The 109,755-nt window shown below is 42.2% G+C and overlaps 1 protein-coding gene across 1 annotated transcript; it reads right to left on the bottom strand.

The window, feature by feature from the left end:
• Positions 1 to 10,046: 10,046 nt before the first annotated feature.
• DOCK5 (dedicator of cytokinesis 5) lies at positions 10,047 to 104,041 on the bottom strand. The gene is made up of 43 exons (XM_070952288.1): positions 103,966 to 104,041; positions 101,689 to 101,761; positions 99,830 to 99,972; positions 98,778 to 98,903; positions 98,486 to 98,610; positions 96,484 to 96,582; positions 93,780 to 93,852; positions 91,844 to 91,947; positions 89,671 to 89,857; positions 87,658 to 87,755; positions 86,852 to 86,941; positions 85,124 to 85,224; positions 84,394 to 84,528; positions 83,498 to 83,609; positions 81,570 to 81,640; positions 80,376 to 80,482; positions 78,336 to 78,472; positions 76,027 to 76,122; positions 73,813 to 73,911; positions 67,663 to 67,757; positions 67,107 to 67,185; positions 64,080 to 64,180; positions 62,320 to 62,378; positions 59,588 to 59,742; positions 57,919 to 58,004; positions 54,213 to 54,369; positions 52,071 to 52,111; positions 51,889 to 51,979; positions 50,722 to 50,841; positions 48,889 to 48,978; positions 48,569 to 48,673; positions 46,787 to 46,928; positions 44,027 to 44,108; positions 42,676 to 42,760; positions 39,490 to 39,576; positions 31,228 to 31,404; positions 24,839 to 24,922; positions 21,103 to 21,240; positions 17,958 to 18,124; positions 16,698 to 16,866; positions 14,702 to 14,840; positions 11,347 to 11,462; positions 10,047 to 10,148 (listed from the first exon to the last, which is right to left on the bottom strand). Exons 1-43 carry the CDS (start codon positions 104,024 to 104,026, stop codon positions 10,047 to 10,049), a joined length of 4,704 nt encoding a protein of 1,567 aa, XP_070808389.1. The 5' UTR covers positions 104,027 to 104,041.
• Positions 104,042 to 109,755: the final 5,714 nt, after the last annotated feature.

Genomic DNA, 109,755 nt, shown 5'->3' with positions numbered 1-109,755 from the left:
TCTTTGCAAAGCAAACATTTAAATGCAACATCTGACTTACGTATGTGGTAAACCAAACCAAGATGGGGGGGGGATCTAGTTTGCCATTGTGTTATTGAGCTTCAAATAAAATGTCCTTAAGCTATCTGCCAACAGACTGCAATTCTCTCTTGGGAAATGTAAACACACCTATGCTGATTTGGTTGAGTCAAACATGCTTATGATTGCTTGCAGATTACTTTCCTTATTTGATCTAGGACAGGGGCCTGCAACCTTGACAACTTTACAACTTGTGGACTTCAACTCCCAGAATGCTTGATGCTTCTGCTTGATATATGGTAACATGGGAAAAATATGGATTCGGGCTGCTCGCTGCACAGTCAAAAACTTTTGGCCACTGTCTTCCAACATCTTTATAGTAGTTCAATTTCACTTGATAGCAGCCCATAACCTGTTAATATTCATTCAGTAACAGTAACAGAGTTGGATGGGACCTTGAAGGTCATCTAGTCCAGGGGTTGGTAACCTTAAACACTCAAAAGAGCCATTTGGACCCGTTTCCCACAGAAAAGAAAACACCGGGAGCCACAAAACCCTTCCCGTGCCTGACTATTTCTTAAGCGGCCACAAAACTAGCATATGTAGTTGAATTAAATGTTCTGTTTTCTTCTGAAACTTTTCTTTTCTTGGATTTATCCATGGTTGGCCTACTGGGGTAGAAAAGCTCAATAAATCGCGTGCTGGTGGATGTCACACATTGGCGGTTGTGATGCATATTTTGAGCGACAGGGAGCCGCAGCAGAGGGATGAAAGAGCCACATGCGGCTCCAGAGCCATGGGTTGCTGATCCCTGATCTAGTCCAACCCCCTGCTCACGCAGGAGACCTGTACTAGGGATTCGAACCGCCAAACTGTCTGATCAACAAGCTCAGTGTCTTAGCCACTGAGCCACCTAATCAGGCTTTGGATTGCTTCTCTCACTCAAGAATGCAACTGATATAGCAATAGCAGGTCAATTCAACAACAATCCCCACTTTTTTCTCACATTCTTAATTAAATAGTTGATGAAGAGTTTTAATAAATCAAAAAAGCTTATTAGGTTGCCTAATAAAAGGATGTTGCCTTTGTGGATTTTTCCCCCCCAGGATTAGCAATGTTAACTTTGCACATAGATTGTTCTCCCTTTAAGACCTCTTAATCATATTCCCTAGAATCCTCATTCTCATTCAGGCATTTAAGAATGATTGCTTAAACTCAAATTCTAGATTATTATTTTTTTAAAAAAAATCACTCCCTTTAATGCTGGGTTGTCCTGAAACAAGAATAGCAATAGCAATAGCACTTAGACTTATATACTGCTTCACAGTGCTTTTACAGCCCTCTGTAAGTGGTTTACAGAGTCAGCCTCTTGCCCCCAACGATCTGGGTCCTCATTTTACCGACCTCGGGAGGAAGGAAGGAAGGCTATGTCAACCTTGAGCCTGGTGAGATTCGATCTGCAAAACTGCTGGCAGCCAGTGATCAGCAGAAGTAGCCTGCAGTACTGCACTCTAACCACTGCACCACCGCAGCTCTTTTATGCAATAGACAAAATTTGGAAGGAAGCATACTATTTAAAAATTTTAACCTTCAGAATCGTACAGTTTTGATTCGTGCAACTATCACATAATAGCTACATCATAACAGGAAGCAGGGTTTTTTTTTATAAAAAAGGCCAAGTTAGAACTTTTTTTTTTTTTTTTTTAAGTATCAGGTCCAAAACTGATAGATACATCACTTGCTGCTTCCAGATTTGGCATGAACCGTAAGAAAAAAAAATATTCCACCTAAAACAGTTACTCTACTTTCACCAATCGTTGCTTCCTTATTAAAAGAATATGCTGACACATGCAATTCTACAATAAATTTTAAATTTTGATATGGATTTTAAATTGATAAATTTTAAACTATGGGCCAAATTTAATTATTTTAAATCTATTTTTAATCGTACTTTATGTATAAATGTTTTATTTTGGCTGTTCACCGCCCTGAGTCCGAAAGGAGAAGGGCGGTGTAGAAATTTGAATAATAAATAAATAATAAATAATAAATAAATAAATAAATAAATAAATAAATAGATAAATAAATAAATAAATAAATAAATAAATAAATAAATAGATCATTTGAATGGAGATGTATACCTATACAAAGACAGGCAAACAAAGATAGAATCATATATTTTTTTAATATTTTCATTTACAATTATAAAAATAAATAAGGCAATAAATCCTGTACTGAAAATAACATTTTAATGTAGTGGTCAATCAATAGGCACAACAATGTCAGATCTACAATCTCATGCTTCAAACATTACCAAATCTTTGGATGTGCCCTTTTGGATCGCAGAAAAAAAACTTTTCCTCTAAGGAAGCTGTTACCTAACAACCATTCATCTTCCACACTAACTCTTGTGTGTAGAATTATTGTCTATGTTGCCAAACGTAGACCACAAATACAACAGTTCAGGAGGTAATATGCACCTACCGGGAGCCAGGTTCGAGAAAAGATTTAGTGATGTTCTCGGACTTGGGATACAAAAGGAGTGTAGGCTTATCAGTCGAACGCTGCGGAGATCAGCTGCTTGCACAAGAGATTATTTTCCTACGTAGTTGTTAAACTATCAACAGGATACAACCGAGCGCAGCTGGCATATATAAATTTCAGCTGTACCCTGGGGAACTATATTTTAAAACTTTATTCGTGTCCTCTTAGAAAGCTCAGGCATGAGTTCCTAGGTGGTTATCTAACCAGATCATAACTGACAAAAAACCCTTTTTATTAAGTTACTGTGAATTCTTCTCATTCACATCCAGCAAAGTCTTTCAAGAGAGAATTTACAGTCACAGAGCTTATCTGGCTTGGAGAGCTGCCAGGCCGATATCTTCAAAACTTGGCAAGGAGTCACAGAGAGTCACAAACCAATTAAGTGAACTAATTTAATAAATAAATAAAATAAATTGTCTCCTGCAAACTCCACTCCCTTTCACTCCTCTTTATTCCCTATGGGAGGGGCCATTTTCCGTCCACCTGTGGTTTTACTCCTGAGTCGACCCTTGTTCCTTAGCTGTTCCCTTCTCCTGGCAGCTCTGCGCATGTGCACACTAGGAACAGGCTCCAGAAGTTCTTCTGCCCCACTGATGTCCGACTCCGAAGTCTGCTTCATCATTGGCCTGAGACTCTGTCTTGCCAGATTTTGCTCATCCTTTTGGCTAGTCTAGTGCAGTGGTTCTCAAGATTTTCTTCACCATGGACCTCCTTTTAAATATCTTTTGTGGCCACAGACCAGGATCCCCAAGACTTAACTCAAGATTTAAATCATAACATTTCTTCAAGCTTTGATGGACCCTCTGTGACGATATCATGCCCCCCCCAGGTTTAACCACAGGTTGAGAACCGCTGGTGCCTTATCATACAGAGGGAACATGGGTAAAAGAATTGGAAGTGGCCGCTCTTCCCAGATTAGCCATTTTCTCCTGCCCATTTTGGGAGTACTTGACGTTACCCATAGAAATCCCAGAAGACAACCATCCAAAAACAGATGGTTTTTAAGTCACAAAACATTCATCTCCAGGCAGAAGCAATCAGGAGCTGGTATCATCTTCCAGGAACCCTAAAAGGGAGGAGAATGAAAGTTGTTCCAGAAGAGTTCACCATGTCTTCCTGGGATGGGCAGAGAGGAAAACCAGAGCCTTTAAGGCATTTGTATCTTCGTTAGTAACTAGCACAGAGGGAAGTGGATGTCTGTGTAAAGCTGAGCATTTTTTTCCACAGTGAGATTCAAATATCCCCACCCAGATTTCCCACCCAACCCATCTAGCCTTCTCAGTGCATAGACAATCTGTTTTCCGAAGCCAACTGGCAGCAGAAGACAGGCAGAATTTGTTTCAAATTCAGAGGAAAACTGGCAAAGAGAGGAGATGCCAAGCTCAATCAGGGAGATGATTCTGCAAAAAACACTGCCATCTTACGGCTTCGGATAGATCAACATTTTACAGAAAAAAGAGATGAACACTGAGAAGAGCCTGTAGTACAGTGGACTAAAGCACTGTTATTAACATCTGCTGCTTGCAATTACTGCAAGTTCAAATCTCACCAGGCTCAAGGTTGACTTAGCCTTCCATCCTTTCAAAAGTAGGTGAAATGAAGACCCAGATTGTGGGGGCAATAAGCTGACTTTGTATAAATATACAAAAGTATGAAGGCTATTGCTTAACGCATTGTAAGCCGCCCTGAGTCTCCGGAGAAGGCGGCATATAAATTAAAACAAAAAACAACAACAACAACAACACTTCATTTTGTAGCCAAAGGGAAAAATAATCTGGATATATATTTTTGCACAACAAAAAAAAGGGACAACAAATGGTTTGCTCCAAATATGAAAAATGAATGCACCGATATAACATATAGGTAGTCCTCCACTTACAACAATTCATTTAGTGACTGTTCGAAGTTACAATGGCACTGAAAAAAGTGACTTACGACTGTTTTTCACCTTTACGACTGTTACAGCATCCCCATGATCACGTGATCAAAATTCAGATGCTTGGCAACTGACTCATATTTATGACGGGTACTGGAGTGTCCTGGAGTCATGTGATCCCCTTCTGCGACCTTTCAAAAAGCAAAGTCCAGATTCGCTTAACAATTGTGTTATTAACTTAAGAACTGCAGTGATTTACCGAACAACTAACTTGTGGTAAGAAAGGTCATTAAAATGGGGCAACATTCACTTAACAGCAAAAAGTTTGGGCTCAATTGTGATTGTAAGCCAAGGACTACCTGCCTACAGCGTGGTGTGCTGGAAATAGTAGGAGCATCAACTTCATAATTGGCCATGATATTCAGGCAACTTGGTTCAGCAAACTTGGATGGCCACAGGTTCTCTATTTTATTTATTTATTTATTTATTTATTATTTAAATTTTTTATACCGCCCTTCTCCCGAAGGACTCAGGGCGGTGCACAGCCAAAATTAAAATACATACAATACAAAATTTAAAATAATTTAAAAGCAGAATTAAATCGAATTGGCTTCCCAAAAACATTAAAACCCATTACCCTTAAAATAACCCATTAAAATTTTAAGCCAGCCCAGCTTGCTGAAATAAGAAGGTCTTCAAAGCTCGGCGTAAAGTACGAAGGTCCGGGATCAGTCGTATTCCTGGGGGTAGCTCGTTACAGAGGGCGGGTGCCCCCACAGAGAAGGCTCTCCCCCTGGGGGTCGTCAGTCGGCATTGCTTGACCGATGGCACCCTAAGGAGGCCCTCTCTGTGGGACCGAGTTGGCTGGTGGGAAGTTATCGGTGGCAGAAGGTGGTCTCACAAATAACCGGGCCCTAAGCCATGGAGCGCTTTAAAGGTGAGAACCAATACTTTGAAGCGCACCCGGAAGACCACCGGAAGCCAGTGCAGCTCGCGCAGGCAAGGTGTCACATGGGAGCGCCAAGTCGCCCCCATAATTACCCGCGTGGCCGCATTCTGGACCAGCTGGAGCTTCCGAGTGCTCCTCAAGGGGAGTTGAACTGGATTGAATAACTGTACAGCTGTACAACAATATTCATAAATGCACTTGCTCGTTCATTATCAATGAAAAGATTTCAAATATATGTCATCAGAAAGAAATGACAAAACGCTCCATTCAATTGTCTTAAGACATAAATCAGTTCTAAATGGGAAATAGCCGAGTTGCTCAAATTCTCGTAACCTCAAGTCTCTCATTTCAATAGACCTTCCTAAAATGACTGTGATTTGTGCCTGAGACGAGGATTACCTATGACCCAGGCAGCTTCCCAAGAGGCTGAATCTAATTCCAGCACCTCAACTATTATGGCCCATTTATTCTATTAGGACACAGAAATGTCAATGGAGATTCTCAGTCATCCAGGTCATGGTTGTCCCAAAGGTGCTATTTCAAAAGGCAACTGGACTTTTTTGTTTTTCCTTGAAGATGTTTCACTTCTCATCCAAGAAGCTCCTTCAGTTCTGACTGAAGTGTCTTCAAGGAAAAAGAAAGAAAACCCAGTTGCCTTTTGAAAAAGCACCTTTGGGGGCAAGGACACCGAAAGTTGCTTCTCCATCTAGTCTATTATGGTCTACACTCTACAAGGATTCAACTCTTGATCTCCATCATCTGCAGAACTTGGTTCTGCAAAATGGCGAGACCAGAAGCTGAACTTGGTAACTTGCAAATTTGCCACTAAGCTTATGGCTAGGACATCGGGAGTTGTGTTTCTCCACTACTTTGTCCTGGAGATCAGTAATTCATTCAGAATTATGTAAGGACAACAATGCAGATAAAACTAAGATATCAATGCCAAACATGTCAGGAGTACTTTTAACGCCATAGCTATAGTAACAGAATCTTGCAATGTATTTTCCCCTCTCTCACTTTGTGTGAAATAAGGCTCAAGCCCCTTATCTGACTATTGTCTTGGTAGGGGCCCTTCTTTCTGTCTTTCAGAGCCATCCCGTATTCTTCTACAAAACTCCTGCGTGAGCTGCACTGGCTCCCGGTGGTCTTCCGGGTGCGCTTCAAGGTTTTGGTTACCACCTTTAAAGCGCTCCATGGCTCAGGACCTGGGTACTTGCGGGACCGCCTACTACCACCAATAGCCTCCCACCGGCCAGTACGCTCCCATAGAGAGGGGCTCCTCCGGGTGCCAACGGCCAAACATTGCCAACTGGCGGCCCCCAGGGGGAGAGCCTTCTCTGTGGGGGCACCTACTATTGGAACGAGCTCCCCCCGGAGATACAGAGGATCCCGGATCTCCGCACCTTCCGCCACCTCTAAAGACCTTATTATTTCACCAGGCGGGCCTGGCCTAATTTTCTCCCTCTTTTATAAAAGATTTTTAATTTTTAAATATATTTTAGTATTTTATATATTCAAATTTTAAAATTGGTTTTAAATAGTTTGGGGTTTTAATTTGTCTGGGCCAAAACTATTTAATTTGATTTTAATTCTACTTTTAAATTTTGTATGTATGTGTTTTATTGTTTGGCTGTGCACCGCCCTGAGTCCTTCGGGAGTAGGGCGGTATAGAAATCAAATAAATAAATAAAATAAAACACTGTGGACCGAATCTCTGACCATCTACAGGCAAAGTGTGTTTTATCTCTGAAGGACAGCTGCTTTGTGAACAAGCCAAACAAGCTTCTTTCGAATGCTTTCTCCCCCGTCTGTATTGGCCAATTAAGCAGTTTGGATCCACACAATAATGTTAATCTTTTGGCAATCAGACTCAAACAAAACAAACAAATTTCAACAGCTTTAATTCAATGACTTTGCCTTCCATGGGCTGCATTGTTGGGAGAAGGGAAACAGAGTCATCCCAGAACCTTGCTTATACTATAAATAGGGTTTGATTCTTACTCTTGACAGTTGCCCAAATAAGGGATTTCTTAGTTCTTGCAACAAACATCCTCACAAAGAACTGTATTCTTGAATCACTGCCTGTGAGGCTTCTAGTTGGAGCATTGGCCAAGAGAGGCTTGATAACTTTTGAGTGTTGCTAGTCATAAAAATGAGGAAATCTTTTAACTGCGTACACTAGAGTCTTTGTCAACCTGGAATGCTAAGAAATAGTAGAAAATTATCCGAGAGCAATGATGGTCAAAAATAAAAGTAGAACTCATAAGATGAGGCAGAGGGTTTTTTAAAGAAGAAAAGAACTATGTACAACATTAAAATGTGAACCTCAGCTTTCTGGCTAGACATTTTGCCTAAGGCAAATGCACCTGAATTACTGAGATGCTGTTAAGATATATACAAAACGCTGGGTTCAGTAATCAAAGTTAGCTTTACCGCTGCGCGCATTAAATTTCTGCTGGTGGTTTCTTTGAACAGACAGTGCATAAGTTTGAGGAATGACAAACAGAGCCATGCATTTCTCTATAAATGCATCTTTTCTCTTGTGTATCAATTAAATAGTTTGGATCCACCCTATAATGTTAATCCACAGGCTAAACTCAACAGCTGTAATCTGCTAATTCAAAGACTGTGGATGCCTCTCAGGCTCCCCCCCCCATCATAGATATTCTACATCCTTTAAAAAAAACCACTCTATAAACTTTCTACTTTGAAGGCATGATGCAACCTTAAGGGTTAATGTCAATGAACATCTTCTGAAGCACTTGGACAGGTGGCCATTCATCAATGATCGATACAACCAAATCATAATCTTGTGGGCAAGGATGCCCAACTACCCATCATTAGGAAATGGTCTTGCGCAATGCATTTACTCTGTGAATAAATATCTACCTTGTAGCTGGGTTCATGCACCACGCTAAGCCATAATACAGTGAGTTGGTATTTGGCTAAACCTCTTATGTGGTCAAACATAGTGGTTTGGAAATAATTGTTAAAGCAAAGCATGGCATCATGTGATATGTAAACCTAGCCCATAACTTCAGTCCATAACTGAAGATGGATAGAGATAGCATCATCCAATTATGGGAACTATCTCTGAGATAAATTTGAGTCCCATGGGGGCTGAGCCCTGAGTTTCTGTTATTACCAAGTAAACACAGAGGCAGCATTTAACAATAAGACATACAAAGGGAGATACAGTAAGAATCTAGAATTCAACGGGCAACTATGCACCCACTTGCATTTTAGCAAAGAGTTCAATAAGACATTTAAGTTGCTGTCCAGTCTCGGTTTATCAGTTCTTTTTTGGAAGCACTTTCAATATGCAGTCCATTCTTCAAATTTCCAAGGATAATTACACCTTTATGTATTATCAACACATTATTGCATAAAGAAAAAAAAATACATCCAGAATTCAGTTAAAGGAGTCTCCAAAGGTACAGTAGTATAGGCCACTCCGTTTGTATTGAAAACTTTGGAATAGTGGCAACAATAGAAGGAATTAGTGGTGTATTGGATAGTGTTTGCACATGCTTGAAAGAAGAGGAGACCCTAAGACTTTCAAGGACACAGTTGGTCAACTATGGGAATAGAGAGATGTCCATTTTCTTTCTTTTTTAATTCATCTTCATATAGCTGGAAAAGCAAAGTACATAGAACCTCTGGTCATGAATGCTTCCGACCACGACCAAATCGGGTTCCGACCAAAAAAAATTCTCATTTTTTCCCCCCACGGCTGATTTCCCCTTCTGTGCCATTTTTTGTTGTAAGCGCCAAATTCTCAAAATTAGGTTCGGTTAGGTTCACGACCAAATCGGTTTGCGACCAAACCGATGGAACGAATGATGGTGGTGACCAGAAGTTCTACTGTATGTAGATATAAAGTAATACTTCAGCATTATGGAGTCTACAGGTCTGTCCAAGGCTTTGGGCTGTCATATACAAATCCATATATTAGATTAGCTTAGCTTTATTGATTAGCCTATCGGCCCTATCAAAAAATCCATATATTCCAACATAGGCCCTGGGAATTAGGTTTTTGTTGCAAGTTTGGAATAAATAGGCAAAGAGTGCCTATGCTAAGCAGGCCAAAGAATCCTTCCTCTTATACCAGGCTTATCCCATTCCAAGGTCTCTACTGCTGGCCACTGAGACTGATGGAAACCATATCCTCAATTGTCCAAGTGCAACAAAGTGGGTTTGAATTGGTCACAAATATCCACTGTAGCGGCAAGTGTGTATTTGCACAGTGTGGCGCTTAGCTGTTTCAAGACCAAGGAAGATCTTAGTTGTTTGGAGATCTATTCCCCTGAGAGAATTTCCGCAGTGCTGGTGTTTTATCAGTGGTGGAACAAGGACTGATGGATGACAGAATTTGGTTTCTTTAGCCTTGCAGAAGCCCTGATATGCCATAGATGATCAGAAGATACCTCTTGAGATGTCAATAGAGGACTCAGAAGCCAGGAAAGCCAAAGTAGCAGCTTTGCCGAAAATTTCTAGCAGCTGGTTTTTTGTTCACATCCCCAAACTTTGTGCAGGAATGGAAGGTGAAGCTGTTCAGCAGGAAGAAGCCAATCCTGAGACGCTCTGGAGAACTAGATACGTCCACAAAGCACCAGATGGTCAGTTCCAAATGCAAGGAGACAACATGATGTAGAGTCCTCATTGTAGTTCTGGTTCTAAAGAAAGGACACCGGATTTCCTAGTTTTAGGAGGAGGAGGAGGTGGCCTGGTTTCTCGCCTGGTGGGTAGAGGTGGAGCTACCTACAATAATGCATAGAAAGAGACAGTTGGACTCATACATAAAATGCAACTCCAGTGATACAGAGAGTGGGAAGTGTGGGAGCTACAATAATCTCTTTTAGAGCAGGATCAGTGATATCATCTGATAGCCTGCCAAGGCAACTGGCGAGTTCCAGGGATGTCACAAAGAGGCTTTTGTGTTGTTAACATCCGTGACGGACTTTGCATTGAGGAAGACCCCTGGGCAAAAAGCTCCAGATTTAAAGACGCAAGACACAAAACTAGATAAAATTCTTCTCTTTAATTAAAACACTCAGGTTGTGAAATGTAAAGCAAAAAGTTGAGGCTGCATTATATACAGTATTTGTATATTATTGCACTGAAAAATTCCAGAAGATACCATTCCCCACCACCCGTCTGCTCTTTTCTCTCTCTCTTTTTTTTAGTTTTCTAACTTTTATTTTTTATGCATTTTTACCTTATAATTTCGAGACTGCCTTCTACCGCATAGCTCCCAGCGACCGGTAAGATCCCACAGAGTTGGTTTCCTCCGGGTCCCATCAGCTAAACAATGCCGGCTGGCGGGCCCAACGGGGGAGGGCCTTCTCTGTGGCTGCCCCAGCTCTCTGGAACCAGTTACCTCTGGACCATCCCTACCCTATTAGCCTTCCGAAAAGCGGTGAAGACCTGGTTTTTCCGGCAGGCCTGGGGCTGTTGATCTCGCTCTTGCGATCCGGTGAGATCCGGCCATGAATGGTGTGAATGAGTTTTAATGTTTTTAATTTTTAAATGTTTTTTATTAGGGTTTTAAATGTATTGTGAGCCGCCCTGAGTCTTCGGAGAGGGGCGGCATATAAATTGAATTAAATTGAAATAATAAAATGCAATAAAGTTTATAAACAAGCAAACAAAAGATTTATAAAAAAACAAAAAGGAGCCAGAGCCAGGAAGTCAGCCCCAACAGCCGCATATTTCATGAGAAGAAGAAGAAGGAGAATTTTACATTATCTCTGCATTGTATCCCCCTCCCTCCCCGCTTTCATTTAGGGAGGGAGGGAGGGAGGGGAGAAAATGGTTTCAGGGAGAAAGCCATTAAACTAACCAAATACTTTAAAAAAAACCCAACAACAACAACCAGATACAACCCTGAAAAGCCCCTGAGAATCTTTGCAATGGTGCTCCTGTCTCAGGTAATAGGATCCAAATGTCACCTCTGTACCTCTGTGGAGTTTCTGGAGCTGTTATTCTCATAGGGCTTGCATTTGGGCGGTGGTGCGGGAGGAGAATTCTGCAGGTTAACGGTTGTTAATCCATCTGCTTGCAAGGAAGGGAAACCTGGTGTGGTAGAGACAAGAAGAAAGACAGATGGTGGCCATGGTTAGGGAGGGGGAAGCAGTTTCTAACAGAAGCATACTTGCATCATCACTACTTTGGGGCATGCCTGTTTCTTTTAGCGGTTGATTGTGAACAGATGTGTCAAACTGGAATCCCACTTGCCGTTCCCCAGGCCCTGTTATCGCAGAAGCTTCGTCCACGCACAGCAAATGAACCTAAGCACATGTGAAAAATGTGCACGCTTGGGGGACCAGGAAAAACAAAATCCAGAATGACACCAGACAGGCTCAGTGGGCTTTGCTTTCACGTTGGACTTTTATCCGTTGCAATCTCCAGGACTCTCTTATGATAGGAGGAGGAAAGCCACCCAAACTTCTCATGAACTTGGAGGTGAACTGCCTTAGCATTAACAGAGAAATATAAAGCAGCCCTGTTTCAGTTTCCTTTCGGTATGGATGTTTCTTTTAAAATTACATTTGGAATATATCCGTCACTCAGTCTTCGTGAAGGATCTGGCCAGACGCAGTGTTGGAGAATCCATGATCAACTTTCCTAATTCCCTGTTGTTGTTGAAAAGTGTAAAATTTGTTCCAAGGTCAATTTCCATTTGAAAATGTGTGCGTATACATGGGTATCTGTTTCTCTCTATATGGGTGCACGCACACATATACTGTATGTCTAAACCCCTAGATAACTGAAAGAAACAATATTCATACTTTAAATTTCAGCCAAAAATAAGCAAAGCTATCTTTTATAAAATCTCAATTAAAATGAAACATTCAGCCTTCATTTATAGCATATTCGGGAAAGTAGGCTTGAACTGGATCCAGATAAATCCCGATAGATTCTAAGAAACACTGAGATACATACAAGACTTACTACTTTGGATCAATTAAAATGTCCAATATTAATATAATCTACTCACCCAGGAGATATTTATCTTCTCCTACTTGACTAAAGCTGTTTTTACCAAACCCCCAAAATTGCCATTTTATGGACTATCACTAAATTTGGTCAAATTATGTTGAATTTGGAGAATGGTGGGATTTCAAAGAAAAAGGTATTATGAAATTCCAAGGTGGCAGATATGTGGCAGGTATCGCCACCCATCTTGAGGATGGCAATTTGGTGAAGGCTGGACTAACTTTTTCTGTCAATACTTTAAAACAGATCTGGGCATTTATGCCCCCTGGGCCATATCCAGCCCAGTGGTGAAATCTGAACCGGTTTACTACCGGTTCCCCAGCCACACATGCGCAAATGCAGTGTGCACCAAATGCAAGCACCAAAAGGAGGCTTGAGAAGGTGAGTAGAACAGCGTGTGGGGGGGTGGATGATCAGCTGTGGTGCACATGGGAACCTTTTAAAAAACTTTTTAAAAGCATTTTTTACTACCAGCTCAGGCGAATAGGTAGTAAAAATGCTTTAAAAAAGTAAAAAAAAGGTTCTGATGATCGCACAGCAGAGCTGTGATCGTCGGAGTCTCTATTTTTTTTTACTTTTTTAGCATTTTTTTACTACCGGTTCGGCAAACCAGTAGCATTTTTTACTACCGGTTCAGGTGAACCGGCCTGAACCGGTAGCATGTCACCCCCTCATCCAGCCTTTTGGCTGTCCCTGTCTGGCCCATGTGAGGTCAATCAGAAATTAGAAATTAAATGTAAATAAGTGTGCTACATGGAATAGAAGAAGAAGCTGAGTTGTCTATGGAGATTCTAGGTCAGTGTTTCTCAACCTTGGAAGCTTGAAGATGAGTGGACTTCAACTCCCAGAATCCCCCAGCCAGCAGCGCTGGCTGGGGGATTCTGGGAGTTGAAGTCCACCCATCTTCAAGCTTCCAAGGTTGAGAAACACTGTTTTAGGTCACCAAGGTCATCGTTGTCCCAAAGTTGCTTTTTCAAGAGGCAAATGAACTCTCTTGTTTTTCTCGGAAGACGTTTCACTTCTCATCCAAGAGGCTCCACACCTATTTGTACTACTCAGGTGACCCTGAGGATACAGATAAACTTCCACGTGGCCTCAACAACTCTCTAAAAAGGATGCAAAGGACCAGCTGTCTGCAAGCAATATAAATCCTTCCATTCCCCATCATCCCAGTGAAAGCTGAAGAAGCTTCTTGGATGAGAAGCAAAAGGTCTTCAAAGAAAAACAAGAAAGTCCAGTAGCCTCTTGGAAAAAGCACCTTTGGAACAAGAAGCTGAGTTGGCTCTGGCTCTGTGTGATTGTTGTGTGCTCCTTCAATCGGCTGGCGGCTGCTGGGGGTTCGCAGGGGTTCGGGAGAACCTCTAGCTAAGATTCTGTGTAGTTCGGAGAACCCCAAATCCCACTCCTGGCTGGCCCCGCCCACTCAGCCCCACCCCTCCCAGGAGTCCCCATGCCACCTGTTTTGGATGCAGGTAAATGCAGGGTGCGCGCAGAAGCTTGGTGAAAAACGGGCCTATCGGAAATTCGGGAAGGCCGGAAATGGGCCAGTTTCTGGCCTCCAGAGGGCCTCTGGAGCCTGGGGAGGCTATTTTCGCCTTCCCGGAGGCTCGAGTAAAGCCTCCGGAGCCCGGGGAGGACAAAAATGCCCCCACCCCGTGGTGGTGGAGGCTGACTAGGCCACGCCCACCATGGCCATGCCCACCCAGCAATGGGGCAGCGAACCCAGTGCTAAAGGATCTGAAGCCCATCCCTGCTTACGACCATTGCAGCATCTCTATCGTCATGTGATCAAAATCGGGACGCTTGGCAATTGGTTCATATTTATGATGGTTGCAGGGTCCCGGGGTCATATGATCCCCTTTTGTGACCTTCTAACAAGCAAAGCCAAGGGGGACACCAGATCCACTGAACAACTGGATCTAATTTAACGAGTGCAGTGATTCACTGAACAACTGTGGCAAGAGAGGGCATAAAATGGGGCAAAACTCACTTAACAACAGAAATTGTGGGCTCAATTATAGTCATAGGTTGAGGACTACCTGTATTAGCCACTCAACAGTAACGGTGGTATAAAAAACCCTAGAAAAACCCCTTGCTAAAATTTTTGGAGCCCATCCCTGGGTTATATTGGCTTGGTCCTCAACCACAACTCAATAAATACTCAATAAATGGAATACTTCAGCAAAGATTAATTGTTTGGGAGTGCAAGTTATTTGAGATGACATCGAAACCTGACAGGCAGTTTCTCTTGGGAAAATTAACTGCCCCCCCTTGCTTTAAAAAGAATAGGAAGAAGCAGAAGTTGCTCAACATACTTTGTGTTCTCGGTGTTTTGGGAGTGATTGGTGGTGGGTTGAGTGCTCCGGCTTGGTGAAGCGATGAATTCTGAAGCAGAGTTAGTTTGCTTTCTCCCAGTTGCAGGCTCTTCGGCCTCGGTGCTTTTCCTGTTGCGTTCTGTACAGCAGAAAAGGAACAAACACTGACTGAAGTGATTCGTGATGCCACCCTGGACATTACCTTCTCTGCCTTCTCTGTGGGGGCACCTACTATCTGGAACGAGCTCCCCCCGGAGATACGGAGGATCCCGGATCTGCCACCTTCCGCCGCGCTCCAAAGACCTTATTATTTCACCAGGAGGGCCTGGCCTAATTTTCTCCCTCTTTTATAAAAGATTTTTTAATTTTTTAATATCTTTTAGTATTTTATATATTCAAATTTTAAAATTGGTTTTAAATAGTTTGGGGTTTTAATTTGTCTGGGCCAAAACTATTTAATTTGATTTTAATTCTACTTTTAAATTTTGTATGTATGTGTTTTATTGTTTGGCTGTGCACCGCCCTGAGTCCCTCGGGAGTAGGGCGGTATAGAAATCAAATCAAATCAATCAATCAATAAATAAATTACGCTGTAAATCAGCTACGGTACTTTCCTGAAAATTTAACTAAAGCACTTTGAGAAGCGTTTTGTGTCGGAAAAATACCCTCAAACAATGAAACAAAACAGGCCTTCAATGAAAGACGTGGATATGAAGGAGTATTAAAGCCCATCATCTTTTAGGGAAGCCCTCGCCAATCTGATAGTCCAGGGAGGGCTAAAATTTTTGTAGCCGGGTGCCCAAAGTGTGTGCATGCAAATATGTGTGCATGTGAACCAGGGGTGAGTTCTAAATTTTTTTACTACTGGTTCTGTGGGCGTGGCTTATTTTGTGGGCATGGCTTGATGGTCATGTGACAATTCTTTAGGATTTAGCAGAGGTACTGGTCTACCAGGCTTTTAACTGCTTGCAGAGCTGTACCAGTCTACTCATTCGTTTTTGGAGGCACTGGTCTACCACCACACTGCCTTTTAATACTGATCAGCTGTAGGGTGGCCCTTTGAAGCCCCAGGGCTTCAAAGTTTTTGAACAGTTTTTTTTACTTCTAGGTGATCAGCTGGGGCTCGGGAGGCAGCAATAGATTGGGGTGGGGCCAAATAAAAGGTAAGAATAATGCGGGGAGGAGGGTGAGAGGGCCCAGCTCCCGAACAAAGAGAACCAGTTTGGTGATATCGTCACCGCTACCGGCTCGGCTGAACCGGGCCGAACCGGGAGGAACCCACCACTGATGTGAACCTCCAAAATGCAATGCGAGCGACCCCTACGCATGCGCCCCCATGCCCCATTTTGGATTCCAGGTTGGCACAGGAGGCCTTCCAGGCCCAAAAGGGGTGCAGAGGGGGGCACACACACGAACCCCCAAAATACAATGCGAGCACTCCTGCACATGCACCCTGCATGCACCTCACCCCTGCGCATGCGTGGCAGAGACCCGAAGAGCAGATGGTGTGGGAGGTGCGCGTGCATATGAGGTGGAGCTGGGTTGGGGTGACAGCTGGCGTGCCCCTAGAGAAGACTCTGCGTGCCACCTGTAGCACACATGCCATAGGTTCACTATTACAGTAATAGCCTCTTGTTGATTATACTATAATTCTCTCCTATGCTACTGGGATTGATGACAGATGCAGTCCAACCCAAAGGGAGGCCCAATTCAAACTCTAAAACGTAAATGGGTTTAACAATAGGATGATTAGTAGAAGAGATTTAGACAGACTCGGAGCGTGGATGATGATTATAGTTGCAACTGAGAGCTCGGAGGAATTAACAAGAGGTCAACTTAGATCGACACAGATACCCCTTGAGGTGATGATCAAATGTTCTGCTAGTTGAATCCCTCCCAACGTCTCTTTTAACAAGGATGTGAATAAGCTTGCACAGCTAGGAGAAAAATGACATAAGTTCCCAGGGGAAATTCATCACTCTGATGCATTTATTACCGTTTTGGAAGCCTCTGGCTCCTTCTCTACAATAACCTGAGATTTACTGAGACTCCAGTCTTTCCGACGGAATTTATTAGCTCGGTTGTCTGCATCATCTTTGGTAGGCTGCTCTTCCATCCTAAGGGCTGCCGAACTTCTCCTTTCCATCAACGGCTCAAGAATAGATCTGTAGCCCACACAGAAATACCGTCATAAAGAATTATACCCTGCCTCTTCTGGTCAGCCTGAAAAAAATAATATTTCTTGTTTTCTGGAGACGTGAAGGAATCTGACAAGAGATCATTTTCTCCGTGATTGCCTCCTATTATTTATTTGTTTCGTTGACTTTGCAGGCAGTCCTCGACTCACAACCATTCGTTTTAGTGACCGTTCAAAGTTACAACACAGGCACTGAAAAAAGTGACTTATGACAGTTTTTTGTACTTACGACCAGGGATGGGTTCCTGGGGGCTTGGCAGGGTTTGGGCGATCCTCTAGCTTAGGATCGCCGGGGTTCAGCGAACCCCCAAATGCCACCCCTGGCTGGCCACGCCCACCCCGCTCCTCCCAGGAGTCTCCACGTGGCCCGTTCATCATTCTAGGTAAGTGCAGGGTCCAGGCGGAGGGTCTGGGAGGGCAAAAAACGGGCCTACTGGAGGTTCTGGAAGTCCGGAAACGAGCCTGTTTCCGGCCTCCGGAGGGCCTCCAGAGTCCAGGAGAAGCTGTTTTCATCCTCCCGGAGGCTCGAGTAAAGCCTCTGGAGCCCGGGGAGGACAAAAACGCCTCCCCCGCCGTGGTGCAGGTGGCCGACTAGGCCACGCCCACCATGGCCATGCCCACCCAGCAATGGGGCAGTGAACCTGTGGCTAAAGGATCTGAAGCCCATCCCTGCTTATAACCATTGCAGCATCTCTATCGTCATGTGATCAAAATTGGAATGCTTGGCAATTGGTTCATATTTATAACATTCGCAGGATCCCGGGATCATGTGATTCCCCTTTTGTGACCTTCTAACAAGCAAAGACATCAGATCGACTGAACAACTGTGGCAAGAGAGGGAGTAAAAGGGAGCAAAACTCACTTAACAACAGAAATTGTGGGCTCAATTATAGTCATAGGTTGAGGACTACCTGTATTAGCCACTCAACAGTAACGGTGGTATAAAAAAACTTATAAAAACATCAGATAGTTCAAGGGAATAGAAATTCTCCTCTCTGCATTTCCCTCACAGACTCCTTTCTATCAAAAATCCCTTTCCATCCCTTCCCATCAACTTACCCATCAGATCCTGGTCTGGAGGAAACACTGTCAGATGATGTAGATGAAGTTGATCCAACTGAAGAAGTGACAGAAGTAACTGACAGCCTTCTCAACGTGGAGGACATAATGTATGGCAAAACCACTGAACCAGATCTGCTCTGCTTTCTCTCCGTCAGCGAGGAAGGCTATTGTTAGAATACAAAGAAGGTTGTGAAAGAAATGCAAGGTAATTGTTCATCCGGAGAAGAACATCTACATCTTCTGAAACTTTAGAGGTTCTCCTCCCAAACCATTTTTGAAGAGAGGTAAGTTCTGAAATTTCTTTTTAAGTCCCCACTCCCTGTAGCTCTGGAATAAGGAGCCTGATTGAGCAATAGGGTCTGATCTGGTGACCTCCACAGTTTCAGGAGGACCTTTGTTCATTTGCAGTCATCCGTCTGGCTGAAGGTCTTTTGACTACATTAAAGGTGGCCATTAGCTCCAAGCCAGGTTCAGTATAAACCCTAGAAACAAATTATTAGGCAAATTGCTTTTTCCAGTATAGGCTCATGTGATAGCTAAAAGTGGGAGAATGTGAGTTATCTCATCATTAGTATATTGTTATCTGGGATTCACTTGGAAAAAACGGGTGGGGACACCCTTTAAAATTTTAGTGAGTGGATTAAATATGGGTGCCACTGGTTGGGGTTTTATTCCTTCCTTCCTTCCTTCCTTCCTTCCTTCCTTCCTTCCTTCCTTCCTTCCTTCCTTCCTTCCTTCCTTCCTTCCTTCCCTTCCCTTCCCTTCCCTTCCCTTCCCTTCCCTTCCGCAACAATACAAAAGTTAAAATACATAGCAGCTGAGAAAATATCATATCCCATAATCACTAATAAAAACCAAAAAAAGGGTCCCCCCACCCCCCACATGTGGGGCTTTAGGTCTGGGCACAAAGCCAAATAGGTATGAACTTTCACTTTCCAATTTCTTCCTTGTCTGGTGTTTTCATTTGTGGTTGTATATGCCTTCAAGATATTCTAGGATCAAGAAAATGCCAGTTTTTTCATTAAACAAGAACAATTGTTTCCCACCATAGCTGATCACATCACCACAGGAGAAAAATTGGCTGAATTTCTTCACCTAACTTAAAACAACCAATTATGTACTTGGTTTGTCTTTGCCAACTCCCAATATTTAAAACGAAACATAATTCTCGTTTGAAATTCCCAGTTCCTCAAAGTTTGCAATGCAGTTTGACAAAAAGAAATGTTTATATATATACACACACACACACATACATACATATACACATACATGGAAAAGTCTCTAGTGTATTAGTGAATACACTCATGAAAATCATAAAAATGTGCCTTGCATTTGGAACACGGTTTTGCAAAAACTGCATGCATTAATTAGATGTACATAGAGAAATGCTTACCTTTGGAGGAATATGCATTTAATTTCATTAAATGCTTTAATTTAATTTTTTTTTAATCAATTTGGATAACTAGAACTTTGGCATATTCACCCAAATGAGAAACTGGAAGAAATGAAAATTCACAGATTTGCTTCTCCCCTTGTCCTTGCTATAATGATCTAATTCCTAGTGCCTTTTCTTTCTTTCTTTTTTTAATTTTTATTTTTTAAGACAAACAAACATTTAGTACATCATTCATTTCTTCCATGTGACATTTCGGTGTTATCTTCAAAAGTTTCTTCTCTTCTCTGCCTCTTCTGTCTTCAAACTCACCAAATCCATTACAAAGATTTTCCACTAATATATTATTCTAATTACAACCATTTTTTTTCCAATCACTTTTAAAAACTTATTTGTATCTCTTTTCTAACCAATAGTAAAATTTATTCCATATCTTAAAATATTCTGTATCTTCTCTTTCCTTTATCATCACAGTTAATCTATTCATTTCTGCACAACCTAAGATTTTTTTAATTACTTCTCCCTCCGAAGGTATATTCTCTGCTTTCCATTTTTGTGGATAAACAATCCTTGCTGCTGTTATTACATGTATAATCAAATATATATTATCTTTACTAGTTTTCTCTGGTAAGATGCCCAATAGGAATAGCTCTGATTTTAAATCTATACGTTGTTGTATCATTACAATGTCGACTGGCGGCCCCTAGGGGGAGAGCCTTCTCTGTGGGGGCACCTACGATCTGGAACGAGCTCCCCCCGGAGATACGGAGGATCCCGGATCTGCGCACCTTCCGTCGCGCACTTAAAACGTTTTTATTTCATCAAGCTGGCCTGGCCTACATCTTCTCCCCTTTTAAATATAAATTTTAAATACAAATTTTAATCTGTTTAAATTATGGGGTATTTTAAATTCAGCCAAATTATTTAATTCGTTTTTAATCTATTTTAAATTTTTGTATCTCTGTGTTTTATCTTCTGGCTGTTCACTGCCCTGAGTCCTTCGGGAGAAGGGCGGTATAGAAATTTAATAAAATAAATAAATAAAATAAAATTACCTCCATCCATAACTTAATTTTATTCCAATAGTTTTTCGCTTCAGGACATGTCCACCACATAATGGTAATATGAACCTGGTAACTGGTGACATTTCCAACATTTAGCTGATTTATCTTTAAACATTTTTGCCAGTTTCTCAGGGGGTACATGCCATCTATAAAACATTTTATATAGATTTTCCTTATATGCAGTGGATATTGTTAATTCATAATTTCTTTCCCATAATTGTTGCCATTTATCCAATTCAATTGAATATTCAAAGTTTTTTGCTCAGGCTATCATTTTTTTCTTTTACTTGTTCTAATTCCTAGTGACTTTTCATAAGTGAGATTCAGTGTATATATATATATATATATATATATATATATATATATATATATATATATATATATATATATATTGCTCCTAGAAGCACGAAGCCGAGAACACCAGCCTGAAGATGACGAATGGGACTTCATCGAAACGTTGCCAAGAAACCTCCAATTCTATGCGGGAGAAAACCCGAATAACCAAAGAACATTGCTCCTAGAAGCACGAAGCCGAGAACACCAGCCTGAAGATGACGAATGAGACTTCGTCGAAATGTTGCCAAGAAACCTCCAATTTTACGCGGGAGAAAACCCGAATAACCAAAGACCTACATACAAACACCCGCGAAAACCTCAGAAAACAAATATATATATATATACATACCAGGGTGATCACGCCGTAGAGCTTCTCCACTTTCTCTCTCAGCTCCTTGAAGCAAGACGTTAGCCTGTCATGAAGAGGCTTCAATTGCTCAGTCAGTTTCTTCCCATGGATTCTAATCCCTTCAGCCAGCAAAGGCATCTGCAAGAGGCAAGCCAGATCAGAAGGTTAAGGAAGCACAGAGATAGACAGTTGATACCTTGGCACTGGACTGCTTCAAAACTCATTGAATTCAGCATTCAACTCATTTTGAAGCAGAAATCTTGTCTTAGCACTCATCTTTCTCCCGGTAATCAACACACAAGGAAGAACTTGCTGATGTCGATTGCCTTGTGACTTGTTATTTCTTTTGGCCACAATAGCAGGTCATGTGGTAAATCATGGGGTTTTCTCGCTACTCGTTGGTTTAGTATTAGGCAAGTCTTCTGGAATAAATTCTAAAGACCTTTTTATTTCACCAGGCAGGCCTGGCCTAACTTTCTCCCTCTTTTTAAACATTTTTAATTTTTTAAATATTTTTTAGTATTTTTAATATTCAAAGTTTAAATTTGTTTTAAATTGATTGGGGTTTTAAATTTGTCTGGGCCAAACTATTTAATTCGGTTTTATCTCTGCTTTTTAAATTTTGTATATATGTATTTTATTGTTGGCTGTTCACCGCCCTGAGTCCTTCGGGAGTAGGGCGGTATATAAATCAAATAAAAGAAAAGAAAGAAAGAAATTGCCGATGGGTACTGAGGTACCACGGTAGTTTCAAATGTAATTTGGAAAACAAGAAGGCTGACCTTGGGCATTTCTTGGCTTAGTTTACCAACGAGGCCAAGCCAGGTTTAGACATATCTAGATTATACATCATGCGTATTTGGGTAAACTTAAATCAACTGGAGTCCTTGGTGCTCTCTGAGCTTGGTTGTTTTATTGCAGACATTTCATTACCCACCTAGGTAATCTCATCAGTGCTGGGAGTGGGGTTTGCTCTCTGTTTACATACAAGTGGCTTGTCTTGTTAATGTTGATGAGATTGTTCTTATATCTCACCTTTCCTCCAGCTCAAGTGAATTTATCTAGCAGTCTCCTTCCATGTTTTCCCTCATATTTCCATGGTTGAAGATGGGCTTGAATTCCAATGCCATTTCAACTCTTTTTTTTTTTTTTTGTCACAATCCTGATCTATGGTTTCATGTTTTGTTTGTTGATTTGCATCCTGGTTGGGAGTTATGTTTAACCGAGGGGTTATTTTTTTTTTTTTAATTTTTATTTATTTTTATATGCCACCCTTCTCCGGAGACTCAGGGCGGCTTGCAATGCGTTAAGCAATAGCCTTCATACTTTTGTATATGTTATGTTTAACCATGAGCAAGATAAAAAGAGCCTTGGTAGTACAGTGGTCTAAAGGACCCTGTTATTAAGACCAGCTGCCTGCAATTACTGCAGGTTCGAATCTCGCCAAGGCTCAAGGTTGACTCAGCCTTCCATCCTTTCTAAGGTAGGTAAATTAAGGACCCAGTTGTGGGGGCAATAAGCTGACTTTGTATAAATATACAAAAGAATGAAGGCTATTGCTTAGCGCATTGTAAGCCGCCCTGAGTCTCCGGAGAAGGGCTGCATATAAATCAAATTAAAAAAACAAGTGATCTAAATAAACATCAATGAAGCATAATTGTCTGAATTTACACAACATGAGGAGCTCTAGTCTAGACCACGGCTTATGGCTGGTTTGCAATTTATAAGTCAAACCCAAACAAACTTCATTGGGGCTTAATGTGATATGAATCAAATGTCTGATTTAGTCTGTTGGCCAGCAGACTGTGGATGTCTTCATGGTTTTTTTTCCTAAGTGAAAAGGTTAGGCATTTGTTGTGGCTCCGTTGCCTGAGCCTGAGCTATCGACAGATGCAGACTCTGAGAGTGAGGGGGAGGAGTTGGCAAGGCCTCCCTCTCCAGGACCCTCCTCTCTGGCAATGCCTCCGGAGGACACCGAAGGCCAAACGATAGGCTCAGAGCCAAGCACGTCACAGCAGCCACAGGTGGACAGCGACGAGGAAGATAAGTGCTGGCTGGACCCTCGGCAGAGGCGCAGGGAGAAGCGTGCGCAGCAGAGGGGAAGGCGTGCCAGAGATTAGCTGAGTCACTGGACCACACCCCACAGGGTATAAATGTGGGTGTGGTGGCCGGTTCAGTTTGTGACGAGCAAAAATTGGAAATACTCCATGATCTCTGCATTACTGGACTTTGCCTGCTTTATCGGACTGCATTTGGACTAATCTTTGTTTTGTGTGAGTAAAGTTTGAATTGGGAGCTAGCCACTGGGTTGCTGCCAGCTTTATCATCAAAGAGTTTTGTCGTGTGGCTTATTAACTCCGGGCTGTCTGTGTGGGTGTGTGCGTGGTACGGGGACAGAACAGCATTGTTGGACATAACTAGCACTTTAACCACAAATCACCAAGATATATTAGACTGGGAATAAAAGAAGAATCTTAGAGAAAGCCAATGCTGAACCACTTTGTATCACTGTTAACATAGACATGCTTATTTAGTCCCTATCAAAAATCAAACATCTTAAATGTTTACTTTTACCTTGCTGCCTAGGTTTCTAAGTTAGTGCTGCTGGTTATTAGTATTGTGCAAAACTTTGGCTTTAAGGGCATAAAAAGATGCTTCAAGGCAGCGGTGAAATCCCAATTTTTTTACTACCGGTTCTGTGGGTGTGGCTTGGTGGGCGTGGCAGGGGAAGGATACTGCAAAATCCCCATTCCCAGCCCACTCCCGGGGGAAGGATATTGCAAAATCCCCATTCCCACCCCACTCTGGGGCCAGCCAGAGGTGGTATTTGCCGGTTCTCCAAACTGCTCAAAATTTCCGCTACCGGTTCTCCAGAACCTGTCAGAACCTGCTGGATTTCACCCCTGCTTCAAGGATCTGTGAGGGTGTGAATACAGCAGGTGTCTGCAACTCCTTAAACTTAGCTGGATTGCATAATTCTGAAAAAAAAACTAATTGGTTTAAGAAGCTGCACACAAGAGATATGTGCATGCCCCCATTTATTTCAAAGCACCTTTGGTCTATGAATTTGAAGCACTGTGTCATTCTATTAGTCAGAACTTAAAATATTGTGTGTGCAGAGCTCATGCTTTTTCACCGACCATTATTTTTGCCTCTTAATAAGATTGCCTTCAATGATTTCCTTAGCACTTTTATGATTACTTCTAGTTTAACCAATAAACCATGTCAAATATGCCAAGAAATGATGCCTTTCTATATCTTTAAATTGCATTGCTATGCTTAGTTGTTATGTTGTTATGGGAAGCATTTTAGTGTTGTATGCGTGTGTGCCTCCAAATTGTTATTGGCTCTGTAACTGCCTGGATTAGTCCCTATTTTGATATAAGATTTTGGAAGTGGCTTGTCATTGCTTCTTTCCTAGGGCTAAGAGAGATTGACTGGCCCAAGGTAATCCAGCTGGTTTCGTATCTACAATGGGACCAGAACTCATAATCTGGTTTCTAGCCTGATGCCTTAACTATTGCACCCAACTACTACTGCTTTTTTTATGGGCAACACAGGATGTCTGCCATCTTGCTACCATCCAGCTGCAGCAACATCAGGTAGAATCCAAGCCAGGTGAAATCCCAACATCTGTAAGATGCTACTTCAGGAAAAGTTATACCGTTACGACAATATTACTTCTGCAAAACAGCCTACGGACATCTTTCTACATTATCTGCATTCCTGTAGGTACCTGTAAGGCAATTAGTTGCTTGAGTAATTCAATCTTTTCTTGATCTTCAGAGTGTTCCTGAACATATTTCTCAGTGAAAAAGGCCTGCAGAGATTAAAGGAAAAAAAAAACCAAGACAGTCTAAATGTTTGATCCTATAATGAAAAGAATCAAATTGAGCTATATGGACAGCAAGAAAAAAAACATCTTGAAGATTGTTTTTATATACGATAACTTCGGCAAGATAAATCAGTGCTCAAAAGTGAAAAAAGTTTAACATATCCTCAATAAGGAATGATTGGTGAAGATGATGGAACTTCAGAGATGGCTAAATTGACTTTCTTGATTAGGAAAACAATAATAAATTATGGCTGATTGGAAGACACACACACACCCTTTCTCCTTTTTTCATGAACTAGAACAAAATGCAGTTAACATCTGAGGTGAAAAATAGATAATTCAAAAAGTGAGAGATTTTTTTTTTGTAACCAAAAATAAGAAATAACTTTGTAATACTAGTATTTGCTGCAAAGGAAATTGGAAGTTTCTTTCTATTTCTTTTTATCTTTTTTCTGGATTTTTTTTTCTTTCCTACTCTCTTTTTGTGTCTTTGTTTTCTTTATTCAGTATCAGTGTCTGCTAGTTTTTCTCTTTTAAAACTTTTAATTTTACAGAGAGAGAGAGAGAAAGAGGGAGACAGAGGGGGAGAGAGAGAAAGAGGGAGAGAGAAAGAGAAAGAGGGAGAGAGAGGGGGGAGAGAAAGAGGGGGAGAGAGAAAGAGGGGGAGAGATGGGTGAGAGAGAGGGAGAAAGAGGGAGAGTGGGGGGAAAGAGGGAGAGAGGGAGAGAGAAAGAGGGAGAGAGAGGGATGAGAGAGAGAGAAAGAGGGAGAGAGAGGGAGAAAGAGGGAGAGAGGGGGAAGAGAGAGGGAAAGAGAGATAAAGAGGGAGAGAGGGAAGGAGGGAAAGAGAGAGAGAGAGAGAGAGAGAGAGAGAGAGAGAGAGAGAGAATAGTCTCTGTCTATGATGGTTTAAATTTCTCCATCTCTGGAAGTTTTTAAGAAGCAGCTGGACACCTGTCTTTCAAGGATAATTTATCTGGTTTTCCAGCAATAAATTGGATTAGATTATTCCTGTTGTCCTCTCCAACTTCATGATGATTCTACAAAAACTTCATACTATGAATAAACCAATTTTTTAAAAAATAAGAAAGCTAAGGGCACAGGCTAGAATATTATGTATTTTTATTTTAATGCTCTGCAGAATCTCACCATGTTCTTTCAACTCTGATTTCTGAGGAGAAGCAGGAAGGGATGGCTAGCTTCCTAATGGTTCTTAGGCCTTGAACAGTTTCAACCCTTTGTACTTAAACATCACAGTAACATTTGTTTTAATTGCCTTATGCTTGGTCCCCTAAATTCTTTCAGGAAATACGGGATAATCTGCTACTATTTGGAGGTTCTGACATTCCTCACCCATTCCAACAATACTCTGAACTCCACCGTTCTCTCCAGAAACAAGACATAAAGTAAGGACAAGGAGTACTAGTTGCAGCCTGCCTGACTTCCTTGCAGAAGGATGAGTTTTAAATGGAAACAAAGAGTCAGCCACAGCATAATATAGCTGGGAAAAAACCAAAGTAAATATTATGCACAAACATTTCACACTTTCCATGGAAACAACACATTTCTTATTTTTGTACTCAAGATGCTTACTCACTATTTTCCTTCAATGCATGAATGTCTGTTTCTGGGATCTTTGAACACCATCATAATAAATGTCATGTTATCTTTAAAACAACAACAACAACAACAACAACAACAACAACCACCTGCTCCTTGGAAATACTGTGGACCCAGGCTGGAATCACACAGCAACTATTCATAATCCTCCAGATTCATCTCTGCTGAAAAGAAGCATGGTGGCTTGAAGGGTGGAATGCTGGGCAGTAAGTTAGAGAGCCCACGTTTGAGACCCGGGAGCTGTGTGGGGCAGGGTTGAGCTCTCATCCTTCACTCCAGCTCCTGATGGCGACATGAAAGGAGCCCCCAAAAGGAGCTCCCAACTGGGCCTCAGTGCTTCTGATATTGTTCTGCCCCAGCTATGGACCCCAAAGAACGCAGCACACACAAAGTCTGTACAAACCTTAGTTTACTAAAATAAAATCAGTTTTTCAAACAAAGGCTGTTAATTAACTTTCTTAACAGCCTGCAAAAATCCAAAGAATAAATAATCTTAATCTTACTATGGTTGGCAGAAAGCCCAGAAGCAATTTGCAGCAAACTAAGATCAAGGCACGAAGGAGAGTGAACGGTTGTTCCCTGCAAATTGCTTCAGTCGGCGTTCCTCCTTAAATAGGCTAAGGGAGTGGCCAATTAGCCCCAAGCCTTACTCTCAAGGAGACCTCCTGAGGAGCCAGTCCTGCCTTTTGGCAGCTCTGCGTACCCGTGCATCGAGAAGAGGCTCCTCCTCTTCGTCCTCTTCACTTAAGGAAGCCTCTGGCACCATATCTTCTCCAGCCTCATTGTCTTACTCAAGTGCCAGCTGCACAGGCTGCTGGCGCAGCACCACACCAGCCTCCTCGCTGTCCGAATCAGCCACCAGCTGCACAGGCCGCGTACGGGCCACAACAGATACGAGTGTAGCATCTCAACTGAAATCTTATCCAGAATAGGGCATGATTGAACGGAAGAAAAAGAGCACAGAAAAGGCAGCACAGCATCCTTTGACTAAGACGAATAGGTTTAGTCCCACAATTCAACTTGGAAGTTGCCTTCCTAATCTAATTTATGAACACAGAGAGGCTGAGAAAAGGGGCAGGATGAATGGATGTGAGAAAAGCACAAAGTTGGCAAATAAATCACAAATTTAATGGTATCCTTGGTCAGATCTAACACGGCAGAAACACCCTTTTATATCAACCGATGAGCAGCCAAAACAACTAGGCTCACCACCGCCAATTTCCATAACGTTATTAAAGAAACAAATAATACTTGGGCTAGAGTGGCAGAAATAGGCGCAGAATTGATTCTCAAAGGCAGATATGGGGAATGTGCAGCTTTACACATGTTGCAGAATTATAATACTAGCTTTCCTAGAACCATATAATTGTAGGAGATGACCAGGCTTAGCCTGAGGGAGGGGTCAAACACGTCATAAGTCAAGAATCCCTGAGTCCCCACAAGAGATTTAACTCCAGCCCACCTTGAATTCCTTTCTTAACTCCCGCTAATTTCCCTTGACCATTAGTAGTTCAGATTCTTATAGCGAGCTTAAGCTTGCAATAAATCTTTTGAACTTCCTGAATCTCCCGATTTCCCCGATGTTTGACATTAATCCTAGAAATTCAAGCAGGGTTTCCTGCTTGAGCAGAGGGTTGGACTAGAAGACTTCCAAAGTCCCTTCCAACTCTGTTATTCTTTCCCCATCAATGGGCATACTGGGGATAATTTAAGAACATCTGCAAGATCACGTCTTCTCCAGTCCTACTCAGAAGTATACAACAGTACAGGATAATCTATAAGCAAGTTGTAACTCCTTTTGGAGCAGAAAACTAAGCCGTGAAGCCGTTTTCTTCTTTAAAAATAAATAAGTAAAACCCTGACTAGCAGGGGAGAAGGTATTGTGGCAACAGGATAAAACCCGCAAAATTCCATCAGCTAGAATCCGAAGTGCTGAGCCTCGTCAGAAAACCACAATGCCAAACAAGGGAGGCCAAATGATTTGTGCAGGACATTGATTTCTGGTTTTTAATGTGAAAAGAAAGATTTAGATTATTATTATTAAGTGCCCACAAAAGCCCAGCTCCCTACCCCAGCTGAGTCAGGGAGAGGAAAAAGTGAGCAAAAATAAAAATAAAAAAGGCTGATAGCTTTCAGATGTGGCAACCCCATTTGGAAGCCGTGACAGCTTTTCCATTTTTGCAAATCTAACTTTAGCACCGAAAATAGAGAAGCGGGAGCTCAAAATATTTCCTTGGCTGAAAATGGATCCTTCCTCCATGCCACAATTGGTGCATTTGCTGGCTGCCTGTATCACAAAGCTTTCCACTCTAAAGGTACCCACTGTGCATAGAAGTGATAGTAATATGTTCTAGCTAGAAGTAAGCTCTGCTCGTGGGTGGTAGTAGGGAGACACAAGATGTTAAAATGTTCCACTCATCCTAATTTCCAGATGTGCACAGGGGTTTGCAATGATCTTTACACCTCTAACCAGGGGTGGGTTCTAAAATTTTTTACTACCGGTTCTGTGGGCGTGGCTTATTTTGTGGGTATGGTTTGATGGTCATGTGACAATTCTTTAGGATTTAGCAGAGGTACTGGTCTACCAGGCTTTTAACTGCTTGCAGAGCTGTACTGGTCTACCCATTTGTTCTTGGAGCGTTCCGGTCTACCTATTTGTTTTTGGAGGCACCGGTCTACCCATTTGTTTTTCGAGCGCACTGGTCTACCCATTTGTTCTTGGAGTGTCCCGGTCTACCTATTTGTTTTTGGAGGCACCGGTCTATTCATTTGTTTTTGGAGGCACTGGTCTACCACCACACTGCCTTTTAACACTGATCAGCTGTAGGGCGGCCCTTTGAAGCCCCACGGCAAGAGTTTAAACAGTTTTTTTCCTTCTAGCCATCAGCTGGGACTCGGGAGGCAGCGAATAGATTGGGGGCGGGGTCAAATAAAAGGTAAGAATAACGCGGGGGGGCAGCTACTGAACAAAAAAACCCGTTTTGGTGATGTCATATCGTCACCGCTACCGGCTCGGCAGAATCGGGCCGAACCGGGAGGAACCCACCACTGCCTCTAACCCTAAATCCATTAAAATCCTGTTTTCTGGAAGTACATTTGGCATTGCCGCGCTATCCATAACTGAAATCCTAAGGAGGAAAAGACACTTTGATCCCGGATAGGCTGGTGATATAAAATATGTGTACAAGTATAAAATATGTGTACAGATATGTAGGACAATACATCACAGTTGGCATCAGAATTTCCATTGCTAAACAATGGAACAATGGCAGTCGTTAAATGAATTGTGCCTGATTTTATGACCTTCGCTGTCATGATCGTTAAACAAATCACTGCGGTTGTTAAGTGAATCACATGGCCGTTAAAAAAATCTGGCTTCCAGCTGGGAAAGTTGCAAATGGTGATCACATAACCCTGAGACCCAGCATCTGTCATAATTTTGATCCTGTGGCCCATGGGGATGGCATGATGGCCATAAGCGTGGGGACCAGTTGTAAATCGCCTTTTCCAGTGCCACTATAACTTCAAATTCAGAGATACATACAATACCAGACCTCCAGATTTTTCGTCGGGCCCTGAAAACTTATTTATTTCACCTAGCCAGGCTGGCTTGATCCCACTGTTTTTGGTTAAATTTAATTGATTTTAATTGGGTTGTTTTGAATTGCGGCCAAAATATTTAATTATTTTTAAACTGTTTTTAAATTTTGTATGTTCTGTATGTTTTATTCTGGCTGTTCACCGCCCTGAGTCCTGCTGGAGAAGGGCGGTATACAAATTAAAATAAAATAAAATAAAATAAATAAATAGTTGCTAAATGAATGGTTGTCAAGTTTAAGATTAGGTGGACTTCATAATGTGTGCCACTGAAAAGTATCTGGAAACTTAAGATGGGTGTAAAATGCAGGACTTCTTATTCCTCCCCAAAATACATTAAGTACATTAAAAGATTGTCATTTCTATTGTGGGTAGGTAATCCGCAATAGATTATCACTATCTATATACATCTATGGAGATTCTCAGCCATCCAGGTCATGGTTGTCCCAAAGGTGCTTTTTCAAAAGGCAACTGGACTTTCTTTGTCTTTCCTTGAAGATGTTTCACTTCTCATCCAAGAAGCTGAGAAATGAAGAAGTTCCTTGGATGAGAACTCCACTTGCCTTTTGAAAAAGCACCTTTGGGACACTATCTATATAATGTCTGAATGGACAAAATTTGGTGAAATTTCAGTAAAGAGGGAAAACGGAGGAGGGCAGATTAGACAGGACCTCCTATACCTATCCTTTTTCTTTAGAGTTCATCTTTGTCTACCATCTATCCCTTCCCTTGTTCCTTTTCATTCTAAATTAAAATTCCAGAACGTCAACGACTCTCTAATTAAGTTTATTAAGTTATTATTATAAAATGAATGAAGTCCATAGCTCACCAAAATGTACCTATTACTACAGAAAAGGAATGCTTTAATGAATGGAAACCAAATCCTTTGACTTCCACCCTTAAATTTAATGCCAGCTGCTGCAAGGATTCTTTTCCAAATTCTCTGATATCTATAGTACTGTTCATGTAGCTAGATTCTATGACTCTGCCTCCCTGTTTCAGGAAACTGACACAGCTATCCCATTCCCGAGATTGTTGTGTGCCCTACAACAGAGAGCAAGGAAACAACCAACCTTCTCGTAGTTGGTATAGCCACCCATTACCGCTGGATCCACAATGCCATTCAAGAGCATGGACAGGGGATGGACAGGCAGGGCGCGGTCCCAAGCATGTTGCTGCACACAGTTACTGATCTTCTCATTTGTCCGCTCCATGGTTTCAATGGCGTTCTCCAAGGGGCTGATCTCCTCCTGGAAAGCACCACAAAAACGAGTTATGGTCAAGACTACAATGAAATAATGGATGCTAGGCAATGAAAATGTCAACAGAAAACCAACTGTCCCCACTCCAAACCCTTTACTGGGCAACGTCCATAGTTAGATCCTGGTCATTCACTCAACCTCGAAAGGTCAAGTAGGGACTCTACTACCTCAATGTCATAGGAGATGCTAACCAAAATCTCATCATTTTTTTTTAAAAAAAAGAAAGCATAAGTTTTCAAGTTCTGCGCCTGGCTTCTGTTGTCCCCTTTTCTTTGCTTGTCAACAGCCAAGTTATTTCAGGAAATGACTTAACAAATTACTCCTAGTTTCACTTTCAAGTATATACATATGAATCAGCTGTCAATTATAAAAGGCTTAAACTCGGGGTAAGAGGATAGCAGTTTCTGTGCTCAATGTAACTTAAGTCTGCACAAACCCAAGTTAAGCTACTGCATAGTCAAAGCCCATTGGAGTGACCTTAGGCCAAATCAAATCCTTGAGGGATTGTAGTACTATTCAGACATTTAGAGGAAGGACCAAAATAAATCCACATTTAGAGGAAGGACCAAAATAAACTGTAATAAATACAGTAAATAAACTGTGGTTTGCTCTGTGGGATTGGAAGGTAGCAGTTTCCTATTTCTGAGTTAGAAAATCTCACTTTACTAAATTATATGGATATGTCCATATAATTGCCAAACTGACATTAAAGATTAAATGTAGGGGGAGTGGGGAAGGAAAAGTTCAGTTTAGCAAACTTTGCAGGTAATTTGTTTCCTTTAATTACCAGTCACCCCAACAGTTCGTTCAGAAAGGGAACAACACAAACACTCTGGTGCTTACAAGCAATGTGGGATTGGGTATCCAAGTGCCCTTGAATGCTAGTTTATTCACAAGCACTTCCTCATGGGCACATAGAGATATTAAATTTGGGAAGGTGGGTAAGAAATCAATGAAGGTTCCTGGAACCTTTTCTAAGGAGAAGGCCTAGAAGAAAAAATGTCACAATAAATCAAGCCTTCCCTAATCTGTCAATCTCCAGAAATGTTGGATTCTTAGCTCACAAAGTCCCGCGATTAGCTGAAAACTGAAGACCATCTAAAGCAGGGGTGAAATGCTCCCGGTTTGGACCGGATTGAGCCAGGCTAAGATTCGATATTGGGATAAAACTCAAATATTAGAAATCCAAATCTTTGGTTAAGACAGAAGTGCCTCTTCCGTGCCAAGGTGCTGAATTGACAAACGGTATTTGACGTAGGTACAGAATTGTAAAAGGGCAAACTGACCCTAAACAGATACATCTGGTGTTTAATGGTTATTGCACCCCAAATGTCATGTAGATTTCAGAGAGAAAATATTGTTTCCCTTACTGTCCTCTTTACTGCTTGTGAGGCGTCTTCTAGCCTCTTATCTCCTTTTGTTATGTCTTGAGCTCCGGAGCTGAAAGCCTGAGCCTGTGGGAACGGGGCTGTTATGTCTTTCCTAGAGATAGATTAAAGGGTAGCTTCTACGTGTGAAATGCATCACTCTCTGTAATACTTTTGTCTTTAAACTGTATAAATACATGGCCAGAAGAAGCCATCGGCGTTCAGACTTTTTCGTGGTCTTCGGACTGTTTGAACCTTGCGCAAATAAAAACTCTTTCCTGCACTGAAGAGCTTGTCCTAGTCCGTCATTTTTCCTGCAACAGCTGGCGACGCCGCCGGGACTGGGGGCAAGGCGATATTTCGCTGAGGACCGTTTTGACCCCTCGGGACCATTGGGAGGTCGCTCCTGAACATTCTCCAGGCGCCACGGAGATACGTCTCCGGGAGACAGCCGCGATAACCCTATGGCCCCGACGGTGCTCTGATCGAGTCCAAGAACCCTGCGGTGCAGGAAAGGTGGTCTGAACAAATTCCTGGCCAGGAATCTATGGAGTGGGAGCGTTTTAAGTGAGTATATTGTAAAAGAATTGTACCTGCCTCATTTGAAGGCAGACGGAGGGACCTGATCACTCCCTCGGACTCGGGGTGGCTACCCTAATGAAGTCCATGTCAGGTTGTGTGGGTGGTTAAGCCATCGCATTTCTCATTAGTGGCCGTGAGTTTCCGGGGCTATGAGTCGATGGCAGTGTGGTAGCAGGGATGGGGTTCAGAGCATGCCAAATACTCCATTGGCATGCATGTTAAAAGGTTTTGACAAGTATTTTAGCAACCCTTCCTATCCGAAAGGATCAAAGGATCAATTAAAATTCTTATGTAAACATGTGTGGCCACAAAGGGAGATGGGCTGACCCCCCTCCCCCTCAGGGATGGTTAAGGGAAGAAACAGTGGATAAGTTGTGGGGAGTGATTGTAGTGAATCAGGATAAATATCCTGATCAATTTCAATATATTGATCAATGGGTGAGACCCCTGTTGAAAAAAGCTGAGGATTTATTGCAATGTAGGGCTGAAACAGTCGGGTTATGTGTATCTGAGCAGGCAGGAAAAGTAAGGGGGCTGCTGGAGGGAGCGGAGGAGGAAATCAGAGGCGTATGAGTGATCCTGGCGTGAAGTCAAGGGGAGTCATCCGCCTAGAGGTAGCAGTCAGAGTGAGGGAGAGGGGGATGATGATGATGATGATGATGATGATGATGATGATGATGATGATGATTTGGAGGCTGTGGGGGCTGTAGGTGGAGAAGAAAGAGCAGGAGGCACGGATGAATAAAAAGGCTGCTTTGTTGGCAGGAGCACTGCGAAGTGGGATGCGAGGGGATTTTTCTCCCCCCCTTCCTTTGGAGGGGAGAAGGGGAAAAGAGATGCTTTTAAAACTTTTTTTCTCCTTTCTGGTGTTTGTCTGGTTTTTTTTTTTTAACAAAATAGGCTGTACACCACCCTGAGTCCTTCGGGAGAAGGGTGGTATAGAAATAAAATTATTTGGGAAAAGGAATTACTTGGGAAAAGGAATGCCCAAGACAGATGGTGAGAAGTAGAGGGATGAGAAGAGCGGATTTTGGGTCAGGGATGCGTGGGCAGCTCTCTGGGAGAAGGGGAGAGCGAGGACAGAGGAGAGGTTTGAGCAGAAAGTATTGGATTGGCAGACATGACTTGGTCAGATTGAGGGGGACCAGGCTTGGAAGAACCCCCGCCTGAGCCATTAGTTACAATGAAAATAGGGGGTCAGTACAGAACGTTTCTGGTAAATATGGGAGCAGGAAGATTAGTTGTAAATAAGCAGATTGCAGCCCCCCGGATCCCATAAAATTCAGGTCCAGGGGGTATCAGGGCAAGCCATGGGGCGGCAGGTCTTGAAACCAGAGATGTGTGATTTTAAGGAAGCTGAAATCCAGCATGAATCCTTGTATATCCCTGAATGCTTTATTTTGTTGCTAGGCAGGGATTTGCTGAGTAAATTAGGGGCAACAATTTCTTTTGATGAAGATAGTTAGAGAATGACCATAAGGCATTCTCCGGAGGAGATTTGGAGGTTGTTTGATGTGCGCTGAGGATAACCTGCCGGGTTTTGCAGCTCGCCACCCTCCAGTGGGGGTGGAACTAAAACCTGGAGTGGAGTCTGTGAGTATAAGGCAGCGTCCCGTTTCTTGGGAAGCTATTTGTGCTATTTATGAAAGCATTCAGAGATTTGGAAGCGGGGTTTTTGGTGCCTATTTAGTCCTCCTGGAATACTCCAATTATCCCAATTGAACAGTTAGATGGGTCTTACAGCCCGGGGCACAGTAACTTTACACCCGGCCGTGTTGAATCCATATTCCCTGTTAAGTTTAATTCCACCCCGGGCTGAGTGGTTTTCTGTTATTGATTTAAGGGATGCATTCTTTACAATTCCCATTCACCCCGTAAGCCAGCCACTGTTTGCATTTTGAGTGGGAGAATCCTTATACAGGAATGAAAATGCAATATACTGGGACTCGGCTGTCTCGGGGATTTAAGACCTCCCCCACATTGTTTGGAATAGCGGTAGCTAGAGACTTACAGTATTATGTGCCTCAACAACCAGGAGACACAATACTGTAATATGTTGATGATGTTTGGATCAACAGGACTGACAGAGGATTTATGATGGGAGAATACTAAGATGAATGCACGAGGATGTTAGATTTGTTACTAGAGTGTGGTTATTGGGTAGCAAGAAAGAAAGCTCAATTGGTGAAAAGGAAAGTTAGATATTTGGGATACAATATAAGGGTCATCGAGCTTTAGGACCAGAGCGGAAAAGGGCGGTCCTAATGCTGGTAGAACCCCGGACAAAAAGACAACTGAGAAGCTTTTTTTAGGACTAGCTAGCTTTTGCTGTAATTGGAGGGGGGGGCCAAAAAGCTGGCCCCACTGTTTGAAGGTGCTGGCTGCAAGTGCAGAATTGATTCAGAATTGTAATAAATTTACTTTTTCTTGTCCTATACTCATGCACTCCCCTCATGAGGAGCAGTCTGTGTTGGATACTAAGGGACATTTGTGGATTAGTGGGCAAAGGTTGACAAAATATCAGGTAATTAGGAGTGAGAATCCACAGGTGTGTCTGGTGGTGTCTAACCGATTAAATCCAGCAACTTTGTTGCCTACGGAGTCTGTTTCTGAGCATGATTGTTTACAGGTATTGGAGGTTTATTCCACCCGACCATGTAAAAAAAAAAAAGAAAGGTAAAATAAGGTAAATATGTATGTTAGGTGGCCTGATTTAGGTCGTAAAGGGGGGGGGGGTTGGAATATGGAGATGGTACAAGAACTTAATAAGCAAATTGAGAGATTCCAACAATATGTGATGGAATAAGTACCCCCTAGATTAGTAACTTAATGTCACTCATTTGAACCTGGGGACCAAGTGGAAGATGGAAGGGATCTTTTATTGGTATTATGACTTCTCCACTTGCTATTAAGATTGCAGAATCAAAATCATGGATCTATCGGACATGAGTCAAGGCAGCAGCTGACACCGGCTGGAAAGTGTCCGTGGTCAAACAACATCCAACAAAACTGACATTTGAATGTGCTTAAAGAAAGCTTTTGTATTCTATATATAGGTTACCTTGATGTATATCTGCTGATGTAACCCGCTGTAAGCTAAAAAGAGGATGGAGCACCTGCTCTCTTGAATTGGTCCGGAACTTGGATCCTGACAAGAGATTGAAGATCATTGCGGATCCATGTGGGAGGAAAATTGGGTGTGGGCACTTTGAGTAATTGGGGTAGTAGCTTTATTGATTATTGTGTTTTACAGATATAAGCAATGGTTTTGTGGACAACCAGGGCCCATTTGATTTCTCAGTCATTCCGATTCCTAATATTTCCCCAACCGGCTGTGGAGTGTGAACCTCTTACAGATGAAAGAAGTCCCTGCTTAGGACACCCTGGAAGCTGCCTTTTGATGCAAAGGAACAGAAAAAAAGATTTTTTTAATTGTATTGGTTTTGTAATTGTGGGTGTGAGTGTTGTTGTTGCACTCACTGTATTGATTGTGTTTTATGTATAAGCTGTAAGGTAGAGTGGGACGTGAAAATTATAGAGGAGGTGCTAGTACATTATTTGGTAATAAATCCTGAAGAAGTTCCCTTGTAATATTATCTGAAAAGGGGAAAGCTGAATATACCCGAAATCCCTAGCTATGTAACAAATACCTTTGTCAAATTGGCAGGAGACATAGCCCACACTCTGAATGTATCGGATTGTTTTGTATGTGGAGGAACTAACATGGGAGAAAAATGGCCATGGGAAGCCCAGGAATTAAATTGTTCCAAAGTTTTAGAAATGGATTATAAGGGTAATCTGTCATATAATAAGGGTAAGGATGGAGACTGGACTTTGACTGCTAGTTTGGTAGGGAATGTTTGTTTCCAGAGAAAAATTGTGGCAGGCTGTCGTCAGGTAGGAAACCTTATATGTACAGGAAAATGGGAAAGTAAGGTATGGTGGTCAGGAGGTACTGCCACAGAGAGTATTAAAGGGCCCTGTTTAAGGTAAACGGGTTCTCTTTTTTTTACAAGATCCAGATAATCAGACCCTTGAATGGCTGGCTCCTGATGGACTATACTGGATATGTGGTAAGATGGCATATGGGGTTCTACCTAAATCCTGGTGTGGAGCTTGTGTCCTGGGAATAATTGGACCAGGATTCTTTTTGCTTCCCCTTAAAACTCGACAGGTTTTAGGTGTCCCGGTATATGATGAGGTGGGAAGCTTAAGACAAAGAAGACATGTAGACACATCTGCAATAGGGAAAGTTAGGGTCGGAGGTAACCAACGTAGTTGGGGAAGTGTAGAATGGCCTGCAGAGTGAATTATTGAGGTTTATGGACCAGCTACATGGGCGGTAGATGGCATGTATGGCTATCGGACCCCTATATACATTCTGAACCGTTTAATTCGTCTGCAAGCTGTGGTTGAAATCATCACCAACGAAACTGTAAAAGGTCTTACTCAATTAGCTAGGGAAAGTGTCAAATCAAGGACATATATTATGCAGAATAGGTTAGCTTTAGATTATTTGTTAGCCAAGGAAGGAGGGGTATGTGGAAAGTTTAATTTGACTAACTGCTGTGTAGAAGTTGATGAAAGCGGAAAGGTTATTAAGGAAATAACAGACAAAATGGTTAAAATAGCTCATGTGCCAATCCAGACTTGGAAAGGTCTTAATTTATAGGATATGTTTTCAGGATGGTGGTCAAGGTTACCTGGCCTGCAGGCCATCTTTGGCCTGGTAGGATTAATAGCTGCGGGGTGTATTTTTCTCCCATGTATTTTACCTCTGTTTGTTAAAACTATCTCTAAAAGTCTATCCTTGCTGGTGGAACGTAAGACAACCGCTCAGGTGATGGCTATGTGGGATTACAAACGGCTCCAGCAGGAAGAGGACCTATGGTGTGACTCGTCTGGATAAACAGATGAGTCACAAAGGGGGGTATGAGCCAGGCTAAGATTCGATATTGGGATAAAACTCAAATATTAGAAATCCAAATCTTTGGTTAAGACAGAAGTGCCTCTTCCGTGCCAAGGTGCTGAATTGACAAACGGTATTTGACGTAGGTACAGAATTGTAAAAGGGCAAACTGACCCTAAACAGATACATCTGGTGTTTAATGGTTATTGCACCCCAAATGTCATGTAGATTTCAGAGAGAAAATATTGTTTCCCTTACTGTCCTCTTTACTGCTTGTGAGGCGTCTTCTAGCCTCTTATCTCCTTTTGTTATGTCTTGAGCTCCGGAGCTGAAAGCCTGAGCCTGTGGGAACGGGGCTGTTATGTCTTTCCTAGAGATAGATTAAAGGGTAGCTTCTACGTGTGAAATGCATCACTCTCTGTAATACTTTTGTCTTTAAACTGTATAAATACATGGCCAGAAGAAGCCATCGGCGTTCAGACTTTTTCGTGGTCTTCGGACTGTTTGAACCTTGCGCAAATAAAAACTCTTTCCTGCACTGAAGAGCTTGTCCTAGTCCGTCATTTTTCCTGCAACAGGATCACTCGATCCGGTAGCGATGGAGGCGGGTGGTTCGGAGAACCGGTAGCAAAAATCCCTGCCCTCCCCCATGCCCAGTTGAGCCGCACAATCATCAGAGGCTTTTTTTTTTTTACTTTTAAAAGCATTTTTTCTACAACCTCTTTGGCTGAAAAATGCTTTTAAAAGTATAAAAAAAAAGCCTCTGATGATCGCGCGGCTCAGCTGGGATCGTCAGAGGCATTTAAAAGAAAAAAAGCCTCTGCTAATCAGGCAACTCAGCTGGGATCGTCAGAGGCATTTAAAAGAAAAAAAACCCCTTTTTTTCTTTTAAAAGCCTCTGACGATCCAAGCTGAGTTGCCTGATCGTCAGAGGCATTTAAAAGAAAAAAAAGCCTCTGCCAATCAGGCAACTCAGCTGGGATCGTCAGAACTTTTTGAAAGCATTTTTTTACAACCTCTTCGCCAAAGAGGTTGTAGAAAAAATGGTTTTAAAAATAAAAAAAAAAATTGGCCACGCCCACCCAGTCACATTACCCCCACCACCACCAAGCCACGCCCACAGAACCGGTAGTAACAAATCTTAGATTTCACCACTGATCTAAAGGCTACCAAGTTGGGGAGGCTGAATTAGAGACTGCAATAAAAGCTTCTCACCATAGTGACTTGCTTGACTTCAAACCATTTGAGGATCCCAGGGAAAGAATAGGCGGTTGTATAGGTGGTACGTTCTATCCACATAGTCTAAGAAGACAAAAAAAAACACCAAAAAGGAACAAGACGTAAAACATATGTATATTTTATATTATACCTATGCAAGGAATATTCTCTCTTAGCCCTTCCTCAGCAGAATGATGGGGCTAAGAATCAGAAGCTCATTTCCCCCCCAAATCAGTCTAATGCAAGAATTTATGTCTGGATTCATACAACATGTTAATCTAGGCTAAAATTGAATATGTGACTCATGATGTCGTAGGAACTAGGTAATCAGATGAAGTCATAACACGGTTTGTTTTGAGTACAGGTAGTCCTCGGCTTACGACCACAATGGAGCCCAAAATTTATGTTGCTAAGTGAGGCATTTGTTAAATGAGATTTGCTCCATTTTATGAGCTTTCTTGCCACGCTTGTTAAGTGAACCACTGCAGTTGTTAAGTTAGCAGCACCGTTGTTAAGTGAATCTGACCTCCCCATTGACTTTGCTTGTCAGACGGTCATAAAAGGTGATCACATGATCCCAAGACATTGCAAAGGCCATAAATATGAGTCAGTTGCCAACGGTCTGAATTTTGATCGCATGACCATGGGGATGCTGCAACGGTCGTTAGTGTGAAAAATGGTCATAAGTCACATTTTCCAGTGAGGTTGTAACTTTGAACGGTCACTAAATGATCTGTTGTAAATCGAGGACTGCTTACAAGAATGCCATTTTGCTAGCTTGACTCATAATCTGACATGACCGCATTATTGGAGGCCAGGGATTGTCAACTTTTTTTTGACAATCAGGGGACGATGCTTTCATCAATATTGACTGCCAAGTTGGGTGCAATCATCCACCCGATATTTATCCAGAAGAAAAGTGGAACAACTGCTTAGTCTCTAAGGATGTTGTCTACTATCTTATCTTTTTTCCTTTTTCCAAAAATATCTCAGGATACCCAATGCCTAAAGGAGTCATTGGAGTTCTTATATCTTATTGCTTATATCTGTACCTAGTTGTACCTTCATTACTTGATTCAAAGAACCTTAAAAAAAAATTAAATCAGGAAGAGCAAGGAGTTGGGTAGCCTTCATGCAAAGTCCTAGGCTATATTGAGATCGGATCTATTGGAAAAAAGATTGCTCCAATTTGTTTTTCAATCACCTAGACCCGTGAGGGCGAACCTATGGCACGCATGCCACAGGTGGCCTGGCATGCCAGCTCAGCTCTCAGCCTCTCTAGGAGACTCTGGAGGCTGGGGACAGCAAAAAAGTCACTTCCTGTCTAACCAAAAGTTGGAAAACGGGCCCTTTCGGGCCTCCGGAGGACCTCCGAGGGGGTGGGGAAGGCTGTTTTTGCCCTCCCCAGATGCATAAAGAGGATCTGGAGCCAGGTGAGAAAGAAAAACGGGTCTACTGGGCCGTTGCATGCCAGGAGTGGGAGTCGCGTGTGCATGCACAGGGTGGGATACATAGAATTATGGGTATGGGCACACACGCACGCGAACCTCCCGCCCCCCCTTTCCTGGCACGCGATAGCAAAAAGGTTAGCCATCACTGACCTAGACCTCCTAATGCCTCGTGAAAGGACCACCTATATTATACCAGCAATTTCCTATGTCCTTTTAGCTAGATCAAGAGATGATGTTCTAAAAGTTGTATTTTAAAGAATAGAATAGAAGCTGGAAAGGACCTTGGAGGTCTTCTAGTTCAATCCCCAGCTCAAGCAGGAGAACCTATACCCGTGATGATGAACCTATGGCATGTGTGCCACAGGTGGCACGTGTAACCATATCAGTGGGCACCCCAGCTCAGCTCCGGCGCGCATGCCAGCTGATTTTCGGGCCTTCTGGGCCCACCAGAAGTAGGGAAACAGGCTGTTTCCTGCCTCCAGAGGGCCTGGGGTGGGTGGGGAAGGCCCGTTTTTCTTTCTCACCTGGATCCAGATCCACTCTATGCATCTGGGGAGGGCGAAAATAGCCTTCCCCACCCCCTCAGAGATCCTCCAGAGGCCCAAAATGGCCTGCATAGAATTATGGGTGTGGGTACACATGCGCGCGAACCTCCCCCGCCCCCCCTTCCTGGCACGCGATGGCAAAAAGGTTAGCCATCACTGACCTGTACTATTTCAGATAAGTGGCTGTCTAGTTTCTTCTTAAAAACCTCCAGTGATGGAGTGCCCATAATTTCTGAAGGCAAGCAGTTCCACTGGTTAATTGCCCTGTTAGGATGTTTCTCCTTAATTTCAGGTTGCTTCTCTCTTTGATTCATTTCCAACCATTGTTTCTTGTCCTGCCCTCTGGTGCTTTGGAGAATAATTTGACACCCCCCCCTTTCTTAGTGGCAGCCCCTCAAGTACTGAAATACTGCTATCATGTCACCCCTAATTCTTCTGTTCTTTTCAAAGTTCTCTGATGTTTTTCATTTGAAATAAGACCAACTGCTAGTTCATCACAGGCAATATTAAGTAAAACTCAAGCTGAACAACTTCAAGTCAAAGAATAAGGGGATCACATTTCCCATATGACTTAAAATAGGACTTTCTCCCTCCCAATTTCTTCTGAAATTGAAGTTAGAGAGATCATTATATTTGGGGGGTTAAACTATATTATTATCTATTCCCCATTCACTTTACTATCATACCACTGAATTTTGTTAGGGTCCCAAAGGATGCAACCCTACCAACAAAAATAACCCAGATTTGTGTTCCATCCTTGGACAAAGGACTTTGTATTTTAGGGTTTGTATAACTGTTGATAATTACCGTATGTCCTATTGCTTGCTACGTGTTTGCTACCAAAATGCAAGAATTTATTCCTCCAAAATTGAGGAACCAAAGAATCAAGCCAACATATGAAAAGCATGTGTTTTTCGGCAGGCCTGGGGCTGTTGATCTCGCTTTGCGATCTGGCGAGATCCAGCCACAAATGGTATGAATACATTCTAAGGTTTTTAATGTTTTTTAATCTTTTAAATGTTTCTAGAATGGTTTTTTAAAAAATGTATTGTGAGCCACCCTGAGTCTCCGGAGAGGGGCGGCATATAAATTTAATAAATGAATGAATGAATGAATGAATGAATGAATGAATGAATGAATGAATGAAAGGAAAAAATGACAGGGATGGCAGAGAAGAAATGACTTACTGCAAATTCATTCTCAGGATCTTTTTCTCCTTTCCTGAAAGGCCGCGAGTGTTGGAACTGTTGTACTTCGTTGGATCTATAAAAGCTAAAGCAGCAGATGAAAACAACTTAAAAACTCAGCCAACACCCAAAATCTAAGTCTGATATCAGTGCTATAACAATCCAGGTTAGTGGATATTGAAAGCAGTAGAACACATGAATGCATGCTAAACAGATACTTCATTCAATTTCCTACATTTCTGTGGTTTGTTCAATTTTGGCTAAATGACTGCATTCTATTCAACAAAAAAGCTAAACTATGGCTTAGTGGCACTTAAGGATCAGGGTATTTAAATGATCTGATATAATGCTCCATCTAAACATTTCAAAATCGTAATTCCAGATACATCCCTATGAAACAACCAGACTTATCTTCTATGATGAGGATAGTGTCAAGTTTCTGAAAGATGCCCTAATTAATTCATGAGCCATGATCCAAACTTCAAAGGAAATATAGTAATTTATTAGGAGCAACATTCCGGCAATACTCGGATGTAGTTAGGACTGATCCTACGTAGATTTACGTTCCCCTATGACCCTGTCTCTCCCCTCCTCTCTGGCCATGTCATAAATCACATTCTCCAATTAACCACTTTGGCTGGCCACCCTCCTTCTGATTGCGGTCAGAAAGAATGTATGGAATTCACTTCAGTCCTCCCTCCCGCCTGCTCATGGCAACTTGAAAGCTTTGCAAGTTGACATTCGGCTCCCCTCACTTCCCGAGGGCCGGCCATGGTTGCCTGATTTTCCCTCCCAGCACCCAAGACATCAGGGAGCTGTTGGAGAGTCCAGGATTCAGGAAACCTGTTAATCTTTACAGATTTTTAAAAGCAGTCCTAACTGTCTGTCAAGTTTCCGAAAGATGCCCTAATTAATTCATGAGCCATGATCCAAACTTCAAAGGAAATATAGCCATTTATTAGGAGCAACATTCCGGCAATACTCGGATGTAGTTAGGACTGATCCTACGTAGATTTACGTTCCTCTATGACCCTGTCTCTCCCCTCCTCTCTGGCCATGTCATAAATCACATTCTCCAATGAACCACTTTGGCTGGCTGTGAAACCTAACACCCTCCTTCTGATTGCGGTCAGGAAGAATGTATGGAATGCACTTCAGTTCTCCTTCCCTCCTGCTCATGGCAACTTGAAAGCTTTGCAAGTTGACAGATAGGTTAATTCATGCCTTCAGCTGTCAAGAATGTAGAAGTCAGTCTTTCTGCATTCTGGTCTTTATGAAACAGGGTAAAGCAGCCCTTAGCTAAGTAATTTGTTTCTAGATGCGGAGAGGTAAATTGGAGGTGAATCCTTACTTTAGAATCTGCTCTGGAACAGGCTTGTCTTTGTAGCTTGGAGGAAGGTTCATGACAGGCTTAACTAAGAAACACTGTATGTCTGAATGTACAAATTAAGGAAAAAAGGAACCAGAAGGTGGACAAGAAGATGCTATGATCTGTTCCTCATTGAGAAAAAAATGAATACTTAGGAGGGGCTACAATCGTAACAATTGTTTTACCCCATGCACTAAACCAAGTTAAGTTATAATCCTAGTGGTGGCATTCAGACACGCTAAGCTTGATAAATTTCAACTATGATTAGTTTTGGAATGTGTCTTATGGTATTGTGTGATCCGAGCTAATGGCCAGTTTTTACTTCAGTGTCCTGCAAGAATAGCAATGGGAATAGCACTTAGACTTATATACTGCTTCACAGTGCTTTACAGCCCTCTCTAAGCAGTTTATAGAGTCAGCCTCTTGCCCCCAACAATCTGGGCCCTCATTTTACCCACTCAAAAGGATGGAAGGCTGAGTCAATCTTGAACCTGGTGAGATTCGATCTGCCAAACTGTTGGCAGCCGGTGATCACCAGAAGTAGCCTGCAGTACTGCACTCTAATCACTGTGCCACCATGGTAGAACCCTGGTAACCAGGTTAATCTTTTTTGTGTGTGAATACAGCTTGACATATTGACAATTGTGTTGAATGTTTTATCCAATATGAACACTTCCAGGTTTCATTTGGGATAGCTGTAATACAGAACATCTGGAGAGATCAAGATGGAAAGGGCTGGTGTAGATACTTTTTACTGATTTATAAAGTACTGTGTTTTCCCGAAAATAAGACCCTGTCTTATATTTTTTTGAACCCTGAAATAAGCGCTTGGCCTTATTGCCATGCACTCAAAAGCCCAATTGGGCTTATTATAAGGGGATGTCTTATTTTGGGGAAAACAGGGTAGGACTGAGAGGTTATACGTAGCAGCATATGGTCACCACACTAATTGTGTAAGCAGAAATGTACTATGAAAAGAGAGACTAGTGCCGAAAATAATACTCCCAAATTATGTACATAATACTGGGGTAGGTTGAGAAATAATCTATGCTAAAGCTCTGTTTTCAGATGTACCTACAATAAGGATACCTTCGGCACCAAGTGCCAAAACGGGAGCGCGCCCACGGGGGAGCAGCAGAAACTGGAAGAGCAGCTCCCTGGTGCGCATGAGCATGCTGGGAAGCTGAGCTTCCGGTTTCCGGCATGCACATGCATGCCAGTCAACTGGTCTTGTGGTTTCTGGTGTGCGTGTGCATGCGAAGACCAGCTGACTGGCATGCATGTGCGCACCGGAAACTGGAAGTTCAGCTTCCCAGCATACGCATGTGCACCAGGGAGTTGCTCTTCCGGTTTCTGGTGTTCCCGCACGTCCAAAGACCAGCTGGCCGGAGTGCATGTGCGCACCAGAACCTGGAAGAGCAACGGGTGATGGTTGGTGTGCCTGGAGAGATGGCTCTGTGTGCCACTTCCAGCACATGTGCCATAGGTTCACCATCACGGCCTTATACAGTATTAACTTTCCACAGAATATGAAGGAGACCCGAAATAGTCTGGAAATATCAATCAACTTGCAGAATAAACAACTTAAATGACAATTCAAGTAAGTCAACCTTGGGAAAATGGAAAAAAGGAGCGGGGAAGTCAGACATTTGGAAAAAAAATAATAATAGCTCACAAGTTATTGTGAGAGCCTTGGTAGTACAGTGGTCTAAGGCACCCTGTTATTAAGCTGGTTATTAAGACCAGCTGCCTGCAATTACTGCAGGGTTCGAATCTCGCCAAGGCTCAAGGTTGACTCAGCCTTCCATCCTTTCTAAGGTAGGTAAATTGAGGACCCAGATTGTGGGGGCAATAAGCTGACTTTGTATAAAATATACAAAAGTATGAAGGCTATTGCTTAACGCATTGTAAGCTGCCCTGAGTCTCCGGAGAAGGGCGGCATATAAATCAAATTAAAAAAAAAAAAGTTGGTTATATAAAAGCCCAACGAAATCTATGAGATTAATCTGTTTCGAGCGACAGAATAATGGAATTGGACTTATTTTTCAAATTCTCAGAACTTAGCAGGGAACCTAAATGAAATCCAAATTGGTTTACAGTTGGTTTCCAAGTCTTGCTTTGGATCCAGGCATCCAACTTCTGTCTTTAATGCCTAGTTTATGCTGGACTTCAGGCAAACCATTTGGATCTCAATGGCAAATAGACCAGCTAAATACACTGTATTGTCCATTTCTGATACCAGAAGTGAGCCAGGACTGTTTCAACCCTCCCATCATCAGCTTTGCCAGTTTTCTACTCTCCATATCAACTTTTGTTATCTTAAGTTAGTTCCTAAACTCGTGATGGAGAACCTATGATACGCGTGCCAGAGGTGGCACACAGAGCCCTCTCTGCTGGTACGCATGCCGTCATCCCAGTCAGAACTCCATGGCGTTTCTTTTGTGAGCTTCTGTTTCCCTGCAAATGACAAAACAGAAGCTCACAAAAGAAAAAGATCTTACCTCTTGCTGCGCTGCCAGTGTTGGAATGCCCTGCCTCCTGCCAGCCAGCTGGTCTTCGGATCTCTGCTGTGCATGCCCACGCATGCACATGTTTGCACATGTCAGTGTATGTGCATGCATATGTGCATATTTGTGTGCACGAGCGCACCTTTTAGTTTGAGCATGCACACGCAGTTTGGGCACTCGGTGTCTGAAAGGTTTGCCAACACCATCCTAAACTCTCTTCCTTCCCAAAGGATACATTGCTTAAAAGAAGCTTTGACATCTTCTGATGGTGGGGTGGTACTGCTCATTTTCTCAGCATTTGGAAACTGGGTGAGGAGTTTCACAATGAAATCTTCCCTCCTTTCATATTCCTTTCCACGGTAGATGAACATCTTGTTCTAAAAGAGGCAAGCATTAGAAATGAAATTGGGAGAACCACAACATTCTCGGCACTGGGGAGGATAGGAAAACAGAGTGGCCACTTCAAGCAATGGAGTTCAGTTTGGGGTGGCTTGAGTCTGAAACAGACTCTCAACTTTTCCAATTGTTCCATGGTAGATACCAAATTCTATTTTTGAAGCTCCCCCAATTATTATGGAGGCGTTCATCATTGGAAGTGGCCAATGGACTAACTAGGAAAAGACCGTTTCTGTACTGATCTCACATTTCTATTTGATGTATTTAATATTTTTAATATGTTCTATATTTATTTATGATTTTAATTGCAAGAGGTCCATAGTTGTTTTTTAGATTGAGATGGGCACCATATACATTTAATAAATAATTAAATAAAATAAATACTGCTGGATAATCACATACTGCTTGCACTGTGCAAAACCTAAAATGAGAATCACTGAGAAACTGGCTTCACAAACAGGAAAACTTTGCAGTTAGTCCTGGAATGGAATAACCAACAATATAGAGAGGTAAACATATTTTTCACTATATTCAAACCCAAGATCTTCTCTTTCTTTGCTCAGACAAATAAAGATCTATAAAACCCAAACACAGCTCTGAAGTCCAGCTTATTAGAAGTCTGGAACACCAGTTATTTTAATTGAGGATATAGTGCTAAGATTTTCCAACTCTATCCTTCCAGGAAGAATGTACTAACATGTTTGTTACCAATAAGCCAGAATTCCTAACACATTTGGCTAAATATGTTGTGTAAATATGACCAATAACTTGGTCATATTTACACAAATACACATACGCTAAATATCAAGGAAAGAAAATAGAAGTTGGTAGATTTATTTATGAACTAATTTTGCATGGAAATAAAAACAAATCAGGAACTACGGGCAGTCCTCAACTTACAACCACAACTGAGCCCAACATTTCTGTTGCTAAACAAGGCAGTTGTTAAGTGAGTTTTGCCCCATTTTACAACCTTTCTTGCCACAGTTGTTAAGTTAATTTTCTCACATGACTTTAGGGCACTGCAACTGTCATAAATAAGCACCAGTTGCCAAGCACCTGAATTTTGATCAAATGAACATGGGAATGTTGCAGCAGTCGTAAGTGTGAAAATGTGAAAAACAGTCGTAAGTCACTTTTTTTCAGTGACGTTGCAACTTTGAACAGTCAATAAACAAATGGTTCTAAAATCAAGGACTGGCATTTCTCTCTGTTTTCAGTCTAGTCTGTATTACTTCTAAGGCCATTAAGGAGGAGTTGTATAGAAATTGCACAATACATACGTACATTCTGAGAAAGCCACAACAATTTCTCTGTGACTAACAGGAAAACAACAAGGAGTTTGGATGAACTATGAAAGCAAAACTTGCTGGTACTTGCAGCAACACTCACCTAAATGTGTAACTAGATAATGGTATTTTAGTTAACCCTTTATCGGTGGGATAAGGCAAAGCCAGTGTATCTGTGCTGCTTATTCAGAGATGAAGTTTTGGATTATCCCCAAAACAACATTCTTCTGTCTGTTTGGATTAAAGAGGGGAGTTAATTATAATTACAGGACTGTAGGCTACATCCCAGGGTTATTCAGCACCATCATAGAGACCCCACTTAGCATCCTTACCCGAAGGAAGGAAGGAAATCCATGGCCAAAATATCCAACAGCAAAATATTCTGGTTGAGGCCTCATTGCTTTCATGATGTTCTCATAGAAGGTAGCCCGTTTTTTCTGCACATACATTTTAAAAAGAAGAAGAGTAGATTGGGGGTGATTTAATTTTTTTTTTAACGTTTCTTCACCCTAAACACCCATTTGTACTACTGCTCCCCAAGTTTCTAATTTATTGCTCGTCTCTCAATCAGGAACATAAGAACATTCCTTTGGAACCCATACGATTGACATTCCTCTCAGTATTTTTCACCCAGTAGACCTCCTTCCCTTACCAAGAGATTGCCAAGGCTCTCGTAGTCAAAGACTTTGTTCTCGTACATGTCAGCCAATTCTTTGCTGAGCTGGATGGCTTTCTCCCACATCTTCAAGGAGTTAAAAGGAAAAAGAGATAAAACAGATCATTCATTCATGAAAAGAGATGAATTAAAGCATATTCCGTATGGCTACTCAATACTATTTGTGATGATCTACTTTTACTTTAATATTGTTTGTGATCTTCTAAGTTGATTCTGGTGGGTTTTAAGTGCTGAAACTACCTTTCCTTCATTTTTCCAGTGTGTTTTGCATGGTCCACCTTTGTGCTCCTGGATGGCCAGGTACATTTAACTGAAGCCTTTGTATGGATAGAATAGAATTATAGAATTCTTTATTGGCCAAGTGTGATTGGACACACAAGGAATTTGTCTTTGGTGCATACACTCTCAGTGTACATAAAAAGACAAGATACATTCATCAAGAATCATCAGAACATAACAGAATAGAATTCTTTATTGGCCAAGTGTGACTGGACACACAAGGAATTTGCCTTTGGTGCATTTGCTCTCAGTGTACATAAAAAGACAAGATACATTCATCAAGAATCATTAGGATAGGATAGGATAGGATAGGACAGGATAGGATAGGATAGGATAGGATAGGGTAGAACAGAACAGAACAGAACAGAACAGAACAGAACAGAACAGAATTCTTTATTGGCCAAGTGTGATTGAACACACAAGGAATTTGTCTTTGGTGTGTATGCTCTCAGTGTACATAAAAAGATATACTCGTCAAGAATCATAAGGTAAAACACTTAATGGTAGTCATAGGGTACAAATAAGCAATCAAATCATACTAGGAAACAATCAATATCAATATAAATCGTTAAGGATATACGCAAAAAAGTTACAGTCATGCATTAAGTGGGAGGAGATGGGTGATAGGAACAATGGGAAGTTGGCATATACATCAGAATAAGTTCTGGAGTTTCATGTTTTCCTAGTCCTTCACATGCATCATAGGTACTCAGTGTTTTAAATTATATAAAAAAATATACTGCTTTATCTTTCCAATATCCTACCAGTTTGTAGGATCAGAAAGGCCTTCGTGGAGTAAAAAAAGAAAAGAAAAGATAAAGGCATGTTAGGGCTGTCTGAAATTCCTAGCTCTCTGGAGAAGGCTCTATTTGGTCACTAAGAGTTGACTATGACTTGATGGTACATATCATTATCAATAAATAATTGTGAAAACAAATGTGAAAATGAATAATTTGAGAGAAGCCACCCTATTGAATTTCAGCAAGACCAAATTACCATATTTTTTGAATTATAAAATGCACCTAAATTTAGAAGAAGAAAACAACAAAAAAAGTTTTTGGACTACCTTTTGGGGGGCCTTTTTTTGGCCCTTTTCCAGTCTATTTTCAGCCAGTTTCCAGGGCTTTTTTTGGCTCATTTTTGAGGCTTTTTTTGAGCCATTTTCGAGGCTTTTGGGGGCTATTTTTAAGGCTTTTGGGGGCTGTTTTGGAGACTTTTGGGGCAGTTTTTGAGGCTTCTTTCAGTCTGTTTTTGAGGCTTCTTTCAGCCCGTTTTTGAGGCTTTTTTAAACCTCAAAAATGGGCCATGAAAAGGCCTCAAAAAGCCCCAAAAAAATGCCCCAAAACAAGCCATGTAGAAGCCAAAAAAAAAATGGCTGATGGGTGGGCAATTTTCGGTCTATAAGACACACAGTCTCCGCATTTGGGAGACAAAAAAGTGCATCTTATAGCCCAAAAAATACGGTAAGTAACACAGGAATCGTGTCCATCCCATCCCTATCAAGGGTAAGGATCCCTGTGACAGACTCACTTTGCCTCTGTCGAAGAAGACTATGATTTCTTGGTAAAGCTTCTCCTTGAGTTCCTGTTGTGAATAGACATAATAGCTGTCCCTCTGAAGCAGATGTTGGACACATGGCTGATCAGACCACTGGGATAAAAGAAAGAACAGATGGAGTTAAGGACATCATATGAAATTTTCCTCTAGCTCTTCTTCTAGAATAGGATGTCCCATCATGTTAAGGATCTGAAGAGTCAAAAAGTGTTCTTCTGGTAGATGAAGAACAGAGAAATCTCTTTATCTTCCACAGTTAATGCCTTGGTTGCTGCTGATGCTTTGAATATCCATCTCAGCAGCGCGTAAATTATAATTTGAAAAACATAATAACAACCTAGACAAGCTGAAGTATTTTTGCTACGTGTTTGGCCAAAGAGGCAAGATTCAACTTGTTTTGGACAGGTTTCAATCCTTGGTGAGGTTCGCTGTAGCAATTTGAATTGCTTTTGATCCCATCCCTATTTTGGATTCTCCAGGAACACTGAAGAAATGAAAAAAAAAGACTTTTTTTCTAAAAAAAAAAAAAATCAATTTTAGTCTGTGCTGTTATGCCTAATCTGGTTGTATTTGCCATGTAGCTAAAACCTTAAAAAGGTAAAGGTTCCCGTCACACATATTTGCTAGTTGTTCCTGACTCTAGGGGGCGGTGCTCATCTCCGTTTCAAAGCCGAAGAGTCAATGCTGTCCGAAGACGTCTCCGTGGTCATGTGGCCGGCATGATTAAATGCCAAAGACACACGGAACGCTGTTACCTTCCCACCAAAGATGGTCCCTATTTTCCTACTTGCAATTTTTTACCTGCTTTCGAACTGCTAGGTTGGCAGAAGCTGGGACAAGGAACGGGAGCTCACCCCGTTATGCGGCACTAGGGATTCGAACCGCTGAACTGCCGACCTTTCGATTGACAAGCTCAGCGTCTTAGCCACTGAGCCACCGTGTCCCCCTAAACACACTATTTCTCAACATTGGCAAGTTTAAGATGTGTGGATTCAACTCTCAGAATTGGCTGGGGAGTTCTAGGAGTTAAAGCCCACACATTTTAAACTTGCCAAGGTTGGGAAATGCTGCCTTAACGAAATTTGAATTTGATTACTGCAAAGTATCAGACATGGACTACTCTTCAAGACCTCCCACACTTACCTGAAGTAACTCTGCATGAAGTAGGAGTGTGTAAGCTGCCTCGGTGTAGCTTTCAGAATCGGTGTGCAAATCTCGGAGCTTATATAAGTACCTAGAAAACAACAATATACTGTCTGAGAATCAGAAGCACTATATTATTTTGTAACAGCTTATTCAGAAGTCTGAAGATCTACTGATGTTACCTGATGTATATATCTTCTCTTTTCTTCTCTTTATAAAAATTCTGCAAAAAGAAAAAAAAAGTTTGGGAATCACCAAATGATTTCAGTAACAGAATGTAAAAAATGTTCGGACATCACCTCAAGCTTGTCAGTTGAGAATCTAAACGAAGCTTTTGAGCCTGTATTCAGATAGGCAAGTTACGGATTTTCAAACTGTACTTGATGTCAATCAAATTCTGCAAAAAAAGGGGTCTCCAACCTTGGCAACTTTAAGATTTGTGGACTTCAGCTCCCAGAATTCCTCAGCCAGCACCTTGGCAACTTTAAGACTTGTGGACTTCTATTCCCAGAATTCCTCAGCCAGCACCTTGGCAACTTTAAGACTTGTGGACTTCTATTCCCAGAATTCCTCAGCCAGCACCTTGGCAACCTTAAGATTTGTGGACTTCAACTCCCAGAATTCCTCAGCCAGCTTTGCTGAGGGAGTTGAAGTCCACAAGTCTTAAAGTTGCCAAGGTTGGAGATCCCTGCTGCAAAACAGGGTTGGCCAACTTAGACACCACTAAATTTTAGTTCAATCTCGATACCTATGGTTTGGTGTGATGCTTGAACTGATTCTACATATAGTTCATGATGGGACAGTGTTCAACTTGCACTAATGTAACTTTTGGTCCAAATCCTTTCAAGGATAAAACTGATTCAGGCTAGTTACGAGCTATTGGCTAATTAGACAAATTAACATTGGAAACTGGCATGCAAGGAAGCCCCAAGAACATGCCATCGTAAGGTTCTCGAGGGTGAAAAATGGCAGCAAATGATAATCACGTGACTCCATACTGTACTGCTTTCAGTGGGATATAAGAAAGATTGCTTCCTATTGCTGAGCCCTAGGATCATTGGCAAAAGTGACTCACTCATCCTTAACTTCCATCTGTAATATGGGAGTAATACTGCTTTGCCTTAATAGGATTGGTGGTCAGCATGACTGTCCAGAGAGCTTACAAAAGTGTCAGGGTTGCAAGTAACACACCCAATGGAATCAAAACTCCAAGGCAGGCATGTTCCTCAAAGCATAGATTTATTAGGCATGTCACATTGGCACATCTGGGGAAACCTGACTCTAAACCCCGCTCGGGTTCCCCCCCCCCCGTTTTCTTTCTTCTGCCCATGCAATCCATCACATGGTCCAATCAGGTCACGGTCCAAGGGTCAGTTGGTCTCAGGTCCAAGAAGTCAGTTGGTCTTCTTGCACCTGGTGGGAAAGTCCTTGGCTCTCAGAAAAAAGAATTTTATTTTGGCTACAATCCCCCAGTTATCTCTACCTCCCCTCTCCCGTTCCCACATCTCGACTCATCTCCGCTGTGGCAGCCCTGAAGGTACCAGGGGAAAAATGGCTTCAAAAAGCACTTTTCCTGGGAGAGGTGCTGCAGACGTAATTACAGTGGAACTCACACCCAAGCCAATGTGGTTTTGTGGTGACAATGGGGGACAAAGGATCTCACAACGGACTCACTGGGTGGCTGCGTGGAAACCCTTCTTTTCAGGGATGGGATTCAGCGGTTCAGACTGGTTCGGGCGAACCGGTAGTTGTGACCTGCGGCCCGCCCACCTGCCTTGGCGCTATGCTGTCCTATTTAGCTGCATTTTTTTAAGCCGTGTGCATGCATGCAAGCGCGCACACAAGCAAAGTGCGTGCGCAGAAGGCTGCGGACATGCGCAGAAGGCGTGCATGCAAGCGAAGTATTGCGTGTGCGTGCTCATATTTTCGGTGCTGGGGCAAACCGGTTGTTTCCGGCTGCTTCTTTTGCAGTCTCAGCCCCCAACCTGTGTAATGGGAACAAGAGTGACTACCTTGCATTGTAGCGTTGAAAGTGAGCAAAGGTGATTGGCAAATAAGAGAAGATCATGCTAAACCAGTGTTTCTCAACCTTGGAAGCTTGAAGATGGGCGGACTTCAACTCCCAGAATCCCCCAGCCAGTGCTGCTGGCTGGGGGATTCTGGGAGTTGAAGTCCGCCCATCTTCAAGCTACCAAGGTTGAGAAACACTGTGCTAAACCTATATAAGCTCCTGAGCTTCTAATGCAGCAGGTCCAAAGTAGGTCTACTTGAAAGTGATTTCAAAGGAACCGAGATTTGCACCCGGCTCTGCGTTCTCCCCATACCAGTAAATTGACAGTGCAACTCATGCGGTTCTCCTTGCTCCCATCATGCATAATCGCTCGGTAATCCAAAAGGTTCTCAAGCAGGCTGCTAACCAACAGGGCAAAGACTTCGCCCGAGCTTGACAGGTATTTATGCTTCCGGCAATGCTCCAGGAGGCTGCAGGCATTTCCATTGATGGGATCAAAAAAGAGAGGAGAGGAGAAAAACAAAAAACAAAAAACAGAGGGATGAATAAAAAGACAAAAGCAGAGCAACTGGTTTTAAATAATGTGTTGGATTAGACCCAACGATGTGGAAGTAAAAAGCTTATAGGGAAGAGAACTTTTGTGACTGATCATCTGCATTCATCTTTTGGATGTTACTGATTGATTTTTATTTTATTTCTAATCTACTTTTAGTATAAGACTTCAAAGCAAAATGTAAGAATACAAGGAAGTGTTTGTGTATGAATGTGTGTGTGTGTGTGTGTGTGTGTGTATACACACATATATATGGAGAGGGGGAGGGCGAGGGAGGGAGAGAAAGACACACAAAGAGAGAGACAGAGAGAGAGACATACATGTACAGAGAGAGAAAGAGAGACAGAGACAGACAGAGACAGAGACAAAGGAACAGAGAGACAAGAGACAGATAGAGAGAGACAGAGAGAGACAGGGGGACAGATAGAGAGAGACAGAGAGAGACAGGGGGACAGAGAGAGAGAGACAGGGGGACAGGGACAGAGGGACAGAGACAAAAGAGAGAGAGAGAGAGAGAGAGACAGAGAGAGACAGAGGGACAGAGAGACAGAGACAAGAGACAGATAGAGAGAAACAGAGAGAGACGGGGGACAGAGAGAGAGAGAGACAGACAGACAGGGGGACAGAGACAAAGGGACAGAGGGACAGAGACAGAGACAAGAGACAGAGAGAGACAGAGACAAGAGACAGAGAGAGAGAGACAGAGAGAGACAGAGGGACAGAGAGAGAGAGACAGAGACAAGAGACAGATAGAGAGAGACAGAGACAGAGACAGAGGGACAGAGAGAGACACAGAGACAGAGAGACAGAGAGAGAGAGACAGAGAGAGACAGAGACAGAGGGACAGAGGGACAGAGGGACAGAGAGAGACAGAGACAAGAGACAGAGAGAGAGAGAGAGACAGAGACAGAGACAGAGGGACAGAGAGAGACACAGAGACAGAGAGACAGAGAGAGAGAGACAGAGAGAGACAGAGACAGAGGGACAGAGGGACAGAGAGACAGAGAGAGACAGAGACAGAGGGACAGAGAGAGACAGAGACAAGAGACAGAGAGACAGATAGAGAGAGACAGAGAGAGACAGAGACAGAGGGACAGAGAGACAGAGAGAGACCGAGAGAGACCGAGACAAAGGGACAGAGAGAGACAGAGACAAGAGACAGAGAGAGAGAGAGAGAGAGGGGGGGGGGAGAGAATGCTGTGGAAAACAGATCATTCACATGAAACTACAATGTGACTATTTGTACAGATGGTCCTCAACTTACAGATATTTATTTAGTGACCATTCAAAGTTACAATGGCAATGGCGAAAGTGACGTTTGAGCAATCCTTCTCTTACAAGCATCCAGCATCCCCCATGGTCACATGATCAAAATTTGGATGCTTAACAACTGGCATTATTTATGACAGCTACAGCACCCTGGGGGAGGTCAGCCGTATGACCCCCATTTGTGACCTTCTCAGACAAGGAAAGTCAATAGGGGAAGCCAGATTCACTTAGTGACCACATGATTCACTTAACAACTGTGGTGATTTTGCTTAACAACTGTGAGAAAAAGCTCATAAAATCTGGCATGACTCATTCAACAACTGCCTTGCTTAGCAGTGGAAATTCTCATCCCAACTGTGATCTAACTCAAGGATTAGCTGCATTGGCATAGCATGTTTTGCGAAGAGACCCATTGTGTTTTGCTAATTAGAAGCTTAAAGTCTGCTAGCAAACACAGCTAGTAAAGATGAAATACTGTATTAAATTCCGGCTTAGTATTAGAAAACCGAGCATCCTTTCTAAAACCTGTTTGACAATAGAATGAGTTACTGACAGAGGAGATAAGCTCCTCTTTTCTGAGTTATGTTCAAATAAACGCTACCTATCAAAAATGCTGTTGTTTACATTCCTCATTGGGTGGCTGAAGGTTTGACCTCTAAAGGTTTCACGGGTATAGGTATGCAAGCCTTGGCATATTTGGGTCTTTTTCCGTGTAAGATTGAGAGTATCTTGGCTACGTTTCGACGAGGTCCCACTCGTCATCTTCAGGCTGGTGTCTTCGGCTTCGTGCTTGTGCAAGCAAAGTGTGATCGGAGATGCCGTCTCTCTATAAATACTGGTGGGGAGGTGGGGAGTGCTGGCTTTGTTGTTGTAAGCGGGTTGGTTGGCTGTGTTGTTACATCTTGATTAGTAGATGGAGTTGAGCTTAAGTGCTGTAACATCCTAAGTTCTGTGATATATTGTCTTGAGCAGATGGCTGTGATGCAACATCCAGGGCTTTGGTTTGTCTGCTCAAGACAATACATCACAGAACTCAGGATGTTACAACACTAAAGCTCAGGATGTTACAACACAGCCAACTACCCAGGATGTTGCAGCACAGGACTCAGGATGTCACAACACTAGAGCTCAGGATGCTACCACTCAACCCATTACCTAGGTCGTTACAACACAAAAGGCTAATGGGCACACAGCTAGGACCTCGGCCACACAGGATGTTACAAAACAGCCGACTAATCTGCAAACATCAACTCCATCTACTAATCAAGATGTAACAACACAGCCAACCAACCCGCTTACAACAACAAAGCCAGCACTCCCCACCTCCCCACCAGTATTTATAGAGAGACAGAATCTCTGATCACGCTTTACTCACACAAGCACGAAGCCGAAGACACTGATATAGATAGATAGATAGATAGATAGATAGATAGATAGATAGATATAGATATAGATAGATATATATAGATATAGAGATAGATAGATAGATATAGATATAGATATAGATATAGATATAGATATATAGATATAGATATATAGATATAGATATAGATATATAGATATAAAAAACAAACTATTCTAAAAATACGAGTTCCAGGTATATTAGTAAAGAAAGAAGCAGACATCCTGCGAGCTCCGGAACTTAAAATTTTAAAATAATTAAAATTTTATTTTACTACGCTTTCGTCAGCCATCTGCTGACATCGTCAGAGTATTAAACTACCATTACAGAGATCTCTGCCTTTATATGCCATTAATCAATTTAGCCCTTGCGCGTGTAATAGGCCCTTCCAGCTGTCTCCCACTTGTAATCAGCTGTGTTGTTTTTGCTGTCGTCATGCTGGATGATGGAGGCTTGATTCCTACTGTTTCCTCCCTCCTAGCTTGCTTATCAGTGATATATATCACAAAAGATATATGAAACAAAAGATATATATCTTTTGTTTCAGACTGAATGCTTACACCTACATGAAAATTCAATCAACGCACAGATTAACTTACAATGAGTGTGTGTGTATAAATTCATAAAAACCGTTCACGCTGGAGACTAAAAGGAGTATCTGCCTCTTGCTCATGTGATAAAAGTGCATGGCACGCTTGGCGAGCCAACGCGTTCCCTGTGCAATGGAATGTGAGAAAGCAACACCACATGACAAAAAGTTACCTGGAAGATAATCAAGAACACTCACACACTTACAGTTTCTCCAGCAAGATCTTGTACTGTTCATCTCCCCGACCTCCTTCTACTTCTTGATCTAATTTAGTGATCAGCTCATTTTCAAACTGCAAGTTAAAGACCAAAAGGGGAAAAAAAAACCCATTACTTAAAGGGTTTCCATTAAATAATTTTTTTAAAAAATCAGAAAACAAGAATGCCCCCAAACCAGGGGTGAAATGCTCCCGGTTCGGACTGGATCACCCGATCCGGTAGCGATGGAGGCGGGTGGTTCAGAGAACGGGTAGCAAAAATCCCTGCCACCCCCCATGCCCAGCTGAGCCGGGTGAATCATCAGAGGCTTTTTTTCTTTTAAATGGATCTGACGATCCAAGCTGAGTTGCCTGATTGTCAGAAGGTTTTTTAAAAACCCTCTGCTGATCAAGGCAACTCAGCTGGGATCGTCAGAGCCATTTAAAAGAAAAAAAAGTTTTTTTCTTTTAAATGCCTCTGACGATCCAAGCTCTGAAGATCCCAGCTGAGTTGCCTGATCGGCAATCAAGCAACTCAGCTTGGATCGTCAGAGACTTTTGAAAGCATTTTTCTTACAACCTCTTCGCCGAAGATGTTGTAGTAAAAATGGTTTTAAAAGTAAAAAAAAAAAAAATGGCCACGCCCACCCAGTCACATAACCCGCCCCCCCCCACCAAGCCTCGCCCACAGAACCGGTAGTAACAAATTTTAGATTTCATCACTGCCCCAAACTCTTCAGCTCATCGATTCCTTCAAGAAATTTCAGACTGTTCCTTGACACCCCCCCCATTTAATATGGAAATAATTTAATAAGTATTACTTTAAGTAATAGTACAGTACTAAAAATAATAATAATAATAGAGACAATTCAAGACTGCTATTGCTAGTGCTGACCATCCAATCCTTGGTAATATTATCCCACTGCTAGCCATCTTCCATACAGGACTAGAGATTGGTATGAAGTTCTACAGATGATCCCAGAGGATCAACTGATGCCAATTGACCCTTCATCATTTGTCAACCATCTGTTAACCCCCAGACATTTACTGACTCCCTTTTAACCCCCATTTATTGACCCATTGGATAGTCCCATTGACCCTTGATATTATTTTGAGGAGCCCTAAGATAGATGGATCAATCAGTCCTATTTTTATCTCTGCCAGTCATTTTAGATAAGCCAGTCCCATTGGAAGCCGAATAACAGTTCAGTTTAGGCAATCATGGTTTGATACTGATGTAGCCAAACCAACTGCTCAAGAGCCTTGATAGTACAGTGGTCTAAGCACCCTGTTATTAACACAGCTGCCTGCAATTACTGCTGGTTCGAATCTCTCCAAGGCTCAAGGTTGACTCAGCCTTCCATCCTTTCTAAGGTAGGTGAAATGAGGACCCAGTTTGTGGGGGCAATAAGCTGACTTTGTATAAATATACAAAAGTATGAAGGCTATTGCTTAACGCATTGTAAGCCGCCCTGAGTCTCCGGAGAAGGGCGGCATATAAATCAAATTAAAAAAAAAAAAAGTCTGTTCATCTATGCCAAAGAATTATGATTTGTCCTAAAGAACAAATCGGGGTTTTGCCTTCAGGTATCTCCCCCTTGCAGGTCTCATCAGTTTACTCGCAATTCCTTGCAACTAGATCTCAAACTTTCCCCACGCTCTATAAGCCAATTCTGTACCATACGGAAATTTCTGCCCCCACTGAAGTTGAATTCGCATTGCATCATGTCGAAAAAGATAGGGATGGTTGCTTTCCGCAGCTCAGGCTCTGGAGTCAAGGTCACTTCCAGAATTGGGCCCACCATGGAAGGGATGAACTTGATCTTATGAGGTCCTGAGAAAGCAGAAAAGGGGAGGGGGAAACAGGAGTGAAGATCTTAACATGGGATTTATTGTACAAATGGTTAGATAACAGGTGCAGAGATTAGTAACTTAATAACGAAAGAAGATCAACCAAATAGAAATAGATACAGTTATATAGACATATATAAGAATATATACCATAAGTAATAGTACTAGTGGACTGTATGTGACAATAGATTGAAACATATAGAGCAGTGATGGCTAACCTTTTTTCTTGTTGTGTGCCGAAAGTGTGCGCTTGCTGGCATCCATAATGCAATGTGCCTCCCCCCGTGCAAGCATGCATAGTTCCCCCCATGCATGTGCATGTGACCCCCCTCCACACAACCTCCTCCCCGTCCCCTGTTTTTGGCCTAGCAGGCCTCCCGGCAACCTTCTGGCCCCAAAAACGGGCTGTCAGGTTTTGAGGTCGTCTCAAATAAATTGCATTTCAAACAAAGTCTTTGAAGAAAAGCTCCCATTTATTAAGCATGACATTGTAACACCGACTCCATCATAGCCAACACTGACTTCCAGACCCAAAACCCCCCTTTCCGTTCCCCACTCCCCTGCACTCATTGGCCATCTTCCAAGTCACTCTACCCCCTAATCTACTGCTCCAGCTCAAAGGAATTTCCCCCCTCCCATCCCATCTCCTAGGGGATATTATCTCCAGGGAAAATAAGTAGGTGAAAAGTCAAACGTCCCTTTCCAGACCCCTCCGCTTCTCCTTCTTATGTCAGCACTAGAGTAAATGCAACTTGAAGTGCTGACATGGGCTATGGGGGGAACACATCACCCTCATAGTCTGTCCCGCCCCCCCCTTGCATGCATGCATGCCCCTGCCCACCCATCCATGTGCGTGATCCCCCTATGCATGCGTATGTGTCTCCCGCATGCACCCCGACTCCTGCGCATCCCGAAAATCAGCTGGCCAGCTGGAAGCACATGCATTCATGCACTGCACTGTGAAGCTGAGCTGGGTGATGGCTCATGTGCCCGCAGAGAGGGCTCTGCTGTGGTACACATGCCATAGGTTCACCATCACGGATATAGAGTGATAAATGTATAGAGTGTTATGGTACAACTATGAAAATAATGGTTATAACTATGACGTGCAACATTATGTATTTAAAAGAGACTATACTGTATGACTATGGGAATAATGGTTATACTCAGGGTGCATAATACTATCTATACTTAAAAAGGACTTGATACAGCCAGTACCCTGTCATTGCAAAACTGGAAATGTGATGTATAATAAAGGAAAATGTATAATACAAATATTTTTTTTAAAAAAAGGAATGAAGATCAAACGCAGCAGCTGCTGTTGAGCCACAAATCCCTTTCAACTCATTTTTAAAAAAATCTTCCATAGGCAAACAGTCCAACAGAGACCTTTTGTCACTTCATCCTTCTTCTACTTTCTCTAAGTTTCCTATGAAATTCTGTAGGAATTTACCATCATACCAATGTATCAGTGGAGATAAGATGAGGGGAGAGTCATTCTGAAACACTTAGGAATGCGTCTTTAGTTCAAATGATCTCTCTTTCTCTTTGCATGTTGTCTTTCATTCTCTCCTGTTTAATGTAGACCTCTGAAAACTTTCTCAGGAATTCCATCATGACCTATCTAGAACAGGCAACCTTCTTGAATTTGGAAACCCTCCAGATGCCTCAACCCACAACACTGTCAAACTATTCACTAAGTCTGCATTACTACTACTATTAATCTTCTCATCGTTCCTTTCACACATTTCCTCCCACTTATGACTGCATGACTGTAACTTTGTTGCTTGTATCCTTACAATTTATACTGATTATTTCCTAGTATAATTAGATTACTTATTTGTACCCTATGACTATCATTAAGTGTTGTACCTTATGATTCTTGACAAATGTATCTTGTCTTTTTATGTACACTGAGAGCATATGCACCAAAGACAAATTCCTTGTGTGTCCAATCATACTTGGCCAATAAAGAATTCTATTCTAGTCTAGTCTATGCATGGATTTCAGCCTCCAGAATGCTCAGCAATGATTACTTTGGCTATTTCAGGGAGGCGAAAGCTAAAAATTGGGAAAAATTGGGAATGGCTGCTCCAGATTATTTAGTTTTTGTATTAGGAAGCTTATTAAATTCGCTTATTAAGTTCAGGACTGATCTCCTGAATGCAAAACACATATATATATATATATATATATATTTAAAAAAACTTTATTAGAGTGAGGTTTTTTTCCTTCATTTTGAACTGAAGAAGCTTCTTGGATGAGAAGCGAAAACGTCTTCAAGGAAAAACAAAGGAAGTCCAGTTGCCTTTGAGAAAACATCTTTGAATAAATATGTGCATTTTCCCCTTCACATAATAAAGCTAATACATTCCATTTCCCCCTTTTCCTGCCCTTTTATTAGTCAAAGAGACCCCTCCTTGTGGGTAGTGATTAGTGATCCCTTCTTTTGACACAAACAAAAGATGTTCCCAATCATTCTTTCTGCATCCAAGAAGCAATGACCAAAGAGTCCAACTTTGCAAGCCAATTTGCTCTTTCAATTTACTTCATTGCTTACCAAGGTTGTACCACATGTCCCTTATCTGGAAGCCAATTTCTTTCCTCATATCTCCGTATCTACAAATCGGGGGTGGGGGCGGGCAGGAGAAAAGAAAAGGAAGAGCATTCAATGATTTTGCTTAAATCTCTGGGAACAAAATAAATTATTCGATCAATGTTGTCCCAAGGATCATCTTTGACATGAAGTCTAAATTGTCCTTTCAAACAAGCATTCTCATTATTGTAACTAATGATTTATTTGAAATTTATTTGAATATAAGTCCAACAGCCCAATGCTTTACTTATTTGCTTGTTTATTTATAGGGTTTATATAACCAACTAATCTCACAAGTGATTCTGGGTAGCTTATCAAGATGGAAAAAAAAACCTGATAAACCACCACATACCACCATCACTACCTCTGGTGTCCAAGGATAAATAATAATTCCATTCACCGAAAAACATGTCAATAACATCAGCCACACATCAATAACTGATTAAAGTTGAAGGCAACTGCCACAAAGACTATAAAAGTATGGAAGCCTATGGGATGTTAAGGGTGTTGGAGCAAGATTCAAGTTTAAGTAGCTCCTTAATTATGGAGGCTCATCAGATTTTTAGGTGTCGTGTTCTTTAATAGCTTCCTAAAACCAATATAGATTCTGTTCCACAGACTATTGCACATAAGGTCTTTTTAACGGTATGAATTGAATTGAAAGGGGTGAAAATAACCAAAATACCTATAGACACAATATATTACAATATATATATTAAGATTTTATGATCTTTCTAACAATTTCCTGTGATATGATAAGAAGACCATATCATCGGAAAGGAGAAGATTGGTACAGCATTTGAATAACTATTTCCTAGTTCCTGTTGTGGCCCCGCCCTCTGAGCCTGTCCCATCAGAGGAAGAAAGCTCGGAGCATGAGGAAGAGGAGTCAGCCAGGCCTCCCTCTCCAGGCCCCTCCCCTCTGGCACTGTCTCAGGTGCCGGCCAAGGGAGAGGAGATTAACAGAGAGACAGGTGGCTCGGATGAGAGCGGAGGAGAAACATCATTCCTGGACGCACGCCTCCGAAGGCGTGATAAACGATTGCAGCAGCTCAGGAGGCATGCTAGGGATTAGAACTGAGTCACTGGACCACACCCCAGAGACTATATAATAGAGGGTGGTGGCCAGTGATCCTTGTGACGAACAAAAAGTAAACCTTGGATAGTCACTAAAGCCTCGTCCGGAACTGCTGAGAGAAATATTATTCTGCTTGGACTTTTTGTACGCTAAGTATCTTATTTTTCTGTTTTGTGGAAATAAACGCACTTGGCAGACGGTGTGTAAATCGCTGCCAAGTTGGAGATAAGACCTGGGTGTGTGCCAAAGTGTTTCCTTAACCCTCGGCTGGCTGTGTTTGTGTGTGTGTGTGGACGGGGACAGATCAGTTCCAAATCAACTGTAGTTATATGTAGCTATTGTCTTGTTGACAATATTCTTCACAGGTTCATTGTTGGGGAAAATTGGGGCTAAGAGCACTACCTATGCTTCTTTTGATTCTCAGAGAAAAATCAGAATGTACATCTAACGGGTAAATATTTATTAAAGTAATCAACCAAGCTTTATGGGCTGCTATAACATGAATGCATGTCTTTAAATATACCCGTCCTTCAGATTTTCAGTATCATTCATTTAGAAAAATATGATGGTACAGAAGTAATTGAAATACCTACTTGTGCATGGTGGGAGAACTTAAGTGAAAATAAAAACTCAGGTGAAAACTTACTTCTTCATTATCTTGTTCCGTTTAGCCTGGGAGAACGTCTCCAGCTGAAGGGATTCATGAGTAAGAAAGGCCACTGCCAAATGGAAGTAATTATTCCATAGCTATGAGAGTATGGAGGAGAGAGAGAGAGAGAAATCGGATCAAACTAATTATAAAATAAGATAAAATCATACAATGGCATGTAAGATAGGAGAGCCATTAAAATTTGTGTTCCCAAAACATCTGCTCCAACAAGGACTTGAAAAGCTGCCTGCTAGACCTAAATGTGCTTCTGAATCTTTAAGGACTGACTCCATATAATATGTTACGCATTGGTTGAACTATTCTGGTTAAGTATGTATTGGTTAAATATTGGTTGAACTAATAGTTCAATTATGGTTGAACTATTCAACAAATTATAGTTTAGTGCAATGTGTTCATCAATCCAGGTATTGGGTATCTACTCCCCTGCTCTTACAATTATTGGACAGGCTAGATATCCTAGGAGAAAAAAACATAGAATTTGACAACTAGGTGTAAGGCAAGAAGAAACAGGACCACTTGTTAAGTTCCAGTTAAGCAGATTTACTGTCCATGCCTATAGACAAGGATCTAGTCAACTAAAGGTGAGCATTAAATTGGTGCTAGATAAGAGTTAACAAAATTCAAGAGGGGTTGGACTTAAACCACTTATGGGAAGGTAAGAACTGTAGGCTTTGCTTCTCCTTCTCCTACACTAGGCTTTTAATTATCCACTATGCCTTGAAGCATATAAGAATGGCCTTGACATGATTGCACTGGCCTCAGTCAGAGATAAGCAATCTGAAATCCAAGTGTTTTATGGAATCTCCTGAAACAATTTTTTTCCCCTCTCCAATCACTGTCGCCATAATGCAACTGATAATATATAATATAAGAGCCTTGGTGGTACAGTAGTCTAAGGCACCCTGTTATTAAGCTGGTTATTAAGACCAGCTGCCTGCAATTACTGCAGGTTCGAATCTCGCCAAGGCTCAAGGTTGACTCAGCCTTCCATCCTTTCTAAGGTAGGTAAATTGAGGACCCAGTTGTGGGGGCAATAAGCTGACTTTGTATAAATATACAAAAGGATGAAGGCTATTGCTGGGCACATTGTAAACCGCCCTGAGTCTCCGGAGAAGGACGGCATATAAATCAAATTTAAAAAAAAAAAATGAGGTGAGAACTACCCAGATACTGTATAGGTAAGTCCTCAAAAGTGTGTATAGTCAAGGCGATGGTTTTCCCAGTTGCAATGTTTGGCTGTGAAAGTTGGACCATAAGGAAGGCTGAGCGCCAAAGAATTGAGGCCTTGGAACTCTGGTGCTGGAGAAGACTCCTGTGAGTCCCTTGGACTGCAAGGCGATCCAACCAGTCAGTCCTAGAGGAGATCAACCCTGACTGCTCTTCAGAAGGCCAGATCCTGAAGAGGAAACTCAAATACTTTGGCCACCTAATGAGAAGGAAGGACTCCCTGGAGAAGAGCCTAATACTGGGAAAGATTGAGGGCAAAAGAAGGAGGGGACGACAGAGAACGAGGTGGCTTGATGGAGTCACTGAAGCAGTCGGCGTGAGCGTAAATGGACTCCGGGGGATGGTAGAGGACAGGAAGGCCTGGAGGAATGTTGTCCATGGGGTTGCGATGGGTCGGACACAACTTTGCAACTAACAACAAAATAAGTCCTCAACTTATGACCTGTTCCTTAGCGACTATTCAGAGTTACAGCAAACCTTCCTTGGGGGGGTACTTACAATGAGGTTCCAAAGTGGTCACCTTTCCCAATGTGATCATGTGTCTGCATACTGAATGCTCAGCTATCGGCCTGCATTTACTGCTGTTTGCAATGCCCAGTGGTCAAATGACCCCATTTTATGGTGGTTTTTCAAAATAAAAAGTAAAAAATTAGGCATTTTGGCAAAACCGGCCCACAACAAACCCTTGATTCATTTAATGCTTAACAACTGCTGCAAAAAAGTTCCTAAAATTGGATCGGTCATGTGAGTGAACTGATTTATGAATTTTACGACTTATCACTATGATGGGGAAACTCTATTATGATTGTAAGTTGAGGGCTATATGGGGAATAAGATTTCAAAATCTAAAAGACAAAGGAATGACTTATATATTTCAGCATTTAAGGGAGAAGAAAACTTGACATATTATATGACCCTATCTGCCATGATTTCTGAGGCCTTAAAATGTTCAAGAGGATTCCTTGGCTTCTCCAAGCAAGTTCTCATATTTTATTTCTCATTTCAATTGGCCAGATTAACAGATTAACAGAGTTGGAAGGGACCTTATAGGTCATCTAGTCCAACCCCCCACTCAGCAAGAGACCCTACACCATTTCTGACAAATGGCAGTCCAATCTCTTCTTGAAAGCTTCCAGTGATGAAGCTCCCACAATTTCTGAAGGCAACTTCTGTTCCATGGGTTGATTGTTCTCGCTGTCAGAAAATTTCTCCTTATTTCTAGGTTGAATCTCTCCTTAATCAGTTTCCATCCATTATTCCTTGTCTGGCCTTCAGGTGCTTTGGAAAATAGCTTGACCCCCTTCCTCCTCTCTGTCGCAGCTCCTCAGATATTGGAAGACTGCTATCATGTCTCCCCTGGTCCGTCTCTTCACTAGACTAGCCATGCCCAGTTCCTGCAACCGTTCTTCATATGTTTTAGTCTCCAGTCCCCTAATCATTTTGGTTGCTCTTCTCTGCACTTTTTCTAGAGTCTCCACATCTTTTTTTATAGTGTGGTGACCAAAACTGGATGCAGTACTCTAGGTGTGGTCTTACTAGGGCTGTATAGAGTGGTATTAGTATCTCACTTGATCTTGATTGTATCCCTCTCTTAATGCAATTTAGGATTGCATTGGCTTTTTTGGCTGCCGCTGCACACCGTTGGCTCACATTTAATACATATTTAGCATTGCTGGCCATGATGTCTTGTTTTACAAATTTGGCAAATTGTAAAGACTCATCTTCCAGATAAACACCAGGCCCTTGTGATGAAAGAGACTGGCTGTTCTCTCTTACCTGAAGCTCAAAGCTTGCCTGATCCAAGAAGAACCGATTGAGCACAGAGGCATACTGATTGATGGCTCGAAGGAAAATCCTGGAAAAGTGCAGGGAAAAAAAAAAAGCCATTTTAAAAAACAGCTTGGGAGAAAGGCCGAGGCTAAAAGCACCTCCTTGTCCCTGTGAAACCACAGGAAGTGCCTGCTGTGTGTTCACAAGTTCTTTGGCATCATTTGTATTTTCACTGCTCTTAAAGCAATGGTGCCAATTTTCATATAAATGTCTGTATTCTCAAATTGAAAGGTTTGATTTAGAAGGTTCTAAGCAACCACAGTCGAGAGAATTTACAAGTTAGCAAGCTACTAAAGGCGGAGAAAGAAAACCGCTATGAATAGCTGAGCAATCCAGAAGGGATTCTCTCAATCGCATTTATTTTTAATCCAGACCAGACTTCAAGGATCCTGAAACAAGGGCCATTGATTGATACACCGTGCTAAAAAAAAAAAATGTGGAAAAAGAAACAAAGAATTGGAGGGAGAAAATATTCTGGGCTACAGATAATAAGGCTTTTTACCTGCTCTGCGTTATATTCATCACCATCCAGTCACTTGCATAGACATTTTTCCCAATCAGGTCTTTAAACATGATGAAAGTTTCCATCAGAAAATCCTACGGGAAAGTTTACAAATCAGAATGAAGGAGAGTGACCAGATTTATATTAGCTTATGGATCAGCCTTCCAAATATAATGTTCTCCAGATGTTCTTGGATTCTACTTCCCAGAATTGGCCATACTAACTGGGAATTCTTGGAACTGTCTTCCCAATCCTCCCAGAGATGACCAGGCTATAATCTTCCATGGCTTCCTGTGTTCTCCACCCTCTACCTGGTAACACTGCCAATAAAAACTTAAAAATGGTACAAGGAGAAATTCTTTAAACACATGTGTCAACCACTCAATTAAACCTAAACCTTTGTTCTACTTGGGTCCTTCCTACTTTTTGGAGTTAGACCCAAAGTCTTACCACTTCAATGGCAACTGAGACTCTCATCTTAGATTACATTGACTGTATTGCTATTATTCTTCTCATCTTCTCATCTTTCTTTTACTACCTTCTCCTATTAGTATATTATGATTTATGATTGTATCTTACAATTTATAATCTGATTTATCACTTTGTTGTTTGTATATATACTGAGAGTTTATGCATTGGGGACAAATTCCTTGTGTGTCCAGTCACACTTGGTCAATAAAGAATATTCCATTGCATTTGATAACTCAATCCTATATAGCTCAAGAAAAAGAAGATTTAAGAAAGTATAAGAAATACTACTTAACAACCAGGTTTCCTCCCAAAGATATGCTTACTTTTAAATATGCCAGAATAGTTTATACCAAGATAGCAATAGCACTTAGACTTATATACCACTTTACAGTCCTCTCTAAGTGGTTTACAGGATCAGCATATGGCCCCCAACAATCTGGGTCTTCAGATAGTGTACTCAGTCCCATAAAAATTCTCCCCACCAAAAATCATAACCATGGGAGTTATGTACATGTAAAGCCATAGTGGCACAGTGGTTAGAATGCAGTACTGCAGGCTAATTCTGCTGACTGTTGACGGTCGGCAGTTCGATTCTGACCAGCTCAAGGTTGACTCAATTTTCCATCTTTCCAAGGTTGGTAAAATGAGGACCCAGATTGTTGGGGGCAATATGCTGACTCTGTAAATCTCTTAGAGAGGGCTGTAAAGTGGTATGTAAGACTAAGTGCTATTGCTACACATACATGTATAGCTGAGACTGGCCTACAGTCACTCTGGGTTTCATGAGTGAAAATCAGCTCAAAGCTGGCCCTCAACAGTCTTAGTCTAACCCTTAAACAATCTCCTCCTCTTCTGCATCATGTCAAGAATGTTTTCTTTTCCACCCATTTTAATTCATGTGTAGACAATTATAAGTCAAGGTTACCTGTAACAGCAGTCACCATTTTAATTTTTTGGACCTTTCCTTATTGACAAGATCCCTTGTACAATAGTCAGGCTGAAAGAATGATCTCCATTCCAATGTACTATTTTCTAGCTATTTTCAGGGACAGAGCTCTTATTTGCACAAAAATAAATCCTACAACGGATACATTAATTACAATCAAGCATTAAATGCAAGGAGTATGTGGCCAGCATATGATTAAAGTGTACTTTTTGGGATGGCAGGAGATAGTTATATGGATTTTATTTCAACTTTTCAGAGAAGTTCAAATAAACGTGATTTTATGAGATCAAGCAGGAACAGCCAAGACAATGTATGACTTTCCAGCTAAGGACGCCACATAAAAGGTCATTTTCATATTGAAAAATACAGCAAGAAGCATAGCTGGGCATGACTGGAAGACTACAGAAGGAGACATGGCTATGGCTATTTGCTAAAGAAAATAGAATCAGGCATAATTAAATCGGCCCTTAAATGATATAATTCTAGTTGAGAAAGATGGAGGCACTTATCAAGATAAGAACGACCAACTTAATGACATTAGTCCAAATTGCTAGGCAGATATAATGTCTGGACCACAAAGGCCAGAAGGCAACATCTTTTTATTTTAAATATAGTCCTAATGTATTGATTATTAAGATTAATATTTCATAATGAGAGAATCCAAAGAAGGCTCTGCAATCGATGCACATGGCTACTAGATTATGCCTTTGGGAAGACAGCAAGGCATGTCTCTATTCTTCAGATCTTATTATTCAAATCTTTCAGACGGGGACATTTACAAAATAACTGTGATGGGATTCACAGGACATGAAACTTGATCCGCCTGCTAATTCCTAATAAATACTTATTTGGATATTTGGAAATAGACATCATGCTCAAAGGTAAGTGTTTTGTATGCAAGGTTTTTTTCTTTTTTGAAGAAAAAAAAAAGGCAAGAAGGAGCCTGGTTTAGCTCAACAGACAGAAGCACTGTAATTTAACACCAGCTGTCTGCAATTAAAATAAGATCGAATCTCGCCAGGCTCAAGGTTGACTCAGCCTTCCATCCTTTTTAAGGTAGGTAAATTGAGGACCCAGTTTGTGGGGGCAATAAGCTGACTTTGTATAAATATACAAAAGTATGAAGGCTATTGCTTAACGCATTGTAAGCTGCCCTGAGTCTCCGGAGAAGGGCGGCATATAAATCAAAAAAAAAAAAAAAAAAAAGGAATTGAAGAACTATCCTCATGTTGGCTACCCTTTAACGTATGGGTATTTCAAGCTTTTCGCAGTTAAGGGCCCTTCATCTATGCTGAACCACTGCGACCATCATTTACCAATCAGGGAGTGTCTATGAAGATTCTCAGTCATCTAGGTCATGGTTATCCTGAAGGCGCTTTTTCAAAACTGGGCTTTGTTTTTTTTTTTCTTGAAAACGTTTCACTTCTCATCCAAGAATCTTCATCACTTCTGACTGAATGCTGGAGAATGGAAGGATTGATATTCCTCTATATTCCTGTTTAGGGACACGGTGGCTCAGTGACTAAGACGCTGAGCTTGTCGATCGAAAGGTTGGCAGTTCAGCGGTTCGAATCCCTAGTGCTGCGTAACGGGGTGAGCTCCCGTTACTTATCCAAGCTTCTACAAACCTAGCAGTTCGAAAGCACATAAAAAATGCAAGTGGAAAAATAGGGACCACCTTTGGTGGGAAGGTAACAGCGTTCTGTGCGCCTTTGGTGTTGAGTCATGCCGGCCATATGACCACAGAGACGTCTTTTGACAGCGCTGGCTCTTCAGCTTTGAAACAAAGATGAGCACTGCCCCCTAGAGTCGGGAACGACTAGCACATATGTTTACCTTTACCTTTATATTCCTGTTTACAACACAATCCTTTCAGCAGTTCCGAGAAGGTTCCTCATCCATTTGCACTATTCTGGTGAACCGGAGGGCACAGATAAATCTCCAAGTGGCTTCAATGACTCTAATGACCAGATGACTGCAAATCCTTCCATTCTCCACTATTCAATCACAACTGAAAAAGCCTTTTTGGGTGAGGAGGGAAACATCTTCTAAACAAAGAAAGCCCAGTTGCCTCTTGAAAAGGCGCCCTTGGGACTACCAGTCAGAGAATGATATAACAGAATAACAGAATTGGAAGGGACCTCGGGGTCATCTAGTCCAACCCTCTGCTCAGGCAGGAAACCCTATACCACTTCAGACAAATGGTGGTCCAATCTCTTCTTGAAAACCTCCAGTGTTGGAGCACCCACAACTTCTGGAGGCAAGTTGTTCCATTGATTAATTGTTCTCACTGTCAGGAAATTTCTCCTTAGTTCTAGGTTGCTTCTCTCTCCTTGATGCTACTTGGAAAACATGAATATTAGCAGGTTTGATAAGAACCAAAGAGAGTCCCAACCCACTGAAACAGCCCAGGCCAATGTTTCTCAACCTCAGGAACCTTAAGATGTGTGGATTTCAAGATAAAAAGAAGAAGCACTTCCTGCAATGGGCTGGGAGGATAATTTTAAGGAACAGAAGGAACAGCCACAACCAAGAGAACAATCAGAGAAGAGACATTTGAGTCCAAAGCAGAAAAGTATCTGAGAATATCTCTCAAACTTGACTCTCCCTAGTTGAGTAGCTAGTGAAGTTAGGAAAGGCTGCTTGAAAGAGAACTGTATGTGTGAGGTTGGAACTGGCATCTGAGCCCACACGAACAGCAAGAGGTAGGGTCAAGATCATTGGCATCTTTCAAAATGACTGCAGAAACCCAAGTCCTGGCATCTCTTCTGAAGCTAACTCGTCCCATTCTTGAGTAAGAGCATCCACACCAAAGAGGCGTTTTGAATAACTCAATCCCTGGGTATGGAAATTTCGGAATGAAAACCTCAAAAGTCACATTTTATACAATCTGAGGGGCCCGAGGATTTGGTTGCACATAGTTTTACTTAAACACACAAATACACACACACACACACATGCGTGCACACATACAGAATTGCCATTTCTGGAAGCCCATCCCAATAGTTCACCATTGCCAGCTTCCCCCCAATATGCCATGCAGAGGCTTCAAAACGTCTTGGCAGAAATCCATAGCAAAGAACACCGCACAATCCTACTTCTTTTCTGTAAGAGCAAGTTAGACAAATGCCAGGCTCCACAAACTGCTGTGCTGGGCAACCCTTACAAATTCTTCCATGTCACAAAGTTGGCCTTATTTACTCGCGCCTTAAGTCAGCCAAATGCAGATTCATGGTATCCCAAAAAGGAGGAGGATAAGAAGGGAGGAAGAACCCCAACTGAGCATACCCAGTGCTTAAAAATTCTGAATAAAATAGGAATAGACTGAGGGAAGAAATCTATCTCATTACTTTCAACCAGAGGCCCCAGGAACTGAACCTGCATGTAAAGCTGGGGTTCTGGATCACCAAGTATCTCCCCTGAAGTAACGAAGGAAATCTGGATTACATCAGTTTCGTAAATCTATTCCAATATTGTCATTTTCGATTTACAGTAACTCAACAGAGCTTCAGGCAGAAGGCAATGAAAGCTACCAAACTTAAACGCTAGGATTCAGTTTGAGGCCTTGGCAAACCATGTTCATAACCATTAAGGAATAATCTTTTCGCAATAGTAACAGAACTTAGATTTATATACTATCCTATAGTGCTTTACCTGCTCTCTGTATATAGTTCCCAACAATCTGGGCCCTCGTTTGATTGACCTTGGAGGGATGGAAGGCTGAGTCAATCTCAAGCCCGTCAGGATCGAACTCCAGGCTGTGGGCAGAGTTAGCCTGCAATACTGCATTCTAACCACTGTGCCACCAGGGCTCCTTTTACTTGTGTGAAGAGCACTGCAACTGCTCTTCTACAAGACTTGCACCTAATCAAGGCTCATACATGCCCTGGGCATGTACCACCTCCATTCAGTCATGGGTCTAACGTTTTTTCTCCTATAGGCTTCTCTGATGTTGCCTTCATTTCAACCCCAACATATAAGCAAGACCATCCTAAACTGTCCTTAGCTAGTCTGGTGGGCAGACCTCAAGGTATCTCAAAATCTGTTAGGCTTTCTTCCTGATCACCTTGGAAATAAATTAAGGAACTACAGTGTCAGAGAACAGAAGCAGATAAAGGATCAGAAATGCATAGAACAGATTTCATGCCAGTATAGTTCCCGCCGACTCCAAGAGTGGTAGAGAGTAGTTCAACTCAATGAAGCAGGAAGCCCCACCTTCTAGCTACTCTTTTTGGATTCTGAGATGGAATTAAGGATTGCTCATTGCATTTTAAGCAATTGCATTTTAAACAATGCAAGTAACCAGATAAATCTTTGTTTTGCAACTGAATCTGACCTTCTTAAAAAGATGCATTCAAGAGTTTTTCTGCTCCTTGGGATTCGTCTCCTAAACATACCTGTCTACTGTCTATATGACCAAAGACTAAACACATGCTAATAATCATAATAAAGAAAGCACCATAGTAAGAGGCACCTTGGGTTCAATCCGAAACATCTGGAGTGCCACTGAAATGCCATCAACATTGACCAAATCACCATCAGTCAATAGCAAAAGGCAGCTTCACTTGAAACAGCTTTCATTCTCTGACACCACTTTAACACTGTCAAGCAACATCTGTCTATCCCTAGTCCTTGGGAAGGACTCCATAGGTGGATAAACATGGAAAATCCCATTTGAACATCTGGCTGATTGTGCGACTAACCACCATAATAAAAATTTCAATCAGACTTACAATGAGATCCTGTCTGGTTTTGAAAGTGCTGATGTAGTAATTATAATGGGAGTCATCCATCTGTCTTAAGATGGCTGTCATGCAGGATACAAAACTACCCTAGAAACAAGATGGAGGGGAAAAAAACCCTTTGTCAGTTGTGCTTTTCATGAACCTTATATATATTGTGAGTCCAAGCAAGTTATGCCATATGCTAAATAAATAAATTCATGAGCCTTGGAGACGATGTACATCTTAAGATTGTCCTTGTGGGTTTCTTAAAAGGCAACTGGTTGGCCCTTGTGAAATTTAGAATCTGGACAAGATGGATCACAAGAGATCTTTAGTCATTTATAAGATGATCAGTCTTGAGAGGTTAGTGTTCAAAGCCCACAGGAAGATACACTTGGGTGGGAGACAAAATATCCAACTATAAAATATTCAACTACAACTGTCTAGTACCGTGATGGTGAACCTGTGGCATGCGTAGCCATATTGCTGGGCACGTGAGTTCAGCTCCGTCATACGCATGCTGACTTTTGGGCTTTCTGGACCCACCAGAAGTTGGCAAACGGGCCATTTCCGGCCTCTGGAGGGCCTCCAGGGGGGTGGGGAAGGCCATTTTGGCTCTCCCCAGACTCCTAGAAAGGCTCTGGAGCCTGGGGAGAGCAAAAAACAGGCCTTCCAGTCCCACCAGAACTTGGAAAATGGGCCATTTCTGGCCTCCGAAGGGCCTCTGGGGGGGTGGGGAAGGCCATTTTTGCCCTCCCCAGACTCCTAGAAAGGCTCTGGAGCCTGAGGAGAGAGAAAAACGGGCCTTCCGGTCCCACCGGAAGTTGGCAAATGGGCCGTTTCCCGCCTCTGGAGGATCTCCGGGGGCGTAGGAAAGGCCATTTTTGCCCTCCCCAGACTCCTAGAAAGTCTCTGGAGCCTGGGGAGAGAGAAAAACGAGCCCACTGGGCCATTACGTGCCAGGAATAGGGGGAGCATGGGGGGGTCACGGGGGCATGCACGGGGGCAGAGTGCATAGAATTATGGATGTGGGCATGCACGCGCACGACCCACCCCGCGCTCCCCCCACTCCTGGCACGCAATGGCAAAAAGGTTAGCCATCAGTGGTCTAGTAGCTAACCCTATATATCAAAATATTCTTATTTTAAAAACTTACAACAATTTTTTAACTTTTGTTTTTCCAACAAAAGTATATATATATAAAAGAATTTTTCTCCTGCCCCCATCCAGAAATGTAATGGTAGTGTCTATCCTAGATCCTGTTGCCTCCAGGCACTGAAGGAAGAAGTTGAGATAAAGAAGATCTTCTGCTCTTATGGAGAACTAGGCAGGTATAGACTGAGGCTAGGCTGGTGTAACACAATACGTTTATTTCCACCACAACGATAGTGAACAGAATAAGGCTGTGATGGTGAACCTGTGGCACGCGGAGCCATGTCGCCTGGCACGCCAGCTTAGCTCCAGGAGTCTCTGGAGCCTGGGGACAGCAAAATACATCACTTCCTGTCCAACTGGAAGTTGGAAATGGGCCGGTTCGGGCCTCCGAGTGGGTGGGGAAGGCTGTTTTCGCCCTCCCCAGATGCATAGAGAGGATCTGGAGCCAGGTGAGAAAGAAAAATGGGCCATCACATGCCAAGAGCAGGGGGGGCACGAGGGGACGGGTCACACGTGCCATGCGCGGGGCTGGGCGCATAGAATTATGGGTGTGGGCACACGTGTGTGCGAATCTCCCCTGCCCCCCCTTTTCTGGCACGTGATGGCAAAAAGGTTAGCCATCACTGGAATAAGGCAACTCTGTGCATGCTATAACACTGACAGGACTTTTGCCGTCCGACAGCTGCTTAAATAGGGAGCTGTCAGACGGAAGGAACCAATAGGAGTGCTGTGTTTTCCCGCTGTTTGGCTGCTCGCGTCTTAGCCAATCAGGGACGATCAGCAATAGGGCAGGCTTGGGTGGAGTCATAACTGTGAGGACTTAACATCTTCCATCTCTTGTCCATGTAAAAAAAAAAAACCCATGTTTAGGCCCGGGGAACAGGTAATGCCTCTCTGTCATTTGATACATTGTCCATCAAGTGTCAAGAGGTGGGAGAAAGACCGCTCTCCAATGTGCCAGCTCATGTGAAGAATCAGAAGTCTCCAAACAAGGGACATATATCACCACCACCCCAAAGTCATGGGACAATAAATCAAGCACACAAGAATCAAGGAAATTGCTCTCACAATGTGAGTAGATTGTCTTCCCATTCCAATCACGGTTCGGTTTATCCTCCTGAGTAGCCGCTCCATTATCAACTGGATGTGATCTGCAGTTGGACCCTGAAGGAACCAAAGAAATGGAAAGTAAGTTAAAGGTAAAAGTTCCCCTCGCACATATGTGCTAGTCGTTTCCGACTCTAGGGGGCAGTGCTCATCTCCGTTTCAAAGGCAAAGAGCCAGCGCTGTCCGAAGACGTCTCTGTGGTCATGTGGCCAGCATGACTAAACGCCAAAGGCGCACGGAACGCTGTTACCTTCCCACCAAAGGTGGTCCCTATTTTTCTACTTGCATTTTTTATGTGCTTTCGAACTGCTAGGTCGGCAGAAGCTGGGACAAGTAAGGGGAGCTCACCCCATTACACGGCACTAGGGATTCGAACCACTGAACTGCCGAACTTTTCGATCAACAAGCTCAGCCACTTAGCCACTGAGCCACCACGTCCCTCTAAAGTAAGTTTATTTATTTTATTTATTTATTTATTATCAAATTTCTATACCACCCTACTCCCAGAGGACTCAGGGCGGTGAACAGCCAAGATAAAATACAGATAATACAAACATTAAAAGTCCCTTAAAATTATTAAATATTTTGGCCGAAACACAGATTAAAACACCCAATTTATAAAACAAATCAAACGATTTAAAAAATTTAAAAGGGAGAGTTAGGCCAGGCCAGCCTGCTGAAATAAAAAAGTTTTGAGAGCACGACGAAACGTGTGCAGATCCGGGATTCTCCGTATCTCTGGGGGGAGCTCGTTCCAGATGGTAGAACAAATTTTAAATTGATTTTAAATTGGATTATTTTAATTTACGGCCAAAATATTTAATTATTTTAAATTTTGTATGTTCTGTTTTTTACTTTGGCTGTTCACCGCCCTGAGTCCTATTTGGAGAAGGGCGGTATAGAAATGGAAACAAATAAATAAATAAATAAATAAATAAGGTGCCCCCACAGAGAAGGCTCTCCCCCTGGGGGCTGCCAGTCGACATTGTTAGATGGGTTCTTATCACAGGAATTTTCACAACCTTGTCACAAGTGGTTCTTGGGATGCAAGATAATCCCCAATATTATGCCATTAGACTGAAAAGGGAAGGGAGAAATTCCTTTCTCTGAATGTCTTTCTTTGACATTCCTCTTGCTAAACAAATCCTTCCCTATTCCATGATGAATTCCTTTCACAACAAAAATTTTCCCAGTTTAGCCTATAAAACGTGTGGTGATATCGAGACCAAATTATGCTTAATTTTGGTTATTTTTGTCTTTTTTGAGTATTCTATAGAATTTTTTTCCCACATTGACTAGGGAGCTACACATCAAGAGAAGATGTGTAATTGTATGGTTATATGTAAACATATTCCAGCTGTTTGCCATCTTGTCTAATATTTTCCTTGCTGCTAAATTTTTTAACAGAGCCTTCCTGCAATTTTTAGTTCTGTATAATTTTCAGAGTTCAAAACCTGCCTCAAAACATCACAGCCAAACTATCTGTTACATGGGAAAGCTTTATGCTTTTTGAATTGATTTATTTGTAAGTGCTGAAATTAAAAAAGAAAGAAAGAAAAGCAATGTCAGTCAAAATTGTGGAGTGGCGGAGATGGTTTTTAAAAACCATTTATATCTGTGCTATGCTTCTGATAAAAACTGCTAAGACTAAAAATATCAAACAAACAAATACCCTTCACGCCATAACCCTAGCTTTTCCTTGGGAAGTAATATGTCTAATTATGTATATTTTGATGTGAAAAATATACATTTGAAAAGACTAGGGCTGCAAACTAGAAGTCAGCAATATATCCTGGAGAAGCAAAAAACATTTCGATTTTTATTAAAATTAAACCACATATAGTAAATTAATTGAGCCATGGTGGTGCAGTGGTTAAAGTGCAGTACTGCAGGCTACTTCTGCTGACTGCTGGCTGCCTGCAATTTGGCAGTTCAAATCTCACTGGCTCAAGGTTGACTCAGCCTTCCATCCTTCTGAGGTGGCTAAAATTAGGACCCAAATTGTTGGGGGAAATATGCTGACTTTGTAAACTACTTAGAGAGGGCTGTAAAGCACTGTAAAGTGGTATATAAGTCTAAGTGCTAATGGTATTGCTATTCATATAAGTCACCAAAAGTCAAGAGTCATCCATTCATCCATCCATCCATCCATCCATCCATCCATCCATCCATCATGCAGCAGTTCATTTTCATTTCCAAAGCAGCTGCTCTACAAAGTTATAGACAATGTTACTCTCGAGGAAGGCTGGAAGAAAACAACAGGTACTTACCACCTCTTTCCGATCGAGTACCTCAAGAATATTGCTAAGCAGCTGTGAGCAGGCTTCATGGTCAGGTTTGTGAGAATTATCATCCAGTTGTCCACTGAGCTGGTCTACCAGCAGAGGCAGAAGAATGTCACGGCACTCTGGGATACAGAATGAAGAAGAAATATGGGAACCACTCGACAGAGCTGCCTCTGCTTGAAACGACTCAGGTACTGATCTCCATTTTAATATAATAATAATAATAATAATAACAACAACTCCAAAAACAGAACCAACATTTTGCCCATAATTCAGGAATAGAGGAAAAACGTAGACCTCCAAAAAGTTCTGAGTTGTAATTTTGAACTTCCTTATGATATGGAAAGCTGTATTTACCCCGTCACTTACACCACTTAAAAGGCAGGGTAAATAGACAAAGAAATAGGGCAATTGATAGTACAGTGCCTTCAAGAGCCTTGATAGTACAGTGGTTTAGTGCACCCTGTTATTAAGACCAGCTGCCTGCAATTTCTGCTGGTTCGAATCTCACCAGGCTCAAGGTTGACTCAGCCTTCCATCCTTTCTAAGGTAGGTGAAATGAGGACCCAGTTTGTGGGGGCAATAAGCTGACTTTGTATAAAATATACAAAAGAATGAAGGCTATTGCTTAACGCATTGTAAGCCCCCCTGAGTCTCCGGAGAAGGGCGACATATAAATCAAATTAAAAAAAAAAATCCTTCAACTGTCAGTCCACAGCTCCACAGACTCCAGTTGCCTGCACTGGTTTATCTATGACCCATGGTAGAAGATACCATTATGCCCCACTGAGTTTGTAGAGCAGGGGCCAATGCACTCCCACAGAGAGGGGCTCCTCAGGGTGCCGTCGGCCAAACAATATCGACTGGCGACACCCAGGGGGAGAGCCTTCTCTGTGGGGGCACCAGCCCTCTGGAATGAGCTGCCCCTAGATGTGCGTATGATCTCCGACCTGCGCACCTTTCGCCGCACCCTGAAGACTCTCTTGTTTTAACAAGCCGGGCTGGCCTAACATGAATATGAATTTTAATGGGTGTATGTTAGTTTTTTTAATTTGTGGGCCAAATTTTTGTATATTTGATTTTAATGGTTTTTAAATTTTGTAAATTTTATGTGTTTTAATATGGCTGTACACCGCCCTGAGTCCTTCGGGAGAAGGGCGGTATAGGAATCTAATAAAAGTAAAGTAAAAGTAAAGTAAAGTGTCAAACTCAAGGCCAGATCTGGCCTACAGGATGCTTAGATCTGGCCCATGGAGCCACCCTGGAAACAGTGAAGGACTGGCCCACGGTGCCTCTGCCAGAGAAAACACGCGGCCCTCCTGAGCTTCGTTTTTGCTGGCAGAGCACTGCATGAGGCCGTCGCAGCCGAAAATGGAGCCTGGGAGGGGTGTCCCTGACACAAATGATGTCGAGCTGGCCACACCCACCCAGCCCCCAAGGTCAAACATAACCCTGATGTGGTCCTCAATGAAATCGAGTTTGACACTCTTGTTGTAGAGCAGTGGTGGCAAACCTTTTTGGCACCGAGTGCTGAAAAAATCGTGTGGAAACGTCGCGAGTGCATGTGTGCGCTCGTTGGGGCTGGGCTCTGGAAAAGCCAAACTTCCGGGTTCTAGCGCGCATGTGTGCCTGACGATCAGCTGGCTGGTGTGCAGGCCGGTTTTCAGCACTGTTACATGCGCGAAGGCATCGCACTCCGGAAAAGCCAAACTTCCAGGTTCTGGCACGCATACGCACCCGACAATCAGCTGGCTGGCACGCATGAGCACACCAGGTTTTGGCACTGCCATGCACACGAAGGACAGATGATCATCGCGCGTACATGCACCCCAGAAACCCAGAAGACAAACAGGCAAGGCTGCACGTGCCTGGCGACATGGCTTCATGTGCCGCTTTCGGCACGCGTGCCATAGGTTCGCCATCAAGGTTGTAGAGCAATTAGCATTTTGAGAGTTCAGTACATCATTGGAATGCTGAAAATGAGAAAGAGAGAGAAAGAGAACAAGAGAACAAGATCTAACTCACCAGACTGACGAAAGAGGTCACTATCCACAATCTTGGTCATGCAATTGAGCTTCTGACGGACAAGCTGATTATCGGGGATGCTTTGAATAAATTTGCTAAAAAGGACACTGAAATAGGTTCAGGGAACGGGAGTAGAAAGAATATTTTATTCCGTTAATATTCTGGACACTGGTTTAGTTAACAGTTATAGAAGGCAGCAACTTGACACACCTGTAAAATAACTTTCCAGGGTAATGTAATGGAATAACATGTGCATCGTGGTATTGTCACCCAAATGGTGGAATTATAATGTCATGATATCTGATGTAAATATGTTGTTGTTGTTCAGTTGCTAAGTCAAGCCTCACTCTTTGCGACCCCATGTGTCAACTTGCAAAGCATCCCTGGCCTGCTCTCGAGTTGCCATAGGCAAGGGGGATGGGAAACCGATGAAGCAGCATGGCAGCAAAAAATAAAAACACATTCCAGACATATCTCTCTCAAGGTTGTCTCCCAGGGTTACCCACAGTGGCCGAAGGGGAGTGATCTCTACAACCCGCAAAATTGCTCTGTTGGCGAATGTGATTGATGACACACTCTGGGGGGAGGGGGAAATCAGGGTCATGATTGGGGCGTAAATTACGTGGGGTCAGAGTTAGCTTCACTTGGAACGTGCAGACATGAAACGCCTAATAAATAACTGGATTTCTTTTGAAGCTTGGCTCGAGGCTCATGATTTAATTAGGGCATCCATCGGAACCCTGACGCCATGGACCATAGAATGCTAGGCTCCTCTGTTTTCCACTGACTCCCAGAGTTTGCCCAAATTCATGTTCATTGTGTCGATGACACTATCTAACCATCTCATCCTCTGCTGTCCCCTTCTCCTTTTGCCTTCAATCTTTCTCAACATCACTGTCTTTTCCAAGGAGTCCTTTCTTCTCATTTGGTGGCCTTTGCACTGTGATGTCATGGTGCACTTGTTATTGGTTTCTCTTTCTCCCCTCTCCCCATGGATGCCCTTTTTCATAGGGACTCCTTAACCAAACATCCTGACTGAATTTTATCTTCCCATTTCCAAAACTTTGTGCCATTCCCCTCCAATAAGAAAAGAAAAAATGCAATACGGCCATAACTGTTATTGTGAGCTTTTTGCAGCAACTCATTCAATTTGATATCTACTTGTCATCGATAAAAGAGTAGGAAATATGGTACCTGAGTTCCACTGGATCAAAGACTAGTTTGACATCATTAATAATGCTTGGCAAATACTTCAAGGCAGCACCCTGGAACAGGCAAAAAGAAGGCAAATTAAGAATGAGATCTCCATTCTAAAAAAACTTAATCATTCTCAAATAAAGGATTCTTTAGATGTGTGAACTTTTCTGCCACATAGATCCTGATCCGAATTCTATGAACTCAAAAAGCTCCTATATGTTGTCAAACCTTGGATCTGGCTTTCTGAACCCAATGCCCTGAAATACTTTACAGTAGTGGCCAAAATTGTGGAAACCTTTTGGGAAAAGTGTATTTTTGAGATTTGATGGCTAATAACACCATTTTTGGGGGGGAGTTTCAAAATAATCATGTCCCACTGCTGGAATGCTCTGGGAATAGCCCAGACCTTAACCCAGTTGAAAATCTATGGAGCCAACTAAAGAAAGTTTTTAGTCAGAGGCCACCCAGCAATAAAACCCAGTTAATTGAAGCAATCATTCAATCTTGGTTTCACATTATAACAGCTGCAGAACTAAAAGACTTAGTTCACTCCATGGGAAGAAGTTGTAAGGCTGTAATTCATGCTAAAGGTTACCCAACTAAGTATTAACTGACATGGTGATCATTTTTGTACATCTCGTTTTTTCTACGTGTTTCACTTTTCCTCTTTATACTGTAACTGCTATTCTAATAGCAAATCCTTCCTAAAAGTTATTGCATTACATTCTTGATTAAATTATCTTTCCATTGATATATAATTTTATGGTGTTACTCCCCCCCCCCCCAAAAAAAAGTGATGTTATTAGCTAGTTTTAGAAAATACACTTTTCCCAAAAGGTTTCCACGATTTTGGCCACTACTGTAGAACTTCAACTTTCAGCAGTATGGTCCTACCAACTGAGAATTCTGAGACTGTAAGCCCAACATGTTGGAGAAATCCGTGGGTGGAGAAGGCTTTAAGAATGAATTAGATCAAGGGTAGGAATTCAGGCTACTGATCTTGTATACTTTGGGTCTGCTTCTAAAAATAAGTTCTATACCCATGGCTCCATTGTGCTCCAGTGTTCCTCTGAAGATCCCTTCAGAGTGTTCCGTATGGAACAACTGACTCTGTTGTTAAGAGGCTACAGAGACCCATGTGTCTTAATTGCAGTGGAATGGCTGTTCCAAGTAGATCTAAGCAAAACAATAGGGGAGAGATGTGGGCTCTCTTTTTCCATGTACCCTAACCTGCTGTTCTGTCCCCATCCCACACATGCACCCTCACAGATGGCCCGGAGTTAATAAGCCACACGACAAAGTCTTTGAAGATAAAGCTGGCAGCAACCCAGTGGCTAACTGCCAATTCAGACTTTACTCACACAAAACAAAGATTAGACTGCAAGCATTCCGATAAAGCAGGCAAAGTTTCAGCAATACAAGGATTAATCCAAATGCAGTCCGACAAGGCAGGCAGAAGTCCAGTAACGCAGAGATCATGGATTATTTCTAGTTTTTGCTCGTCACAAACTGAACTGGCCACCACACCCACATTTATACCCTGTGGGGTGTGGTCCAGTGACTCAGCTAATCTCTGGCATGCCTTCCCCTCTGCTGCGCACTCTTCTTCCTGCGCCACTGTCGAGGATCCAGCCAGCACTTATCTCCTTTGTCGCTGTCCACCTGTGGCTGCAGGGACGTGCTTGGCTTTGGGCCTATCTCTTGGCCTTCGGTGTCCTCCAGAGGCATTGCCAGAGAGGAGAGTCCTGGAGAGGGAGGCCTTGCCAACTCCTCTCCCTCACTCTCAGAGTCTGCATCTGTTGATAGCCCAGGCTCAGGCAACGGAGCCACAACACCTGCTGCCTTGAAGGAACTCCCTTTTTCCTGCTCTCTAACAGCAGAGCTGTCCCCGCCACAATAAATTCAGACTAGTGGTTTGAACCCACCTTGATTTTGACAGCTTCTTCAAGTGGTCTATCCATGAGGACATTAAAGGAGAGGAATAGCTTGCGAATGGCATTGTTAAACTCATCCCCATCTTCACTTTTGCCATAAAATCTATAAAAAAAAAAAAAGTAAGGAAAGTATGAAGGACATGGCTTTTGAAATGCCTTTCGACCCCTTTACCAGCAAAGGTTAAACATTTCTCAGTGTAAGTGAAGCTGGAAGAATGGGGCAGGTTGCATAAACTGAAGTCTGGGTCACACGAGGGAATAAGATTTAAAATAGGGCAGTTACTAACACCCAAACTGCAGTTCAATTGCCTTCTCCATAGGGATGCTCTAAGGAAATTGGGGGTGCATGAGTGGGTGTCCCCCTCCTTTGTAGATTTCAGGTTAATCTGGTCTAATTTTGTTCCTGATTCTTGTTTTCCTGGCTTCTCTCCATACCTGATTTAATCCTATTCTAATCATGTTATGGGAAATTATGATGATACAAAGACAGTGTATCAAATCCCTTTATATAATTTACAAATGTGCCAACCCCTAGGTTGGCCTCCATCGCTACCGGATCAGGCGATCCGGTCTGAACCGAGAGCATTTCACCCCTGATGCAAATGCGAGTAGATAAATAGGTAGCACTTTGGTGAGAAGGTAAGAGCTTTCTGTGTGCCACAGCACATAGTCATACTGACCAAATGACCATGAAAGCATCTTCAGACAAAGCTGGCTCCTTGGCTAGGAAACAGAGATGAGCACCAGCCCTTAAGAGTCAGACATGACTGGAAAGGGGAAACCTTTATCTTTTTTACCTTTTTTATCCAAATTAATAATGGTTGCCTCGTAGCTGAAACGAAACATTTGAATGGAGTCTGTGGGCTTGTTGTTGTTTTCTCACTTACCCTAGGTAAAGAACTCTTGATTGTACTATGAACCTGAAGAGGTACTTCAAAGCTTTCAGAGCAGCAAATAGCAAATCTGTCTTAGTGGAATCATCTGCATTTCCAACATAGAAATTCAGAACCTTGGTGAGTTTTCTAATGAGAAAGAGAGAAAAGACAAAGAGAAATTATAAATTCAGCATCAGAACTTGGCTACTTTTTCCTCATCTCCACGGTACCACCCTGGATCCATAGTACCTACAAGAAAAAATGCTTTTAAAAGCCTCTGACGATCCCAGCTGAGTTGCCTGATCGGCAGAGGCATTTAAAAGAAAAAAAAGCCTCTGCCAATCAGGCAACTCAGCTGGGATCATCAGAGGCATTTACAGTAAAAGAAAAAAAAGCCTCTGCTGATCAAGCAACTCAGCTGGGATCGTCAGAGCCTTTAAAAGCATTTTTTACAACCTCTTCGCTGAAGAGGTTGTAGAAAAAATGGTTTTAAAAGTAAAAAAAAAAAAGTTGGCCACGCCCACCCAGTCACATTACCCCACCACCACCACCAAGCCACGCCCACAGAACCGGTAGTAACAAATTTTACATTTCACCACTGGTGTGAATGCATTTGTAAAAGAACCTTCGCATGCAAGAACATTATAATTTATTTATCAAGAGCCTGGAAGAATGGTAAGCACTGAATGACTCTTGCTGGGGTACAAAATACAGCCAGCCGTTCATGAAACATTATACTTACACATAGGCCAGGGTGGCGCTAAAGTGTTTATAAATGTAGGTTTCCAGTACAGGATTAAAATGCTGAAACTTGATATCTCCAATCAAGGAAATAATAAATACCTAATTACAGAAAGAAGAAAAAAAAATTCATAAATGATTTAACCCAGCAAAACAGGTATGCTATATTTGATTTCGGTTTCATTTCTCTCCGTGCCAAGAACAAAGGACTTTATCCTTTCTGAACTGCTTGAAACAGCTGGAGTCAGGATTATCTAGGGCAGTATTTTTCAACCTTGGAAGCTTGGAGATGGATGGACTTCAACTCCCAGAATTCCCCAGCCAGCAGCGAGAAACACTGATCTAGGGGTTCCTGTAATTCTGTATTGGTACCCTGAGCAATAGTAACACTCAGAAATCCAGTGTGCAAAGAGAAAGTTTCCTTAACTTGTTGCAATATGTGTCTTGAGGCATAGTTCTCATGCCTAAACATTTGGGGGAATAAATGTTTGTGTGATTGCACAATATCAAGTGTGAGCATTATAGAGGTGGTGAACAATCCTCCTTTCCCAATAATACTCTTGACAGCTTAATCTATCCATTTTTTTATCATACTTTCATGATTGTGCATCATCATCATCATCATCATCATCATCATCATCATCATCATCATCATCATCATCTAGATTTTATATCCCACCCTATCTCCAGGGGCTCAAGGCAGCTTATATGGGAATTTTACTTATTTTATTCTCACAGTCCTATGAGATGGGGGTGGACTGAAAGAGAAAACATGTCCTATTGAATCAAAATTACCAATTTGTTTTCACAGATGAGAATGGAACTGATTGGCCCTACACTGTAGCTCAAGAAAGTAGAAGTTCCTAATTTGGTAGTGACGTCCTTCATAAATCCATCCTCAAATTACTGATAGGTGATTCATATATCCATAAATGCTAAAGTCTCTTAAGTGTTCATCTGAGGATGCAGAAAAATTCAGAGATTGGATCAAATAAATAGATCTTTCTCTCATAGATCTCAGCCATGTTAGCTAGGAAATTCTGGGAATTGAAGTCCATACATCTTAAAGAGAATGAGAAACAGTATAGTGAAGCAGCTGGGATGTTGGATTTGAACAAATGAGCTCTAGATTCAAGCCCCATTGATTCTAACTGAGCAACTTTGGCCTAATCACTCTTCCTATCAATTCAATCTCAGTGTCAAGTTTCCGAAAGATGCCCTAATTAATTCATGAGCCATGATCCAAACTTCAAAGGAAATATATTCATTTATTAGGAGCACCATTCCGGCAATACTCGGATGCAGTTAGGACTGACCCTACATAGATTTATGTTCCCCTACGACCCTGTCTCTCCCCTCCTCTCTGGCCATGTCATAAATCACATTCTCCAATTAACCACTTTGGCTAGCTGTGAAACCTAACACCTTCCTTCTGATTGCGGTCAGGAAGAATGTATGGAATTCACTTCAGTTCTCCCTCCCTCCTGCTCATGGCAACTTGAAACTCAGATTGTTTGTTTTAATGGCAAGGTTGTTTTAATGGCCTAAAATTAGGGAAAGGTCTGGTGGATAGTGCCCTTGAGTGTCTATCAATGAAGGACATCAAAAGCAGACACTTAATATAGAGGATGATAGGGAAAGTGATTAGGCCAAATGTCTGAATCGACACTACGCTACTACTGGTGAATAAAGATATGATGAGGGGCATCCAGGTAGACGGAAAACTTACCAATGCATCAAATACAAGAAAATCGTAGGATTCATTGTCAGACATCTCCATCATTATACTGAAAAGTGCATCAAGTGTATCTTGTAGAAACTAGAAAAAGGAATAAGAAGGGAGTTGAAGATAAAGAAAAGATTTAAGTTTTACCTGCTGGAATTTTTGCCTGATCTCTGCAATCGTTTTCCTAATCAATTTTAATAATTTGAGCTCAGGGAGTATTGTTCCTTGACTTTTTTTTCCAGTCATGATTGTTACTGGAGAAATATCACATCAATACTGTGTTTCCCCGAAAATAAGACCCTGTCTTATACTTTTTTGAACCCCGAAATAAGCGCTTGGCCTTATTTTCGAGGAGGTCTTATTATTTTGGGGTGCGTAGAGCAAGATGGGGCTCCTCTTGCCATCTTACCTGATTTCCAGCTCTGTCTCCCTAACCCTAACCAGAGGAAATGGCGAGGACCAGCTGGACATGCGGTTAAATATTTTCGGTGAGGGCTTATTTTTGGGGAGGGCTTATTTTTGGGGGGGAGCTTATTTTAGCGCATGCACTCAAAAGCCCGATTGGGCTTATTATCTGGGGGTGTCTTATTTTCGGGGAAAACAGGGTACTAAAAAGAAAGTGATGTTTTGATACGAGTAACATAGATAAATTTGTGGGATGAAAATAGTCAAGAAAAATACTACATTTCTCCTCCAAACAAAAGAGAGTACTTACTTTGTTTCATGTTGTTCTCCCAAAATACGTTAAATGGGACCCTGGTCCTTAAAGACTTACCCCAAAGGTTTGCTCCCATGTGGCCCCTTTGTACCTTAACAATTTCTCCTCCTTCCACGTCCATCAGCTTCTTCAGGTTGTGTCCTATATGCTGAGAGTTTGAACGCCAATTCAACAATCCTAGCAAGTCAACTGGGAAAGGCAAAGTAGCAAAAGTCAGACCGCCATAAGGAACAGATATATGAGTTCTGGCAATGGTCTTATTTAAGAAGAAGGACCCACAAGAGATTTATTTTCTGGTATTGAATAGCATTTTTGGAAAAGAGATGCGAAGTTTAGTGCTGGAAACCGGAATTCGTTTTTCTGAAAATGACCACTTTGGATTGCTAAACGTCTATGGAGATTCTCAGTCATCCAGGCCATGGTTGTCCCTAAGGTGCTTTTTCAAGAGGCAACTGGACTTTCTAGTTTTTCTTTGAAGATGTTTTGCTTCTCATCCAAGAGCTGGAAAAGCATTTTGGATGAGAAGCGAAATGTCTTCAAAGATAAACCAGAAAGTCCACCTCTTGAAAAAGCACCTTTGAGACACCACTTTGGATTGTTTTAGAACAAGCAAATGTCTAGGCTTGGGGGACTGAGAAGATAGACATGAGGGTAATCAGAGAAGATTAAGTCAAGTTTCAGAAGGCAAAGAATGACACAGATATTCTGTATATACCAGGGGTGAAATGCTACTGGTTTGCTCCGGTTCGGGAAAACCGGTAATGATAAAAAAGCAACCGGTTTGGGCAAACCAGTAGTTAGCCCGGTAGTTAACTACTAGTAGCTAGCCTGGCAGTTAAAAAACTACCAGTTCCTCCAAACCAGTATTTCCGACAATCAGCTGTGGCGTGGGGTTTAGCTTTGCTGCTTTCTAGCAAAGCTAAATTGCGCGCCACAGCTGATCCCCCCCCTCACTGTTCTACTTACCTTCCCAAGCCTCCTTTCGGTGCGTACTGTGCATGCGTGTGCGCATGCACAGCACGTGTTTGGTGCACACCGCCCATGTGCATGCAGTGTGCGATTGGAACGCAGCACGCATGTGCGGCCAGCGAACCGGTAGCAAACCGGTTCAGATTTCACCACTGGTATATACCCAGAAGGACAGACATGGTTGAATATCGTATAAACTGCATAGGATTTCCCCCTCGCTCTGAATAAGAAATATGGCATTCATAAATAATTTAACCCTGTGATCACAAACCTATGGCACGTGTGCCTGAAGTGGCACGCGGACCCATGTCACCTGACACGCAGGGCATCGCCGTTTCTTTTCCAGGTTTCTGGCACACATGCACAGACCGTGATCAGCTGGCCTTTTTGCATACAGCAGGGCCGGAAACTAGAAGAGCTGGTCTTCCATTTTCCTGCGTAAGCATGCATGCTGGCCAGCTGATTGTCGCATGTACATGCGCGCCATAAACCCAGAAGAGTAGCTGGCTGAAACTGGAAGTTCATTTTTGGGTACGCACATGTGCCCTGGGCAGCTCCTCTTTCGGGTTGTGGCCCAGATGTGCACAAAGCACATGTGCGCACTCCCGTTTCAGCCCTCAGTGCTGAAAAGGTTTGCCATCACTGATTTAACCCATCAAAACAGGGTATGATATGTTTGATTTCAGAGAGAAGTAAAAAAATGCCCAAAGTGAGTCTCCTTGGAACATCCTTTACTTTATAACATGCAGTAAAATCAAAATTTGGGAAATCCTGTCCAAGGCTTTATTGCTTATAGCCCACATCTTGATGGTGATATATACAATTTCTGCAAAAAAAAAAAAAAAGGGATAGAACTTTTCCCCTCTGTGTCCATAATTTAAACAAGGATTATTCAATAATCCTAAAGGATATAATATTCGAAGTAGATCTTTGCATAGCACAACACTAAAAATGAAATTAGCTGCCACAAAGTGTAGTGGTGGTCACCACTTTGAAAGACGTATGGTCAGAATTACAGAAAATACAGAGAGCAATGGCTCCGCCCAGTTTTGTTATACTGGTTTCATGGGATAGTTCAAGATGTCCAATCGCAACTTGCCTGCCATTTTTCCAATTTGTCTACAGCTGAACCTACCGTTCTGTGTCAGTTTTGTCGAACAGATGAGTGTTGCAATCTGAAAGCTGTCCTTGGTGCTATCTTTATTCAGAGTAAAATTGGCCGTGTGTTGCTTGGATGCAACTCCATCTCTGTCTTCTATCTCCATCTTGGTGCTGGGAAGCGTCAAGTAAAACTTAGCATCTTCCATTTTTTTGTTCTCACCCTGACAACAGGAAACAAGGGACACCAAAAAAAAGCATTAATTATTAACTGTATTGGGTATTAACCATTAATAGTCGAGCATCAGGTGCAAGAGCTGTGCTGGTGCAGTGGTTAGAATGCAGTATTGCAGGCTAACTCACTGCTCACTTTGAGGAGTTCGACCCCAACCAGCTCAAGGTTGACTCAGCCTTCCATCCTTCCAAGGTGGGTAAAATGAGGACCTAAATTTATAAACTGGGTTGATAAAATCAGAAATGAGGAGGTAATAAGCCGCCTGGGAAAGCCAAGGGAAATCATCAAAACCATAGAAAAGCAAAAGAATATTTTGGATGTGTGATGCGACACCGAGAAAAAATACGGCATACTTCACTTAATCCTCCAGGGAAAGATTGAAGGCAAACGAGGTTCAGGCAGAAGAAGAATATCGTGGCTTCAAAATCTAAGGGACTGGTTTAGACAAAATTCAACAGCACTTTTTCGTGCAGCCGTTGATAAAAATAGGATCACCAACATGATCGCCAACGTCCAATAATGGATATGGCACAAGAAGAAGAATAGGCTGACTGTGTAAACTGCTTAGAGAGGGCTGTAAAGAACTATGAAGTGGTATATGACCACTATGAAGAGCATATGATGGCCGTGGCCAGGGGGGCCTTTTATCAGGTTCGCCTGATTCGCCAGTTGCAGCCCTTTCTGGACCGGGACACCTTGCGCACGGTCACTCACGCCCTTGTCACCTCCTGGCTGGACTATTGTAATGCTCTCTACATGGGGCTCCCCTTGAAGAGCACTCGGAGGGTCCAACTGGTCCAGAATGCGTTCGCGCGGGTGGTTATGGGCGCAACTCGTTGTGCCCACGTGACACCCCTCCTGCGCGAGCTGTACTGGCTCCCAGTGGTCTTCCGGGTGTGATTCAAGGTGTTGGTCACCACCTTTAAAGCGCTCCATGGCATAGGGCCCCAGTACCTTCGAGACCGACTTCTGCCATCAATAGCCTCACACCGGCCAGTTCGCTCCCACAGAGAGGGTCTCCTCAGGGTGCCATCGGGCCTTCTCTGTGGGAGCCCAGCCCTGTGGAATGAACTGCCCCCGGAAGTGCATAAGATCTCGGACCTCCGGGTATTTCGCTCTGCACTGAAGACCCTGTTGTTCCGCCAGGCCGGGCTATCAACATAATAATTTTAAATTGGGGTATTTTAAATTTCTGGGGTTTTAAATTGAGCCAAATTATTTAATAATTTTAAATTTTAATTGATGTTTGCCTTGTGTCTTTAAATAGGCTGTACACTGCCCTGAGTCCTTCGGGAGAAGGGCGGTATAGAAATAAAATTATAATATAGTATACTACTATACAATATAAGTCTAAGTGTTATTGCTATTGCTATTTTTCTAAGGAAGAAGAGTGTAAGAAAGAATGTCATAGTTTCTTTTACATATATCCAAGTCAGTGGACTCCGAAACTCAAGGGAAGCAACACAACCATTCAGGTCCTTATGCAACAGACACACAAGCATTCAGGACTAGTACACACTGCTCACTACTTCATTTTTTCTCAGTCCTACTCCGTCACCACCTACTGCTTCTTCAACTTCTACTTCTTATGAGTCCTACTGCTGGAGAACAAATTTTGTAGGCAGCCTGTCTCTCCGCAAAGAGATTTGAATGGATTAAAGAATCAAAAGAGCCTTGGTACTACAGTGGTCTAAAGCACCCTGTTATTAAGAACAGCTGCCTGCAATTACTGCAGGTTCGAATCTCGCCAAGGCTCAAGGTTGACTCAGCCTTCCATCCTTTCTAAGGTAGGTAAATTGAAGACCCAGTTTGTGGGGGCAATAAGCTGACTTTGTATAAATATACAAAAGAATGAAGGCTATTGCTTAACGCATTGTAAGCCGCCCTGAGTCTTCGGAGAAGGGCGGCATATAAATCAAATTAAAAAAATAATAATAAATAAAATAAATAAATAAATAAATAAACAGAACCATACCTTGTAGACTACTAAATTATGCCTGCCGTCCTGCAGAGTGGTGCCATCTACATTCATCAGCTTCAGGAAGGCCATCCCAAAAGCCCGTTCGGATTTATCTCTTGCTGCAGAGAAACAAACATCAGTAGAAATCTCCTGCTAGTGCTTTTTTTTTTTTCACTGCATGATGCACCCAGCAATTTTATGGCAGATATTTTCTCCTGTACAAAAGGCATTAGGGCAGCGGTGAGGATTATATCTTCATCTACCTGAAGCTACAAAATCCTATTGTAGTCTGCTGTTGTTTAGGTAAAATGCTTTTGCGCTGTCCCTTTGCAAAACTCATCGTAAGCATTTATGCATCTGTATTTAGGGACAGCACAGTGGCTCAGTGGTTAAAATTCTGGGTTGTTGGCTGGAAAACCGGGAACCCAGGTTCAAGATCTGAGTGCCATGTAATGGGTGAGCTCCTGTCCTTGCCCCAGCCTCTGCCAACCTGGCAGTTCGAAAGCATGCAAATGCAAGTAGATAAATAGCTACCACTTTGGTGAGAAGTTTACAGTGCTTTGTGATGTCATGCTGGACACTTGACTGTGGAAATGTCTTCGGACAGTGATGGCGCAATGGCCTTGAAACGGAGATTAGCACTGCCCCCTAAAGTGAGCAATGACTAGCGGAGTAAAATTTGCAGGGATTCCTTTACCTTGTATTTATTTAATTTAGATTTTTCCTTTTGTGCAGGAGTTCAGAGTGGCAATTGTGGCTAGTGGGCATCCTCATCTCACTGGGTTATTGTTTTTTGTGATGTAATGTTTACTTATGTGAACCTCTAAATACTTCTCCCTTCTGTGGATAATACTATTTTGGTTGCACCAAGGAAAGGTGTTGGCAAGTTAAATGCCAAAATCGAAGACATGATGCTGTAAGGCATCATGTCTGTCTATTCAAAGAGAGTTTTGATAAAAAAATAGGGTGAGCATCCTATTTGGAGCTCTTAGCTGATTTGAGGGATTTGCTTTTTTAAGATGTGCTGACATCATCTCAGGATTTAACAAAGTTGTTCACACATACAGGGAGCCAAATTAGGTTTTTGTTAAAGAAAGAGTTTCTTTGTCAATGAATGTTCCAAAAGTGCTTTTCCAAAAGGCAACTGGAATTTCTTGCTTTTTTCCCCTCTTGAAAATATTTTGCTTCTCAGCCAAGAAGCTTCTTCAGTTCTCAGAATTAAAAAAAATCTTGGTTGAGAAGCAAAACATTTTCAAGTAAAAAAAAATATCAAGAAAATCCAGTTGCCTCTTGAAAAAGCACCTTTGGGACAACCATGATCTGGATGACTGAGAATCTCCATAGACATTTGCTAACAAATGGTTCAGAAAAGTACAATTTAGGGTGGAAAGGTAAAGAATAATCCAAAGCCCAGAATCTTATTCTTAATCTATTCCTAGAGATGATTCTGCTGATGCTGCGCAGATTGGTGATCAAGATTCCACTAGTTCTTCTCAACCTGATGTTCCATCTTCGCAAGCCGCGGATGTTGACGCTAGCGACAAATGTGAAGACAAGGACGAAACGGAAGAAGAATGGACGACTGTTCTGAGGCATTCCAAGAGGGTCACAAAGGGAATCCCTCCACGACGATATTCTTGGCAACTGACAAAAACACCCTTGCCTTTGATTTGCAATGTTACACTTCCACCTGATACGTTCACGCAAATCAAACATCTTCCTGATTCAGAGCAAGACAGATGGTATGAGGCAATGCAGGTTGAAATGGACAGTCTAAAGAAACTTAAGGTGTTTACAGCTGCAAAACCTCCAGCAAATAAAAAGGTCATTGGCACTCGATGGATCGAAACCATCCTCTGCTACCAGATACAATCTATTCTTTCCTTTGTTTTCCCTCCAAACCCTTTTGTGCTTCTAAATCAAAAAGATATTGTCATTCTTTCATGCTTACATTCTTGTGATGAACGGTGACGGAAAGTAAATCTTAAATGGTAGCGGCCAACCTCTTTTATTTCTATGGAGACCTGTATGTGATAAGAAAATAAGCAATAATTTTATAGAAATGATGAACAGTAACAAACATTGTGAATAACAAAGTATATAGAATTCAGATGAATCTCAGTTAAACAATTTCCCCCTCCCTTCCCCCCTCCCATTTATTTGGTAGCATTTCCTCATCATTTTATAAATCCATATGCATTTTTGTTTAACATGCAATTAATCCTCAACTTAAAATTATTTATTTAGCGACTGTTCCAAGTTACAACAACAAAGAAAGAGTGACTCATGACCAGTTCTTGGGCTTAAAACCGTTGCAGCATCCCGACAGTCAGTGAACAAAATTTGAATGTTTGGAAACTGGTATGTATTTACGATGGTTGCAGGTCATATGACTGTCATTTGGGACTTTACCAGCTGGCTTCCAACAAGCACAGTCATTTGGGGAAGTCAGATTTGCTTGATGACTACTGTTCATTTAACACAGGGGTCGGCAACTGTAAACACTCAAAGAGCCACAAAGGCCTAACCGGAAGCCCCCCGTTCAATTCTGGAGCCAACCGGAAGTCCGGTTCCCCCACCATAGAGCCTCCTCCTAGCACGGCATCCTTTTTCCTCTACCTATCCTAACTGAAAGCCCTATCAATTGTGGAGCTGACTGGCGACAGGGAGCTGCAGCAGAGGGATGAAAGAGCCACATGCGGCTCCAGAGCTGCAGGTTCCTGACCCCTGATTTAACAACTGCAGTGATTAGTTTAACAAACATGGGGAAAAAAAGAGCCGTGGTAGCATAGTGGTTAGAATGCAGTATTGCAGGCTAACTCACTGCCAGCAGTTCAATCCTGACCAGCTCAAGGTTGATTTAGCCTTCCATCCTTCTGAGGTCAGTAAAATGAGGACCCAGATTGTTGGGGAGCAATCTGCTAACATTGTAAACCACTTAGAGAGAGCTGTAAAGCGCTAGGAAGGGTATACAAGTCTAAGTGCTATTGGTTAAAAAAAAGTTGTCAAATTGGCCATAACTCACGTAACAACTGCCAAGAGAAATTCTGATCTCAGTTGTGGTCATAACTCAAGGACTACCTGTAGATGACAGTGTGTACATCTGCCTGGTGTACATATTTTTGTTAGTTTCCCTTAATATGTAATTCCTGTAGAATAAACCTAATGCTTACACACTTTCCCCTTAAATATGAATGTTTTTATACAGTATTCAAGGTAAGTGCTTTGCATGAATGAAGGCTAAATGTTCCTATGCTGACAAGCAAATTTGTTAGATCCTTATTTAAAAAAAAAACCCAATTCCTCATTTCCCCAACCCCCCAGCCTAGGTTTTCAGCTATGGAATTTCAATTAACTCCTTCATTAAAATACTTGCCTAATTATACTTGGAACTTTTAAAACTGACCATAGCACATTTTAAATTGCCTGCTAAAAAACCGACAAGATTTGTGGGAGATTGTTCTCTAGATATTAGTGATTTACAGCAACCTGAAGCCATTCTGTTTAAATGCAGGATGTGATTTCCAACTTTTTTTTTTTTTAAAAAAAGTAACAAAATAGGCAAGTTGAGTTGACTACAATCAAAGATCTGAAGACTTGGCTGTTCAAACAAATAGGCTGACTCTGATTCTGGGTTTTATTATTTACTATTAATTAGTTATTTGGTTTAAAATGGGATTTTATTGTACTTGTTTCTTAACTTGTGTTCGCCGCCCTGAATCCTTTGGGAGAATGGCGGCATATAAATACATGTAATAAATAAATAATAAATAATTTCTTTAGTCATTGTCTTTTTAGGAGCCTGAGTGGCGTAGGAGGCTAATGCCTCCTACTAAGGCAGCATTTAACATCCAGCTGCCTGCAATTACTGCGAGTTCAATTCTCACCAGGCTCAAGGTCGACTCAGCCTTCCATCCTTTCTAAGGTGGGTAAAATTTCCCGTCATAAGGAGATATTTTATCAAACTGAGATTAGACCAACTTCAAACAAACATGCTTTGGGGTAGGTATAAGGGTATCCCTGTAAGCGAAAGAGTCTGTTTATGTGGGAAGGGGGAAGTTGAAACAATGTCCCATGTAATTTTTGACTGCCCCTTGTACTCAGATTTGAGGGAACATCAGCTGGGCAGGATCTTTTACGCTAGCACCCCTAAGTCTAAAGAGTGCTTCTTGCAACATTGTTCGTTAGGTTCTAACTTGCAGCTGGTGAAATGGATTGCCAAATTTGCTGTAAAATTGATGGAAAAAAGGACAAAGCTGGTGCAGCAGAATGTGGTAGATTGCAGGAAAGATCACTTGATTTAATAATGTAATTCTAATAGTAGTTTTAAGACTGATTGGGTAGATGCAGGGGTGACATTGTAATATAATTTTAATCATACAGTATTTAATTTGTATTTTAAATTATTGTATTCTATCTCTGATTTCATTCTAGAACATATTTTACTCTAATTTTATTTTAAATCGTGTTTTATTCCTATTCCAATTTCATTTTAAAATGTTTCTACCAAACTTTTGTAATAATTGTTTCTGGAGCACTGCATTTTGATATGGCCCAAGGGCTAATCAATAAATAAAGATTGAATATGTAGCTCACGTCTGTAACAATATAAGGATGCATCCTAACCAAGTCAATTTCCCATTAGATAATCTCACCTTTACAGTTTCATACCAGCAAGGTTGCTTGACTTGGTAGTAGACAACTGATTTGTATTCTGAAATACCTTCATAACCAGCACCCGGATGGATAGCTTTCTTTGGAGCACATTGGAAACAAAAAGCAAAAGGAACAAAGGACAGAAAATGAGACTTAATCAGTGATGGGAGAGAAAAACTTTCAGTTATAAAACAAAGTTTTCATATAACTTCCAAAGAGGGGCCAAAACATTCCACAAATTGTAGAAGTCCTTTCAAACTACGTAACGTAGAGGGTCCTTGGTGCTCTCTGAGTGTTGTGGCTCCGTTGCCTGAGCCTGGGCTATCGACAGATGCAGACTCTGAGAGTGAGGGAGAGGAGTTGGCAAGGCCTCCCTCTCCAGGACCCTCCTCTCTGGCAATGCCTCCGGAGGACACCGAAGGCCAAACGATAGGCTCAGAGCCAAGCATGTCCCCGCAGCCACAGGTGGACAGTGACGAAGAAGATAAGTGCTGGCTGGACCCTCGGCAGAGGCGCAGGGAGAAGCGTGCAGAGCAGAGGGGAAGGAGTGCCAGAGATTAGCTGAGTCACTGGACCACACCCCACAGGGTATAAATGTGGGTGTGGTGGCCGGTTCAGTTTGTGACGAGCAAAAACTGGAAATAATCCATGATCTATGCGTTACTGGACTTGCCTGCTTTATCGGACTGCATTTGGATTAATCCTTGTATTGTTGACACTCTGCCTGTTTTATCGGAATGCTGGCAGTCTAATCTTTGTTTTGTGTGAGTAAAGTCTGAATTGGCAACTAGCCACTGGGTTGCTGCCAGCTTTATCTTCAAAGAGTTTTGTCGTGTGGCTTATTAACTCCGGGCTGTCTGTGGGGGTGCGTGTGTGGTACGGGGACAGAACACTGAGCTTGGTGGTTTTCTTGCAGACATTTCCTTACCAAACTAAGTATGATGATGGTACCCCACAGTTCAACCTCTGAATGTAGTCTTCCATCAAATCTAATGTATGTTAACATTCACCTGTTTTACTAGTGCCTTGTTTTGAAATGAATGCAGCTACAAATGGGGAAGAAAAAAACCCAGAAGCTGCTAAGGTAAAGAACTCAAACCCACCCACTTGGAGATTTAATGGGTGTAAGTTTTTTTTTTTAATTTGTAGGCCAAATTTTTGTATATTTGATTTTAATGGTTTTTAAATTTTGTAAATTTTATGTGTTTTAATATGGCTGTACACCACCCTGAGTCCTTCGGGAGAAGGGTGGTATAGAAGTCTAATAAAAGTTAAAAGTTAAAGTTAAAAGTATCCATGAGTGGGAGAAAACAGAGTTAAAGCATGCATTCTGTGAGTGAAAGTATTTTATTAGATGATCCATTTGTTGGTTAAAGTATCCACTTGTAGTAGTTCCTGCACAATATTTCTTTCTTTCTTTCTTTTTTTGGTCCAATTTACAAAGCATACTCTGGGCAGCATACAATAAAACCAACAATGAAAACATTCTACGAGACACAGATCAATATAAATAACACAAGACCACAAGAGGGAGTGCATCAGAATATTATACATGATGCAGCCAGTGCATGGGGTGTCTGTTACCAGATGATCCCAGGCCTGCTAAAAAAAATCCACATTTTAATCTAAGGACTTTGTAGATCGGACGTGTCAAACATGCGGCCAATGGGCCGGATCCGGCCTGTGATAGGCCCAGAGTTGTCCCACGGGGCCATCCTACAGACAGCAAGGGACCAGCCTGTGCCACCCGGGCCCCGGCCCACCCTAGCCACACCCACTCAGTTGGCTGGTACAACCAGACCATGCCCCCCCCGCCCCCCCAAGGGCAAACAAAATCCTTATACAGCCCACAATGGGATTGAGTTTGACACCCCTGTTGTAGATGGTCCCAAGGATTGGCAAGAAGATCCAAAAAGTTCCCAACTTTGGGGAGAGATAGAGAACATCTATGCATTTCTTTGGTTTATCTCCAATTTACTATTCTGAAAAATCCCTTCCTACCTCTAAAATGTTTCCATCTTCATCATGAACAGACATGGTAACCTCAACATTCTTAGGAGTCTTCTTTTTCCCTTTGTCGAACTCTCCATGCATCAGAGTGACGTAGATATCATTCCGAACTTCCCCTGAAAATTAAAAATAGAGAATTATAAGGACATTATTTTGTCCAACTTGGAAATTGGAATACAATCTTACTCTTTTCTACCCAACATTTGGAGGACATCTGGACTCAACTATTTTTTTTTTTAAAAAAAGATGTAATCTCATTCTTATCTTCCCTTGAATTACTCACCAGGCAATATAATCTCTGGGAATCCCATTTTGCGGGCAACAGCTGTTGATCTGTCAATGAGATGAGAAAAATCCTTCTGAACCTGAGCTAAATCACCAGGCAGCAGTTTCAGAGAAATCCAGAGGCCTAAAAGGGGACGGAGAGCAAAGAATATAACAAAAAGCAGCATTAGTGCTATTGGAAAGAAGTAGCAGCCAGTGCAGATTTGATAAGGAAAGAGAATCGTGACTTCCCCAAGTGAGTGGAGGTTAAAATCGAAATGTCTTTTTTTGTTGCTGTTGTTGTTTACTATGCCTTTTTTGTTTTTTCACTTTTGTGGAGGGGGAATAATAAGCATTGGGGCTGTTTTTATAAAAAATAGTGTTTTGCTTAAGACTTCTCCAGCGCATGTGTGCATGGCAATTTTCACAGGACATGATTTGAACTTTTCTTCTCCTCAATAAATTCCGTCCTGTACTTTGAAAAGGGTTCCAATGGGGTCTGTACTTAATGATTGTTCTTAGGATTTTCAAAGTTCAAAGGTGAAAATGAATGTTTATGTATCGCAAATGGCATCATCCATGCACGGAAGAGAACCAATAGGAGAAATACAAACTTGGTAGATGTTGAACTTTACAGGATGGCAACGTACCTAACCACGTAGGCTCCTCCCAGTTTTATTTTGGGGATTTAGTGGCAAAAAAAGTTGTCCCTCTTGCTCATATCAAACAGGATTAATTTAGGGATCTCTTTTCATTTTTTTCCTTTGAGAACATTGTTTCTTTCATGCCATGCTTCCAACCTCTCTTGCAATTGCCCACTAACATAATTTTATTGTAGTTTGTTACCTACACATCATCAATGTGCCAGCTAAAATTGTGTGGCTCTCCCCATTAATCAGGAAAACTGAATCAAATGGATGAAAGATTTTCTGAGCAGTCATGCAGGAAGGAGCCCAAGTCAATGTCCTTGACCAGTGAACCATCCAAAGCCATGAATGAGTTTTCACCTCAAAGGAATGCCCCTCCCTCCTCCCCTCCCCTCCTTCCAGGAGCCATCTTTCCAGTGTGTACCTTGCCCTTTATGATTCACTTCCTTGGCCGCAATAACTTTGTTGAAGACCAACGTGAGGGGCTCATTCTCTCCAATCACGTGAGACGTTATTAATGGTGCCATGATTAACTGCCGTTGCCTGATGTATGTTTCCATGGCAATCCTGAAGAGGAAAGGAGGAGAAAAAGAAGAGGTACATTTCTAGATTGTCAACATTATCAAATTATGAATAAAAAAAAATAAAGATTCTTCTTGCAGGAGGAAGATCTGAAAGACCAGGTTAAAAACAGCTCTTCCTGTCTGACCCTATTGATATGGTCACTTAAGAGTAAAATGATGAGTTGATGGCACATCATCCATCCATCCATCCATCCATCCATCCATCCATCCATCCATCCATCCACCCACCCACCCACCCACCCATTGTTCAAATGTTGCAGGGACCGGATGAATAAGAATAGCTGGTAGATCTCTTCAAGCTGATTGAGAAAATTATTTATTTATTTATTGATTGATTGATTGATTGATTGGTTCGATTTATATGCCACCCTTCTCTGAAGACTCAGGGTGGCTTACAATGCATTAAGCAATAGCCTTCATACTTTTGTATATACCTGCTTAGTAGGGCTTTCGGTCCCCCCCAAAGCGGTGTTCTTTTTTATACAAAGTCAGCTTATTGCCCCCACAAACCGGGTCCTCATTTTATCTACCTTGAAAGGATGGAAGGCTGAGTCAACCTTGAGCCTGGTGAGATTTGAACTTGCAGTAATTGCAGGCAGCTGGTGTTACTTAACAGCACTTTAGTCTGCTGCGCCGCCAAGGCTCTTTAGTCTCATAACAAACATAGTTTGTTCATTCATAGGAATGGTTGAGGGTGAAAACCATATTGGGGGTAGGGGCAGAGTTGTAATTACTTGGGTGCCACTTCCTGTATCTCGCCACATGAAAACCCTAAATTATTTTATCCCTCTTTATTTTAACCCTGTCCCATACAGGGAAGGTCTAAACACGAGTTGCATGCATGCCGGTCTGAATACTAAAACACGTCTCTTTCCATCTGAGAACTCTGATCAAACGTAATTCCAATCAAGAAAGGAAGTGATTCTATATAGGCTTGTGGCAGAAGCTCCCTGAGATCACTTCTGATAAATCACATTCACTGCTTCAATTTAATTTACAGGCTTTGTTTTAGCTTAATCCCCTTTCTTGTCTTTATTGTGGCTCCCTTGCCTGAGCCTGGGCTATCGACAGATGCAGACTCTGAGAGTGAGGGAGAGGAGTTGGCAAGGCCTCCCTCTCCAGGACCTTCCTCTCTGGCAATGCCTCCGGAAGACATCGAAAGCCAAATGATAGGCTCAGAGCCAAGCACATCACCGCAGCCACAGGTGAACAGCGACGAAGAAGATAAGTGGTGGCTGGACCCGCGACAGAGGCGCAGGAAGAAGCGTGCGCAGCAGAAGGGAAGGCGTGCCAGAGATTAGCTGAGTCACTGGACCACATCCCACAGGGTATAAATGTGGGTGTGGTGGCTGGTTCAGTTTGTGACGAGCAGAAACTGGAAATAATCCATGATCTCTGCGTTACTGGACTTTGCCTGCTTTATCGGAATGCTTGCAGTCTAATCTTTGTTTTGTGTGAGTAAAGTCTGAATTGGCAGCTAGCCACTGGGTTGCTGCCAGCTTTATCTTCAAAGAGTTTTGTTGTGTGGCTTATTAACTCCGGGCCGTCTGTGGGGGTGCGTGTGTGGTACGGGGACAGAACAGTCTTGGACCTGCCCACTTTCTGGAAAGCATATAGATATGACCACCAACTCCCCCAAAATTGTGCATTCTTTTTTTTTCCTTTTTTTTTTTTTTTTTTTAGAATTTCAACTACTCACTGCTGAAAAGGAACAAAATGCTGCTTCTCTTCATCGTCCACCTTCCCATGAATGATGTCTGTAACGTCCATCACTAAAGGGGAAAAAAATAGGCTTTTACTGATCACAGCAAAAATGTCTTAATAGGTTGGAAACTCTTGGTATAAATTTCAAACCTGTAAAAAAAAAAAATCATGCCTTCGAGATGTACTGGTTCATCAATTTCCAGAAATCCCATCAACATTATCAAAGGCCACGTTGGCTAGGAATTCTAAAGCACTAATGTATCTAAGATCACAAAAGATACTTGAAACCAAGACTTAAACCAAACTCAGGAAACGTTGGTTGGGTTGACCATCTATCAATCATGCAGACTGATATAACTACCTATTTCGGTGCTTTGAAAATAATTCACACAAAGTACGCAACATGGCCTACTTATTGGTTGGTTGGCTGGCTCCTTCCTTTTTTCATTTAAGTGATTAATCTGGCCACCAATCTTACAACAAGAACTTTACATGGAGAACAGAAAACCAAACCCAAATGCTCTCTACATGGGGCTCCCCCTGGGGTGCATCTGGAGGCTCCAGCTGGTCCAGAATGCGGCCGCGCGGGGGATTATGGGAGCGACAGGGTGCTCCCATGTGACACTTCTCCTGCGCGAGCTGCACTGGCTCCCGGTGGTCTTCCGGGTGCGCTTCAAGGTGTTGGTGACCACCTTTAAAGCGCTCCATGGCTTAGGGACGGGGTATTTACGAGACCGCCTTCTGCCACCAATAGCCTCCCACCGGCCAGTACGCTCGCACAGAGAGGGCCTCCTCAGGGTGCCGTCCGCCAGACAGTGTCGGCTGGCGACCCCCAGGGGGAGAGCCTTCTCTGTGGCGACGCCCGCCCTCTGGAACAACCTCCCCCCAGAGATACGTACAATACCAGACCTCCGGACTTTTCGTCGGGCCCTGAAAACTTATTTATTTCACCTAGCCGGGCTGGCTTGATCCCACAGTTTTGGTTAAATTTAATTGATTTTAGTTGGGTTGTTTTAAATTGCGGCCAAAAATATTTAATTATTTTTAAACGGTTTTAAATTTTGTATGTTCTGTTTTATTCTGGCTGTTCACCGCCCTGAGTCCTGCTGGAGAAGGGCGGTATACAAATTAAAACAAAACAAAACAAAACAAAGAAAAGAAAAGACGATCTACACAAAAGCTGCTCTGATCTCCTGGCCAGTTATAAAAAGGATAGCGGGATTCAGACCATCTATAAACTTCCATTCAAGATCTTCCCTTAGCATGAAAGATTTAGAATGAATTATTCTGGAACAATGACTTAACGTCTTTTAATTTATTATAGGCATACTAGCACATTTGTATTTGGAACGGCTTTACAAAGTAGGTTCCTGCTTATACTATATCTCTTTTTTTCGGCCAGAAAATACTTTTAGAGGACATAGGAAAAGATAGCTATTAGGACAGCAATACATTGACTTGCCCTAAATACATTTTTTTTTAACCCTGGCCATGTCCTCACAACCTCTTAATCTCATCCACAGCTCATTTGAGAGGCAACTTTAAGTCGTCCTTATTCACACCAAGATCAAAGTACTATTTGTCCTGCAATTCCGATATCATCTAAAAGCCACCTCAATATGCCCCAAATCTTCTCTGTCTTCCATTCCTTGAGGGAAACTCAGATGACTGCAATGATGGGGGAACAGATGAATCAGAAGCAAGACAGGGACAGTGACATTTCTGATGTCACTTGAGTTTCCTGATGGATCAAGGTGTCAACTTGCAAAGCTTTCAAGTTGCCATAAGCAGGAGGGAGGGAGAACTGAAGTGAATTCCATACATTCTTTCTGACCGCAATCAGAAGGAGGGTGTTAGGTTTCACAGCCAGCCAAAGTGGTTAATTGGAGAATGTGATTTATGACATGGCCAGAGAGGAGGGAAGAGACAGGGTCATAGGGGAATGTAAATCTATGTAGGATCAGGCCTAACTGCATCCAAGTATTGCCGGAATGTTGCTCCTAATAAATGACTATATTCCCTTTGAAGTTTGGATCATGGCTCATGAATTAATTAGGGCATCTTTCGAAAACTTGACACAAGGATGACGAAGACCACTTCAACTCTACAGTAGAGAAAGGGCTTTCATCTTGCTTTCATCTTCTTCTCACGTTGAACCTCAGCATGCAAATGGCCAGATGAAGAACTGAACCCAGGACTTCAATTGTTGTTTTCCAGTACACACATTTCTTGAAAAGAGGAGCTTAGCACCACCACCAACAAGCCCTTGTACCTGCTACTCCAAAAGGTCTCCGGAGGCCACAAGTATGCTTCTTGCCTTCTTTCAACTCCATGTGGCCAACTCGCACTATTTGACACACTAGGCTGACCCGAGGCCGGATCAAGTCGGAACTGCTGAGATCCTGGTGGGGCAACAGAAATGAACACCGAAGTATCAAAGCACTTGGAGCATATTCAATTGGCCTAGGCTTGATCCCATCCCTTCGATTTTAATTTGTAATTGGTTTTAACCCGGGTTGTTTTAAATGTTTTTTAAATTGCTTTTAAATTTTATATATTATGTTTGACCACCCTGAGTCCTGTTGGAGAAGAGCGGTATACAAATTAAATTAAATAAAAATGAATAAATAAATGTGGAAAGAATCTTGTTTATTTGCTTATATCAAGGCGGCAAACATATCCAACACACCTTCCTCTTTTTCTTTTCCCCATAACAACAACCCTGTGAGGTAAGCTGGGCTGGGAGAGAGGGACTGGCCCAAAGTCATCTAGCTGGCTTTCATTAATAAGGCAGGACTAGAACTTATGGCCTCTTGCTTTCTAGCCTGATGCTTTTATCACTAGATCAGACTGGTTCTCTTATAGAGAGAGACTCACACTCTCTCACTCTTTCTCCCTCCCTCTCCCCCTCCCCTCCCCATCCATCATCTATCTATCATCTATCTATCTATCATCTATCTATCTATCTATCTATCTATCTATCTATCTATCTATCTATCTCTATATTATATAGTCCAAAACCCATGAACGTATGTAGCTTTTTGTTGTTGTTGCCTCCAAGTCAGCTTTGACTCCTGGTGAGTGCCTGGACAAATCTCTGCAATTTTCTTGGCAAGATTTCATAAGTGGTTTCCCTCCTTCCCAGGGCTGGGAGAGAAGGATTGGGACAAGGTCACCTGGCTTGGACTGGTCTAAAGTCACACAGCTGGCTTTTATGACTAAGATGGGACTAGAATTCACGGTCTCCTGTTTTCTAACTCGGTGCCTATATATACCATATTTTTTGGAGTATAAGACGCACTTCCTTCCCCCCTAAAAGGGGGTGAAAAATTGGGTGCGTCTTATACACTGAATGTAGCCCCGCCCACCCACTGGCCCCCACCCTTTGGCCTCTGCCTCCCAGCAATTTACCTCCTTGCAGCAAGCAGCAAGAAGAAACAGCCCATTTCAGCTTCAGGACAGCCTAATTAGCACAAGTTGATTGTCGGTTGGATCGGCCTTCCGACCCTCAGCTGTTTCAAGCTGCAGGGATTGCCATTGCCTATTGCTGCGCGGGCCTCTGCTGCTTGCTGCAAGGAGGTAACTTGCTGCGAGCAGATTTTTTTTTCTTATTTTTTTTTTTAATTTGATTTATATGCCGCCCTTCTCAGGAGACTCAGGGCGGCTTACAATGCGTTAAGCTAATCAAGCTATGCTGAAAACGAAAATAAAAGTAAAGCAGGCTGTTTGCTGTTTGCTGCAAGGAGGCAAAATTGCTGGGAGGCAGAGGCAGATTTCTTTTTCTTGTTTTCCTCGCCAAAAAAGGTTGGTGCGTCTTATAGTCCAGTGCGTCTTATGCTCCAAAAAATACGGTAAATCAAAGCTGACTTGAGGGCACGCACACAATCTCTCTCTCTCTCTCTCTCTCTCTCTCTCTCTTTCTCTCTCTCTCTCTCTCTCTCGTCAGCTTTGAGTCCTGGTGATTGCCTGGACAAGTCTCCACAATTTTCTTGGCAAGATTTCAGAAGTGGTTTGCCTCCTTCCCAGGGCTGGGCTGGGCCAAGGTCACCCAGCTGGTTTTGTGCCTCAGGTAGGACTAACACTCGTGGTCTCCTGGTTTCTAGACTTCAGCCTTAACCATTATGCCAAACGGGCTCTTATGCCAATTTCTAGTAGGAGTGCTCAAATGACCAAGGAGTATTTTTTTTTTTTTTTTGTGCCAAGGGGAAATGATTCAGCAGAATCAGCTTCTACTTTGTTTGCCATCTTTATTAGATGGATTAGGTAAATTCACTCCTCCTGCTTGCTACAGCGGAAATACCTCTGTCTCTCGGACTTTCTGCCAAAGTGAAATTGAAAACAGGAATGGACATTGTTCCAACAACTGCGAAGCAATCTCAATTCCCCCGTAGCTCCATGGATGGAAAGAAGTTGGGATGAATTGGGTGTGTCTGTGTGTGTGTGTGTGTGGGGGGGGGGTAGTCGTTTTTGCCAAGATGCCCCAAATAAATTGGGCTAAATAAGCTTTCGACTTATGCCCAACATTTCTGCTGCTAAGTGAGACATTTGCGAAGTGAGTTTTGCCCCATTTTATGACTTTCCTGGCCATAGTTGTTTAGTGAATCACTGTAGTTCTTAAGTTAGTAACATGGTTGTTAAGTGAATCTGGCTTCTCCATTGACTTCGCTTGTAAGAAGGTCGCAAAAAGGAATCACAGGATCCCAGGATACGGCAAACCGTCATAAATATGAATAAAGTTGCCAAATTTCTGCATTTTGATCATGTGACCATGGGGATGGTACAACAGTCACTAATGTGAAAAATGATCATAAGCCGCTTTTTTCAGTGCCATTGTAATTTCCAATTGTCACTAAATGAACTGTTGTAAGTCAAGGACTACCGGTAATTTTTTTTCCCTCCAGGGAAGACTGCATTATTTGGCAAATGTTAAGAAGGCTCATTACCAACCACTGTTGGTACGATCAATAAAACTAACTTTAGAATGCAGAACCTTGCCTAATAATTATGTTACTATACTGTACATACTAGCTTTTAAAGAGATTAAATTTTCCAACCCTTAACCATAAGCATTATTGGCTATGACTGGGGGCAATTCTTCAAGATCTTAGGTAAGCTTTCCTTCCCAAAATTGAAAGATTAGGGGACAAAACAGACCAAATATCCCAGCCCATATGCCGGGGGTACCAAAATTCTTCTGCTCATCGGCCCCTTTATTAATGTTTTGATTGTTCACCAACTCCCAAAGATTTATTACATGAAAACAATTTAATAAATAGAATAGAATAGAATAGAATAGAATAGAATAGAATGGAATGGAATGGAATGGAATGGAATGGAATGGAATGGAATGGAATAGAATAGAATAGAATAGAATAGAATAGAATAGAATAGAATAGAATAGAATAGAATAGAATTCTTTATTGGCCAAGCGTGATTGGACACACAAGGAATTTGTCTTTGGTGCATAGGCTCTCAGTGTACATAAAAGAAAAGATACATTCATCAAGAATCATAAGGTACAATATTTAATGATACTCATAGGGTACAAATCAGGGGTGAAATCTAAAATGTTACTGCCGGTTCTGTGGGCGTGGCTTGGTGGGGGGGGGGTTTAATGTGATTGGGTGGGCGTGGCCAACTTTTTTTTTTTTACTTTTAAAAGCATTTTTTCTACAACCTTAAGAGGTTGCAGAAAAAAAATGCTTTTAGAAGCTTCTGAAGATCAGGCAAGTCAGCTGGGATCGCCAGAGGCTTTGAAAGGCATTTTTTCCCCCTACAACCTATTTGGCTGAAGAGGTTGCAGAAAAAAATGCTTTTAGAAGCCTCTGACGATCCCAGCTGAGCCGCGCGATCATCAGATGCTTTTTTTAAAAAACTTTTAAAAGCATTTTTTTGGCCGAAGAGGTTGTAGAAAAAATGCTTTTAAAAGTGAAAAAAACAGCCTCTGATGATCGCACGGCTCAGCTGGGTATTTGGGGGGGGCACGGGCGCAGGGATTTTTGCTACCGGTTCTCCGAACCACCCGCCACCATCGCTACCGGATTGGGCGATCCAGTCCGAACAGGGAGCATTTCACCCCTGGTACAAATAAGCAATCAGGATGCTTATTTGTTAAAATGCTACTTTAATTAAAAAAAATACTCTGAATAACACGAGTGGACAATCCAATTGATTTTGGGGATTCAATATTAACCATTTTGGAAAACCCTGAGATACTCCGTAAGGAACACACTAAAATCAGATTGTGTGGTTGGAAAAAGCTCTTATTTAAGGTATGGCTGAGAATCAAAGCAGCCAGGTATACTTTGAATGTCAAAATGACCTTTTAATAAAGTTTGTTGGCTTTGTTATAGAGATAAATCCGAGACATCTTTCCAAACCATTGTGCTTGTTAGACAATGAAATAGATTATGCTGACCCTTTCCATTCACCGCATGGCTCCTTGCCCAATGACGCTATCACAACAAAGGTACAACAAAGGAATACAGTTATAAAAAATGAAGTTATCTGCCAGTAAGCCCAACCCAGAAGGCAAAAGAGAAAATTTACCGTAAAGACCGCTTGGAGGTTGTTAAGCTTTTCAATTTCCTTCGGCATTCCATTACTTCCCCAACGAACCAGGTAGTTTTCACTAAAATAATAGTAATAATATAATAATAAAAGACCTGCAAATAGAAATAGAACGACTGTGGCAAAAGGAAGCAAAGGTAGTACTTTTAATATTGCAAATAGTAATGCTGCATAGGGACTTGGGGTGCAATCCCAAAACAACTGGAGCACCACTTGAGCACCATCGGAAGTGACAAAATGACCATTGGTCTATCAAACATCTGCATCTGCCTGTCCCAGGTCCTTGGTAAAGACTCAATAGGTGGATAAAAGAGGCAAATCCCGCCTGAACATCTGGCTGACTGTGTGAATACTGGACAATAGTCATTTATTTATTTTATTTTATTTTATTTATTTTATTCAGCTTATATGCCGCCCTATCTCACAATGGACTCAGGGCGGCTCACAACAATAAAACACAAGCCACAATAAAAAAGACTAAAATCTAAAAAATTTAAAATTAACCCATTAAAACCCTTAAAACCCCGTCATCAGACCAGGTCAAGGGATTTGAAAAGCCAAGTTTTTAATTCCCGGCGGAAGGTGCGAAGGTCAGGCGCTAGTCGGAGCTCCAAGGGGAGTTGATTCCAGAGGGTGGGCGCCCCAACCGAGAAGGCTCTACCCCTGGGGGCCGCCAGCCGCCACTGTCTAGCCGACGGCACCCTGAGTAGGTCCTCTCTATGGGCGCGAACCGGGCGATGGGATGTTGTTGCTGGCTGTAGGTGGTCCGCCAAATATCCTGGTCCTATGCCATGTAGGGCTTTATAGGTCAACACCAGCACCTTGAATCTCACCCGGAGGGCAACCGGTAGCCAATGCAAACCGCGCAGGAGAGGTGTAACATGGGAGTATCGGGATTCTCCCATCACAACCCGTGCGGCTGCATTCTGCACCAGCTGAAGCCTCCGAGTGATCCTCAAGGGCAGCCCCATGTAGAGAGCATTGCAGTAGTCAATCCGTGAGGTGACCAGCGCATGCGTAACTGTGCATAGGGCATCTCGGTCCAAGTAGGGACGCAACTGGCGCACCAGACGTATCTGGGCGAATGCCCCCCTGGTCACGGTCGTTATCTGGTCTTCTAAGCTCAACCGTGAATCCAGAAGGACGCCCAAGTTGCGCACCCTGTCTACAGGGGGCAAAACTTCACCCCTTATAGTCAGCGATGGCACCTCTCCCCTGAACCGAGATGCCGGTACCCACAGCCATTCGGTCTTGGCCGGGTTGAGTTGCAATTTGTTTCTACCCATCCAGACCCGTACCATTTCCAGGCACCAGGCCATCACATCGAGGGCATCACTGGGTTGGTTCGGGGTGGAAATACATAGTCATGCAAATCACTTTGCCCAGCATTAAAACAATGCCAAGGCTGAAGCTCATTTTATGTCCAAGATGAATGGCAAAGGGAAACAGATTTTTCAGGTGCTTTGGCTTTTATACAAATAAAACAAGGAAG

The sequence above is a fragment of the Pituophis catenifer genome, unplaced genomic scaffold, assembly GCF_029215685.1.
Source record: "Pituophis catenifer annectens isolate HBS135680 unplaced genomic scaffold, rPitCat1.0.hap2 SCAF_12, whole genome shotgun sequence".
NCBI classification, from domain to species: domain Eukaryota; kingdom Metazoa; phylum Chordata; class Lepidosauria; order Squamata; family Colubridae; genus Pituophis; species Pituophis catenifer.
Note: the sequence above shows the minus strand (reverse complement) of the source record. Positions and strands in the feature narration are given on the sequence as shown.

Excerpts from the sequence above, each read along its gene's own strand:
- DOCK5 (XM_070952288.1), bottom strand. The coding sequence starts at position 104,026 with ATGGAGTTGAAAGAAGGCAAGAAGCATACTTGTGGCCTCCGGAGACCT. Across the intron at positions 89,858-91,843 it reads ATAATTTAGTAGTCTACAAG|GGTGAGAACAAAAAAATGGA; the intron begins GTATGGTTCTGT and ends TCCTGTTGTCAG. Across the intron at positions 80,483-81,569 it reads TTTGATCCAGTGGAACTCAG|TGTCCTTTTTAGCAAATTTA; the intron begins GTACCATATTTC and ends AACCTATTTCAG.